This window comes from Alexandromys fortis, unplaced genomic scaffold, assembly GCF_014885135.2.
Source record: "Alexandromys fortis isolate MF-2015 unplaced genomic scaffold, M_Fortis_MF-2015_v1.1 scaffold_28, whole genome shotgun sequence".
In the NCBI taxonomy this organism is placed as follows: domain Eukaryota; kingdom Metazoa; phylum Chordata; class Mammalia; order Rodentia; family Cricetidae; genus Alexandromys; species Alexandromys fortis.
The window spans coordinates 14,295,097-14,430,890 of record NW_026067901.1 but is presented as its reverse complement, the minus strand read 5'-3'; the positions used below and the strand labels follow the sequence as shown (position 1 = coordinate 14,430,890).

At 51.9% G+C, this 135,794-nt stretch overlaps 5 protein-coding genes and 1 long non-coding RNA gene across 15 annotated transcripts in view; 3 read left to right on the top strand and 3 right to left on the bottom strand.

Moving 5' to 3' along the window:
* The first annotated feature begins 14,420 nt into the window (after positions 1-14,420).
* Positions 14,421-34,466, top strand: Bik (BCL2 interacting killer). 2 transcript variants are annotated; one of them, XM_050131039.1, is made up of 5 exons: positions 14,421-14,607; positions 30,466-30,637; positions 32,838-32,936; positions 33,488-33,605; positions 34,003-34,466. In XM_050131039.1, the coding sequence occupies exons 2-5, from the start codon at positions 30,471-30,473 to the stop codon at positions 34,093-34,095; spliced, it is 477 nt and encodes a 158-aa protein (XP_049986996.1). In that variant the 5' UTR covers positions 14,421-14,607; positions 30,466-30,470; the 3' UTR covers positions 34,096-34,466. The 2 variants fall into 2 exon arrangements, with proteins under 2 accessions (XP_049986996.1, XP_049987007.1); XM_050131050.1 differs by lacking the exon at positions 14,421-14,607 and adding an exon at positions 14,915-14,995.
* A 2,056-nt stretch (positions 34,467-36,522) lies between these two features.
* On the bottom strand, positions 36,523-43,350 carry Mcat (malonyl-CoA-acyl carrier protein transacylase). The gene is made up of 4 exons (XM_050130780.1): positions 42,872-43,350; positions 41,449-41,536; positions 38,818-39,035; positions 36,523-37,714 (listed from the first exon to the last, which is right to left on the bottom strand). Exons 1-4 carry the CDS (start codon positions 43,283-43,285, stop codon positions 37,292-37,294), a joined length of 1,143 nt encoding a protein of 380 aa, XP_049986737.1. The 5' UTR covers positions 43,286-43,350; the 3' UTR covers positions 36,523-37,291.
* Positions 43,351-50,223: 6,873 nt separating this feature from the next.
* Positions 50,224-58,339, top strand: Tspo (translocator protein). 2 transcript variants are annotated; one of them, XM_050131005.1, is made up of 4 exons: positions 50,224-50,309; positions 56,088-56,298; positions 56,928-57,066; positions 57,909-58,339. In XM_050131005.1, exons 2-4 carry the CDS (start codon positions 56,117-56,119, stop codon positions 58,095-58,097), a joined length of 510 nt encoding a protein of 169 aa, XP_049986962.1. In that variant the 5' UTR covers positions 50,224-50,309; positions 56,088-56,116; the 3' UTR covers positions 58,098-58,339. The 2 variants fall into 2 exon arrangements, with proteins under 2 accessions (XP_049986962.1, XP_049986972.1); XM_050131015.1 differs by having other exon boundaries at positions 50,304-50,452.
* Positions 58,340-60,081: 1,742 nt separating this feature from the next.
* On the bottom strand, positions 60,082-79,367 carry Ttll12 (tubulin tyrosine ligase like 12). The gene is made up of 14 exons (XM_050130267.1): positions 79,155-79,367; positions 74,011-74,180; positions 71,286-71,484; positions 70,398-70,557; positions 70,176-70,309; positions 67,643-67,719; positions 65,670-65,786; positions 65,365-65,559; positions 64,932-65,043; positions 64,243-64,394; positions 63,790-63,871; positions 63,048-63,116; positions 62,376-62,514; positions 60,082-61,562 (listed from the first exon to the last, which is right to left on the bottom strand). The coding sequence occupies exons 1-14, from the start codon at positions 79,314-79,316 to the stop codon at positions 61,411-61,413; spliced, it is 1,920 nt and encodes a 639-aa protein (XP_049986224.1). The 5' UTR covers positions 79,317-79,367; the 3' UTR covers positions 60,082-61,410.
* A 6,602-nt stretch (positions 79,368-85,969) lies between these two features.
* Scube1 (signal peptide, CUB domain and EGF like domain containing 1) overlaps positions 85,970-135,794 on the bottom strand; it is a 118,048-nt gene continuing 68,223 nt past the window's right edge. For 2 of the 8 annotated variants that reach the window (XM_050129734.1, XM_050129709.1), the window contains 17 exons: positions 134,319-134,435; positions 131,839-131,928; positions 120,862-120,978; positions 117,011-117,133; positions 112,377-112,493; positions 110,941-111,063; positions 104,208-104,327; positions 103,825-103,929; positions 102,827-102,943; positions 101,415-101,552; positions 99,602-99,805; positions 97,602-97,763; positions 96,203-96,370; positions 95,137-95,298; positions 93,463-93,660; positions 91,937-92,089; positions 85,970-90,754 (listed from right to left, as the gene is read on the bottom strand). In XM_050129734.1, the coding sequence (XP_049985691.1) occupies positions 90,429-90,754; positions 91,937-92,089; positions 93,463-93,660; positions 95,137-95,298; positions 96,203-96,370; positions 97,602-97,763; positions 99,602-99,805; positions 101,415-101,552; positions 102,827-102,943; positions 103,825-103,929; positions 104,208-104,327; positions 110,941-111,063; positions 112,377-112,493; positions 117,011-117,133; positions 120,862-120,978; positions 131,839-131,928; positions 134,319-134,435 (2,540 nt within the window). In that variant the 3' untranslated portion in view covers positions 85,970-90,428. Of the gene's footprint in view, positions 90,755-91,516; positions 91,597-91,936; positions 92,090-93,462; positions 93,661-95,136; positions 95,299-96,202; positions 96,371-97,601; positions 97,764-99,601; positions 99,806-101,414; positions 101,553-102,826; positions 102,944-103,824; positions 103,930-104,207; positions 104,328-110,940; positions 111,064-112,376; positions 112,494-117,010; positions 117,134-120,861; positions 120,979-131,838; positions 131,929-134,318; positions 134,436-135,794 lie in introns of all 8 variants that reach the window. The other 6 variants (XM_050129719.1, XM_050129743.1, XM_050129728.1 and 3 more) reach the window with 5 other exon arrangements.
* LOC126493021 (uncharacterized) lies at positions 96,378-98,854 on the top strand. The gene is made up of 3 exons (XR_007589740.1): positions 96,378-97,396; positions 98,115-98,326; positions 98,672-98,854. It is a non-coding gene; the product is annotated as an uncharacterized lncRNA (long non-coding RNA).

Below are 135,794 nucleotides of genomic sequence, written 5' to 3'. Positions count from 1 at the left end.
AGGGCTGGAGAGATGGCTTAGTGGTTAAGAGCATTGCCTGCTCTTCCAAAGGTCCTGAGTTCAACTCCCGGCAACCACATGGTGGCTCACAACCATCTGTAATGAGGTCTGGTGCCCTCTTCTGGGCTGCAGACATACACACAGACAGAATATTGTATACATAATAAATAAACAAATATTTAAAAAAAAAACTAAATAAATAAAAATTTGAAAGACAGGACCCAAAATGGCAGACTGAGCCTGGCAGCTGGAGGCCAAGTGAGTTCTGGGCAGGGTGTACCATTCCTCTGTCTCCTTCTACCTCTGTTGATTTTACCATCCAGGAGACAGAGATGAGAACTAACTCCTATTTCTGAAGTTGTAGGGTAATGTATTTCATTCAGGGTGTAGTGATGATGAGAGGACTCCCTCTCAGAGGACTGTGAATCATTCCTCCACACAGTGCACGTTCTGTGTGCATTTGCTGAGCCGTTGTGCTTGTATGGGCAAGAGTGTGGAGGCCAGAGACCATCCTCAGGTGTCTTTCCTAAGACACAGTGCACCGTGGGTTTTTGTTGTTGTGGTCCTCCCTTCCCGGAACTGGAAGCTGCCATGTGGAAAGATTGGCTAGCTAGCAAGCTCCGGGGACCTGCCTGCCTCTGCCTCCCCAGCTGTGGGAGTACAGCACATGCTACCATGCCCTGCTTTTCTCCATGGGTTCTGGGGTGAAATTTAGGCCTTCCTAATAGCATGGCAAGTGCTTTACCAACTAAGCTACCAATTTATTTGCAGCATGGGGAGTGTGGGTGCATGGTGCCATGGCTATGTGCAGCGATCAGAAGAAATTTGACAAAACTAGTTTGTTCCCTTCTATCATGTGGGACTCAGGGAATCAAACTTAGTTGCCAGTCTCAGCAGTTACTACTTTTACCTCTTGAGCCATCTCACTGGCCCCTCAACTGTATGTTTTAAAATTCCTTTCTTGCCTCGCTGGGCATGGTGACCTAAATCCCAGCATTCAGGCAATAAAAACGGTTGAGTGAGACCCAGTTTACAAAGTGAGTTCCAGGACAGCCAGGGCTACCTAGTGAAATCCTGTCTCAACAAAACAAAAACAAGGGGTTTTTGTTCTCAATCGTTCTCAACCTGTGGGTCGTAACCCCTTTGGGGCTGAACAACCCTCTCTTTTTTTTTCTTTTTTAAATTTATTTATTTATTATGTATACAGTGTTCTGTCTGCATGCCAGAAGAGGGAACCAGATCGGACTACAGATAGTTGTGAGTCACCATATGGTTGCTGGGAACTGAACTCAGGACCTTTGGAAAAACAGCCTGTGCTCTTAACCTCTGAGTCATCTCTCCAGTGCCCTGAACGAGCCTTTCACGCGGTTGCCTAAGACCATCGGAAATATAGATATTTACATTGCAATCATAACAATGGCAAATTACAGTTATGAAGTAGCAATGAAAATATTTTGTGGTTGGGGGTCACCACAACATGAGGAACTGTATTAAAGGGTTGAAGTATTAGGGTTGAGAACCACTGGACTATAGAGATGGTTCAGTCATGAAGAGTACTAGCTTCTCTTCCAGTGGATCCACATTCCATTCCCAGCACCCACACAGCCTCTCACGAGCATCTGTAACTCCAATTCCAAGAGATCTGATGCCCTCTACTGGCCTATGTAAGCACAAGGCATACTTATACATGCATATGTGAAGGCAAACCAGACAGGGTTTGTTTTTTAACTTTTTGAGACAGGGTTTCTCTGTAGCTCTGGCTGTTCTGGAACTCTCTCTGTAAACCAGGCAGGCATCAGACTCACAGAGATCCACTTACCTCTGCCTCCTGAGTGCTGGGATTAAAGGCATGTATCACCACCACCTGGCAACAAACTTTTAATTAAATAATAAAAGGTATTTTAAAAAGCAGAGCAATCCCTCCCTTTGGGAAGAGATAAGCCACCAATCCAAAAGGAACAGATCTGCATCGGCTCTGAAGCCATGTGGTTTAAACTGGTCACTTCACCTTTCTGGGCCTCAGTTTTCTTGTTAGTAAAATCGGAAATAACGGTTTTTACATAGAAGGTTTGTTGGGGCTGGGCCTGGTGACCGAGGCAGGAGGATTACCTGAGTACATGAGTTCTGGACTGAAATGCCTTATACTAATCAATCATCTTCACTAAGTTTGGTAGCAGCTGCTTAAGGAGGGTCAGGTTGGAAATGAAGGGCATTGGAAAGGTTCTTGGAAAGAAAAACAAGTACGTAAATAAGTAAATAAATTAATAAGCCATAGTTGGTTGGAAGCTTGCCTGTGATATTAACACTGGAGAAGCTGAGGCAGGAAGATGGGGAGATCCCGGGTAGCCTAAGCTACATAGCAAGGCCCTAATCAAATAGAAAGAGTCCTGACCTTGGCATGGCACATGGTAGCTGCTCAAATACTTGTTGGGTTAGTTCATAACAAAGGAGCCACACGTTTGCAGCCATGCCTCCCCTATGAAAGAGCATGCTAAAGACAGCAGGAAAAGTTGTGGCCACAGGCTTGCATGCCAGCTGCTAGCTGTGTGAGCATGGGCAGAGCCCTGCTTCCCAACTGCAGTTTCCTCACTGTGGAAACAGGAATAACAACCTCAGTGGTACAGGGAAACTGTTTAAGCCCCTTGGGAAGGACAGGTAGAAAGGTGCCCTGCAGGTTTGACCAGTTCCTTTGCATGCAGCCTACAGGGCCCCGCGGGAGGAGACTGCTCGGAGGAAGGGTAATGGGAGGGGCAGTGCAGCCCCAATGTGGGGCGTTTGCTGGGAGCTTCGTGGCTCCATGAGTAAAAGATCAGAAACAAATGACAGACTGCCTCTCTGTGCTAATCTAATTATGTAAATTTAGTTTTTAAAAAAGCTTCAGGAAGTTTGAGACCAGATGAGACAGCGTGGTGAAGCCTATCTCAAATAAAAGTCAGAGCACATAATACACATACACAGTACACAAAGTCAGCAAGGAAAAGGAAACCTAATACAAAACAGGCAGCTGGACCTATACACACACACACACACACACACACACACACACACACACACACACACGATACACTTCAATAGGCAGAGGGGTGGAGAGATGGCTCCATGGCTCCATGGTTAAGAGCACTGGCGGCTCCACTCACAACCGTCTGTAACCCCAGGTCCTGGGGATCTGACAATCTGACACCCTCTCTGCCTTCCACGGTCACGGCACACATGTGGTGCACAGACATACATGCAGGCAAAACACTCATGTGCATGAAAGAAAAATAAATCTTTAGATAGATAGCAAAACATAACAAACCTTAAGCCCAGAGCTACTATTTGAGTCAAAATCTGACTACTCTCTCTGTGGGTCTTATTCTCCTTCCTTCTTTCTCTCTTCCTCTCCCCTTTTCCTCACAAAATAACAGGTGTCTAGGATGTCTGTGGTGGTTTGAATAAGAATGGCCCCATAGGCTCATAGATTTGAATGTCTAGTCACCAGGGAGTGGCACTATTAGAAAAGATTAGAAAGATTAAGTGGTGTGGCCTTGTTGGAGGAAGTGTGTCACTAGGGGTGCCCTATGAGCTTTCAAAAACACACGTCAGGTCCAGGCTCTCTCTCTGCTTTCAGGTAAGGATGTAGAACTTTCAGCCCTTTCTCCAGGACCATGTCTGCCTTCATGGTACCATCCATGCTCCCCACCATGATAATGAACTAATTTCTGAACTGTAAGCAAGCCCCCAATTACATGCTTTTTTTTTTAAGTGTTGTGGGGGGGGGGGGGGCGTGGAGAGATGGCTCAGCGGTTAAGAACACTGACTGCTCTTCCAGCGGTCCTGAGTTCAATTCCCAGCACCCACATGGTGGCTCACAATTAAAGGTGTATTTCAGTGGGTACAGTGCTCCCCTAGTATGCATGATGCCCCAGGTTCAATCCCCAGTACTAGACAAAATGGAACATGGTGGGTGACACGTGTTTACAATCCCAGTATCTGAGAGGTAGGAGCTGGAGGCTTAGAAGTTCAATGTTATCATTGGCTATTTACTAAATTTGAGGTTAGCTGGGGCTACACGAGACCCTCCTCAAAAGCCACAAAAAAGAGCAGGAGAGGTGGTTCAGACTCTCACTTTTAAAACCACAAACAGGGGACTGGAGTGATAGCTCAGAGGTTAAGAGCTCTTACTGCTCTTCCAGAGGTCCTGAGTTCAAATCCCAGCAACCACATGGTTGCTTTACAATCATTTATAATGAGATAGGGTTCCTTCAGGCAGGCAGGCGAGAACACTGTATACATAATAAATAAATAGATTGCTTTAAAAAAAAAGGTGATTGTAGAACAACTCTAGACTTTTAAAGAAAAAGAAAAAAGAAAGAAACCCACAAACAAGAAAGTATTATGTTAATATCTTAATTAAATATGAATTTAATATGAATTTATTTTTTGAGATGAAATCTCACTATGTCACTCGGGTTGGCCTGGAATTCTCTGTAGGTATGAACTCACAGTGATCTAAATGTCTCTGTCTCCCAAGTGCTGGGATTAAATGTATGTGGTACCATGCTTGGCTAAATATATCTGATTTTTTTAAGTGATCTGAATTGTTATTCAGACTTTAAAGCTATGTTGAAGAACACAGCTCTCTCTCACTGTTAAGACGTGTAAACCGAGGAACTAGTCTTAGTTGAGGATGGATCCCCTTTTGGATCTGGCTTTCTGCCCAAGTGACCATCAGCTTTCAGTCTGTGCCATGACTAGAAAACTAGACAATGTTCCCAACAAACAAAAACATCAAGCAATTCTGGGAAGGTTCAAAAACAGATGAGTGTGGAAATCCCAATTTAAAAAGGAGTATAGGCCAGGCGGTGGTGGCGCATGCCATTAATCCCAGCACTCCGGAGACAGAGGTGGGTGGATCTCTGTGAATTCAAGGCCAGCCTGGTCTACAAAGTGAGTTCCAGGACAGCCAAGGCTACACAGAGAAACCCTTAAAAACAAGCAAGCAAGCAAACAAACAAACCAACCCACAAGTACAAATACGCAAGAATATGAGACTTCTGAGCAAGCCCTGGAGGATGCGTGGAAGGGGCTGCCAGAAGGCAGTTAGGCAGTCACTTGCTGAGGTAGTCCATGGGGGAGCAATGTCCATGTCTGATACTCAGACGGAAGCCATCAGAAAGGTTAGTAGCCCAGCTAACAACCCTTCAATGCAGTGGTTCTCAGCCTTCCTGATGTTGTGATCCTTTAATACAGTTCCCCAGGTCATAGTGACCCCCGGCCATAAAATTATCTTGTTGCTACTTCCTAAGTGTAATTTTGCTACGGTTATGAATCATAATGTAGACATCTGATACACAGCCCCTGCGAAAGGGTTGGGTTGGTCAAACAAACCCTTACGGGTCGGGACCCACAAATTGAGAACCACTGTTTTAAGGAAAGCTGGCAATTTTGAGAAACGCACAAAACTGAGCAAATGAACTGAGCAAAAGCAGGGAGTGCAATCAGCACATTGGACAGGACTGACCCTCGGCCGGAGCCAGCCTGCTGCCTGCTGTCCCACAGAGCAGTGGGTCTCTGACATTTTCTGATCAATTCATGGGTAAGGAACTACGATGATATTAGTGCTGAATAACTGAATCTCCTCCCTTCCTAATCCAGTTTCATTTCTGGTGCTTTGATAAAATACCCTGACCAAAGGTAACGTAGGGCAAGAAAGGGTTTATTTAGCTTATAATTAATTCCCTCATTAGGGAAGCCAAGGCAGACATCAAGTCACATCCAGTCAGCAACTGGGAAACGGCAGGTTTTTAACCGCTGCTTCTCTCATCTAGCTCTTTCCTGTCTTATACAGCTCAGGACCCTGCCAGGGGAATGGCGCTCCCTACGGTGGGCTAGGTCTTTTTTCATTGGTTAACAAGAAGACAGGCCTCCACAGATAATCTCACAGGCCAAGCTGGTGTAGAGAATTCCTCCTTTGAGGCTTTTTCTTCTCAGGTGATTTGTTTTAGGTTGTGGCTAGTTACACAACTAACTGACCAGCAGGTTACCCTAAAAAGAATTCACTCTTAGGCTGGGTTAGTTTCCTTAAACAGTCCCTGAAACTGACCAGCATCACTAGGCCACGCCCTGTCAGAGTAAACAATAAAAGCTAACCGTCCCCTTCAGACTAGGAAAGCCAAGCTGCCAAGAGGACTCTGAGACCAGACCTGCTGCCTCAGAGAGGCAGAAACCAGCCGAGCTGCCTGGAAGAGGCTTAGGTCAACCCAGGGCACCTGGAAAGGGCACCCTCCGACATGTTGAGCTGCCTGTAGGCTGGGCAATGTTCCCGGCTTTGTGAGCTGTCACCTGTGCTGGGTGGGCTTTGGTGATGCAGCTGTCTTTGAGTCACTTCTGCTCCTATAAGTAGCCCCCCATATTCATGTTAAGTAACCCCGATAAAACTCATGTCTCACCAAGTTGTGCTTTGGTGGACTCCATCCTTTGGTCTATCATGGGCTCCTTATCTGGGGTGAGTAGACCTGTGTGTAGTGTCTACCCTGCAAGGAAAGTCTTATCAAACAACACATGCTTAGCATGTACATACAAGGTGCTGAGCTTAATCCCCGGAGGACCTGGGTGTGTGTGTGTGCGCGCGCGCGCGCGCGCGTGTGCGTGCGTGCATGTGTGTCTGTGTGTGTGTGTAGAGTTATTCATTCGTCTCACAGCAAATCTGCATGACCCACATTTTGTATTCAATCCCTATTATATTTTCACCAATAAGAAGGTTGTAAAAATGGACTCAGCAGCTAAAAGTACTTACTGCTCTTGCAGAGATGAGGGTTCAGTTCCCAGCATCCTCATGGTAACTCACAATCATCTATAATTTTAGTTCTAGGGAATCAAATGCCCCCTCTGGCATTGTATAGACACGGTACACATACATTCATGCAGACAAAACACCCAGACACACAAAATAAAAATAAATATTTTAGGGAAAAAAAGAGGAAGTTGTGAAAATGTGCAGAAAATGTGCACCATTTGCCAACAGAAGCACCTGGATTTGAAGTGCTGATTCATGCTACAGAACTTTCTGTAAAAGAAAAAAACCCAGCCCCACCCACCTCCCCGGCCCCAATGCCTTTTCTGTTCCTAATCATTTGCCTTTAGCGCCATCTAGTGGAACCATTTAATATAATCCGCTACTGCTGTTGGGAGGCCGGATGTCTTCTGTGCTTTCATGTAGGGCGGGTGAAGAGAAAAGACTGCGTGACATTCCCGGATCTTGCCCCGCTGCCTTGCCCTGTGGATGAGCTTCTGCAGTGGGCGTGCTGAGGCCTGCGCTCTAGCACGGTGTCTAGAAAGAAGTCCTTGAAAATCCCTGCAAAGGGGGGGGGGGGAGCTATCCTAGGACAGTCTGGAGTCCAGAAGTGAACTTGGCCCACGGACAGCCAGCGATGCTCTGAATGCTATCGCCTAGGCCTCCTGTTCTGTTTGTTTTGTTTTGTTTTTGTTTTTGTTTTTGTTTTTCCCATATTGCTTGGGGTTGGACCACTGCAAGCCACAGAGAGGCAGAAGATTCCAGAAAACTTTAAGCCTGCCAGGAGGAGGCTCCACATTTGATGTCCTTGGAGCTGTGTAGCATTTGCTACCATGCCCTACTTTTCTCCATGGATTCTGGGTGGAATTTAGGCCTTCCTAATAGCTCCACAAGTACTTTATCAACTAAGCTACCAATTTATTTACAGCATGGGGAGTGTGGGTGCATGGTGCCATGGCTATGTGTAGAGATCAGAAGAAATTTGACAAAATTAATTTTTTCCCTTCTATCATGTGGGACTTGCCAGAGGGGGAAGTGGATGGTCAGAAGAGGAGAAGCAGAGGCTGAGTGGGGAATGCAGACCATAGAGGCTCAGGGTATCACTGATCCTGTTATCTGGAGCCAGCCTGTCACATGTCTGTCCCCTCAGCCTGCCCAGGGCTGTGCACCTGTGTCCCGGAGAGTTAGAAGGAGTATGCAGGGTTACCACCCACCTCTCTTCTCCCAGTTCTGGAATCCCTCCCAGGATGTAGTGGGACCCACTCGTCTGAATCCCATGAACCGTGTCCTCCAGGAGCTTGGGTCTTGGGCTATCCTGGGGAAGGAGTTGTGCATCTGGCCGTGTGTGCTATGGAGCATCCAGGCTTTTTACCACTGCAAGCCATGTGAGGCGTATGGCCCTGGCCTGTGACAAGACCTGTCCTCCCTCCAGCCCTTGTATTTTTCACACCTCCTGCCTGCAGACAGCACCCAAGGCTCTTATAGACCAGGTGTCTGGACAGGTGAGTTTTGACATCTTGCCAATGAGCAAGCCATGAGGCCTGGGAAGGGTAAAAACGAGAGTCAAGCCTTCTCTACAGACCTTCCCATGCTACTCCAAGCTCCATGCCCTAGCCCTGTGGACCACACCTAGTGTTGGGAGGCTGAGTAGGGTCTCCAGCTCCTCTGAGTCCCACACAATTAGACTTGGGGCCAATGGGAAGCCTTGGCTGGGATTCCAGTTAAGATACCCTCTACTTGACAGACTGTGTCTCCATTTTGTTCCTTCTCTCAAAACTCCAGTCTTGCCCCATTAGAAGAGAGAGAAAAAATAGAATTCAAGGGGCTGAAGGGATGGTTCAGTAGGAGAAACACTTGTGTCTCTTGCAGAGGGCCCAGGGTCAGTTCCCAAAATCTACATGGCAGTTCCCAGCCACCTGTAATTGCAGTTCCAAAGATCCAGTGCCTCTTCTGACCTCTGTGAGTATCAGTCACACATACATACATGCAGATAAAACACTCTTACACATACAATAAAATAAATCAAAAAATAAAATAAAAAGGACTCTGGCTTCTATGGTGGGAGTTAGACTTTCTTTACCAGCTACAATTGCTCCTCTAGATCAGGAGTTCCCTGGGGATAAGGGTGCTAGGCCTTCCGTATGTCCCCAGAGTCACACCGAGGAGGTACAGGGAGCTTTGTGGATGCTCTAATGAGGGACCTAGAAGTTGGGAGTCACATACTGATGAGGCTATGGAGGAGCCCGGCTTACCAGCCTGCTTTCCATAGCTTGCTCAGCCAGGTTCTTCATAGCCCGCAGGACCACCAGCCCAAGGGTTGGCTGATGAATCATCCATCAAGAAAATGTGCCAAAGCCATTCTGATGGTGGTTTTCCAAAATGACTCTAGCTTGTGTCAAGCTGACATAAAAGCAGCCAGCACAGGGCTTACTTAACACAGGCCTCCTTTGGACTGTCCTACCAGAAACCCCAACACCACACGCTCCTGCTCGACCCAGGCCTTGCCAAGGACAGACAGTACTGTGCTTGACGGTGGCTTTTGTCTCAGGCAAAGCAGTGCCAGGTCATCTTTTTCTTACTTTCTAAAAAAAAAAAAAAAAAAGTAAAAAAATTCTCAGCAGGGAGGTGGTAGTGCACACCTTTAATCCCAGCACTTGGGAGACAAAGGCAGGTGGATCTCTGACTTAGCAAAGCCAGTCTGGTCTGGTCTACAGAGAGGACAGCCAAGAAATCCTGTCTTTAAAAACCAGCACCATCACAGACACATCCCCGTGCAAGCGCGCGCGCGTGCGTGTGTGTGTGTGTGTGTGTGTATACACAAGTGTGTGCATGTGCGTGTGTGTGCATGCATACCTGTGCCCTCAGAGGCCAGAAAAGAACACCAGATCCTGATCCCTTGAAACTGGAACTATAGGTAGTTGGGAACCAGGTGGTGAGAACCGAACTCAGATCCCCTGCAAGGGCAGCAACTCTAACTGCTGCATTGTCCCCCGACCCCGAGAGAGTAGCATTTCCTGAGTAGGAGTACCCACACTTGGGGCTTCTAACTTTCTTATCCTTGCTCACATGAATCTTCCCATGTCCTGACCTGAAATACCTAATATGATAGTGTTAAATGTCAGCTTGACAGAATTGGTGATCACCTGGAGGTGGGTCTTTGGGCATGCCTGGGGGGATCTTAATTAGATTAACTGGGGTGGCATTACTCCCAGGTTGGGATTCTGGGCTGTATAAATGGAGAATGGGAGCCAGAGAGCAAAACCATCTTTATTGCAGTCTGAGTGCAGACGCAAGAGGAGCCATCCTCCTGCTCTCGCCACCATGCCGTCCCTGCCTGCTGCCATGTCCCTGTGCCCCCCCAACTCAGTCCCTATAACTATGAGCAACTTTTGTCCCTGAAGTTGTTCTTGTCAGAGTATCTTGTTATGGTAAAGAGAAACTAGCCTGGTGGTAGTGGTGTACGCTTCAATCCCAGGACTCAGGAGACAGAGGCAGGTGGGGTTCAAGGCCAGCCTAGTTCATAGAGTGAGTTTCAGGATAGTCAGGGCTACACAGAGAAACTCTGTCTCAATCAAACAAACAAAAAAGAAGAAGGAGGAGGAGGAGGAGAAGAAGAAGAAAAGAAGGAGGAGGAAGAACAAGAGGAGGAGGAGGAAGAAGGAAGAAGAAGGAAGAAAGAAGAAGAAGAAGAAGAAGAAGAAGAAGAAGAAGAAGAAGAAGAAGAAGAAGAAGAAGAAGAAGAAGAAGAAGAAGACGACGACGACACACAGGTCAAAGAACATAAACATTCCAAATGTTTCAAACGATCTCTGGATACCCCAACTAAAGGTGGCATCCACATCCTCTTATACAACAGGCTGTGGCCCTGACCTGCCTTGCCCACTGTGTCATCCACGCTGGCTGGCACCACCGCTGCTTTTATTTACAGTTCTCGGGACTGGGGAGCTGGCTCAGTGGGTAAGAGCACTTGCTGTGCAGGCATGAGGACCTGAGTTCAGACCCCAGCACCGTGTGGAGAGTTGGACACCCTGGTGCTGTGGTGAGTGGAGACAGGAGCATTTCTGGGTCCTTGCTGGTCACTAGCCTAGCCCCTGGTTCAGTGAGAGACCTCGGTTCAAAGGAATAAAGCAGAGCGATTGAGCAGGACATGTGAGATCCCACTCTGGCTTCTCTGCACACGCACCTGTACCTAGATGTATGCATACACCATGAACTATAGAATAGAGCTCTATCGGGGCTGGAGAGATGGCTCAGAGGTTAAGAGCATTGCCTGCTCTTCCAAAGGTCCTGAGTTCAATTCCCAGCAACCACATGGTGGCTCACAACCATCTGTAATGGAGTCTGGTGCCCTCTTCTGGCCTGCAGGCGTACACACAGACAGAATATTGTATACATAATAAATAAATATTAAAAAAAAAAAAGAATAGAGCTCTATCTACGTACACCACAAACTATAGAATAGAGCCCTAGCTGCATTTCTCTCCCAATTCAGGGGAACACAGTAACATATAAACTTCCCCAAAGGAAAAGACACACCTATGGAACTTTAAAGACAAACAGATGATTTCCCGTGAGAGGAAAAGTCCAGAAACGCCTTCTGTCCCTCTTGGTCTTCTTCATTCTTGGAGGCAGGAGAAACAGAAACTGCGAAAGGTTGAGAGAGGGAGGCCTGTAGACCAGTGTGATAAGCTGGTTCCTGCCTCCTGTGGAACCTTGCAGATGGCCTGCCTGATCTGATCTCCCTCTGTGACACAGGGATTGCAGGGCTGGGAGGATGGATGAGGCAGATCCATTGGGAGGCAGATCTCTGCTTAGGTCCCTTTGTATGCAGGAGCTGGGTCGGAGGAGGCCTGTCTCAGGGGTGCCCGGAGAGCAGACCTGTGGACATCCTAACTGCCCGTGCTTGCTGAAGGTGCACGGTGGAGGTTCTGGAGCTGGGATTGTTTTGAGAAAACCTGCTATCACACCGATAAGCTGCCTGGTAGAGGATGTTATTTCTGGATGGGAGGAGATTCCGCAGGGCTGGGGCTCCTTCCTGTCCACACCATGTGGGTTCACTGCCTCCCACCAGACCTGACTTGAACGATAACCAGGGGACGTCCACAGCCTGTTGCTCAAGGCCTCCACGATGCTGCGGGGCCAGCTATCACAGGACCCTGGATTCCTGGAATTGTCTGACAGAGTGGAGGCCTGTTGTCTATCCCCTGACAGGCCATGCACGCCAAAACAGGTTATTTTGGTCACTCCAGCCACTGGCTTTTGGCCTGATGCATGCCTATATTAAATTGCTATGAACTAGCCATGGCAAGCCGCATTGCCTATTCTGCTGAGACTGTTTTCAATTACAAGGTTCTTTCTGTTACCACTGAATCTGACCTTGCCCACACCACCGTGCACTCAGCTAGCTGAATCTCCCTAACAGCTGTCGTTCTAGATCTCGGTGAAAAAAAAAATTCTCATCTTGAACATTTTGAGTCTAATCTGTTGTTCTTTGTGGACTTGGCTTCTAGCTAGTATTAAGTCGGCAAACATCTGACTCGGTGCATGGCGCACTGTGTGTGTGCCGAATAGGCTCACCCCTGTCACCCAAGAAGTTCTCTTGTGCTGTCTTTTCACCAGCACCTGTCTCCATTCTTTTCCCCTCTGTCCACAGATGAGCTCTGCCTTGCTTTGAGCTTCATGCCAGTGTAACTGTAAGGCTAGGAAGACAGTCGAGTTGGTAAAGTCATTGCTGAGTTCAATCCCAGCACCCATGTAAAGATCTGGGCCTGTCAGTGCTGGCTTGAATCCCAGTGTTGGGGACACAGAGACAGAGGGATCCCTGGGTAGCCAGTCTAGCCCCATTGGTGAAGGGCCGGTCCAGGAAAGGCGTGCTATGACGGTACTCTACCAAACCAACCCGTTTTTGTTTTTGAAGGCAGGGTCTCACTGTGCAGCCCAGGCTGGCCTGAAACTCTCAAGCCTTCTGACTCAGTTTGTAGAATGTGGATTGCCACTGCCCCAGCCTTTACTAGTGTGTGTAAACAAAGGCTCCAAAGTCAGCTCCAGGCTAAAAGTTGACTTGAAGTTAGTGTGCTTCCGTTGCAGCTGGGCCTCCGATCCTTGCATGGACACAAGTGTATCCATGGGCACCAAAGGCAGCGGGATTGATTAAGAGGACCCAGAGGTCACTGCGGGCTGCACCTCTGGATAAACGCCCTCAGAGAAGAAAGGGACAAGTCCCTGAGTCATGGTCCTCTCAGGTCACACGTGGCTCTGGGACAGAACTTGAGACTTACATGGTGAAGGAGAGAACTGCCTCCTGAGGGTGGTCCTCTGACCTCCACATGCTTGTTCTTCCCCTCCCCCACAAAGCAGAAAGTGGAAGGTAAGAGAGTGCTGAACCTGGGGACCCACAGCGGTGAACTCCATTATTATCTCTTTTATTATTTCTTGCAGATGACCTAGGGCCTTTGGGGGCTCTAATGGGAAGGCTTCTTCCTTCTTCCTTCTCCCCCTCCTTCTTTTTCCTTAGGTTTTTTGAGACAGGGTTTCTCTGTGTAGTCTTGGCTGTCCTGGGACTCGCTTTGTACTTCAGGCTGGCCTCAAACTCAAAGAGATCCACTTGCCTCTGCCTCCTGAGTGCTGAGAGCTACACTCATATTTAAGCAGTTCTGCCCTATTTTCCTTTATTTGTCTCTTTTTTGTTTTTTTCTTTTCTAAATTCATTTTAGACAGAATCTCACGGATCCCAGGCTGACCTGGAACTCACCATATAACTGAGGATGGTCTTGAACTCCTTGATCCTCCTGCTTCCCCTTCTCAAATCCTGGGATTATCGATATGCCCAGCTTTCCTTTCTAATTTAAGAAATGATTTCTCGTTGTCTTGCCATCTCCTCTGCTACGGAACACTTACTACGTGCCTGGCATTTTGCCTCCAGATGCCGTTGCTGGCATTTTCCAACACGGCAGGTCTTTCTGACCCGTGAGACCCCTTGTCATTGCCTCCCTTCTTAGTCTCCATCAGTTCATCTGTAAAATGCAGTGACAAAGAGGCCTTGAGGCTTCCTGCCCCCCACCCCCACTCCAGGCTGTAGCAATCCCTGGTGGCTATGGGCAAATGTCAGGGTTAAATTCGTTTCTGAGCTCGGAGGTGATGGAAGAACCACAAAGCTGGAAGGGTCCGAGTGGCAGTTAGGAAGGCGTCTGAGATTAAATTTTGACTGGGACCCTCTAACATATAGTGGGGGCTCTCATCCCATGTCAGAGAACATTCAGGGAGCCCCAAGCATCACCTCTCTCCCGACAGGGGAGGGAAGCGCTAAGCCAACAGCTCGGTGAAGCGCCCTGTGTAGGAAGCACCTGCCCCAGACCCTGACCTCTGCTACCCCGAGAAGAGCTGATTTAGGGTAAACAAGCTTTGTTGTTGTCTAGATACTGGTTACTTTGTAATTCGGTCAAGCCCTTCATCTCAACACACCTCGGATGGAGCTCCCGGGCCAGGGCACTGGAGACTCAACTCCTCCCACTCCGTCTGTAATTGTAGATTTCTCCTCCCATCGATTCCCTTTTTCACCCTTAGCCTTCGCTGGAGGGCTAGGCGTGCTGACGTGACCTCGGACGAGGGGAAAGGGGAGGGGAGGCTGGGAGGTGCGGCGGGAAGCTTGCAGTAGGCGTGAGCACAGGAAAGCTATGGGCTTCACGGCTGATTTCTGGGAAGAACTTTCGACATTCGTGAAGATTTAAAGGCACCCAAGTGTGGGCAACCTAAAGAGTGCGGACTTTTAAACACTGACTTCACTCGTTTATCAATCAAACTGTCGCCCGTCCTGAGCCTCAGTTCCTTCGTGGGTAAGTGGTCAGTATAAAAAGCACCGAGCCCTTAGGAGTACTGTGAGGACCCTAGCTTGGATGATACACGCAGACCTGGCCAGCGGCGATGTCTGTGAATACTCGGGTGAGGAGCGCGCGCTGGACACCGTGGCAGGTCTGCAGGTGACGGAGAGGCGTCGGCAAGTTAACGGCGCTCTTTCAGCGGTCCTGTAGCCACTTGGTGGGGCCGGGGATCTCGAGCTGGGTCGGGAAGGGAGAGGGGCGGGGCTGGCGCGGCCACCTATCAGGGCCCAGCCCGCCGCTCACATTAACCCGCCTCCGGCCAGCGCCCCCGACTCTGCCAGCGCCGTCCGGACCGAGAGGTGTTCGGGCAGCTCGCCCACCGCTACCCAGCGCAGCCCGGCAGGTAAGCGCCATGTAGCCTCAGGCCAAGCGGCTGGAAGGTTGGGGACCGGTGTCCAAGTCCCTCGGTGGCCCCGGCTCCGAAACGTCCCCTCCCTGGTTGCCACCCCAGAAAGTGCTAGCCGCGTCCGCGTGCCCCGCCGCGCATCCGTGCAATGGGGGTGGGCCCCTGCGTCTCGGCCCCAGGACACGATGAGCAAGTGCCCCTCGCTGTCGCCGCTCCCTCGGTGTCGAAACCTTAAGGGGCGCGAATCGAGGCTCTGTGCTGTGCGTCTGAGATCAGGGCGCGGCACGGCCAGCGTAGGGCGGCCAGGCTCGGCCCGGGCCGCAGGCGGAAGATGGCGTCGGCACCTGTCCCCGCCAGGACCCGGAGTTCGCATCTGTCCCTCCCTCGGGGATCCTGGGATTTGCACCGTCCCTGCGGTGACCTGGTGGTTTACACCTGTCTCCGACAGAATCCAGGTTTCGCATCTGTCCCCGCTGGGACCTGGGGGAATGGGGGGGGGGGGAATGCACGTCTTTGAGGGGACAGCACAAGGGCCTTTTTTTTTTTTAAGAGTCTCGGACAGACCAAATCGGTACTTCAAGTTCTTTGCCACTTGCCCACGCTCAGGAGCAAGGACCCGCCGGGCTGGACATCCCAGAGGCATCTGCCTTGCTTGTTATTTCGGATGTTTGTGTGGGGGTTAGGGACCCTCTGCGCTACCCCAGGTCAGCGCTTTGTGTTCGTGCTGTCCTCTCCAACCCTGTGGTCTTGCAGATGCATGTGGCTTTTTAAACCGTTAATTGCTTCTCCGAAGTGCAATGAGCCACCCTGCAAAGTGTTGCTGTTTCTTGTTGTCTTTGCCCCTGCAGTTCGTAACACTGTTACTGTGGCCTGGAGCCAGCTGCAGCTTCCTAGAAGGCCAATCTCCTTCCTACTTTGGGAAGGGGTCAGTGAACCTTGCTCTAGGCTGAAGAATCACCTAACCTCTGCGGAGCATGAGGTCTGGTTTCAGATAGAGAAACTGAGGCTTATGCCCCAGTGGTCTCTTCCTGGCTGTGTGGCTTCCTACAGGCTCCTCCGCCATTCTGCACCTCAGTTTGTTGAGTTTGTGAAATACATTCGGGTCTAGCGTGGTGGGAAGGAACCCCACCCAGGAGACTGCTGAACTACTCCGCAATGCTGCTGTTTTGAGTTCCACCCCATTTGAGCATATTTTGGAGGAGTAACTTTCTGTATGCTTATTGTTGGTGTTCTACAAGTATCCGCTTGGATACTTGGATACATCTGGGGCAGTTGCTGGCTTTGGATGTAATGTCCTGCTTGGGGCAGGTGTGTACTTCTGACCTCCCACGCCAGCTCCTCCCTGCCTCCTCACTTTCCCCTACTTCCCCATTTTGTCCCCCTCTATTCTCCAGGATTTGAGGCTTGCTTTTTTGGTTTGCTGCAGTGTCTCATGTTGCCTCGCCTGCCTCTAGCTCACTATGTAGCTGGATATGGTATGGTCTTGAATGCCTGGTCCTCTTCCCTTCACCTCTGGAGTCCTGGGATTGCAGGTGTAGTCACTGTGCCCAGTTTATCTGCTGCTAAGGCTGGAACTCATGGTTTTGTGCGCACTAGACCAGCACTACCGACTGATCCCCCTATTTAAATTTTTCTAGACACAGTTTTTCTGTGTAGCCTTGGCTGCCCTGGACCTCGCTCTGTAGACCAGGCTGGCCTCGAACTCACAGAGATCCACCTGCCTCTGCCTCCTGAGTGCTGAGATTAAAGGTGTGTACCGCCCCTGCCCAGTACCTTCTTTATTTTTTCTTAAGTAAGCCCTCACCATGTAGTAGAGGCTAGCCTGCATTTTCAGTCCCCCTGCCTCTGACTCCTGAGTGCTGACTCTTAGTCTGTTTTCTGTTACTAATAACACAGTGCCCCCAGATGGAGTGACGGCCATCTTGCTGGCAGAAGACACGCATTGTTGATGTGACACTTCCGGGTCAGTGTACAGTCACAACCTTGTCTCATTTTAGTTACCTGCCTCTAAATACCGCAGTGAGGTTGAGTTCTAAATACCTCACAATGGGGATTAAATTTCAACACTCCAAGCTTTGGGGACCCTCGGGTCACACCTAACCACCACACCTTCACCTTCTGAGCTCAAGGGCACCGGGCTGATGCTGATCTTAGCTGCTGTTTCTCTGTAGTTTCCCAGTTAGGTTTAAAGGTTGTCTTTGGTTTTGCTTTGTTTTATATTTTAGAGACAGGGTCCCACACACTATATATAGACCAGGCTTTCTTTGAACCCTCGATCCTCCTGCTTCTGAGAGCCTAGGTTTATGGACCGATGGCACCAGGCTTATTTTCTATTTTTCTTAACTCAAAAATGTGTACCCTGCCAGAGGATGCTGGCTTCCAGCCCAAGCTTGAAAATGCAGAGTGTCATTTTCCAACTTGGTGACAAGCTCATTTAACTAATCTTCTAAGCTGTCCCCTAGTTAGTATTTAAAGTTACTTTTGTTTTCAGTCCTGGCGCTGGGACCCTGGGCTTTGTGTGTTTTAAGCAACACTGCCTCTGAGTTCCACCCCAGCTGCAGCTGATCCTTTTTTGTAGAGATATTTCTTTAAGCACTGGGATGTTTGTTGGTTGTTTATTTGTTTTTCAAGACAGGGATTCTTTGTGTAACCTTGGCTGTCTTGGAACTGCTTTGTAGACCAGGCTGGCCTTGAACTCACAGAGATCTGCCTGCCCCTGCCTCCTGAGTGCTGGCACTAAAGGTGTGTGCCATCACCATCCGACTCCTAGGAAGTTTATAAGACATCAGAACAATGATCTTTGCGGGTGTCTAGCTGGAGCATCATCTTTTGAGACCTGTGAGAGGTCCTCTGTGTCTAACGCTTCTTGTCGTCCCACTGGTTAGTTGCTCTGTCCTAAACCCTGGCTGTCTGAAGTGACCTCATGCATTTGTGTCCTGACTCACGGTAGTCTGCGGGCTCTGTGGGACAAGGGATATCAAAGGGTAGGTCCCTGGTACCTGTTATAGCTTGGGCATTTGGAATAAGTAACTGTGGATAGAGGGGTTGCCTGCATGCTGGGCTCTCTGAAAGGTGGCTGACATACAGAAATGAAATTACTGCTGGATTCACTGAAAGCAAAGAAAGCTGGGACCATGGACTGGAGATGTAGCTCAGTTGGTAGAGTGACTGGATAATACACACAGATTCCTGAGTTCGACTCCCAGCACCGAATAAACCAGGGATAGCAGAGAACATCTGTAATGCTAGCGTCCTGGAACTCCCTCTGTAGACCAGGCTGCCCTTGAACTGACAGAGATCCGCCTGCCTCTACCTCCTAGTGCTGGGATTAAAGTGGTGTGCCGCCACCACCACCACCGGCTGTACTAGCACTTGCGAAGAAATAGGAGGGGCAGAAGTTCAAAGTTGCTCATTCTTGGCTGCATATTGAGTTGGAGGCCAACCTGGAATACAGGAGACTGTGTCTTGAAAGAAGAGAAACAGGGTACAGCTAGCCATCCTGTCTCATGTTCCCGTCCCCTCACTTCTCTCTTAGTGGCAGGGAGGGGGTAGTTAGAAGGACATATTGGCCCGTGAGACTTAGAGCCGTCCCTGCCACAGACAGTGTTTCCCCCTCTCCCTGGAAAGCATCCTGTTTTTAGTGAGTCAGTTACATTCGTGGACAATTGATGGCTCTTGCTTCCCCCGGCAGCTGACAAGAGAGGATCCCACGAGAGAGTCACTGTTTTGCTGTCTGCCTGGAACAATTCAGAAACTGTTTCAAGGAAGTTCTGAACGATGCCCGGCTTTTGTTGGTAGTGGCCACCAGGAAGCCGCAGTGGGTCTGGACTGGACGTGTGTGGCTGCTTTCTTTGTCCTACCCTTGGTTGGCTGAAGCCAAGCCTTAGGGGGACAGTGTCAGCAAATACATTCCCGGCCCATTTCTTGTTGGCCTCGAGGCAGGGAGGAGGGGCGGGCAAGGTGGCCAGGGCACAGGGTGGTACGAAGAGGCCAGCTGATTTACCTAGTGTCAACATTAGGTTGTGACAATACAAAACAGCCTCTGAGCACTGCCAAGCAAACCTGTTTTTCTGGAGATGGGAGAAAACTTGGTGCCCAGTTACTCCGCCTGTGAGGAGACTTGCCATGCTGGGAAGGGCGGGGAAGGAGAGCCCACCTGGCTATCTGGTGAAAGACGGTGCGCCGGAAAAGGTGAAAGTTAGGGTACTGAGCAAGTGTTTTTTTTTTTTCCTTTGGAAGAGGAAACATTCACGAGGAAGGGACTGCAGTGAGGAAGCACCCCCATATGGAAACCAGAGCAAGGCCAGCTAGCGTTAGGACAGCCAGAGAGGTTCTCAGGTGTGGCAAATGAGAGATGGTAACTAGACCCAGTGGGCAGGGGGTGGTCAGCATAGACAGGACATTACTTCTGTGGGCCTTTAATGAGCATATCCTCCTCAGGGCACGTCTCCAGTGAGGCTCTCTTCCTGTCCTAACGGGTGACCCCATGGCCCAGCATGGGTATATGTCCACTCTAGGGTCCTCCACACAAGGGCGTTGTCCGTCCTGTTCCCGTGTGTTGCTCATTCTCGATGTTTTCCAGAGAACTTCCTCTGCTGCCACACGCTGCCATGCCTTCTCCCTGGGCAGACAGACAGGTAAACATTGATTGAGGCCATAAAATGCTATGTGTCCAATCCAGGTCAGCTGACCCAAGGTGCTGGAACAACAGGGTGAGGAGAAGTTGAATCCTGTCCTGGAGACAGGAGGGCTGAGGAGCAAGCGGGTCCCTGGCCTACCTGGAGCATGGGATGCTGAAGGCTTAGTAAAAGGGTCTGGGTAAGAGCCAGTATCATCAGAAGGAAGGAGGAGGATGGAGTCTGCTTCCCAGAGGAGCCTAGTAGGTTCTGGGGTTTTGTGCTGGGACTTGAACTTTCCAACAAAAAGAATAAGAAGCTGAAGGGGAAGATGGTAGCTTATCACTCTGTCCTCTAATGGAGACAGAAAAGCGCAGAATTCTGGCTTTTGTGTGTGTGTGTGTGTGTGTGTGTTTGTGTGTGTGTGATTTGAGACTCAGGAGAATTGTTACATCACAATACTCTGCTAACTGGAATACTTTCTAGACTTTATGGTGGAGCTGGGGGTGGAACTCAGGGCCTTCTGTGTACTGGTCAGGTGCTCTGTCATGGATTTGGGGGCCCCAGATGGCAGTATTCTCACAGAGGATTAACCAGGCAAACATACCCTGATCCTCTCTTTCTTCCCTGATGAAGAATTAGGCGTCCAGGAGGCCTAAGGAATCTATCCAAAATCACACAGAGCCCATGGGTCCAGAGGGCCATTTTTGACAAGGGAGTTTACACCAGAGAAACACTTGTTAAACCAAACACTTGCAGGTTGGTCTCCTGTCACGTGCCCAGTAAGAAGGCTAGAGAAAGGAAACAGAATCCAGATGGACACGGTCCCCTACACAGCTGAATGTCCTTATGTGTCTTCCTACAGTTCTCAGGCAAATTAAAGATCTACGAGCAGCCAGGTGCTGGGGTCAGGGATGATACACAATTAAATGCTTTTTGTCAGACATTTGAGCTTGGGCTGAGGCTGTGGCTCAGCTGGTAGAGACCTTGCCTATCATCCATGAAGCCCTGGGTTCTTTTCCCAGTACTGAATCGAACTGGACATAGGAGAGTGTCTGAGTCCCAGTACTCAGGAGGCGGAGGATCAGAAGTTCAAAGTCACCTTAAGTTACATTTTGAGTTCAAAGCCAGCCTTGAAACACAGGGTACTTTGTCTCAAAGAAAAGTTTACATTGTCTGTAATCAAGTGTGTAAGTCCCATCACCCTCTTCGAAGGTTTGCTTCTAGATCTTTCTTCCATGAGGTTCCATTTACAGATACTGATGAACATCTCCGTGATCTATGGTAGGCGACTCACAACCACCTTGTAACTCTATTTCCCCGGAGCCTAATTGCCCCCTTCTGGCCTGCAGAAAGATTGCGCCCATGGGATGTGCATACATGCAGGCAAAACACCCAGAGTAAAATAAATCTAATAGCAACTTTGCTCAGGGATAGCGCTGAGGTTGGTGGTGACAATGTGCAGGCGAGACCGGGGATGAACCTGCAGGGTTACTTCCAGGCCATTGCTCTCCGAGTTGCTGGACAACACCCACAGACACAAATGTCCCTTTTTATGTCCCTTCCTTTCTCTCTCCTCCCTGTCTTCCTTCCTTTTTCCACTGTTTCTCTGTCTCTGCTGGGAAGTGAGCCCAGCCCAGCCCCAGGTACCTGTTTGGATATCTGCAGGTACCTGGGAAAAGGGGGTCCTGAGTCTGGAGGAGGACTGGGGACTGCACCAAGGTTTAAAAAAAAAGAAAAAGACAAACATCTCTCTATTCCCACCAGTTTGAGCCATTAGTTTTTCTTTGAATTGATGTTGCCAGCCACAGGCATGGAGTCAGACTTAAATTTAAGAGGCCAGACACATTTATGGTTAAAAAAATAATGCCATGTCCCTCCTCTGGCTGTCATGCTCCCCCATCCTGCTGTCTCTCCTCCTTTGAGAGAGAAGTTTGTGCTAGTAGGTGTATCTGTCTTCCCTGTGTGTGTTTGTGAGTGGGTAGATTTGTGGAGGTCAGAGGTCAGTGATGGCTGTCTTCCTCAATCACTCCCTATATTTTTGGGGACACAGTTTCTCACCGAAGCTGAAGTTCACCAGTTTGTCTAGACTGGCTGGACAAGGAGCCCCAGGGATCCTCCTGTCTCTCTCAAGAGTCAGGCTAAGAACCGTCATGCAAGGCTTTTGTACAGATGCCAAGAACTCATGGCCCACCCCATGACTGCGGGTGTCTCCAGGGACACATGGCACATGTATCCACAACTCAGAATGTGCGTGTGCAACTTTAATAGCTGCCGTTCGAGCCCTCCTGAGAGAGGGAGCTTGCCTGTTCAGAGTGGAGTACGGGGGCTATGGTCGTTCGCTGGCTGTGGTTCTAAGCCGCCTCTGAGTCTGCCAGTTCAATAACCCAGCTTTGAAGGGGGAGGGGCGGTTTCGAGACAGGGTTTCTCTGTGTAGTCTTGGCTGTCCTGGAACTCAATCTGTAGACCAGGCTGGCCTTGAACTCATTCAGTGGCCTGCTTTAATGGAGGCCCTGTATGGTGGTGATGGTGGTGGTGGTGGTGATGGTGTGTGTGTGTGTGTGTGTGTGTGTGTGTGTGTGTGTGTGATATCTCATCTTTTCGCAGACTTGGGGTGGTACTGGTATCATTTGGATTCAGAGAGTTTAGGTGACTGGTCTGTGGTCACAAAGCAGGAGCAGAGAAGGAACTGGAGCCTGGTTCTGTCTCTCCATACGTTCAGGACTTTTCCCAAGTTGTGCATGCTACTAGCACTTGGTGACATTCCAGTTTCATGGTCCGGGGCTAGGGTGGCACATGGGAAAGGCAGCAAGGAGCTCTGATGTTCAGCTAGGGATGCTCAGCTTGTCCTGCCCAGCCACGTCCACTCAGATGACTTTGGGGCCCCAGGCTGGTTCCATCTGCTCTTAGTTTGAATATCTGTGAGGTGGGCAGCAGGGTCCTGCCTGCTTGGCATTGGGGGCACTGGATCAGACATAGTTAGCGTGGGGCTGGGCGGTGGTTGCACATGCCTTTAATCCCAGAACTTGGGAGGCAGAGGCAGACAGATCTCTGTGAGTTCAAGGCCAGCCTGGTCTACAGAGTGAGTTCCAGGACAGGCTTCAAAGCTACATAGAGAAATACTGTCTTGAACAACCAAAAGAAAAAAGAAAAGAAGAAAGGATGCATCATGGGAGTCTCTGCCAGGGACTGAAGCCCCAATGCCTGCAGGGCCACACTGGCCAGAACTGTCTTTGCTCCTGGGAGGGAGAGAGCATGCCCGCGTTCCCAGATAAGCCTGTGGTCACACAGCTGAGGGCACAGGGGTCACCAAACATGGGCTGGCCCGTGAGGCTTGCTGCATTGCCCATCTAAGCTGTGGCATGGCACGCTTTGCACTTAGACTTGCATGCTGACACACTCACGGCAGCAAGTTCTGCTACCATGAGTGTGCAGTAAGGTCACTGTGGGCTGCAGCCTGGGTGGGGACACAGATAGGTGTGTTCTCCTCTCACTGAAGGGCTCCAGTACTCATCTGTAAGTTTGTTGGGAGAAAAAGGCAAACAAACAATCTAGATGATGAAACCCAGTGCCGTCTCCTGGGGTCACACTGGGTCTTCTGGGAATACCTGGCTTTCATTTATTCACTCAGCAAACACTTGCTCCACATCTGTCCTGTGTTGAAGTGGGACACAGAAACTAATAGCAGTCCGGTTTTTCAGCTGCTTGCTCCCTACCAGGTCCATATGAATTATGTCATTGGCCCCACAACAGCATCTCCGGTGTGTAGAAGTGAGAATACCCGAGGCTCAGACCGGTTTACTGGTCTGCCCAAGGACACCCCGCAACCCGTTTCCATGATCTAAACTACCAGGGACACAGCCATATCCCGCATGGTTGGGTCGAAGTAAAGGGAGGCAGAGAACGGCTGTGAGGGCTCCTAGTGTCTGGGAATGTGATGCCCGGGCTGAGCTCTTCGGGACCCGCAGGAATGGCCAGTTTCCCGAGAATGCCCAGGTGATGATGGGCACTGCATTTCACAAGGGTCCAGTGTCACAGCCTGTCCCAGCTCACGGTTCCTGGGTGTGGTCAGAGAAGGGACCAAGACTGGGTGACTGGCTGGAAGAGAGACTCCATAGTGGTTGTTGTGTGGCCCTTGAAGTCTAGGGATCCACACTGTTGTGGCAGGTCAGCCCTGAGGCTTCTGCCTGGTGGAGGTCTACTAAAGACAGTGTGGCCAGGGTGGGGGTGGGGCTGGCAGAATGACTGACAACAGGGCATTGCCACTGCAAGGAGCCTTGGGAGGACTCTTCCTAGTCCCAGGTCCACACGTGTTGGTTGTATTTGCCCTTTCCATTCTGATGCTTGACCTTAGGTGGACGCAGAGGCTCATGGGAAAGGCTTAGGTAGCTGGTTTCTGATGGTGGTGGAAGGGTTACCGTGGACATGGAGGAAACTAATCCACACGTGGAACGAAGCCTTGCTTGCACACCCATCACGTTCTGACAGGGACAAGCTGGGGCCTTGTGCCTAGACAAGGAGCCCCAGCAGTGTGGCTGCATTATCTCCGCTCAACAGCAGGTAGGGAGACTGAGTCCCAAGGATGGGAAAGGTGAGTGTTGGGATCAGAATGGTAACTCGAGATGAGAATGGGGATGAGAGTGGGGTCTGTCCCAGGCCATCAAGATGGGAGAGCAGTGGAGCCCAAGAGCGTTCTAAAGAAGACACATGGGTGGCTGACCCTCCAGCATGGCCTGTTCTCTCAGGCCTCCGGTGACAGCAGCCATCCAGTGCTGGGGATGCTGGGAATTCAGGCTGAAGGACTGAGGATCAAGGTGAAGGCCAGGTGTCCAGCTTCAAGGCTGAAGGTCCATCCTACTGTGGCCCTTGTCTGGGAGCAGGCTGGGAACAGGGTCTGCTCTGAGGTGGAGGTGAAAGAGAGGTGGAGGCTGGGTTTAGGGAGACAAGGAAGCGAAGGAGGGGACCGATGCAAATGAGGGCCTGGTCTGCTTTCCCAGGGAAATGGCTTTGCATGCTGAGTCACTCGGACCTGAGCCTCCAGGCAGCGAGGCTCTGGACATGGTTTCATAAGGACCACCCATCATACGCGTATGTGTATGTACATGCACACGCAAGCACATGCATAAGCACACATTTGCAAAGGCTGCTTCTAGTCTGTACCACTCTAAGACACACTCTAAGACATCTTGGCCATAAGCGAGTCTGTGTCTTTCTTTATCTGCATCTTTAATGTTATTTCTTTATTATTTTGTTTTTAGTATTGTGAGATGAAGCCTTGGGTAGCCCAGGATGTCCTTTAACTGCTGTGTAGACCAGGCTGGCCTTAAACTCTTGATCTTCTTCCTCCACCTCCTGAGTGTGTGTGTGTGTGGGGGGGAATTACTTGTACCATCACCCTGCTTCTTTTGCAGCCTTTATGTAGGAGTTTTAAGCGTTTCTGCAGGAAGTTTTTTTTTTTTCAAGACAGAGTATCTCTGTATAACAGCTCTAGCTATCCTGAAACTTGTGTTGTAACTAGGCTGGCCTCAAACTCACTGAGATCCACCTGCCTCTGCCTCCCTAGTGGCTGGGATTAAAGGTGTGCACCACCACTGCCCAGCCTGTATGAATATCTTGACCTGAAGCCTTCTTTTTCACTGGGATTATGGGTGAGTGCCACCATGACCAGTGACATCATTCTTGCCTAGTGTGTGGAGCTAGTGACTTCGGCACATTGACTTCCGTCCGCTCTGACATTCCACAATACCATGAGTGGGTGTCTGGGATGTTTCGTAGACACACATACCTGCTGACTTGTTGAAGGAGGCTTAGAGGGAAGGAAGGAACCCCCTAGGTGTTCATGCTGAGCGTTGCCCTTGCCCCTTCTGTGGCTTCCGCTTCCTGACTTCTATGTGAGCCCTGTATTCTCCTCTCTGCTTCTCAGTGAACTGGCGGTACAGTGACATGGTCAGTGAGGTCAGGCTGCCCCTGGGAGATGGTGACATTGCTGGCTGCTGGCCAGAGTTGGGAATGGCTTCCATGAAGTGCAAGTTCAGTCTGGGAAAGGGCCTATCGTGGCCCATCAGGGCTCTGAGTGGTGTTGAGCCAAGCTAGCTAGAGACCTGCTGGTATCTCTATATTGCAAATCCTTGATCTCTCTCTCTCTCTTTTTTTTTTTTTTTTAACTGCTGCCAAACACTCCCTGGGGCAGATATGTCAAGTGTTTTGAGTAGGGTACCTGTGTGAGCACCCCGGTGACGCCAGGTGACCTTGCCTGGCTCCTTCCCCGGGTCATAGCCTAGTGGTGTTGGGGGGAGGCATGCTCCCACTTTACAGCTTTGCAGCTCTGCCTGCAGGTGCACTGAGCAGGTGGAGCCCCTTTTCCTCCCGCTGCAGCCCACAGCTTCCACCTCCAGGCGAAGGTGTTGCCCGGCAGGTGCGGCTGCTAGGGCTGTGTTTACGCTTCTGGTCCTTGCTGCCGTTGTCCTGTGAGACTTGAGCTGTCGTGGGGAACAGATGTCGGCCTCCCCTGTGCCTTCCTCTTAGGAGGGGAGACAGCCACCTCTTTGTTGAAACAGAAACTCTGGACAGGTATTCTTTTTCCACGTCTGGAAGGAAGAACAATGCTGTCCTTATATGGCTTCTCAAAGCCCGGAGCTCACCACGCCTCCCTACCTGCTGTGGTAGCTGATGATGTCACCTCATGTGCACTCGGCTCCTTGATCACACGCCACACGCATTTGGGCTGCGCTGTTGACAGTCACCTGTCTCCAGTCAGCCCTGAGACACCTGGAGGGTCCCAGCTTACATTCTAGTCCCCCGAGTGCCTAAGCTTCCAACCCATCTCTTTCTTTAATGCAGGGAGTGACCAGCGGGACACTTCGGTGTTTAGCATCAGGTGGCCTCGGGAAAATGGTTTTATGCAGTGTGCCTGTAGTCGGTTCACCTTACAATGGACATTGGTCTGCCTTGGCTTAGGGATGGGAAGTCTTGGGTCACTGTTTATTCTTAGCTCAGGCATGAACTTTTACAAGACCATGTTTAAGTTGGTTCTTGCGTGTCAGCGTGTATACTGGGGATGAAGCCAGGGTCTTGTGCTCTGCCCCTCACTCAAGGTTGTTGGGAGGTAAAATAAAGGAATCTCCAGCCTGGACACAGCCCAGTGCAGGGTAGAGAAACAGGCTCGAGCCAGCAGGACCTGTGTACGGTCTTCAGGATGGGCGCCAGAGTCTTTTGGATTTGAGATACCATCTGCTTATATATAATGGAACAGACTAAGGGCTGGGGTGCAGGAGATGGCTGCTGGTATCCTCAGCACCAACTCAGAAAGCCAAACCTAGCTGTGCTTGCCTGTAATCTTAGTGCAGGGGCAGCCGAGGCAGGAGGATCCCTTGGGCTTGCTGTCGAGTCAGGCTAGCAGAAACAAGGACAGTCAAGGAAGAAATTAGGGCAATCAAGGAAGTCACCAACATTGATCTCTGGCCTTTTCATGCACACCTGTACACACACACACATGCATACATAAACACATGTGCGTGCATACAAAAGATATATATGTATGTATATATATATATATATTTTTTTTTTTTTGAGACAGGGTTTCTCTGTAGCTTTGGGGCCTGTCCTGGCTCTTGTAGACCAGGTTGGCCTTGAACTCAGAGATCCACCTGCCTCAGCCTCCTGAGTGCTAGGATTAAAGGTGTGAGCCACCAACACTTGGCTCAAAAGAGCTATCTTGGGGATGAGGTCAGAGTCTACATAGGAAATTCAGGTACCTTTCTATGCACTTTCACATACGAGGTGAATGTAATTTATATGTAATATTAAGTGATTCTGTGCATGGGATAAAGTTCCTATACTCTGAGTCACCACATATGCTGTGTGATGTTAGGGCTCAAAGTTTTTAATTTTGGATTCTTAGCTGTTCAATCCCCCTCACACACACACACACTTTCTTGTGGATTTTCAAGACAGGGTTTCTCTACATAGCCTGTCCTGTAACTCGCTCTGTGGACCAGGCTGGTCTCAAACTCACAGAGATCCACCTGCCTCTGCTTCCTGAATCTGAGATTAAAGGTGTGCGTCACCACTGCCTGGCATTTTGTTTTTGTTTTTGAACAAAGTCTGTGTGTCACACTAAGGTTTATCTGGGCTGGAACTTTCTTTTTATTTATTTATTTATTATGTATACAATATTCTGTCTGTGTGTATGTCTACAGTCCAGAGGAGGGCACCAGATCTCATTACAGATGGTTGTGAGCCACCATGTGGTTGCTGGGAATTGAACTCAGAACCTTTGGAAGAGCAGACAATGTTCTTAACCGCTAAGCCATCTCTCCAGCCCTGGGCTGGAACTTTCTATGTCTCCCTAGACTGGCCTTGAACTCAGATCAATCCTCCTGCCTATGCATTTGACTTGGGCTGTCAGAGCGTCTAGATCACACTCTCGTTGCCTTGATGCCATGGACCTAAGGCTGCCCGGTCCCATGTGGGGTTCACTCTGGTGAGTCAGTCACAGAGTCCCACCCAGCCCATCTCAGTGGAGATGGAACCATTACTGAAGTGTGAGTCACCACTGTGAGCGGTCCAGAAGCTTCTGACCACAGGAATTGGAAACTGGGAATTTGAACGGTGAGTAGGCAGGGTGTGGCTTTCAGTCCTGCAGTTACTTGGGCCAGGCTTTCTCTACTACCCTGTCTACCGTCCCTGACTAGCTGCTGCAGCTCTGGCCCTCAGCCCTACGTTCATGACAGTCGGATGGGGAGCTGTCTTGTCCTGGATGGTTCCTTTCCTTTTTTCTCTTCTGTTTGACTCATCACTTCATTGCAAGGTGATGTAACTATTTACAAGCTCATAAGTAGTTCAGTTTAGCCGGGCAGCACGTTGCTGCAAATCGCTTATTCAGAATTGATCACCAGACAATTCCAGATGCAGAGCAAGGATCGGAGATAACCTGCTGACTGAGTGGTGGGTGTAAGCCACCAAATGGACCTTGATCGTTTCTTAGGAAGGGTACAGTGTCATTGCAATAGAGCACAGAGGAAGAGTTCGCCACGCAGACGAGTTCTCCCTTAGTTAACTCTCTGTCTCGTCTCAGTTGAGATAGATGCACTAGTATAACTGGCTGAGCTTGAGCCTTGTTTTAAGGCGGCGTCAGGCCGGGTGGTGGTGGCGCACACCTTTAATCCCAGCACTTGGGAGGCAGAGGCAGGCAGATCTCTGTGAGTTCAAGACCAGCCTGGTCTACAAGAGCTAGTTCCAGGACAGGCTCCAAAACCACAGAGAAACCCTGTTTCGAAAAACCAAAAAAAAAAAAAAAAAAAAAGTGGCGTCAGATCCACGGTGCCCTTGGGGCTGCCTCCCTTTCCTGCAGTACAGAGAGATGCTCTCCACCACACGCTTCTCCACCCAGTCTGTTGTGCTCTTGCCCCTTGCAACCTATTATGTCCCGTGCAGAGATATGGTGGTCCAGGCAGTTCTTGACCTCCTTACGTGTTCTATGTAGCTGTCCCCAGTAAGTGACCTCCCAGGTCAGGGCACTGTTAGTCCTCCGAATGTCGCAGAGGTAATGGCGTTTCTGAGCCAGAGCCTGCCATGCCTTCTCCATGTACTCTGCCTCCTGGATTTGTGTGATGGTCTACTGCTTTACTTTAGGTGAGCAAGTTTTCGCTCATTCAGTTTACCAACAAGCCAGGCGGTGATGGCCCACTCCTTTAGTCCCAGCACCTAGGAGGCAGAGGCAGATGGATCTGTGTGAGTTTGTGGCCAGCCTGGTCTATAAAGTGAGTTCCAGGATAGCCAAGGCTACACAGAGAAACCAATAATAATAATAAATAAATAAATAAAATAAAAAGTTTATCAACAAATTCTCCAATAAAGGTCCCATGTTTCTTAATCCCATAGCCAATGGCCCCTACTACTGAGATGGAAGAGAAGGTCTCTGGGGATAGAAAACATAAAATAAACCCAGTTCCAAACATGCAGTGTCCTGTTACACCAGTTTTAGGACAAAGGATGAAGAATTTCTCAGGGGTCAGTCCAAGATGTACTTTTCCTCAGGAAGAGGTGGTAGAGGGGCCAGATGTGCTGTCCTTTGTGAAAGACCCTTGTTGCCTGTAATATTCCTGGTCCCAGGAGGTGCCTTCTTCAGACATGGGGCCGCTGTGGCGGTGGCAAAAAGTTCCACCCGGTACAGCATGGCCTGCAAAGGTTCAGACGGTGGTGTTTGTGTCCCGGTGACACAAGCTTGGCCTTTGCTCTTTTTCTCCCAAGCCTGTGTCTCTGAGACCTCTCTGACCAGGTTTGGTCACATGGCCAGCACTGCAAGGGATACTGGGTAAGGGAGTGGGTAGGAGGGTCTTGATGGGCCTCCATGAGGAAGAGTGCAGAAGAGTTGTCTGAGCAAAAGTTGAGGGATGGTGAGAGAGCGACACGAAGTCAGAAGCCTGAGGGAGGGGTCTCTGAAGCACTGTGGCTGCTTTGGGTTTGAAGATGCATTGATGGCTACAGATGTGCTTAGAGGAAAGTGTGTTCTTGTGACAGACTGGGGTGGGAGCAGTGGGGAGTCTGCTCAGATTCTTTGTGCTTCCTGGTCTTCAGGGGACAGCGGGATTAAAAGCTTTATGACTTGCTTCGGGAGAGGCAGTCCAGCTTGTGTGAATGGCCTCGGTGATGGCATCTCTGGTTTCTGTGACTCATTCTGGGGGCAGAGGAGGGTCGGGAACATTCAGATTCCAAGGCCTTGCAGTCCCCATGAGCTCTGCTGTACCCAGCATGCCAAGTGCCTGCTTTGGTCTTGTGTTCTGAGCCCCAGCGGCCCCCATCGCATCGTTTTGGGGAACCTAGTCACGCTCAGCCTATTTTATCCCACAGAGGACATGTCGGAGGCGAGACTCATGGCCAGAGACCTCATCAAGACTGTCCTGCATGACCAGGTTCCCCAGCCTCCAGTGGCTCCTGGGCCTCCCAGCGTGAAGGAGCCCGTGGAAGAAGAACACGTTAGTCCTGTGAGAGATCTGGACCTCGTGGAGTGCCTGGAGTACAGGTAGGGCCCGCTGACCAGTGTCCTTCTCTGGACGTGGGGCTCCGCAGCCCACAGGGCTCCTGACAGTGATTCCTGGGTCTCAGGACCAGCATGCCGCAACCTGGGCCATCTGGCTTCACTAGTAGGGGGCATGTCTGCTGTTGCCACTGTGTCCAGATAGGGAAGGTCCCTCCCTGCTCAGGCTGTGAGACCCATCACTTCACTTCCCAGTGGAAAAAGAACCACCATACTTCTTTCTGCACACAGGGCGAGTCTTTCTGCACACAGGCAGGTCAGTACAGGCTCTCTCTGTGTGCCCTCGGCTTCAGCGTTCACTGTCACTCTGGTCATGGAATAAGATGGGGCTGTTTGGGTGCCTGTCTCACTTCCTGCTCCATTCCTGAGTGAGTTGAAGCTTGGGACAGTGTTTATTTGGGGGGTTCCCAGGGTATAGGTGGGATCAAAACTTCCCAGCCCGGTTGCCAGGCAACCAACCGTGCATGCTCCTCTCACTCCTGTCAGAATCGAGAGACCTGGGACACTGGGACAGCGGTGCAGGTGGCTCCTAAGATCCCCTCTGCAGGGACTTTCCAGGAGCTGCTGAGGCATTGGTGTGGAATGTTCGGGCAAACCCCAGAAAGGGCTTAATCAGGCTGGTTTCGGTGTGTGTGTGTCTTAGGTAGGGTTTCTGTTGCTGCGATGAAACACCATGGCCAAAGAGCAAGTTGGGGAGGAAAGGGTTTATTACACTTCAACATTGCTGGTCATCACTGAAGGAAGTCAGGACAAGAACTCAGAGCAGGATCCCAGAAGCAGGAGCTGATGTAGAGACCATGGAGGGATGCTGTCTACTGCCTTGCTTCCCCTAGCCTGCTCAGCCCACCTTCTTATAGAACCCAGGACCAGCAGCCCAGAGATGACATCACCCTCCATGGGTGGGGCCCTCTCGGTGGGGCCCTCTCTCAGTGTTCACTAAATGAGAAAATGCCTTATAACTGGATCTCATGGAGGCATTTCCTCGGCTGAGGCTCCTTCCTCTCTGATGACTCTAGCTTGTGTCAGGTTGACACAAACCACCCAGTATCGTGAATGTGTGTTCACCACACAAGTGTCTCTCATTTCACTGGAGAACTTTTTCATTTTTTTAAATTTTCTTTTATGTGCATGAGTGCTTGCCTGTGTGTATGTCTGTGTACTGTGCACATACCTGGAGCCTGCAGACTCAGAAGTGTTGTATCCCTAGAACTTGAGGTACTGGTGGTTGGAAACAACCACCTGGGTGCTGGGAGTTGAACCTGGGTCTTCTGCAAGAGCAACAAGTGCTTTTTGTTGACTGCTGGGCTATCTTGTCAGTTCCTGAGATTCTCTTCTTTTCTTTTCTTTTCTTTTCTTTTCTTTTCTTTTCTTTTCTTTTCTTTTCTTTTCTTTTCTGTTTTTCAAGACAGGGTTTTTCTGTAGCTTTGTAGTCTGTCCTGGAACTAGCTCTTGTAGTAGACCAGGTTGGTTTCAAACTCACAGAGATCCGCCTGTCTCTGTCTCCTGAGTACTGGGATTAAAGGCATGCGCCGCCACCACCCAGCGAGATTTTCTTTAAGTTGAAGGTGTGCACCATCACACCTGGTTCACTCAGGAATTTGGTTTAGCAAGTGTGGCTAGACCATTGCCTGTTAGTCACTCTCAGTCTGAAGAGGGTGCAGACGCAAGTGTTTCAGGACTGGGACAGAGGCAGGTCTTGGAGCAGGAAGATGAAATGAGGCCCAGTTGAAGGGGGCTCAGAGCACCCCCACTGCTCCTACCATCCACTGTTACCATCAAAGCCCACCAGGTAGCACTCCCCTCCCCAAGATCCTCTAGGGGAAAGGTCAGGTGATGGTTTTTCTGGGCTAAATTGTCCCTGGCTTCCAAACAGGTACATGAGACACTCTTAGTATTAATGTGTGTCTGAGTTCCACAAGAGATGGACATGGGGTACAGACTGGGGTCCCCTATTGGCCCCTCTGATGTCTCAGTAGCCCGTGGCCTATCCTGTAGGGTCACATTTGAAATGGCCTTTACTCCAAAGTATACTCATGGATGAGAGGGACACCAAGGTTTGCTGCTGGCCCCCAGTAACCCACTGCCCACCTCTCTCTGGGCCTTGAGTGCTCCAGGAACACCCGGGTGGGTGGGTGGTATGACCTCCCAGCATAACCGTGCCTAACTTCCTGGCGTCTTTCTGCAGAAACCAGGTGGCCCTGAGGCTGGCCTACATTGGTGATGAGATGGACCTGTGTCTGCGGAGCCCCCGTCTGGCCCAACTGCCCGGGATTGCCATGCACAGGTAACCAGCTGCCCAAGTGGGCAGGTGGAGCCAGAACCAGCACAGGCCTGGGCCCTAAGGGTGGTGCCCTGCAAACCTTGGAAGAAGTGTGGGAGCTCCCAGGCAAGCTTGAAACCCTTTGCTTCCCAGCCCCCAACCTTTGCTGGGTCCCCCAACCTTTGCTGAGTCCCCCAACCTTGCATCTGGCCGTAGCAGTAGGTCAAGCTCCACCCAGGGTCTTTCTGTTGCCCCTCATCAGGCTGGACAGTCCTGAGAGGTCCCAACTCCCAGGGCAGTGTGGACTAGACCCCAGAGGCAGCCCCTCGTTTGGTCTCCGAGGAGGACAGGTGTAGGTAGTGACTTACTCAGTGGCCTTCAGAGTGGTGAAGACCACTCTGGGCAGAGACCCAGAATGCAGTCTAGGAGACTTTCTTAGTGGAGAGAGCAGGGTGTCTGAGGACCACAGAGGCTGTGTGCCATGTTGTAGGTAGGTCACGTTGTAATGAGTCACATGTGCAGGCATCCAGTGTCTGCTGCTACAGTAACCACCTTGCCCATTCCATGTCTTACAGACTCGCTGTTACCTACAGCCAGACGGGTGTCAGGGGAGTTTTCAGAAGCCTGATTCGCGGGCTCACCAATCTCAAGGAGAACATCTGGTCCTGGAGAGTTCTGACTCCTGGCACCTGGGTAAGAGCCTTGACGCCTCTGGTCCACTGTGTGTGCTGTCTGGTTTGCCAGTCTCCACCCCTCTCTAGAGCTTCCTTCCACTTCCGCCCCATCCCAGAAGCCTTAGTGTGTGCAGCAACTGCTGACTGGCTGCTGAACTCGCGAAGGTTCAAGTACACACGCAACAGTGCCTTCCGGTCTCTGCTGCAGGGATCCTTCCTCTGGCAGACGGGACCCTCTCTCAGCCATGGTCTCAGTGCAATGCCGGCTCCCCTGCTCACCTCCACTGGCTTGAACGCCCATGTTCACACCGTGACCCAGGACCCCCACTTATGCTTGGTCCCAGTCCCCAGGAGCGGTCTCTGCTCACCCCAGATGGTCCCAAGGCCTCATTCTCCCTTTCCTCTTGGTCCCACAGGTGTCACCTGGCCAGGCCCGCGGACAGCTGTTTCCCATGGTGCTGTTGGTCCTCTTACTGCTGGGTGAGGCCTTGCATTTGCAGCTTCAGTGAAACCCAGTGGGGCAGGGCTGGTCCCTGCCCCTCAACCACCCCCTAGAGGTGCCGGCACCCTAACTGTGGTGTTTCCTGACTGTCCCCTTTTTTTTATATTTAACTCAGGATAGTGCTGAGATTTCATACAAGTTTTCTGGGTTTTTGTAAGGCAAATGAATTCACCGTACCTCAGGGGCATTACTGGTTAAATGCCCTTAAGGCCTGGCTGGCTCTTGACCCCTGCCTGCCTTTCTCTCTGCAGGCTGGGCCTGTGGCCACCAGTGGGGGGAGTGCTGGCCACACCCCTGTTTGTGAAGCCTTGAGGCACAGAATCTACTGGACTAGATTCTTTGGGGTGAAGAGTTCAATAAAGTGTTGTTTCCAGGAGAGTTCAATAAAATGTTGTTTTCAGCCAGCTTCCCCTTAGGTCCTCTTGGGGGGCTGTCACAAAACTGAATATAGATGGTGATAGGGGGAAAGGGTGGCCTTTGTCCCTCGTCCTGTGCATCCTGCCTGCACCCCAAGGGCCATAGGCACCCCAAACCCCTAGATACGGTTTCTCTGCATAGCTCTCTGCCTGTCCTGGAACTATGTAGAGATCTGCCTGCCTCTGCCTATGCCACCACACCCAGCTCCACAGCACTCTTGTCCCCTTCTGCCTGTGAGCCTAAGGGGAGTCTGTCCACCTCCTGTGTGTATGTGGGGGGTACAGCTGTCATGAAAATCCGTGGTGCTGGGATGTGCTGCACAGGGAGCCCCGACTCCCACACCGGGGCTCGGCACCCCAACCCTAGGCCTGGCCCATTCTCTTTCTAGACCAACCAGGGCCTCCACCTGGAACTTTGCCCATTCCCATTGGACACCAAACAGTGCCCCTCCCCAGTGCCTGTGACCTCAGGGGCCACTTTCTCTGACCTCCTCCCAAATGCCCTTTTTATGTGTACTTGAGTTGTCCCAAATTCCCCAGGTCTGGGTGAGGTGCTTTTTCAGTCTCTGCAGTCTTGTGTCTGTTACCATCTTGGTCATATCTTGCAGCCTTGGTGCCCTTCCTGGGAGGACAGGACCACATAGCAAAACCTCCCTGAGAAGAGCCATTTTGGGAGATGGGGCAACCTGGCATCCAGACCAAGGGTCAGGAGACTGACGGTGGGATGTTAGGCTGCAGGGCTGTGACCAGGGGTGGCTGTCAGGGCTGGCTCATTCCTGAGACAGGAACTAACTCGACTGTGGCTGTGAGTCCTCCACCAAGGTGGGGGAGATGGTAGGAGCTGGAATGAGTTCTGCTCCAGAGACGAGGAAAAGGCCTTCTTAGCCTGGGCAGATGTCAGTTAGTTCCCATCCATGTTTGCCACAGACCACCACCAGCCCCAGGGGCCTCAGTGAGCCTCCTAGCTGTGTGGCTGCAGGCTCTAGGCCCTCTCTTCAGCAAGGCAGTTATGGCCCTCATGCTGGAACCTCACTCCAGGTAGTGGGAACCTGAGGCCACACCAGAACACCTGCACTCCCGCTTTTCTGGGCTTTCCTCAGCTCCTGTGCCTTGGGTATTTCTGAGTTGGCACCAGCCCAGTAGGTGCCACCTACCATCCTGTCCCAGCTGCCCCAGGCCCCTAGGGTGGCCACAAATGCTGTTTAGAACAAAAGCCACCTGCTTTGGGTACTCCTCTTTCAAGACACAAAACTAAACACCAGAGCCCAACCCCAAGCTATGTTCCAGGTTCAGTCTTCAGTGAGACCAGTCCTGGTTACCAGCAGAACTGGGATGGCTCCCCAGTGCTCACAAGTGGGGACAGAGACTTGTCACACTTACCACAGCGGCTTCAGTCCGAGAATCTACATACCACTCCCCTGCAGCAGGCCCAAGGAGGGATGGAGGGTTTGGGGACAGTGGGCATCTTCCCTGAGGTGATAAGGATGTGGGAGCATCTGGGGTCTGTCTTGTGACACTGGATGGGACTGACCACGCCCTGTGTGCTGTCACCTGGATTGCCCTGGTTCAGGTCAACCTCATGCTGGGCTCGGGAGAGGCGAGCACAAGCTTCTGAGGGGGCAGCTGCCCTATAGACAGCCAGGCCATGGTGCTCCAGACCTGGAGCCCAAAGTGGAACCACAGGAGCCAATCCCCTGCAAGCAAATGCTGATGGCTGTCCAGAATCCTCATTTATAGACTGCTCTGCCTGCTTGAAGTCAAGCTCAGAGTTAAAGCCATTCTCCTGCCTCAGCTAAATGGATGTGGTGCAAACTACACTTGCACTTCAGTTGAAATCCACAGGGCATCTGGAGGTCACTGGCCAGGACCAAGGACAGTTGCACAGCATGGGGGACAGTTGGGCAATAGGACAAGTCCTGCCTGGAGGCTGCTGTCCAGATTAGGTGCAGGTCTCCCCAACAACAGAACAAGTTCATGGGCTCCCTTCCCAAGGCTCCCAGCATCACTGAATGAGAAAGCCAGCCAGGCAGCTTAGAAAGGCTCTCATTTATTCTGCGTCCTCCCAGGAGCTCTGCTCTATCCCTGCTGTGGAGCAGGCTGTGCTGTGATGGAAGCCACAGACACAGCTGATTCTGCAGTGACCACTGCCCTGTGGACAGTTTGGTGGTGGGGTCTCTCCGTGGATGAACTGGGGCTGGCCTAGGGCAGTCAGGATCCCAGGCCATCCTTCTTGCCCAGATACACCCCGCACCTTGCACCATGCTCCAATTTTCTTCAGGAGGGACCACCCACTCTAGGGCAAACAATAGGCACTTAATATGTGCTTCTTGGATATGTACAGTATGTGGCACTCAATCTCCAAGCTGTCAAGTGAGGCAAGGACAAAGTGGCTGCCAAGGCCACTGGACAGATTCAAGGCCAAAGAAGCTATGACCTCAACCCTGGGTGAGCAGCATGACACAGGTAGCTGATGGGCCCCTCTGGCCCCAGGCCTGGTTTGAAGTCAAGCAGTGTGTCCATGGCACCAACAGGGCAAGACTAAGGCTGCCCCAGGCTTGCCTTTGCTGGATTCACTGAGGGGCATGGCTGGGTACAGAGGCAGAGCAGCTGGCTGGGCAGGTGGTCTGCATAGGAATTCTTCCCCCCTGCAGCCAGATGTCTTGTCAGGTGTGGGGATGGGTTGAGTCACACAATGTGGCACTCGAGGGCTGAGTGACCCCTGTCCTCTAGTTTGAGGAAAGGGGGCAGGTACAGAGGCTCATGCTGGGGCCATTCCACTCAAGGCCCTCAGTGATCAGGATCCACGCTGGTCTGCATCACATCCACGTGGCTGTAGGACTTCCATGCCTGCCCGTTGCAGCTCTTCAGGATGCTTCCCAGCTGCCGCCCGGGGCCCACTTCAAAGGTGCTGGGGAACTCAGTGCCCTTCTTCCGCTTGTAGATACAGTGCATTGTCTGTTCCCACTTCACTGGAGACACCACCTGCTGCCCCAGCAGCTTCCGGATGTGTTGGGGATGCATGTATTTATGTCCACTGACGTTAGAGTGGACAGCAACCAGTGGCTTCTTGATGTTAATCCTGTCCAGAATTTTCACCAGGGGCTCCACGGCTGGCTCCATGAGGCAGGTATGGAAGCCACCACTTACCGGCAACATCTTGGTGCGCCTGAAGTGATACTTAGCAGAATTCTTCCGGAGAAACTGTAGGGCCTGATGGGGAAAAATGAGGAATCTCACTCACAGAAGCAAAAGTTCCAGCTGTTGCTTGAATCCTTATGTGTGTGTGGCAAGGGGTGCTGGGATGGAACCCAGGGGTCTGTGTGTGCAAAGCAAGAATTCTACACTGAGGTGCACCCTCAGCCCTTGGCTTTTTGAGACAAGGCCACTGTCCAGAGCCCAAGCTAGCTTTGTACTCACAATCCTCCGGCTGAGCTTCCTGGGTGCTAGGATCACAGGGTGTGCATCACCAACCACATATGGCCCACAAGCCCTTCAGCTATCACCTTAGTTCACTTTTTCCATTCTAGTTAACCTGGTTTTAGTCAATGCCCCAGCAATCTGTCTGTCTTTTTTTTTTAAAGACTTATTTTATTATTATGTGCATGAGTGCTTTGCCTGCATGGGTGCCACACTCATGCCTGGTGTCTGAGGACAATAGAAGAGGACGCCTGATTCCTTGGGACTGGAGTTATAGATGGTTGTAAAGATCATATGGGTTCTGAAAACCAAACGTGGGTCCTCTGCAAGAACAAGTGCTCCCAACCTCTGCACCATCATCTCTCCAGTCCCCTGGCGTTTGTTTGTTTGTTTATTTATTTATTTATTTATGGAGGGTGTTGACATGCACCTGCTCCAACTAAGATGTGACCATAGCTGTTTAGTAGAAACCATTGGCCTAGAACTGTCCAGTGTGACCTACCGTGTCAGATAGTCCCCAAGGGGCTGTGGTGCTCACAGGCTCAGAGGTGGTATTTGACGACACCCAGCAAAGGTGGCCCAGATAATGGGAGGAAACCACCAGGATGAGGACATAGAGTCGGTGGCAAAGAACTGTGTGTGTGCAGTTTGTCTGGATTTTGAGTCAGGGTCTCACTATGTGAGCTCGCCTAGAACTCACTGTAGACCAGACTGGCCTTGAACTCAGATATCCTTCTGCTCCCCTCTGAAGCACTCACTCTATCACACACGCCCTCAGCCATTTTCTCCAGGCCGTGCTCAGCAAGGCACACACCCTCCCACTGGGACCTCACAGGTGTAGACTCCCTGCTCCACATGGACTGGAGTCTGTAGTGTGGCTTCCCATCAACACTAACCTCAAGGTGTCCTGAGATGACCCTGCAATCAGGAAAGAGGTAGTTGGACACCTGGCACACCGGGTTCTCTATGCCCAAGGATTTGCAGTGCTCCTGGGCTTCCATGCAGGCAAAGGCGAAATTGGACTGGCGCTGGCCAAGGACAGACAGCATCCCACTGGGGACAGCTTCAGAGGCTTCTTGCATGGCTTCGGCTCGGACTTTCACTGCATACAGACCTATCCAGATAGAAGGGCGTTTGGAAGTCTAACTGAAATGGAGGGTGAGCCATCATCAAGGGGAACAGTGACAGTGGTGCTGACTGCCAGTCCAAGGGCCACAGTTCTGACCATCTTTATCTGCTGTGCTAGTGGTCACAGCGTAGGGGCACACGTACCGCACAGGATCGACCCAAGTTCAAATCCTTAGCACTTCTCATACAAGAGAAATCAAGCATGGCTATGTAAGCCTATAACCCAGCAAAGCAGGATGGTGGGGCAGAGGCAGAGACTGGCAGCCAAGCCCTGGGCAACGGTGGGCACACATACGTAGAACTGTTGACAGGAAGCAGGAGAAAAGGCAAAGAAGGTGAAGGGTAAGTGTGAACATCTCCCATGTTACTGTGAGATGCCACACAAAGACATGTAGCATACACCTGTGATATGCTGTCGTTCTGTAAACTGCACACGCAAAACTAAAGCCAGTGCTGTCAACAGGAATGGAGACACTGCCACCACGTCCATGGCAGCAATATGCTTTTGAAAACAGCATTGGGAAGTCGGGCAGTGGTGGCGCACAACTTTAATCCCAGCACTTGGGAGGCAGAGGCAGGTAGATCTCTGTGAGTTCGAGGCCAGCCTGGTCTACAGAGTGAGTTCTGGGACAGTCAGGGATATACAGCAAAACCCTGGTATAAATAAATAAATAAATAAATAAATAAATAAATAAAACCAAGCAAAACCCAGCATTGGGGCTGGAGATATAGCTCAGTAGCAAAGTGTTGCCTACCACGCTTCAGGCCATAGGTTCAATGCCCAGCACCAATCCCTCAAGAACACCTCATTCCTTTTTCCTCTAATCTCTGGAGGATCTGCCCCTTCTACCAATTGGATTCATGTATTGTGGACACTTCATGTTACAACCTAACAGTACAGTGGCTGTACTATTTATATTCTAAGAAGCTGGAACCTAGGCTGATTTCTGCACATTCTCAACCCTTCTCTCCCATAGGGTATGAAATGCTGTTCATGTGGGCTGACCTGCATTTTTTTTTTTTTTGATAACCACTGTTGATAAACATGTACTTGTTGGCTACCTGGGTCTCAATTCTCGAGAAATGTGCATTCATCCCTTCCCTGTATTGACCTATAAAGCAAACTTTAATCAATGAACAGATCAGCCAGTCAGTCACTTGTGGTATCTGCTCTTGCTCTCTCACTCGTGTGTGTGTGTGTGTGTGTGTGTGTGTGTGTGTCTGTGCCTCTCCTTCCCTTCTACCCCCAACTCTCTCTCAGATAGACTGTTACCTAGGCTAGAATTGAACTCAAATCCTCCTTACCCCCCTTTGAGACAGGATTTCACTATGCAGCCCTTGTGGGTATAGAACTTGATATGTAGACCAGGCTGGCTTACTCACATAGATCCACTTGCCTCTCCAAGTGCTAGGATTAAGGGAATAAGCCCCAGCTCAGTTCAGGTGAGCTTCTTGCTACAATCTCCCAAGAGGCCAAGACTACAAACATATGCTACTGTGCCTAGCTTCAGCAAAAAAAAAAAAAAAAAATCTTTTTTTTTTTAAATTTATTTATTCATTATATATACACTTTCCAGGATACAGTGCAAGATCTCATTACAGATGGTTGTGAGCCATCGTGTGGTTGCTGGGAATTGAACTCAGGACCTCTGGAAGAGCAACTAGTGCTCTTAACCTCTGAGCCATCTCTCCAGCCCCCCAGCAAAAAAAATCTTAGGAAAAAAATCTGGAAAGATGGCTCGTCGGTTAAGAGTACTAACTGCTCTTGCAGAGGATCCAAGTTCAGTTCCCTGCACTCATGCGGATGCTGGGAGTGGGCTTTACATACATACACTAGGCAACCAACGAGCAAAGTACTCATTTACTTTTGTTTTCGTGTAACACCTACTGAGCATCTTCCAGGTGTGACAGGCACAGAGAACAAATGCCTTAGGAATAAAAAAGGAGAGCCAGCAAGGGGGCTCAGTGTGTAGAGGTGCCCGTGGCCAAACCTAACAACCTGAGTTCCATCCTGGAAATACACATGTTGGAAGGAAAGATAGACTAATTCCTAAAAATTATCCTCTGACCTTCTTACATATGCCATGGCATGTGCACGCATGCGCACACACACTCACACAAGCACAGTTTTATGTAATTAAATAAAAGAATGCAGAGGGCAGTGAAGAAAGGTGAACGAAGGACCAGACTTCATGAGATCACACGTAAACAGTAAACCTGCATTGTATCCTTCAGGCTTCAGAGGGGATCAGTGGAATTCGGTCTTGAGCTCCAGGGTCATCTTCAGCCCTGTGCTCCCTTCGTGACAACCTTGGGGGTCCAGCACCACTGTCCAGAGTCCCCTGTCCCCACTGAGCCCAGCAAGAACACACCCGGCACAAGCCAAACTCCTGGTATACCTTCAGCAAACTCCATGGCTCCAGCAAACACGAGGGCTGCAAACTCCCCGACACTGAATCCAGCTGCAGCAACACAGTTCTCAATGACCTGCGGTGACAGAGCAGAGCATGAGGCTGAACCCGCAGCAAGAGTTCAGTCCCGGGGATGCACCTGGGAATTGGCAGAGCAGTTAAGTGTCACCACGAGCCGATTCTAATGGCCTGGTACTCCAGCTCGAAGAGGACACACAGAGCTGGGTCAGCAACCTGAGTCTAGCCCTTTATGGACGAGAACCTTCTGGAGAAAGATGGACGAGAGCCAATCCTACTCACACTATGACCCAGAGCTCTCGGTGCTCTCGCCTTCTCTGCACGGCCAGAGCAGTTTCTTGGGCACACAGGGTAAAGAAATTACTTGCACACTGCCAAGGCCACTCATGGCTGTCATCGCAGCACTGAGGGAGAATGAAGCTAGAGGATTTTGAGGTCACTGACAACACAGCCACATTACAGTTCATCGTCCCATGCTCCCAACCAAAGCAAAAGTATGATTCTCCAGGCCACAGAGAACTGGACTTCAGTCCCCCAGACCTACTTTATACTACTATTAAGAAAGTAATACTATAATCTCTATAAAAAGCACAGCCTTGGCCCAAAGTAAACACAGTAAACATGAAGTAAATGTGCCACAGGACCATACTCATTCCTGTAACTGAGCCTTCTGTCACTGCATCTTACAGCGTGGCTGTGAAGGCAAAACAGAGGTCTCAGCACCAGCTAACATGGATTGCCCTGGTATTACTCTATTTCAACAGCAAATAAAATCACATGCTATAATATCTGCCATGCCATTTTCTTTTTTCAGACAGGGTCTCACTGTGTAGTCCTGATTGACCTGAAACTTGCTATGTAGACCAGGATCCCCTGGAACTGGAGTTAAAGACAGTTGTGAGCTGCCATGTGGGTGCTGAGAATTGAACTTGGGTCCTCTGGAAGGGCAGCCAGTGCTCTTAACCGCTGAGCCTTCTCTCTATTGAGTCCCTCAATACATAAACAAATGAAATCTTAAAAAGATTTATGTGTATTTATGTTTTGCTTGCTTGAATGTTATGTGCACGTGGTGCATATACTTGGTGTCCACAGAAGTCATAAAACTGTCGGATCCCATAAACTGGAGTTATGGATAGTTGTGAACCACCACATGGGTGTTGGGAACCGAACCCAGGTCCTCTTACTTCAGAGACATCTCTCTGGCCCAACACATTCATCCTGAATGTACTATATTAGCTCGGTGCATTAAGTGTGAACTGTGTCTCTTCTAAGATGCAAACACCCCTGGAGCAAGGATTCTTGTTTTGTGCAGGGGGTCTAGAATACTAACAACGGGGACCAATAAGAACCAGACTGAAGACCCCGCAGACCCAGCAGACTCTCCTCAGCTCACCGCCGGCTGCAGACAATGTAGCTTCTCCACGGCAGCCAGCGAGGCCACGAAGACGGCGGGCTGGCAGTGCACCGTGCGGTCCAGGTCTTCCTGAGGCCCGCGCAGGCACAGCTCCAGCAGATCGTAGCCCAGCACCCGGTGCGCGGTCTCGTAGAGCTGGCGCACGCGCGGGAAGCCGAGCAGGCCGCCCCCCATGCCGACTGCTTGGCTGCCCTGGCCGGGGAAGAGCAGCACCGAGCAGCGCGCGGGCGGCCGCCGCGCCACCGCCTCCTGGGCCTCCTCCTCGGCCGAGCTGGCGTCCCGCAGCAGCTCCGCCACGTCCACGGCGTCCGGAGGCGGCTCCCCGTGGCTCGAGGCGGCGCGGCGTCCCCAGAGCCCCCGGGCCCACCCGGCCCGAGCTAACCGGGCGTTCATAGCGAGACACGGAGCCAGCGTTCGTTACCGCGGCGACAGAGGCACACTGCGGCTGCGCAGCCGTGCGGTCCTTCGCGTACTTCCTGTCGGGTCGCCTAGGTAGCCTGGAAAAAAAAAGTTCCTATGTTACCAATCCACCTCAGCTCTCAAACCATTTGCAGTTGTGTCTTGGTCCTGGAGTGGTCTGTGAGTTTTCTTAAGTTTCTACAGCCAGGAACCACAAACAGCATTCCAGAATGAACCCCCAATAGATATTTACGTACTAAATTGTGCAACGCCGTCCACTAGAACGTGGAAGAATACTGCGAACCCCTGCACGTTGTTTTATTTGTTTTTGCTCATGATTCTGCCAGCTGTACTAAGTAAGCAAGCAGTTCTCATGTTTCCTACAAGACGCAACCAGGTGTCCAACTCATAATAAGCAGTCAGTATATCTTAGTGCTATGGAACCAAGTCTGGGATCGTTTTCGGATTCGCTTTTTAAATTTCTCATTTAACAATCGAGGAGACAAACGTGTCAAGATTGAGAGACATATTTAGTGACAGAACAGGGAAGTTGTATATGTGCAGTCTCTGAGAGCTTTTGGGGGGGGGAGGTTGGGGGATGGGGTCCGGGTCAGAGTGATTCTGATCTCGCCCCTGTATCCCATTTCCGGAACTCTGATCTTTTCTCATTTCCTGCCAGTCTCTGCTAAGGCACCCAGGGGACAGGGACACACACACCCTACACTCACACATACATCCCACAGCACTTCATAATGAGAAGATCTATGTGGAGGTATGTTTCAGTGTACTCTGGCTGGCATTCCAATGCTATAGACTTAAGGGCCTAAATAATAGAAATTATATCTCAGAATTCCGGAGACTGAGAAGTTCAGGGTCAAGCGAGACACTTGCTGATGCAGTGACTGGATCAGCATAAGTGCCTTCACCAAGAATTTGACCTTGGGAAGCCTCAAACCCTTTTGCTTTTCCCTGTTGTTCTAAAATTTTTGCCTCTTCTCTCCAATAGCATTTCAACAATAGTTGTGACCTGTCTTCCAGTACCTCTGAGACTAATTGAAGCCAATCATGTGGGGTAGCCCATGTCTTTACCGGTTCCCTAACAAATAGTGAATGCAAGCTATAAGATACTACTGCATACCTAGTTTCTTTCAGATTGTTCATACTTATAGGTTTCCATCTACATTCTTTGAATCCTTTTGGGTATTTAGTACTTGATGGTTTGTCAGAGGTGACTTCAGGGTAAGTAGCTAAAACTCCTGGTAAGTTATCTCTGACTCTGGACAAGTACTGGTGGTGTTAATTCCTTTCCTTGTACCACCATCTTTTGTAAAGCCTGAATCTCTTGACTTGTGTATATTTCCAATGATTTCATCAATTCAAATAACTTTTGGTCCTCATTTTGCACATATGATCCCAAGGTATGAAATTTTTCCACTAATGATAACTTTTCGTCCTTGAATATTATTTGGATGGCGTGCAGATTGCCTTCCTGGAGAGATACTCTATCTGCTAACTTATAACTTTTTAACAGATTTTGATTGTCAGTTTTAACAGTGTGATTTTTTTAGGTAATTTCCCAGCACCCTTTTGTAAGGTTTCATAATCCATTGACATGCACTGAATTTTGTCTGTCAAATTGCTGTTATCCTTTTTAATGCTATTAATTGTTTTCAGCTAACTTTTGATTTTCAATGACATAAATCCTATCAGTTAACTGTTCATTATTAGTCTGTAAAGACTGTATCATTTTTAAAAGTGCCTCATTCTTGACTCTGCTATCAAATCATATTTTTAAGGGTACAATGTAAAGAACAAAGCTAAGTTCCAATATCATAAGAATGAAGGTATCAGAAAAACCACATAAGCCTTGCAGAATACCATCCATAGTATAAGCAAAAAAAGTTATTAAATTTGTGGATGGTGATATTGTCTGCTATTATACAATATTAAAATTTATTTATTAATCAACTTACCTTGTTAATGGGTTTTCAATATTGTTGTAGGTGTAATGATCTCTATTGGCCAGCAGGTGTCGCAGTTGTGCACGACCGGGAGTGGCAAGGCCACAAAAGTAGTTCCACACTAGCTCACATCTGTTTTTATAGTACCCAAGATCATGCCCAAAGTGCTCCAGCATCTCAAAGGCCATTGGCTGGGGAGTTTTCACAGCAAGGGTCTCTAAACCTGGAGGTCACTGATTTCATCTGGAGAGGCTGGGCAGCAGGCTCTAGAGAGCCTCGTGTCCCTTCCTCCCCAATGCTAGCATTACAGGTGCACACCTCCACATCCAACTTATTTACATAGATTCTGGAGATCTGAACTCAGGTCCTCAAACTTGTGTAACAGACACTTTAGAGACTGAGCTATCTCCTTGGTGCAAATGAGTCTTTTAAAGACAGAAAGAAAATAGAGACCCCAGTAACTGAACGTCTGGAAACCGAAAAGAAGAGAAGCTGTGTTATGTGTCTTGGCTGACCCCAGACTCTTTCCAGACACAGAGAAGGTGAAAGAACTGGCCTCATTCCCACAGCATCTGCAAAAGCAGCTGCTTCTCGAAAAGGGAGAAAGAAAGCTCAAAGCAACCTATTTGCAAATATCCTTGTGAAAAACTCTAGGACAACTCTGAGGCCTCTCAGCATTAGTGCTTCCCCCCTCCCCCAAACCAAGGACCTAACAACTGCACGTGCACGTACTGGAATGTTGGGGATTTTCCATCTCCCTGTGTCCTTGTGGATGTTCTCCAGATAGAACTCAGTTATTGGAATTGGGGCATGATAATCCTTAGATGTTGACTCAGTTCCGCGGCCTTGGTCAGGGGATATTGACTCAGTTCCTTGGATAAGCTTAGGATGACTCACAGATGTTTCCCCTTTACTCCACCTGATCTAGCAACCACTCTCTCACCATGGCTCAGACCAATCATTGCTAGTAGTCCTTTGAATCAGCCAATCCTAATAGTTGGAAAAACAACCCCCAGACTACCCCCTTGTTTCTGTGGCTTTTTACTTTAAAGGTAGCCTGTACCAGCTATTCGAGGTCTTTTGGCTTCTCAAATGCTGAAAGATCCTGTTGCAACAGAATTAAATCCTCATGCTTTTACATCAACTGTGGTGTGAGAGTGGTCTCTTGGGGCAACTCCTCCTCGGTGATTGGACTTCAGGGTCCAACACTTGAACATTAGTTAGATCCTTAGAAGCGTTTCCTCTCCCCAGCCACTGGTTCCTGTCCTGGGAGACACCTGAGCTTCCATTTGGAAAAGGTCAAAGGAGGAGAGGTATGGATGTGGAAATTCCTCTGAAGTAGGTTGATACTGAATGCTGGTTGCAGAGACCCCCTCCAGTGCTCTGCCCCAGTGAGCTCCCAGAATCCTAAAGTCAGACAGACCCTTATTCTGGAGTCCTGGAGATGTTGGCCATTCCAAAAGGAAAATCCTGAAGTCATTGGTATTCCAGGAATAATGAACCTTAACTGCCAAACTTCCACCCATAGACTTATAGACTTTCCTCTCTCTCTCTCTCTCTCTCTCTCTCTCTCTCTCTCTCTCTCTCTCTCTGTCTCTCTCTCTCTCAATTTCTCCTTTCTTTCTTTCTTTCTTTCTTTCTTTCTTTCTTTCTTTCTTTCTTTCTTTCTTTCTTTTTTTCTGACAGGGTTTCACTGTATAACAACCTTGGCTGTCCTGTAACTAGCTCTGTAGATCAGACTGACCTCGAACTCACAGATATCTGCCTGCCTCTGCCTCCCGAGTGCTGGGATTAAGAACGTGTGCTACTACAGCCTGGTTTATTCATTTCTTTTATTGTGAAAGACATCCAAGGATTCCTGGTCATCTGAGAAAAGCCTGCTACAGAATTTGGAAAAGAAAAGAGAAAGCCAGCACATAGAATTTGAAAACTGAGGAAAGAAGACAACAGTGTTTTTTTTTAATATTTATTTATTTATTATGTATACAATATTCTGTGTGCATGCCCAAAGACCAGAAGAGGGCGCCAGACCTCTTTACAGATGGCTGTGAGCCACCATGTGGTTGCTGGGAATTGAACTCAGGACCTTTGGAAGAGCAGGCAACGCTCTTAACCACTGAGCCATCTCTCCAGCCCCAACAGTGGTTTTTAAACATTAATTTTGGAGCCAGTGAGATGGCTCAGTGGGTGAGATGCTTGCTACTAAGTCTGACAACCGAGTTTGGTCCCTGGAAGCCACATGACAGAAGGAGAGAACCAACGTCTGCAGGCTTTCCACAGACCTCAGATACAAAATAAATACATGTAAAAATTTTTTTTAAAAAAACCAGCCAGGTGATAGTTACATACACCTTTAATCCCCAGTACTCTGGAGGCAGAGGCAGAAAGATCTCTGTGAGTTCGAGGTCAGCCTGGACTACAAGAGCTAGTACACAGAGAAATTCTGTCTCGAAAAACAAAAACAACAACAACAAAAATTAAAAAATAAAATTATCATCGACCTCTGCAGGAGGTAAGACGGTGTGCTTATATGACTGAAATGGGCAATGATATAATCGTGTGCATGAAAAAAATAGCAAAGCAGAACTGAAACAGTCAAGTTTAGAAGCGGCTGTTGGCACGGCCTGTGGGGTGGGGGCTGGGCGGGAGGGGGGGGGGCAAACGGGTAAAACATAGGAACTAAAGCAAGACCAGGGAGTGAGGGATCAGCACAGGAAGTCCAGGGCCTTGAGTGACAGGTGTTCCAGAAAGAGAAGTGAGGAAACAGAGGACAGGAAACAGAGGGGGATGGGGGAGCAATTCAATTCTGAAAAGTAACAACCAGGCTTTTCCACACTGACGGGGCTGTTGAAGCCCAGGCATGGTGGTTCACACCCGTAGCCCCAGTACTTGAGAGGCCAGGATGGAGGATCATGAGTTCTAGGCCTGCTTGGATTACAAAGGAGACTCCAAAATAAAGATAAAAAACGGGGACTGGAGAGATGGCTCAGAGATGGCACTGGGTTCGATTTTCAACACCCGAATGGAGACTCACAGCCATCTGCTAACTCCATTTCCAGAGTGTCCAGTGCCCTCTTCTGGCCTCTGTAGGCACCAGGCAAGGACATGATGAACAAACATACTTACGGCAAGACACTTATACACAGAAAATAAAAACAACACCCGGGAGGCAGAAGCAAGTGCATCTCTGTGAGTTCAAGGCCAGCCTGGTGTACAGAGGGAGTTCCAGGACAGCCACGGTTACACAAAGAATCCCTGCCTCGAAAACCAAAAACAAACAAGTAAATAAGTAACAAAAATAAGAAGAGCAGGCCCTTTGGGTGACGGCTCAATGGGCTAAGCTTAAACGCACATGGAAATTTGCATTTGCAAAATTTCAAAACTTTGCAGCCCAAACTTAAACTTCTCTGTAAGGAACCAGATAGATTACATCCAAAGGCTGTAGCAACAACGTGACTTCAACAGCTCAATAGACCAGCAACCTGTACAGTTGCATGTTGGTGTCCCAGCACAGGCAGCCCGAGGTCACTCGATCACAACATACATTCAGGGTTCTGATAAACAGTGGCCTTCTTAGCGAGGCATCAGTCCACCACAGGGGAGGACAGATTTGTGAGGTCACCTTCCAAGCACACCTGAAGAGTTTTAGGAGGTCTGGCTCCAGCCAGACAAAGTAGGGCCACTAAGGGGGAAGATGCTGTGGTCCACTTTCTGTTGCTATCACTGAATGTCACACACTGCGTCATTTATATAGAATAGAAGTTTATTTTAATTATTGTTCTTGGGTTGGAAAGTTTAAAGTCAGAGGCTGTGTCTGACAAGGACCTCCTTGCTGCTGGGACTTGGATGCAGGGCATTGCCTGGCAAGAGAGGCCACATCTAAGAACCTGCACTGCTGGCTTTGATAACAGACTCACACTCAGGATAACGGATGATCTATTCTGCAAGAATCATGACTGGATGGGGTCACACAATGAGTCCTCGGGACTGAGTCCCCTCTTCAAGTCTCACCTGGTCCCACCTCTTGGTTCTTCAATTCGGGAACTAAACTTTGGCAAGAGGATCCCCCAGGGGACATTCATTTCTTGGCAAATACACAGTCGTACATGAAATCGATCCAGGAGGGAGACAAGGGTGTCACAGAAGGGCACAGAGAGACTGAAAGGTGATGGACATGTACCAGGCTTGTACTGTCATTGCCACAGGGACTGGCAAGAAACAGAGGTGTGCTTAGAGATGTCACAACCAACCCTTTGGTTTTTTGAGCTGCTGCTTAAGAACAGGAGGCCCGGCATTGGAATGATGTCTAGCAGGTCACAGGCTCACCTTGTAACCCACTGGATCTGAGATTCATTCCGGGAACCTGTGTAAAATCCCTGGGTGTAGTGATGCCCAGTTACAAGCCCAGGAGGTTGAGAGAGGGAGATCCCGGTGGGGCTCTTTGGTCGGCCAGCCTACTCTAATTGACTCACAGGAAGAGGTTGAGGGCTGCCAGCAAGTGGGTGTGGCCAGGCATAGTGCCTAGGGCTTTACTACCACAAGGGGCAGAAAATAGTTTTGTTTTCTTTTGTTTTGGATGGTGCTAGGGATGGAACTCAGGGGCCAGTGCGGGCAAAGAAGGCAGCACTCCACCACGGAACTATTATCTTCAATCCCTCATTTAAAAAATCAGAATAAAATGATAGGTAGAATTCAGTCGGGCACAGTTGAAAAAGAATATAGTATAATACACAGCCTGGACTGGCTGCGAGCTCACAGTCATCCTCCTGTCTCGGCCTCCAGTGGTGGCACATGCCACCACTCCCTGACATTCATTGTTTGCAGAACAATGGCCTGCCTGCGGTGCCCAGAGCAGGGATCACTCCACTTTGTGCCCCTGCCCACCATGGGCTGAGAAGAAGACAGGGATGCCTGACCAAGGGCGGGCATGGGAAGCCAGGGTGCCTCCGCGGGCGGCGCGGGGCGGGGTGAGGAGGGGCGGGGTCAGCGGCCACCACCTCTGTGCGCAGTGTCCTTCTCAGAGCAGCCAGCAACTGCGTGAGTGGGACTGCGGATAGGTGAGACCCCCGACAGCGAGGAGACAAAAGGGAAACTGAGGCCGGCACCGAGCGGGCGGGACTCCTCCCGAGAGAGTGTGCAGCTCAGAGTGGTTGGCACCCTGGGGACTGCTGCCAAAGTCCTCTCTATCGGTGGGGATTGGGTAGGTTGCTGCCGGCAGCAGCTGGGCGCAGAAGGGAGGCAGAAGGAAGAGGGCCTCTGGCTGCTGGGAATCCTGCCTCCCTTGCAGGGGAGCACTGAGATCCGTGGGAAACTGAAGCTGTGCAAAGGTTCACCCTGGCAGACTATAGTAGTCAGGACTTGCGCCCTGGTTTTCTGATGCCAAAGCCTGCTTCCTCTGCATGCATGCCGTGGCCGCCTCTCCTGCGCGGTGATGTGTGCACTCGGGCACTGCATGCTCAGATCTGTGCCTAGCAATGGCTGGACCGAGACCCGCTGGCGTCCAGAAACTCCAGACAGTGGGTACCTGACGGGTGGGACCGACAAACTTGCTTTTTACTCCAGTCTTCTGCTTCCTCTGTTCACGTTCCCCTTGTTAGGGGTTGTGCAAGCGGCGCCTGAAAGCCTGCTTTGTTTGAAAAAGTTGCCACTGGGGTGTTGGGAAATGGCGTTGCCCAGACCTCATGATGACTGGTTCCTGCCGGTCCTATCCGATCTGTTGCTGGCGCTGTAATTACTTTCAGTATGAGAAAGGCTGGCTGGCAAAAGGTATTAATGAGGATTTGCAGGTTTGTTAAGAATAAAAAGCCCTGAATTTCCCCGGGACAGCAATGGTTCGCTGGAAGGAAAGCTCAAGGATGGGGCGGAGCTTCAGGCAGCGCAGGGAAGAGGGCTGGCTCCATTCTGTTTCTAGGTCACGGACTCTAGGGAGGTCCCGGAGCAACAGGTGCCCCAGACCCACTGGCCCTGTCCTGGCTTCACAGACTGGGACACTGATGTCCCTGAGTAACGGAAGGTCTGGACTTGCCTAGCCAGGAGTGAAACACTATAGAGGCTGCCGGCTCCGGAGCCTGGGTGAAGGAGGGCTCAGGCATCCTATCTGGTCCGGGGCTCCAGATAGCACCATGGATAGAGAGGTTGGTGCTGTTGGCCTGAGACCTTTCGGACACTGGGAAGAGAACTGTGGTGGTCTGTGGGCCTGGTCCTTGCCCAGGGAGCTATAAGCCAAGCAGAGGTGACAAAGCTTTCCCAGAGTGGCTGTGTGGCATTGTGGGCTTTAGAGACACAAACCTGGACAATCTCTTGGACCTCAGTTTCTTCACTTGGAAAGTGGCACTAGCAAGAAGCCCCCTTTGGGTCCTGAGCAGGTTGTGTGGTGGCTGAACGCTGCCTCATAGCCACTGTGAGGGATACAGGAAGCTTTGACAGGATGAAGGAAGAGTCCTGGGCCACTGAGCAGTGAGGGAATGATGTGTTGGTTCCTTCCCCAGAGTCGTGGGGTAGTGAAAGTGGAGAAGTCCTGTAGCCACGGCTCTGATCTCTATTGCCGTGCACCCTCTGTCCAGAGTGTTCTCCAGAGGTGGAGAGGTAGCCACTTCCTCCCCCAGAGGAAGCAGTTGAGTGGTCCCCTGCATGGATAGCCACAGCCCTGTGTGGAGTTTTCCTGGGGGATCTTGGTACCCTGTCTTTTATTCTGGAACATCCCAAGGCCCCTCAGCAAGCTGGCAGCAGGGTGCGGCTTTGGATGTTCCGTGCCTTCTGGAAGAGGCCGAGGTAGACAAGGGTGAGCAGATTGGCTTTGCCCCCTCTGAGTATTCCTGCCCTGGCCCTCTATACCCTCCAGGGACTCCACCCTGGGCTGATCTCCTACCCAGCCTAGCCCACGGTGACTCAGCTTCATGGGCCCCACCCTTGCCTGTCTGACACCCCTCCAGGCGGGTGACTCAGGAACCGGGCAGTCTCCAAGAGGCCCCTTTCTCCTTCAGTCTCAAGTGGGGTTGGTGACTGTCCTGTTTTGTGACCTTGAATGGGAATAGGGGTCCTCCCTCTGATCCCCTCAGTGCAGCAGAGTATAAACACAGCCTGACCATTTGGGGACAGCTGGAGGATGTCAGCAGAGGCCTAGAGTTCAGTGTCCTGCACCCAGATCCTAGCCACATGGTATGTCCTTGGGATAGCCACCACCCTTCTCTATATAGTGGATGGATAATGGGAGACTTGACAGACTCTGGAATCCGTCGATAGAGACACTAGTTGATCCCATTTGTGAACTTCCTGGGCACAGAGCATGGGCCTGCCTGCCCACTCTGCTGGGTGCTGTGACAGGAGCACTTTTGCCTGCAGAGCCTGCAGAGAGGGAAGGAGGGAAGAGGTATTGCTGCGGGGTGGGAGGGGGCGATTAAGGCTGGCAAACCTCTAAGGCGGAGTTCTCAGGAAGGAAGCCAGTTACACAGGTTCTGACCTGGTAAGAATGTTCAGAGAAGGTGCTGAGGGACCTAAAGGGGTTCCTAATGGTGGGGAGGAGCCGGGCTGGGTTGGAGCAAGGAGCGACTGCCAGCAGGCGTTGGTTTCTTTGTGGGAGATGGGTATGTTTGGAACTTGGTGTTGGCAGGGAAGATTGTTAGTTTAAATTTGGGGAGTTTCACCTCAGCCAATGAAACACGCTGCTGCTGGTGGTGCTTGCCTGTAATCTAAGCCTTTGGAAGTTGAGGCAGGAGGACTACTATCAGTTTGAGGCTAGCCTGGGCTACATAGTGAGTATCCTTGTATACCTAAAAAGAGGAGAAGAAGCCACAGTATAAGCTAGGCCACAGTCGTGCAAGCCTGTAATCCTAGCCCTCAGGAGTTAGGAGGCTGAGGCAGGAAGATGGTGCTTTCAAAGGTTAGCCTGGGCTATAGAATGAGTTCCAGGTCAGCTTGAGCTTCTGCCTTAAACAAACAAACAACTAACAAAAGCAATAGCAAACAGCTCTTGGAGCAGGGGCGATACTGTGACGGGGAGTTGGCCTCACCTAGAGACAGTGACTCTTTCCTTGCTCCCCCCTTAGCCCCTCTGATTAAAGCAGAATCTCTCTGTGTACCCCATGCTGGCCTAGAACCTACAATCCTCCTGCCTAGGCCCTCCCAGTGCTGAGGGGTTACAGGCTGCACCACCGTGTTTGCAGAACACTGCAGTTGCTAGTCCAAAATTCGACAGATGCATAGCAAATGGCTCTCAGGCCCCACCCACTTCCCTCTCTCCTCAGGCAGCCTTTCCAGACCCCAGGTGCTCCCCTACAGCTTCTCAGAGCCCCAGATACTCCCATTCACACAGCTTCTCAGTCAGGTTTGACCTCCAGAACACGCTGCCTCCCCACCCAAAGACAAGTGGGCCCACCCTGCTTTCTGTCACTCATCCTCTGCAGTTACCTGTCTCCCCCTCTCTCCCCAAAAGCTTATGTTGAAAACAGTTTTCAACTCATTAAAAATGTCCTCTAAGCCATGATTCAGTGATGTAGGTGAGTCACCCCTGCTACACAGGTGTCTGACACAGAAAGTTCAAGATCTGTCTGGGCTATTCTAGTCCCTCCCTCCCTCCCTCCCTCCTTCCCTCCCTCCTTCCCTCCTCTCCTGTCCTTCCTTCCTTCCTTCCTTCCTTCCTTCCTTCCTTCCTTCCTTCCTTCCTTCCTTCCTTCCTTCCTTCCTTCCTTCCGTCCCCAAGACAGGGTTTCTCTGTATGATCCTGGCTGTCCTGGAAATCACTTTGTAAACCAGGTTGGCCACGAACTCACAGAGACCTGCTTGCCTGTGCTTCCCGAGTACTGGGATTAAAGGCGGATGCCCCCATCTCCTAGTTTACTTTCTATTGCTGTGATAAAGCACCACGACCAAAAGCAACTTGTGGAGGAAAAGGTTTAGTTGACTTGCAGCTTATAGTCCACCGAGGAAAGCCAGGGCAGGGACCTGGAGACAGGAACTGAGACAGAGGCCATGGAGGAGTGCTGCTTACTGGCTTGTTCCCTTGCTCAGCCTGCTCTTTCAGAGCCCAGGACCTCCACCTGCCCAGTACTGGCACCACCCACATTGGAATAGACTCTCCCACATCAATCATTAATTGATAGAATGCCCCACAGATTTGCCCACAGGCCAGTCTGATGGAGGCATTTGCTCAGTGGAGGTTTCCTCTTTCCAGATGACTCTCACTTGTATCAAGCTGACAAAAACAAGCAAGCAAGCAAGCAAACAAAACTAACCAGGACACTTAGTGAGACTTTGTTTCAAAATAAAAAGTGAAAAGACAGCTGGTCGTGTAATCAGTGGTAAAATGCTTTTCTGGTGTGCGTGAGGCTCTGGGTTCCCTGTCCTTAGGGTCAGCAAGAAAAGGAGGAGGAGGAGGAGGAGGCAGCAGCTGCCCAGGTCCAGAGTTGGGGCTTAGCTCAGAACACCTGCTGGCACGCTGAAGCCCTGGCTTGGATTCCCAGCACTCAGAATTGAACAAATGAAAGTCCTCTGAAGCTTGATTGAGGGAGTGTTTGAGACTCCCCATTGTTGGGCACAGTACTAGCGACTTTTCTGTTGCTGTGTTAAAACATACCAACGCACGTTATAGAAGGCAAGGTATTTGGCCTCTAAGAGTGCTGAGAGTCTATCTTGGTGGGGAGGCATGGCGTCAGGCAGGCATGGCGGAAGGAACAGGAAACTGAGAGATCCCTCCTTCAAAGGCAAGCAGGGGGCAGAGAAAGCGAACTGAAGTAGGAGAGGCTTTTGGCTTGCAATGCCTGCCCCCGGGATGTACTTCCTCCAGCAAGGCCACATCTCCTAAGCCTCTCCAAACGGCACCATCAACCAGAAGCCAAATATCAAATACCTGAGCCCACGGGGGACGTTCTCTATCAAACCACTTTAGGCAGTGAGGTGGTTTTTGTTGTACTGTAGACTGAAGTTAGGACCTGGCTAGTCAAGCCCTCTGTGTACCTACCACTGAGCTACATCTCCAGCCCACAGAATTTGTATGTGGGAGGTTAATCTCTCTCTGTGTGTCTCTGTGTGATGCACATGTTTGTGTATGGGCGTGGAGGCCAGAGGTTGACATTAAGTGTCTTCCTTAATAACTGCCCACTTGGTTTGCTGAGGTGGTATCTCTCAGGGAGCCAAGTTTGCAGATTCCTGCTGGTCTGGCTGGGATCCCGTCTCGGCCTCCACAGTGCTGGGACTGCAGGTGGATTGCCATACCCACCCTCATTCCTATGGATACTGGGGATCCAAACTCCACTTTTCATACTTGCACAGCAAACACTTGACCCTACTGAGTCACCTCCCCAGCATGGCTTCTTATCTAATGCAAGCAGACACCCCGATTCTCCAGCTGCTGTCCGTGTGAGTGTTTATGGGAACTATTTTTTTTTTTTGATGGGGAAACTGAGCCTCAGTCAGGGTACTGACTGGCTTAGTACTCCCATAGCAAGCAGAGGCAAAGCAGCCTGGACTTCCACACTAGGGTCCCCCATTTTCTAGCTCACAGGATTTTGACTCCAGCCCAGAGACTGGCTGCAGAGGGCCCGGGACCAACTATAAGACATGGAAAGAGGGCTGGCTGTCAACCTTGAATGTTTTCCTGAGTGTCCATGTGAACGTAGCATTGTGAACAGGGCAGAGCCTGGCCCAGAGTACTGAGACCGACCCCTGGGCAAGGGCACGAGTGTGGATGGTGTGTGGACTCTGCTCTCCTCCCTCGCCCATCAGGAATAGGTGGGCTGGTTGATCCTGGGGGACAGGACCTCAGAGGTGCTGAAGGCGATGCTGTGCTGCTTCCCATGGGTCTTTAGAACGTCTCTCACCCGCCCTTTGTTCTCTTTCAGATCTTTCCAGGACAGCGGTTGCAGTAGCTATGGCTCCATCCTGGGTGCCTGCCGTGGGCCTCACTCTGGCGCCCAGCCTGGGGGGCTTCATGGGCTCCTACTTTGTGCGCGGTGAGGGCCTCCGCTGGTATGCTACCCTGAAGAAACCCTCCTGGCATCCGCCTCGCTGGACACTGGCTCCCATCTGGGGCACGCTGTATTCAGCCATGGGGTAGGTGGCTGCAGGTGCCACCTTGCACTGTCCTGTTCCCCACGGAATCAGGCTGGGCACTGAGCTCTTGTGCAGAGGGAGGCCCCAAGACAGAGTGGCATCATTCCCCCCTTAGGGAAGGGAGGGTGGCAAGGCTGCCAACCTATGCATTGCAAGATTGAACTTTTTCCTGCTTGCCTCTGGGAACCCTGCCTGAGCTTACACTACTTAGACTGTCCCATGTATAAAGGTCAGTGTGGACAACAGCAACATGTGCTAAGACAAACAAGTAGCAGCCACATCCTTTGGTCAAACTGTACAGCACCAGACCCTGGTGTGGTCCATTCCCAGAAGCCCTCTGCAGTCGTTGCCTCATGGTTTCAACAGCCTGCACAACCAAGCTTCCACTTGTTTGGCCCCTTACCCCCAGCCTTCATCCTGTAACCACACACTGACTTAGGGTCTCAATTCGAACCTCCACAGTGATTTTTTTTTTTTTTAAAGAAACAAAGGCCCAGAGACGGCAGGCAGCTTCTCTGAGATCACACAGAAGTCAGTGGCAAGACATACCCAAGCTATCGCTGAGTGGTCTTGGGAGGGTAGCACTCTTGGCCTTGCCTTGTGATGTCCTGACCTGTTGTCTGTTTCAGGTATGGCTCCTACATGATCTGGAAAGAGCTGGGAGGTTTCACAGAGGATGCTGTGGTCCCCTTGGGTCTCTACACTGGTCAGCTGGCTCTGAACTGGGCATGGCCCCCCATCTTCTTTGGTGCCCGGCAGATGGGCTGGGTAAGTGTGGCCGTAGCTTGACTCTGAGGTTACTGGAGATGGCTCTGGGGGAGCAGGCGACAACACATGCCAGATGGGGTCAGTATCTGCAGCTGGCGGGGGAGGCTGGTGGCTTGCAGCACCTTTAGGAGTTGCTTGAGTCAGGTGCAGTGGGGCCCCTGAAGCCCCAGCTCTCAGGAGGTTGAAGTGGGAGGATCAGTTGAGCTCAGAAGAGGGCTAGGCCACCCTAGGTGACAGTGACCTGTGTACTAACACTGTCTCAGTCCATCTTCGCTCCATGAAGAACGTCCAGAGGGCCAGGTTGAAGTGGGTGGGGCTGTGATTTTGGGTTTAGAAGCCATGGCAAGAGACGCCAGCATTACATCTGGTGCTGTGTGCGTGCTGATACACGGGGACAAAACCTCTCCTTAAAAATGTTCTTGTTCAGCTTTGGTGATACATGCCTGGCCTGTAGTCCCAGCAGAGGCAGGATTGCTTTAAGTCTGACAGTCTGGTTTACAAAGCTAGTTCAAAGTCAGCTAAGACTACGTGGTGAGACCGTCTTGAAAAGGTTATTGCTAAGCCTGGGGCGTGCACACCATGGCAGTTTGACCCTTCACACTGGTCTCTTGGGTCAACACTTGACAATGTTGTATCTTCAGATCAGAAGCCTTCCAGCTTCTGTGTCCCCTTGGGGCTGTCATACATGGCACAGCAGGTAGGGACTTACAGATAGGGAAACTGAGGCTGATAATGGAGAGCAGAGGTAGCTATCACACCTCAGGGATGCTCTAGAGCTAAGAGAGACTTCCAACTTTTAGACCCAGCATGGCCTTAAGCCTCCCCACCTCCTGTCTCTGCAGGCCTTGGCAGACCTTCTGCTTGTCAGTGGGGTAGCAACCGCCACAACCCTAGCCTGGCACCAAGTGAGCCCACCAGCAGCCCGCCTGCTCTACCCCTACCTGGCCTGGCTGGCCTTTGCAACCACGCTCAACTACTATGTATGGCGTGACAACCGTGGCCGAAGTGGTGGCTCACGGTTCCCAGAGTGAGCACACCCTGCCCACCAGGACCACAGCACTGCCAGCCAGCTACCATGGATGGTGACCATCATGCTTTCATGACCACCGGGCCTGCTGCTCTACCTGGGTCTTGGCTCAGGGAGCCACCAGGCGGGTCAGGGTGGTCCGTGCCAAGTCCCATCCAGGGACAGTTGTACCTGCCTTTCTGCACTGCTCCAGGCATGCCCCAGGATCATGGGGCTTTTAAAGCTAAATAAAGTCTTTTAACTTTATGTGCCGTAGACTCTGTAGTTAGTGGGGTACCCGGTCTGTGTGACGACAGAGGCTGTGGCCATGCAACGTGGCTCTGTTGCTTGGGCTATTTAGGCTGCATCCCCAAGCTTCTCTACCTATGGTAATTTGCCAATACCCAACTGACAGGAAGAGGGTGTGGAGGACCAGCACCAGTCGACAGGGCCGCCTTGCTGGCCCAGACCCACTAAGACCAGGAGTCGTCACCTACCCCTACCCAGGGCTCCATCTGGATGACCTATAGCCTCTTTAGGGAGCAGTTGGCAGACAGGACAAAGTGCCTTTCACATAAGCATTGCCTCACCCTCCTCCCTTCCATATGCCTCATGGGTGCATATGGTCTCCATGGGGCACCTGTGTCGGAGACCTTCGGGGACAGCGGACCTGAGACATGGAAGGGCTTCTTGGCGGTGCTCTTGTCACATGCAGGTCACAGGTCACACAGCCCCAGCAGTGCTCCACAGCATGTTCCACAGTGAGTCCTTTGTCACCTTCGTATGTGCTTCCCCGTCCACCACTGGAGGTACCCTCTCTTCTCTTCCTGCAGCCTTTGGTGAGAAGGGCACACTGCCTGTGCTGGCTTAAGTCACTCTCTGGTTTGTGTTCCTTCCTGCAGCACAGGCCTCAAACCTTCCCATTTATGTCCCCAGCCATCTGACTGACTACAGAGGGGCTGGGTGCCCACCTGTCAGCAGGGAGGCCATGATGACTCTGGATAAGAGGGTTGCCCAACTTCGGTTTCTGGTCAGCAACTGGCATCTCCCCGGAGGAGCCTACCTGTACAAGGACCTCCAGAGTTCTGCCTCTTCATTCCTCAGCAGTGTTGCCGTGGCTGCCTGGGCTCTCCAGCCAACTCCACATGCCCAAGGTGGGCGTGTGCTGGTCTCTAATGACCCATAGTCAGAAAGTGTTCGGGGTGTGGCCAACTCTGATAGCCAAGCCTGAGGGCTGCTGTTCCAACAGGAGCTTGTGGGGAGAGAACCTGATTGCTTCAGAAAAATTTTAAATTACTTTTGCGTGTACATGCATGTACCACTCACATTTCCCATGGTGTACACACGGGGGCCAGAGGACAACCTGTGGGAGTTGCTTCTCTCTACCATGTAGGTCCTAGGGAAGTCTTCAGGCTGGGCAGCGGGCGCTTTTTTCTGAGCCACCTTGCTGAACTGGACCGCTATTCAACATCATCCCTGTAGGGCTGCTGAACGAATGTCCTGGCACCTCGGGTTCCTGAAGGGCACAGGCGACCCCTTGTTGGGTAGCTGCGCAGAATCAAGGTGGTTCAGTCTTGCTCCTGGGACAGCTGTGCTTTATGTTTTAATGTGGTACCATGTAAGGGCCTGCGTCCTTCATCAGCCCCCATACCCTCTTGACCACCCCATGAGTTGGGGTCTCTCATTCCCACGTCCTAACAAGTAGACAACACAGAGAAAATGCCATTTCCCAAGACCACCGGGTAGGCCATGCCTCAGGCCTTATGATCCCCAAAGCCCCTGGGCTGGATATGGAGACACCACAGGTTACAGCTCTTCTCCAGCTTGCTGGGGCTATCACTACGAAGTCAACTGGGTTAGGGAGCTCAGAGGTCTACTGGCTTTTTCTTCTTTCATTTCTCAGAAGCACACATGGTGACGTGCTGGGCTGTGCCCACAACCATGGGGGAACACAGCTGTTATGCCAGCCCAGGCCTATGCCTCCAGGGCCCCAAAAAGAAAAGAGCAGGTGAAAAGGAGACATTTTATTGCAGTATAAAAGGGCAGGGAGGCCAGCAACTCTCCAGAGACAAAACCATCATTTGTCCTGCCTCTGGCAGTGGCTGAACCCAACATGGACAGTCGGGCTTGCTAGCTTGTGGTCCACATGCCCAGAGATGGGCAGGCAGGATGAACCATGTCCAGTTATGCTCAGGTCACGTTTACCTTCAAAAGTACAATAGCCACCACAGTGGTCCACCCTCCGGAGCCGCAGAGCACCCTGGAAGCGGTCCCCACCCACTCTAACTGGATCCACTCACTAGTGGGCTGGACCCAGGCACCTGGCAGTCACAGAAACAATGGCAGCTGACTTCCAATTCCAGCAACAAAATAAAGAACTAGATTTTACATTTTCTTTCTGTAGGTTAAGAGAAACACACACACATACATACACATTTACAAAAACCTCAACATTTTGACTCTAGACTTTGGCAAGAGGCAGCCTGACTTCCATGTGAAGTTCTCCCCAGAGCCATCTCAGCAGCTTTGGCAATCCCATTGCCTCCCTGCCTGCACTCTGCCATGGAGCCTTACCTCAGAGGACAGTGGAACTCGGTGAGACGCCAGCACGGGACTTTTTTTTTTTTTTTTTTTTTTTTTGTTTTTTGAGACAGGGTTTCTCTGTAGCTGTGCTGGAACTCACTCTATAGATTAGACTGGGCTCCGACTCACAGAAATCCACCTGCCTCTCCCGAGTGCTGGGATTAAAAGGCATGGGCTGCCAACACCTGACAGCCGGGAACTCTTTTAACAGTCCAGCTTCCCAGGAGGGGAAATACCAAGGGCAGGCGCGGCGGGAAGTCTGCTGGTGAAGGCTCTGCTGGAGGAGGCCTAGGCCTAAGGCTGGGTTGGCAAATGTTTTCCCCTGGCTGTTCTGGGGCCTGTGGGTACAACACAGGGTGCTGACACCCTAAAAAGGAGGGCAGAGAACTCCCTGGACCTGCTGGATATGAGGTTCCCAAACACTTCCCTGCGGAACCTTGTTTCTGTCAACACCCCTCCCTCTGTACGAAAACTCGATGCTAGGTGTAAAGTCCTTGGCTGAGCAGGAGCCTCACCAGAGGACAGAGGGTGTCGGGGGTGTGGAGAGTGCCAGGGGCAGCATCCAGCCCTGGGGACACCACTTCCTGTCCAGCTCTGCCACATGGTGTGGACTGATGTCCCACGTATGAAGCAGGAACCCGGTTCTGACTGGGGAGTGGGGGAGGGAGGAAGAGGAGAAGGCCAGGACTGCAGAAGCAGCTCCATGAGCCAGGGCTGGAACTGGCTGTGAACACAGGCAGGAGAGCTCTGGGCACCTAGATGATGCGGGTGACGGGACAGTTGTCGGTCTCATCCAGAAAGAGGGTGCTGAAGACATCGTTGAAGAATGTGGGGTGGTATCTGCAGGCTCGCTCGCAGTCGGGGTTGAAGTTCACCTCCAGGATCTGGGGCTGCATCACCCGCTTCCCTGGTGGCAAAACTAAGAGGTAGGAAGACTGCGACGGCAACAAGGTCAGGGTACACTGGGGTATCTGGGGGATGGGGACTGTGATGCGGGGCACAGACTTTGGCCCCGATTCCCAATGTGTGGGCACAGGATGTGACTTAGAACACGGACTCCCTGACTTAATACCTGTTCCCCAAATAAAGACTGGAGCTACCCCAACCTCATTTCCCTTAGGGCAATGAGGGTACATCACTTTATGCTTCGATGACCAGTGTGGTTAGAGAAGCAGCATGCATCCTGTCCTATGAGCTCTTGTGGCGCCCAGCCTGTCACCTTCCCCATGCACTCTGATGCAAATGTGTCTCTTTCTCAGTGGATCAGGCCAGGATACCTAAGCTGGACCACTGGGGAAATTTCTCCGTGAAACCAAAGCTGTGGGACTGGAGAGATGGCTTAGCAGTTAAGAGCATTTATTGTTTTTGCAGAAGACCTGGATTCAGTTTCTACAATTCACATGGTGGCTCACAAACATTCTTAACTCCTGTTCTAGGGGTCCTGTGTCCTCTGAACCCTGGGGATACCAGGCATGCACACAGTATACACAGTACACAAAGACCCACCCACACTCCAGGGGTCCTGTGTCCTGACCCCTGGAGGTATCAATCATACGCAGAGTGAACACACACAAACGCACACACGCACCTATAGGCTTGTCCGTGCAGAACTTTCAAACACATAAAACCAAAAGATAGCCAAGGGCTGTCCTGGGCACTGCCAGCAGGGCTGGGCACCGGGGTACTGGGTGGAGGGCTTTGGTGTGGAAAGGCCCCTTACCATCTGGATGGCTATCCCATTTGAGCATGAGGTCAACAGCGTACACAGCTCGAGATGAGGGGTAGTCGCAGAGGCCCATGGGCGGTGGCTTGGCACATGCCACTTGGAACAGCTCTGTGAAGGCCTTGAAGATCTCAGCCTGGAGACAAGGAACACTCCATCACAGGGTGGACTCAACCCTGACTCTGGACTAACAAGACCAATATCCTTGCCTGAGCCCTGTCATCCAGGTTACCCCATCTACATTCTTTGCTGGCAAGATGGCCATGTCTGCCTGTCCCCACACTCCGCGAGTCCATTTCTGTTTTGCAGTAAAGGAGTCCAGAGCTTATGCATTCTAGGCAAGCACTCACCACCAAGCCATGCCCTGGTGCAGGAATCAACCTCCAGTACACTGGTTGGTTTCCTGTCCTATGACTAGCCCCCCCCCCCCCACTCCCTGTGGCCCCAAGGGCATGGATTTCTGGGGCTGACGGAGACTATTGCTCCCGGGCTACCTCAGGATACCCCAAATTCCCTCCCTCCTGATGAGGGACATCCGAAGAGCCTCTAGAAGCACTACACACAGGCTCAGAGTACAGCAGGGGTGTGGTGGGTGGGTGGGGTGGTCTTAGTCCAGCCAGGGAAGAGAGTGATTTTCATAGCCCCAGCTTGACGGAGCCTAAGACTCACCTGGACACCACTCCAGGGAAACTCTGGGTACTGCTTTTCGAACTGGGGGATGAACTCATCATAGTGCACCTGAAACAGATGAGAAACAATTACGGTGGCGGCAGCTGTCTCTAGACTGAAGCAGGACACCAGGAGGCCAAGGTTAGACTCCAGGCAGGCAGAAGATCCACCCTGAGCCTCTGCTTCTCCTCCCATGAAAAGGAAGGCTAGGACTCCCTGCTCAGCTCACTGACTTTGCAGGCAGGGCTGCTGCCTTGATGGTCCTGGCTTTCAACTCAATCAAGGTAAGAGGACGAGAAGCAACAGGGCCCCTTAGGGTCTGAGTCAGCACAGCCACTCTGCTGGGGCAGGCAGAGAGGCACCTCCGAGAGCTGTTTGCCATGGGAATCAGGTTACTATGAAGTCCACCAGCCTCTGCACCCAGAATTCACATGCAAAGTTGAGGCCCAGGAACTGAGAGTTCAAGGCTAGCCTGGGTTACATGAGACTACCCCTCCAAAGAAAACCAAAAAATAAATAACTGGCCTGCTGTCTGCCCCAATGCCTTTAGCCCTGGCATGCAGATGGCATTGTGACCCCATTGTGCCCACTGTGCGGCAGTGAGCCCTACGGAGACCTTAACTCCGCTCCTACACCTTCAACACTGGGTACTCTTTAGCAGCAGAAAAAGACTTCCTGAGAGGACACAGGACCTGACTGTGACGGGAGAACCTACTTGCTCTTGGGCCACAGCAGACCCTACCTGTTTCAGCACCACATCCGGGTCATAGTTCATGACGGTGAAATGCTTCTCATAGTCATCTAGGTCATTGAGTGCGAAGGGCCTGAAACAAGTGGACAGGTTAAGGATGGGCTCCCAAGCTCCATGGGGAGCAGCCACACACTGCTGGCTGGGGCTGGGGTACAATGCTCCCCTTGTCTATGGGTTGGGACAGCCCCTCAGTCCATGTTGGAGTCAGGACCAGTAAATGTGCTGGAGATTCTCTGTAAGGCTCAGTTCATCGTCATGATCCTGTGTTAATGCCCAGCTCACGGGAGTGTCACATTCGTTATAGTAATGATGTCACTAAACACTTGAAAGATGTGGGCCGCGTGCTGGGGTGGATGGAGTTCAGGGCAATCTTTCAGGCACCACAGCGAAGGGGTTTCTTTGTCATCCCCTTCCGCCCCCTGCCCTTGGCCCTGTCCCATTTACCTATTGGAGAAACGTAGCCAGAACACGTCATACACGAACAAGCTCAGCGGCCTCACGGAGCGCAGCAGCACAACGTAGCGGATGTCAAACTTGACATTCCCCACATCTTCTCGAAGGAACAGGACGGGGCTTTCAATGTACTTGGACACAACCTGGGGACAGATGCGGACTTGCTCACCAGTAGCTCACCTCTCCTGGGCAGGACAGGACAGGGTAACAAGCAGGCTAGACTGATCATGCCTGGCTTTTTGACACCCCCTCCCCATGAATTCTAGGGACTGAACTCTGGTTCTCATGCTTGCAAAGCAAGCACTTCCTTTACCCACTGAGCCATCCCCTTATAGCCCTAGTTTCCTGGTTTTAAATAGAGGAATTTTCACCAATAATCCCATCCACTCCCATTTGCTGTCTCAAGTCGCTACCACGACTCACCGTCCTCAAAGCCCACTTTCTCCCAGCCTGTGCCATGGGTACCTTGTGTCTGAGGCAGCTCCTGCACACAGCCACTGCATGGCCCACCTTACAGGAGCACTACCAAAGACATGGGGGCTCCAGTCCCCACAGGCTGAGTGGCCCTGAGCCACAGCCGACTCTCCCAACCTCAGACCTAGCCGGAGGTCCCCACGCCTGCTCTCTTTGGTGTCTCTGCCTATGCCTGGAGCAGCCGGGTGGGGAAGCTGTAAGCCCACCTTGGGGGTGCTCTCTCGGTGCCGGATGATGCTGTGGAGGTTGTTGGTGACGTGAGTGTCCAGGCTGCGGGCCAGGTTCCAGGGCTTGCAGATCCAATGGTTGTCTTCACCCCTAGGGGAAGGCTTTAGCTGAGCCATACCCACCTTTTAGACAGTGTGTCTCATGGACCTAGAGGCTGACTGGCGAGCTAATGTCTTTAAGGAAACTCTGTGTCACAGAGCACTGGGGTAACCAGGAGGAGTTTCTGGAAGCTGAGGAATAATACAGTACAGAAGCTACATTCCCCAACCCCACCCACACAGAAGCAACGAGAGCGCTGGTAGGTGCCCAGCTAAGGAGCAGGCTGGGCGCGGGGTAAGGATGGGCAGAGCTGCAGCACCCTAACAGAAGTGCCCAGGAGTGTCCGCCCTGCCTTGAGTCTAGGGGACTTACCGCCTCTCCCGGTGCTGAAAATAGCTGACAAACTGGGGCAGCTCAGTGCGCAGGTTGAAGGTTCGGGGCAGCCAGGGGGGACCCTCAGGACCCCCGGCCCGGCGAGCGATGGAGGCCAGGCAGTCCTTTACGGTCAGCAGGTTCTCGCAGGGGAACTGGTTGAGTAGCACCTGTGGCCTCTCCTGGCTGAACGTCCTGTGGGTGGAGGCAGGTATGGCCAACGCAGAGGTCAGCTCAGCGTCCCCGAGAGAGTGGCAGGTAGTCAGACCCTGGGTATGAGGCCCCGTGGGCTGCCAGGTACCCACCTGTAGTCCTTGAAGTGTGAGAAGTGGTAGAGGATGTCGGCGTCGGCCTCGCTTTCAGTAAAAGTGAAACGTGGGTGTGTGAGGTGGCAGAGCACCTGCTGCATATCCGAGTGGACCCTGCAGAGAGACTCGAGTGAGCAGAGGCCCGACGGCAGGCAGGAGCTCCTGCTCACCCTGACTGTGTCAGCAAGTCCCTGGGAATTCCTGGTGTAGAAAGACACAAGCGCAGGTTCCCCACAGAGGATGAGAGCACAGAGCTTGCCTCCCATCTGCCGTCAAGACAACAGGATGGTTTAGGTGTTCTGTAGATGCTGGGTTCTTAGGAAAGCAGGATGGATATGAGGCAGGCCAGCACAGGCGGAGCTTAGCGTCCTGGACTCTGGCTTGGGCTATACTCTCCCACGCTGAACAGCAGACAATGGAGCAAATTTCTCCTCCCTGTTATGTCACTAAACTAGAACAGTTTCTATTCAGAAATACATCCTGGGAGGAGGGTCAATCTGGCCTGAAGAGGCTTAGGGAGCATGGCCAATGAGCCAGAACTACCCTCAACTTTTAGGGAGACGCTTTCATTTACCACTGTATGCACCCATGAATAATTGGCAACATGTAAATCAAGGTTGGATACGATACGGGAATGGACGTGCACAGTGAATAAACCACTGTATACATAATAAATAAATCTTTTATTTATTTATTTATTTTTTAAAAAGAAGACTAAAAGCCTGAAAACACCCCAGTCACTGCCATTAGGTAGACACCGGCACCCTCGCAGTCCCCCTTGATCTGTGAGAGTGTTGGTGTCCCCAGAGGGCGCTCCTGAATCTGCAGGCTTCCAGTGGGTGTGCTGTCAAGACAAGCGTCCTGGGACAGGTCTCATGTCACACTTCAAACCCAGGACAGAAGTGAGGACGGGGCCTGGAGGTGACTGTATTTCCAGAGCGTGAAGGCAAAGGGGACACAGGGCGTAAGGGTGAGGTAAGATGCTGCAGCGGGAGGACTCACAGTGAGGCACTGGCCTGCTGGAATGGCTGGCACCAGGCAGGTAACCCCCCTGAGTCAGGAGAGTGAGCGTGAAACACGGCTGCAAGCAAGACTCTGCCTGGGTCCCCATCTAGCCCATTCCAGAGGGGTCACAGCCAGATCTGTGTCTCAGGACACTCCCTTACCCCCTTAGCAAAGGCCAGGGCTCTCTCTGGCTTCAGGACAGAGCAGGAGGACCCAGTAGAGAGAGGCCATCCCTAAAACCAGACAGAATGGTGCACACAGCCCTATTGTAGATGAACCAAGTTTCAGCAGCCACGGATCTAGCACCTGGGGGCTGTAGAGAGGGCTCCTAGGAAGTCTGGCAGAGGCCCTGCTCAGCATAGTGGGTGTGGCTCTGTACCCAGGCTGTCTTTTCCCTGCCACTGCCTGTACCCGCAACTCCTTGGACAGGATCTCCTAAAGTACAGGGGCTCCCCCCACTTTTTTTTTTTTTTTTTTTAAACTTTTGAGATAGGGTTTCTCTATGTATCCCTAGCTGTCCTGGAATTTACTCTGCAGATCAGGCTAGCCTCCAACTCAGAGATCTGTCTGTCTCTGCCTCCCGAGTCCTGGGATTAAAGGTGTGTGCCACCACTGTCTGGCAACCTTTATCGTTTTTTGAGACAGGGTTTAACTCTGTAGCCCAGGATAGCCAAGAACTTGTGGTAATCCTCCTGCCTTCATCTCTCATGTTGAGATTATAGGAATGTGCCACTGTGTTTAGCTTTTCCTCATTTCCCAGGGTAAGTCCAATAGCTGCCTTCTCCAGGCAGCCCCGCCCACCCTCTACTTTCCTCAGTGGTTCTAAGAACTCCATGACTGGCACTATTGCCAATATGCCTGGATTCCAAGGCCTACCTGGGCCACTGACTTGTTCTGGAACCCGGGAATGGCAATGACTGAAGTTAAGTCTCAGTGAGAACAGAGAATGAGGGCTACATATGTACCTGAAGACGTGGCCTTGGGGACGTGCTACTGGGCTAATGGTGAGTGGCAGTTTCTCCTTGTTTTCCTCCAAGACGGCCTAGGATCAGAGGCAAGAAACAGACCTCAATGAAGACAGCCAATGACCACGGGCTTTCCCAACACGTCAGGCCACACCCTTTACATCTATAACTCTCTCAGTGGCAGCCCAGGGCTACCTGACTCAAGGCTCTAGTCTTGGGCCTCCCAGGTCCCCAGGAGTCCAGGAGAGGCAAAGAACACACACACTGTTCTTTCTCCATGCCGTGTTCCAGACTCAGGTGTTGAGAGGTGCCACACCTGTATAGGGAGGGGCCGTTCGGTCTGAGAGGAGCCCTGAGGGCTGTTCCTGGACCAATGTGGCTAACAGTTTAAAACAGGTCCACAGACTCTGACACTCCCTTGTAAAGCAGAGCCCAGTCTGTCCCGGGACTCAAGGAGCTACTTGTGAGGGGCAGCAGGGACGAAGGGACAGTACTGCTCTTGAGCCCAGAACACAGGCCCCTCAACTCCCTCCTTCTTGCTCCTGGATCACTCGAGAAGCCCATGTAGAGGCACCTATGTGGAGAGTGATGCCTGGGACAGCCAGCCTGACTCACCAAGTCTGACTGCCACATACTAACGTCTCAGCTTCAGGAAGGCTCAGACTCTTCAGCTTTGGGGGGACAGTCTGTATGAACCAAAGCACTTGTTGAACACTGTCTCTAGTTCCTGCCCTAGAAACTGTGGGAGGCAGTAAGTATTTGCTGTCCTAAGCTATTGAGTCATTTGTTACCAACACAGGTCACCTCAGAGTCAGATCGCAGCCTGGACCCGTGGTCCTATGCAAGTAAGGTTTCAGGTGAGCAGTGTCTGCCCCCCCCCCCCCCCCCCCCCCCCGTCCTCTTTTCCTGCCTGCAGCAGCTTTCCAAGGAAGGTGCCAATTCTTCATGGCTGAGAGACCGCTGGAGGCCAGTGGGACCTTCCCTAGTCACCCTCAAACCTCACAGCACCCAATTCCACATTCCCCTAACCCTGACTAAAGACTAACACTGAGGAGGCTGAGAGTCCAACTCTGAACCCCCAGCACCGGTATAGCACCTCCTGCTCTGTCTTGCTGGGTTCAGCAAGGTGTTACCAGACCATGACTGCGATCTGCCCCGCCAATCAGCAACTCGCAGAGCTTCCATTACAACCTGAGTTAATGTGCTTCCACAATCTCCCGAGACTCAGTGCTATCAGATTTCTGCATGCCAGAGTAGACTCAAATATACTAGGGCAAGGTTTTTGGCCCTGCTGAGTCCCTGTGGTTCCTTGGCTTTGGACTCCTAACTCTCCCCACCCCAGCATGTTTACCGTCAACAGAATCGTGAACACTAGGCACAGCTCCTGTGCGTAAAGATCTGAGGACATGGGAAGAGTTTCAGCCTCACCCCCACTTAAGATTTTTATATTATTTTATATGTGCTGAGTACTTACTAGTGCGTGCATTCGTGCATCATATGTGTGCAGTGTCCATAGTGGTCAGAGAAGGGTGCTGGATTCCATGGAACCTGAAACTGCCTGATCCGGGCACTGGGAATGGAACACAGGTTCTCCGCAGTAGTGGCCAGTGTTTTCTAACTACTAGGCTATCTCTCCGGCTGCTAGGGACTGTGTTCCTGATTCGTACTGTGCCTCTGCACGGACTCTCACAGACAGGCACCACTTTTTTTTTTTTTTTTCAAGATAGGGTTTTTCTGTGTAACTGTTCTAGCTGCCCTGAAACGAGCTCTGTAGGCTAGGCTGGCCTTGAACTCACAGACATCTGCCTGGCTCTGCCTCCTGAGCGCTGGGATTAAAGGCATGCACCACCAGTGCTCGGCAGCCAGGCATTTCTGAGTGAACCCACAGGATCCCTTACAGGTTGCTCGGGACTTCATGACGGCCTGCTGTGTTGTGAAATGTACACCAGTGCAGTCGGCCCTCTGAACCTATGGGCCCCATGACTTCAGATTAAGCTAACAGTAGGTCAGAAGTGTTTTCTGGGGGGGGGGGGGGAGTCCTCTGTAGAAAATGTGTGCAAACATCCTTGTGTCGTCATTCCCAAACCACACGACTGTCCACAGAAAACTGCTACTGTACCGAGAATTACAAACAATCCAGAGAAGGACGGACACTGCAGGCAGTGTTGGCAGTCCTATGTAGCAAACCTGAGCACCCACTGCCTTTAGCATCTGTGTGGTCCTGCAACCCATCCCCATGGACATCAAGGAACAGCTAGTATCATTCTGTACCCTGTGAAGGAGCATCATGAGAAGAGGGACAGAGTAGCGTGTACAGCCAGGTCTAGCTGCATAGGCCACCCCATCCCAAACCCAGGCTACCCGGGATCGAGATCAGGACAGATGACAAACTGTGCATCAAGCCCCTTATCTCTCAGGTGCTCCTCAAATGATTCCCTCATCCCACAGTCGCTGGTCTGGAGCCTGGGATCCAGCCGACATTAACATTTGGTGAATGTATAAAGAACATTCCAGAAACCACCAAACACTACACCTGATAGTACTCGGCGGGAGGCTCAGGCGTAGAGGAGCTGAGGTCCAGCATGTCGGCAGGGGCCCAGGGCAGCAGCATGCATTTCCGGATCAGAGGGTCTGCCTCTCCGTAGGCAAAGTCCCGGGTCACCTCCTCTGCGCCAAGACACGCATGCCCATCAGTGGGGGTGGCAGGAGGCTCGCCCAAGGCCCATCCTCTGGGGTATGTGGGCACCTGACTTACCGCCCGTGTCTAGGTCCCTGAGGGGCCACAGCAGTGTGTAGGCCACCTGCTGGGGCATGTAGAAGAAGGGAGCGGTGGCAAAGCTCGGCACATCTGCGTGCTGGATCCTGGAGCCAAACTCATCCATGATGTACCACACTGGGACTTTCTCTTCAGCTGTCTGTGGGCAGAAGGCAACAATCCTCGGCCACACGTCCACCCACCTGCACACCCAACGTCAAACACTCTTCCCCTTGGCCTACTTTGGAGCTTGGTGGCTCCCCCAATCCCACTGACTGACCCAGGCCTGTGGAAACAAGGCACTAGGCCCAGTAATGGCAGGGATGAGTCCCATATGCTATGCTGGGGGCGGGGGGCGAGGATCACGGAGCTGGACCATAAGAAACAAGCATGGCCTTCCCCAAGCTGAGAGTGGGGAGAGCCAGGAGCCTGCAAGGGTGGCAGGGAGGCGGATGAAGGCCTGCAGGTGTGTCAAAGGGTTTTGCTCTCCTATCAAGGGTGGTGAGAACCACGGAGGGCAACTCTTTGGAAGGAGCAGCTGAGTCACCAGAACTCAATTTTAAAGGTCTGAGGGAGGGAGGCCTGTGTCCCTTAAGTGCAAAGGCAGAATAGGTACCTTGGTTCCCAGCCTCGGTTGGTCCCAGGTACCAAGATAAGGTCTTCTATGTAGCTCTGGCTGGCCTACAATTAGCTACACCAGGTTGGCCTTGAACTTAAAGAGATCCACTTACCTCTTCTTTCCACATACTGGGAGTAAAGGGTATACCCCCATGCCTGGCTGTAACCTGACTGTTTGGCTTTGCTTTATTATTGGTAACATACATCTGGTAAAGGTACAGGGACCAAACAGGGCTTCTACCAGGCCTGGGAGAAAGGGACATGACTCACCCCATGGGCCAGCTGATAGGTCTGGTTGAACTTCCACATCTCCTCCAGCACCAAGGCCACAACTTCTGGGCTGGGTACCTCACCATGGAACTCGATGCCCATCAGGTTAGCCATGCGGTGCAAGAGTCCAGGTATCTGCTGCAGCTGTTTCCGGGCATGCTCCACACGGCACGTCCAGGCGTGGTCGATGAGGAAGATGCTGCAGGTACAAGGCACCCACGAAGCCCTAAATCAGTGTGGTTCTCAAGCTTCCTAATGCTATAGTGTGGTGACTCCCAACTAAAGTTATTTTCATTGCTACTTCATAACTGTAATTTTGCTACTGTTAAGAATCGTAAAGTATGCCGGGCGATGGTGGCGCACGCCTTTAATCCCAGCACTCGGGAGGCAGAGGCAGGCGGATCTCTGTGAGTTCGAGACCAGCCTGGTCTACAGAGCTAGTGCCAGGACAGGCTCCAAAGCCACAGAGAAACCTTGTCTCGAAAAACCAAAAAAAAGAATCGTAAATTTCTGTGTTTTCCAGTGGTCTTAGGTGACCCCTACGAAAGGGTCGCTCGACCCCCAGGTTGAGAACCACTGTACTACGCAGTCAGGACAGAAAGTAGGTAACACCCAAACTCTGGTACCCAGCCCTCCTGAGACTTACTTTCCACGGCACCTCAGTTATGGTGCCCCGGCCCAATGCCACCTTTCTGCCACCCACTCAGTGTGGCTCTGAGAAGTAAGAGTGCCTCTAAATTCTAAAGGAGGACAGTGAGAGGTCCCGGTTTCCAACCCCAGCTGAACATGAGTTTCACATGAAACAAACGTGGTCACACTTTCTGCGGCCACTCGGGTAAACGTCAGAGCCAGGCTGCAAGCACAGGGCAAAGGCTCATGCTGCCACCCTGTTCCCTGCAGATCTAGCAGCGACAGGCATTCAACACAAGCAAAGGCTCTACCCACTGGGAGTGGCAGCAGGCAGGTGACAAAGCTGCATGTATGCGTGTGTACCCCAGGACCTTCACATGGCACCAAGAACTTCACATGGGAGAGGCCAAGCCCGTCTTTCTTTTTCTTTTCTTTTAAAGACAGGGTTTCTCTGTGTAGTCCTGGTCATCCTGAAACTCACTCTGTAGACCAGGCTGGACTCAATCTCACAGAAATCTGCCTGCCTCTGCCTCCCAAATTCTGGGATTAAAGGCGTGCACCTCCACCACCACCCCCTGACCAGGCCTGTCTTTCTAATCCTGGCTCCAGCAAGCTTTGCTGGACTAAGGGACGCCACATATACAGGTGCCCACTGAACAAGGCAGCCCCTACAAAACAAAAGGAACAGCAATATTCTAGGTCATGTTCGAGACCAAGTTCAGGAATCTATCAGTATGCTGTTGGTCCCCTAGTCTGTTTGCATACCCTCAAAGGCTGGTTTATTCCTGCACAATGCAGTGTGTGGCACAGAGCCACATGCTCAGAGGTGTGCATTTGGGAGTGACCACAAAGTGTGACAATAGTCATAGCTGGGTAGGTGTGGGGTACGGAGGACAGAGAAACAGGGCCTGGCAAACGTAATACTCAGAGCGACAACGTTCTTAAGAGCAGAGGGGGTTGAAACCTGAAACAGACTCTCGTGCTCGGTGAAGGCCAGAGCTGTCAACTTGACAGAGTACAGAATCACCCAGGGGATGGGCCTCTGGGTGTGCCTGTGAGAGGCTGTCTTGATTTTGCTAATTTATGTGGGGAGACACGTCTTAACTGTGGGAGGGACCATTCCCTGAGCAGGCCATCCTGGACTTCATAAACTGCAGAAAGGCAGCTGAGCACCAACAATACATCCAACAATGCAATGCATTCGTTGTTCTGTTTCTCCATTGCAGATATGAGAGACTGCTTCAAGCTCTTGCTAGGGGGCTCCTGCCCTGTGCCCTCCACCCCACCCCATGACTGTATCTTACACTGTGAGGCAGAACAAACCCTTTCTCCCTCAGTTGACCTGCTGAGTATAATTTATCACAGCCACAGACAGGTTCCAAATGGCTAGTGTGTGGGGTGGCCCATCCCCAGCTACTTCCCAGGATGCTGAGGTGTGGGCGGCACTGGGCAGATGAGGCTTGAGCTTCTGGGGAGTGTATTCTGCCATCAGTGGAGCAGTCTCTTTAGCTCACTTGAAGGCTGGTGAAGAAGACAAAGCTTGATACAAGACACCAGATGCTAAGGAAACTCAAGGTGCCAAGGAAACTCAGGAAGTTCCTTCCTCAAGCTTTAGACAAAGCTTCTGGTAGAGGGGCCCATAGGTCCACCCCAGTTCCCTGAAAGATGGGAAGTCCTGATTCTAGATTTGGCCCTGGGCAACACCAGGCTTGGTCTAGTCTTCCTGCTCCCAGGATTGTGTCAGCAGGCTTCAAGGAGAGGGGACAAGGGCCCTTAAATGCCAGGCTCAGTTAGGCGTAGCTGGGTTCATCTTTAACTGACTGGACAACTTCATGCAAGTCCTTCCCCTGGGCTTGCTTGCTCTCAGCAGAACCAAGAGCTGGAGTACCCTGCAGTGAGCTTACAGGGATGTGCTTTCCAGGAGCATCAAGCAGGATTCCTGGCAGACTGTCAACAGCACAGGCGCAGACACTACCCCCAAGAGCCCGTGGGAACACCACAGGCTGCTCACTTCACAGGGAAAACGAGTCTGGGTGAAATCTCTCTAAAACGAAGTCAGAAACTTAAAAGGCCGATGCCTAGACTCGGGTCCTACCTGTTGGGGTCATCAGCCTGGACGCCGTTCTCACTGGTCACGATGACCTTGTAGCACAGCTCACTCCCAGGATTGGGCTGCTTCCTCTGAGCCTCCCTGGTGGCCTCGTCCTCAGCCTCCTCCACCTCCTCCACTTGCATTATCCCAAACATGTCCCCAGCATCGAAAACCTATGGCCAGAGCACAACCAATCAGGAGTGTGGGCAAGGGACCCCTGACCCCTTTACCTCCAAGGAGCAAGCTCTATTTACCATACAGCCTCTTAGCAACATCTAACAGAACCAAGTCCTCCTAGGGATGTCACCAGCACAGCACACTTTAGAAAAGTCACAAAGTATCCATAGCAGAATTTTCTTAGTCTGTACCCCTTGTTTTACAAGGGAAATGAGGCCCCAATGGCAGAGGGTATGAGATGGGGGATCAGGATGGTGGCTGGCGGGAGTACCCTGACTTCACTTTCACAAGAACTATTCTGATACCGGACAGCTGAGGTACCCCACAGGCACCTCCCCATACTGGCACACAGAAAGTGTGGCCGGAGGATGCTGGGACAACTCTCAGAGCAGAGTGGGAACTGGAGGATGTGGGGATTGGATCTCCCAAACCAGGAACAGTTGGGAGTCAAGGACAGCTGGAGAGGCAACAAGCCGGCCTCTTCTCCCACACTCCCTCCCAGTTCCCACCACAAAGGCACCTCAGGTGTGTCATAAGCCAGCAAGGGAGTGGGGGTGGGAACCTTAGGACTCTGAGGCCCACTTGTGAGGTTTGAATCTCAGAGCTTTGCCATATCTTATACATGCAGTCCCATATGGAGGCCCAAAAATGTGAACCAAAGGTCAGAGTTGAAACTTACCTCTATTCCTTCAAGGTTACTGTGCCCACCTAGATTTAGGTTCTCAGAGTTGTGCTCGCTCAAGGTTACTGTCAAAAGGTGAGGCTAATAGCCAGGCCTTGTATTTCAGGAAGAGGGTAAGTAGATACATTTCTGTCTCAAACAAAAGTCTCAGGAGCCAACTAAGGTTCCAGTTCCCTTAAGGAGATAACATTAGATTCCACCCAGGGAGTGCTGTGCCTACAGAATGCTTTGTTTTAGTATGTGAGCATGAACTTCTTTTGTTCTACCAACAGAATGTTTGACTATAGTAGCTGGGGACCTTCAATTTGTCTGCACATTTCCTTGTATCATCTTTAGGCAGATTTTTGGGGTCAGGGTATTTTAAGCAGTTGGAAATTAAACATGTGCCACGGACCGTCCCTCTTGGAGACCGCTATCCACGGGAGAACAGGGTGAAGGATAGGATAGCCAGGATACGATGCAAGGGAAATGACAGACAGACACACTGTGTAGTGAAAATCTGCTGCAATTTTACTTCTGCAAAGCTTCAGTTTTTGTACAAAACAGATCAAAGAACTTGGCAGGTTCACTGCATCACCCCACTCAGGGTTCCAGACATAAATCAAGGTTAAGCATAATCAAAATAGAGCTTCTTCTACGTGCTCCTTTCTACGTGCTCCCCTCTACGTGCTCAAGATGTTGGCAAGGACTTTTAGTTTTGTTTTGTCTCTTAGAATTCTGTCTCACACCATTATTTACATTCTACCGTGGGAGACCAATTCCCAGGGTCCTGTGTTTAGCTTTCCATCTATATAGTTTTTTATTCTTTGCTCCATATTCCCTAATAGTTTTCTCATTTTCTCAGGATAGTTCCTATACCAATATATTAAAGCTGGTCTCATGTTTTCAATAATTTCCTTTCTTTCCTTCTTACTATAAAGACACCAGGGCTTCTGAGATCTAGCTAATCTTTCCATAAAGGGGAATTTTCTCTAACTCTCCTTTTCTCTCTAAATCTGATTCACTATGACGATTCCCTCATAACATATCAACTTTAGCCGCTTCTGTTTCATAATTAATAAAGTTTCCCAGGCTCATGTGGCGTGGGGCATACTTTATTTCCTCAAGGACTGTTTTAATGAACGGTGGAGCCGGGCCAAGGACGTACTTTGATCTCTTGGTAAGCGGTCAGCTATAAACAAGAAAATTAAGAAATACAGAGAAAGATCAGGCAAGGTGTCAGGAGGGCTCGCTCTCAGGGCCATCTCCAGATACGAGATTTGCCTATGGCATCAGGTCCTATCTCGACCACTGATTGCCAGGGGGACCACCTGGGGCTTCACTCCAGGAAGCACTAACCCCAATCCTTCAGCAGGTAAAAGCCAGCGCAGAGGCATTTTGTCACTACACGGCAGTCACTGCTGTGGACGTGGCAAACATGGGCGATTTCAGTATTGACTGGAACTCCCTCCCAGTACTATTCTATATTTTTCTGTCTTATTATTTTCGTGTCTTCGTATTCTTCATTAATATTTCTAAATCCCAAGGCCCATACCCCGGCGAGTGGCATTTTTGTTGAGACTGGTCCCTGATAATCCTGGAAAAGTTAGCTCAAACCCTCTGTGACTCGGTTTCCCCATCTGTCTGGCAGGAAGGTCTGCGTTTGTTGGGCAGTTTAAATTACTAAAACAAAGAAAGACATGGAATGGGGCCTGGGCTGTGGCAAAGACTCTTACAGGCCAGGCCAGGCTAGCTGCAAGAACCTGATGAAATGGGATGCAGCAGGCAAGTCCATCCCTCCAACCTCTACCACTCTGGGGCAGCTACAACCTTCTCAGGCACAGACACGCTCCGTGAGGCCAGAAACAAGGGGGGCTCTCTTCAGGGACAAGAGGGCTGGATTCTTTTAACTCCTCCGGACCAGGGAAGCTATGGGAGATGTGGAGAGGAGAGAAGTAACCACAGGCTGGGAAGGGAAAGGCATGGGGTGGGGGTGGGGAGAACCACTGGTGAGATGGCTCTTGGGTAATGGTGATTGTGACCAAGCTTGATGATCTGAGTTTGGTCACCGACATCTCAAGGTGGAACCAACTTCTGAGAGTTGTCTTCTGACTCCCAGGTATGTGCCCGCACACAAAGTTAATATACAAAATGTGTGTGAGAGTGGGAGGTTGCCCTTCTCCAGAGTGGAGTCTGGCAGGCCAACCAGAATATAAGGGAAGCTCTAGGTGAAGAACAAGGGCAGAGTCTCAACCAAGTCCTCTTTTGATCCCTGAAGCAGCCCTGGGTTGGGGGAGGTTTGCCTTCATTTAAAACTGGGGGGGGGGGGGCTGGAACCCATACCTCAGGTATCAAAAGTCCTCCAACTCCCTGGCTTTCACCCCAAACTTTCTAACCTGAAGCCTGGCTTGGCTTTTCCTCTGCTGGGGTGTTGGGAACTGTGGACCCCCTGCCTGCCAGAGAAAACAACTTGTTTTCCTATGCTTCCAGCTGCTCTGAGCAAATAAGTTGCTTTGCAGCTGCTCTGAGCCCGAGATCCTCAGGAGTTCCTGATGGCAGGGGAGTGGTTTCTGGTGGGCTGAGAGTCAGGGCGTGGCCATTAGTCTAGGAGACCCTATATAAGCTGCCCTGAAACACATAAAGAGGGCAGTCTTGGTGTTACCCGTGTCTCTGTTTATGTTTCAATCTCCAGCCCCTTGTCCGACTCTGGGGGTATGCAGGAACCAACCCTGCCTTTTAGCTGTGACCCCTAGGGAGGTAACAGCTGTGGATGTTCCTCCGAGTGGGAGGGAGGGTGTTTTTAAAAACACCTCCGGTCTTTTCTGTGGAACGGATCAAGGTAAGGAACCAGGGCTGAATGCCTGGTGGGGGAGGGTGGCTCTCTGCAGGCAGGTACACAGTCCTGCTGAGCATTCCGTCTGGGTCTGGTGGCAGGTCTCACTGTGGTGACTCAGCTTTGTCTGGAAAGCCTGGGACCAAAAAAAAAAAAAAAACCCCGAAAACGATGGCTGTCCCTGGCTAGGCCACAGCAGCCTACGTGAGAAGGCACAGGACATCTGCTGGAGTTCATTTGTTACCATTCCCCCCCCCCCCCACGGGGAGCCAGGTGCTTGTGTTTCTTCATCCCTGCTTTCCAAGTGAGACATGGCTTAGGTGGGGTGTCACCTGTCCAAGTGAGGGTGCCCTTGGAGGCTGGCTGAGTTGGACCCCAGGGCATTCCTGAAACAGTCCTTTCAGGCAGCCTCATGGGTAGCCTTTTAACCTCACTGGGGCCCGGGTTCTAGCTCAGCATTGGCCTGGGATTAAGGCAAGTCTGCAGAAAGTGGCCAAAAGGGTGGGCCCAGCACCTGAGTAGAGGGAACCACCCAGTTATATGAAGTCCACTAACAATGAGCCTCAATCTACGACCATGGTAATGCCCGAAAACCACACTGAAAGTGGAAAACGCATCTAATACCCCGACCAACCACACAGGTCAGTGGGTCGCTTTGCTCTGCTGTCTGGGTAGACTGGGGTAGCCTCAGGTCACATTCTATCTCAAGCCCGCTGAACGCTCTGCACCTCCGTTTCCCATAGGACTAGGGATGGAACAACCTCCCATCAGGCTAGATAAGCACTCCACACAGTGAGCTGCACCACAGCCCTATGTACAGGCTTTGAGCAGTAACTATCTGGCCCATATATAGCGTGGAACTGGATCAAAGAGGGTGAGTCGGCCCCATAGCAAGACTCGGGACTCCTAGTACTTGGCTTCTCCTGATCACCTGCAGCTTTAGTGGGTTTCGGGTGGGAGGCGGTGTCCTGAAGTGACACCAAACTCTAGATTCGGAAAAAGACTCTCCGCCCAGTCCAGCCTCTACTGTTTTAACACCCAAACCCACGGCCCAGTTTTCAGGCAGCAGAGGCCGTACACCCCTACCTAGCTCGGGTGAAAAGATAGAGCTACTCCCTCACCTTTGAAAGGGAACACTTTTCACCCTCTCTTAAGCGTCTTCTCCATCTCGCCGGGCCTCCTTAGTTTGCAAAGGGTGTGACCACCGACTCGAGCCGTGGGAAGCAACTCAATCTATACGCCGCAGCCGAGGTGTTGGGATGCCGAGAGCCAAGTGCATGCCAGTCTGCAGATCCCAGCTCATCCTTGGCAGGGTCCAGACCCTGCAGGATGGCAGCACAGGTGCAGCTCTCGGCCGGTCGCCCTATGACTCCCAGACACACACTACTCCTGAGCCTGTAAGTGAGCCCTTTGGAGCCGCTGTGCTGCGCTCCCCAATCGTCTGCATAACCCGCCCCAGCCCGCGCTGCCCCGTACCTCGTGCTCCAGCTTGTGCAGGAGGCTGCCCCATAGCCTCTCCGGGACGCCCGAGGCGCGCAGCGCGGGACCGTGCAGCGACACGAACTCGTCCAGCAGCCGCTCATTCAGCCTCTCGGCGCGGCCCGGGCTGCCGCGCCGCTGACCCGGGTAATCCTCCATAGTGCTCGAATGCGAACAGCGCCGCCCACCGCCGGAGTTAAGCGTACGGTGCGCACGCGCCGGCCTCCCGGGCTGGGAGATCCCGAGAGTGCGCACGCGCGCTAGGGGCGTGTCTTCTCATTCATCCCGGGACTGCCGCGGAGGGTGCTGGGAGTGCTGCTTAGAGCGCCCCACGTGGTCAGAACCGGAAGAGCTTGTTCTCTTGGGGCAGGTGGGGTTGGGGTGGGGGAGGAGGTCAGACGGCCCTCGCGCTGGGTACGGTTTTGTTGTGCTAGAGTTTTTTTTTTTTTTTTTGTTCTTTTAATTTTAGTTTAAAAAATTTTTAAATTTATGTGTATGAATGCTTACTTGCATGCATGTATGTGTGCATCTCGTGGAGGCCAGAAAAGGGTGTCAGGTTCCTTGGAACTGGAATTACACATGGGGTGCTGGGATCTGAACTGCAAGAGCAGTTACCACTAAGTCATTTTTCCAGCTATTTTATTTTATTTTGGTGTGTGTGTGTGTGTGTGTTGTGTATGAGAGAGAGAGAGAGAGTATGTGTGTGTCCTTGTGGATATCAGTGAACAAACATCGTGAAGTCCGTTCTCCTTCTACTTTTATGTGGGTCCCAAGGATCACCTCAAGACATCAAGGTTGCATGACAAGCACTTTTGTTAGGATCTGAAAGAAGCCTGCAGGAAAAGACCAACAGTCACGTTGCAACAAACAGGGGCGCCTTATTAATATTTAAAAAACTGCCAACATAATGGGGTGGCAAATGGCGACCCCAAAATAAAGTCGCAAGCTCCTTTTAAACGGAGTTAGGGGAATTGCAGGGAGGAGGGATTAATCTGGGGCTGGTTGGTGGGAGGTCCTAGTGGTTAGAGACTTTCCGACAGCAGGGTAGGGAAAGCTGTCTTTAGTTATCAGGAGACTGGCCATCTGCTGAGCCCGCAGAAGGTCAAGGGGCACCTGTTGATTGGTTGCCCCTGAGTCGCACGCCCCCCCCCCAACTATTTGCTCAGCTCCAGCCACCTCTAGTAAACCAGAACTAAGGCCCTGTCCCTGGCAGGGGCTATTAGAAGCCTGTTGTCATGGTCTGGTCTGGCTCCCCTGCCCTCTCACCTTTACCACTGAGCCATCTCCCAGGTATTGGCTATCATCACCATCATCGTCATTTTGCCACAGGGTCTCATGCAGCTCAGACTGACCGATAAACTCACCTTGTAGTGGAGGCTGGCCTTGACCCCATGATCCTCCTGCCTTCACCTCGCAAGTGTTGGGAGGTACCACCGTGTGTGTATGGATCCTAGCCATATCTTGAAGGCTTCACTGAATTCAGAGGCTGCAATATCTTGGTAACTGGGGGTGCCGTCAAAAAGTTATTCCTCAAGCTCAGAGGTTCACAAGTGCAATTAAGGGGACAGCAAGATGCCTCTGGGGATGAACGCCCATGCCTGGCCTCGAACTCAGAGATTTGCCTGCTTTGGCCTCCTAAATGCTGGGATTAAAGGTGCGTGTTATCGCTACCCAGCTAGACTATGGTTTTAAAATGGTTTTATGATTTTTTTTTCTAGTTTGTTTTCATTCCCAGGTTATGGTGCTGTGGAGTATCCACCAGAGAAGACTACTGAGACACAGGTTTAAGCCAATAGAAAGTCTTTATTAGGTGGCCCGTGCCTACAGTGGATGTTTGGGATCCCAAGCCTTCCTTAGGCTTTTAAGCACAAAAATAAAGAAAGAAAGGAAGGAAAGAAGGAAAGAAATCAAATCATATCCTGGATTGATATATTTCAGTTAGCAAGAATAGTTACCCAGAGACGGGCAGCGGTGGTGCATGCTTTAGTACCAACACTCGGGAGGTGGAGGCAGGAGGATTTCTGTGAGTTCGAGGTTAGCCTGGTCTACAGAGTGAGTTCTAAGACAGCCAAGAGCGATTATACAGAGAAACCCTGTCCTGAAAAACAAACAAAAAACAACAAAGAAACAGAAAAGAATAGCTAGACAGATGTATAACTACAGAAGCCAAAAAGCAGGTTAGTACATTTAGAGACTTTCCCAGAGCTAAGGACTTTGATGGACTGGGTCTTTGCTTTTGTTGTGACAGGTGATGATGCTGTCTACATGCTGAAGTTTATGGCCCGAATGGTACTTTCATCATGGCGTCAGTTGTGCTAAGGGGTGGGGACCTGCCACAAGGCTTTATTGACCTCTGATTTAAAAGTTCCTTTCTGTGTTGTTCTGCCCTGTCAGATCTCTGACTGAGAGAGGAGGTGCCATAACTTCCATTCCTGGTAACAGTTCCTTGGGCCATGTTATGGCAAATCTGTCTGTCTTTGTGTTGCTATGAACAAAACAGGGTAGCCCCCTTACTCTTTCCTCCCTTCTTCAGGGAGGCAATGCCTTTTGTAACATTTACACATTTGTCTCTATATTTTTTTCTCCTATCTGCTTTCTTGCTCTGAACAAGATGGTTTGCTGTCCAAGGTCATTGGAAATTCTGCTCTCTTGGCCAGTTCTTACTGCTGTGTAACACTAAACTCCCAGGAATTTGTGAGACCAAGAGTGGAATGTATGAAATATTCCTTTTAAAACTCTTAAGCAACAATAAAGTGTGCCTAAGATCTACCACAGACAGGAAGCTTATTTAGCAATATATGGACCCATGATCTTAATTTGTTATGTTACAAATGTGATTTGTATTCAACTGACTCATAATCAATTGCTGGGTTTATTATGCTGCTATTATATATTTATATATGATATATACTATATATATATATATATGTATATATAATTTTATCTATGGTTGGTCAAAATGGAAAAGTAAAGGTGAGAACAAAATTAGGATCTAAGTATGCTACAATGTCACATAGGGTCCAAGCAAAACCTCATTTAGTTTGGTTTATAGATATACCGATTTTAGATCATGGTCTCCTGGCCCTGCTGCTTTGGGCCTGTGTTGGGAACTCTTGTGTGAAGGATGTTGGGTAATAGCCTCAGGTCATGATGAATTGAGTCCGGCTCTTTTAGGTGATAGCACCTAGCCATAAAGAATTGCTCTAACCTGACCATTCTGCTCCATCTGTAGAAACAGTATGCCTAGGTATCAAAAATGACCTACGGACCAGGTGGTGGTGGCACACACCTTTTATCCCAGCACTCAGGAGGCAGAGGCAGGAGGATCTGTGACATTGACATACATCTGTTGTTATATATCAGAGCCCATGCTAACCCCCCCCCAAAGCTCCTCTGGTCCCTAGTAACATGCGCCCCTTATGAATATCAACACCCTCATTCTAGCCTTCTGGCTGTTCTCATTCCCCCCCCCATGCTAGTTCCCAGGCTGTTCCAGCTTCCAGCTCAGCCCCCTCTGCAGCTACTTCCCTCTTTATAATGGCAAGGTCCCACCTACCCACCCCAGAGAGATAGCCCTGACTGTGGCCAGTCCACTCCCCTCTCTGCCCTCCTTTCCCAGCGGTAGCCATGGGTACTCTGGACTCCCCCAGATGCCTCTGGCTGCTCTCTCTCACCTCTACAATAAAAACCTTCTACCCATGGAAGCATCATTCCAGTGGTTTTACTTTGACTTCACTTACATGCTCAACCTTCATCCCTCAAGGTTGGGACCCCTCGCTGCTCCAATAAAGCAATCTCACCCTGTTGAGATTGAGCCTGAATGCTGCTCTGCCTCACTCTTCTTTAGTTTGTTTTTTCGAGACAGGGTTTCTCTGTAGCTTTGGAGCCTGTCCTGGAACTAGCTCTTGTAGACCAGGCTGGCCTCGAACTCACAGAGATCCAACTGCCTCTGCCTGCTGAGTGCTGGGATTAAAGGTTGTAGTCACCCAGCTTCTGCCTCACTCTTCTTAAAGAGGAGGCCCCTCATGGCCCCACACAGTCTCCACCACTGTGAGCCCTTGCCCTGTGTTCTCTCCAGACTCCTTGCTATTCTCTGCCCTCCCCCTCCCCGCCAGCACCAGTCCTCCCCACTGGCCTTTGGCTGCTTCACCCTGCTGCCACAGTTCTCATTACTCTCCAGGCTCAGATGAGAAGTCACCACCTTATTTAACCACACATGTGTATTTAGTCAACATAAGACTACCTGGGGTGGGAGCTCATAAAGGCTCTTGCCTTGCAAACGTGGCTTCAGTCCCTGAAGAAGGCCTGTGCTGGGAGTGCCGCGGAGGGCGCACACAGGAAACGAGCTGCTCATGCACCGCAGAGCCCAGTGCACAAGGATTCCAGCCACCCCTCATCCAGACAGACAGCAGTCTGCAGGCAGGAGGACCCAGGGCTGGTCTCAGCAGCAACCCTGCTGCTGTTTGCCTTCTATACCCAGATAAAGACAATAATTACACTCTGTAGGATGGCCAACATTTCCACACACTTAAAAAGAAGCACAGCTGGACAGGGGTGGCATACATCTTTTAATCCCAGCACTTGAGAAGCTGAGGCAGGCAGATGTCTGAGTCTACAGAGGCCAGCCTGGTCTACAGAGCAAGGACAGCCAGGGCTACATAGAGAAACCCTGTCTGGGAAAAAAGATCCTCTTATTAGACAGGATTGTATGTTTCATTGAATTAATGTTTGCTTTTGAGATTTGAGAAAAGTTATGTTCTGGACTTTTGTTTTCCCGTTTCCTTCTTTTGCATATGTGTTATGTGTATGGTGTGCACATGGTCACATGTGTATGGGTGCATGTGCACTTTGACCCAGTGCTTGCTGGTTTGGCCAGCCAGCTTGCTTCAGGGACCCCCATGTATCCACCTCCTAAGTACCGGGATTTCAGGCAGGCCCTTCACTAAAGGTGGGCACTTATGCAGGTGCGGTGATCTGAACTCTGGTCTCTATTCTTCTCAGGCAAACACTTTACCCACCGAGTCATTTCTCAGACCCTTTTTTCTTTTTTTCAAGACAGGCCTTGCTGTGTTGCCCGTTGTCAGACTGCCGTCCGGAGATTTGTGTTTATCTCCAGAGCTTTGTGTTGTTCTCAGCCATAGTCAAGAGCTGCTTTCTGTAGTGGGTTGCAGTTAATGCAGAGCCTAAGAGCTGTCCAAATGTGGAGGGTGGGTGACTGTTGAGTCCACAGATGGGGCACCCCACCCCCAAGGTTCAGGGAACCCCCGAGGAGGTGGGGGTGGAAAGAACGTAAGAGCCGGAGGTTGGGGCGGATGCTGTGAATTGTGCCTTCTGGGCATGGCATGACTGTCACCCACACAGGCTCACAGCAGCTGTGCTTGCCCTCACAAGATCAAACCAGTTGATACTCCGGTATGGATAGGGAGGGGAACTAGTTGAGGAGCTACTGGCAGTTGATGGCTGCTGGGGAGGAGAGAGTCATTCTTCTTTAGGTATGGTCACTTGTGGGTTGCCCATGTCCCAGTAGATGGTCCCATACCCATGCACATATAGGTAGCACCAACTGGACTCAATAGGATACATACATGCACACATACATGCATACATAATATGGACATGCTAGGTGGGGGAGAGGGGGACTTGAAGCTGGGGAGGGGTATGTATATGATCAAGATACATGATACACAGGTATAAAATTTTCAAAGCATAAACTTGGCAGTGGTGGCGCACACCTTTAATCCCAGTACTCAGGAGGCAGAGGCAGGCGGATCTCTGTGTAGTGATATTTTGTACGTGCTTTAACAAATAAAGCTTACCTGAATATCAGAGAAGCTGAGCAGCCAGCCACTAATTCTTGCCTCTACTGAATCCTCAGACCAAAGAGGCAGTCCTGTCCCTTCGAATCCTCAGACAGAATGTCCTATGCCCCTCTCTCCTCATGCTTTATATTCCTCTCTCTGCCCAGCCATATTCCTTCCTATCTCTACCTCCTTAGTGCTAGGATTAAAGCCCTGTGACTCCCAAGTACTGGGATTAAAGGTGTGAGCCACCGCCTGGCTCTATTTCTCTTTGTGTAGCCCAGGGTTGCCTTGAACTCTCGGAGTTCCGTCTGCCTCTGCCTTCCTAGTGCTGGGATTAAAGTTGTGCGCCACCATAGTGTCCTGTATGACTAACTACTGCCTAGCTCCCACACTCTGATCTTCAGGCAAGCTTTATTTGTTAAAGCACAAAATATCACCACATCTCTGTCAGTCTGAGGCTAGCCTGGTCTACAGAGGGAGTTCCAAGAGAGCCAGGGCTACACAGAGAAACCCTGTCTCGAAAAAAACAAAATAGAACAAATTCAAAGCATTAAAAAGAAACCTTTGAGGTTGGAGTGACAGCTCGGTGGCTATGAGTATGTTCTGCTCTTGCAGAGGACCTGAGTTCAGTTCCCAGCAACCACATCACCTGTTACTCTAGGATCTCAGTCTCTTCTGGCATCTGTGGACACTGTAGTTATGTGTGTACATGGATACTGTAGTCATACACACATCACACACACACATCACACACACACATCACACACACAATTCAAACTAAAAATCTTTACAAAAACAATTAAATTCTTTCCCATCACAAGACTAGACATAGATTCTTCTGGAACTTGTTTCTGGAATGGAGTCTGAAGGCAGGAGCTTGAAAATTTCATGGCCCTCATTTCTTGCTTGCTTTTTTTTCTTTTTTCTTTTTCTTTTTTTTTTTTTTTGTGGGTTGCAGTGGCCTTTCCCATACTCTCAGTCATAACTCTAAAGAAAATGAGAAACGGACAATACTTAGGCTCATTTCCTGTTTATTATTAAAGTGATTCCCACAAGTGTTTAATTACATGCATGGGGGAAACATGATAGAGAAAGGCTTTGACTATCTGAGGCAGCTGAAGGCAAACGCGGTTACATGGATATTGGTCAGTGCGCCTCAGGGCTGCTACGCAGAGCCTGGACAGACTGCATATGTTTGGTAGGCCAGGACAAAGGCTGGGGTGCAGGAGGGTATCCGTCTCTAGAGCAGTGTGGATAGCTTCTGGGTGCACTTGGCTCTGAATTTTCTGACAGATCTGTTTGAAAGCCCGGCTGCTTCCCCTGTAAGTGCTGACATGCATCGGGCCTCTCTCCTGTGCAGGGCCGAGGGTCAGTGCAGGCATTGTGGGTGGTGATGACAGGTCAGGTCTGGATGGTGAGGACCCTGCCTGCTACCCAAGAGAAGCCAAGTTCATCCTTTCTCCGAGTGTGTGTAAAGAAGGACGGGCGTCACCAGAGCCAACACTGGCTCTTCTAGCTTCTCACTGCTCACTTAGGGCACTTTGGTCTCTCTGAGTCAAATGCCCAGCCATGAACCACGGGTTCTGCCCCACCCTTGTCACAGGGCTGGGGCCCCTGGGCAGAGAGAGTTCAGCTTAGTGTCTGGCTGAAGAACTGTGAATTTCCCCGGCCTCTGTTGCTCCCTGTTGAGTCATAAGAGTTCAGGCTTTCAGGGCTTCCATCTGGGCCTTTGTGTTGATATGGCTGGGTGCAGGCTGGGGAGGGTGCAGCCAGCAAAACACCCACTGTCTAAATAGGGTGCTGGGGGAGAGCACAAGCTATACCACATCACCTGGACCCTGAAGAGTCCCCCAAACGGGTACCTTGACAAAAGTTGTGACAGGTCAAGCAGGTCGAAGCCCACCCGGTGCTGTCGTGCCCTGGAGAGGCGCTATCTGCGCTGCTTCTGTGTTTGACAGCTGTTTTCGCTCGCAAGTCATTCAGCCTCAGTTCAAATGGCATCAGCTGGGCACTGCGGGCTTGAACAGCAGGGCTTGGCTACTGCTGTGCACCTTTGGTGAAGCAAGCTGTACAATGCTAGCCAGGTCAGTTACACTCTCCAGACTAGTCCCAGGGCAAGAAGAAAGCACTGGCCCTCCTGTCCGTCCTCCAGGCCATGTGGCAGACGAGCAGGCATGGGGCAAGGCTGCTGTCCTGGGTAGGTTGTGTCATACTGTTCCCCAGTCAATCTTTCTAGAAGTCTGGCACACAGTAAGTACCCAGTAGATGTCTGCCGAAAGACCCAGCTCATTTTAGGCCCTTATTTTTGTGCTGAGGGGTAGGAGGAGAGGAGGCTCTGGGAGATATTTAGCTCCATGTATCAGTTTAGGGTTCACACCACGCCTGGCTGGCCGGGGCCTCTTTTTGTAGATGGCAGAGGCGGGTGAGCGGGCTCCCTAGTAAAGCTCTTGAATCAGGATTTGGGGCTTGCATTTTGGTTCTATTTCATCTGTGTGTTCCAAACTAAAAGATGTCAGGAGGGGAAAGGCGGTCCAGGTCTCTATCTTGGGCTGGGCTCCTGGGTATCTGTGACCACTAAGTGAGGAAGGACCTTGGGAAGACTGCCCTGGAGGAGCCAGAGTTTGGGAAAGCAGTCACCACCATTAGCCACCGTGATATGTGGTGTGCTGCCTGAGAATTGGGGAGGGAGCCAGGGTGAGAAGGATGGTGTAGCCACAGCCTAGACGCCCTGGAACCAGTACAAGTGACTCAGACAATCAAAAGGCCCATTCTGAGTGGCAAAGAATGTGCCCTGCTGTTGCCACCCACGAGTGGAGGGCTTGGCTGGCCACTGACCCTCAGGACAGGTTGTTCTCCTTCCTCAGGTGGGTACTGCCAAGCTAAGTGCCGGGAGGTGCAAGGAACACAAGTCAGGAAGGCTTTTGGGGTGTCCTGCTGGGATGCCTCCAGTTCCAGATCTCACATGGTGGCTGAGATCTGGAACCCAGGGGACAACTTGGTTTTCCTCTCACCTCCATAGAGGTCTTTAGGTTGCCTCGGGTGCATAGCTCTACCAGGGGTGGGGCCAAGCACAAATTAAACTGGAGAGACACACAGGCCCTCTCTGTCTTTGGCAGGTGCCAGGGCTTTTGGGGGCTATTTTTTGGGGGATGCGAGCTACAAAATTAAGGGCTTGACATGAGAGTGAGGGACCTGGCTTGTACTGTACCTGCTCCTACTCAGGGGACACTGGACATGATGTGGCCACAGTGGGGGGGGGCATTCTGGAGAGAGGAGATAGCCAGATGTGTTGATGGGCACAGAGGTGACAATTGCTAAAAGTCTCTTAGGAATTGTAGGCAGGACTTAGGAGAACCTGAGATTGCTAATGTTTTCTGGGTTTTGAGAAGATTTAAGACTAAACCCAAAGCCCTTAAGTGGGTTGGCTAAGGGGATATGTCACCTTAGTTGGGCAGGGTTGAACCCCCAAATGCTTCTTATGGTGTGGCAGGGCAGTAATGGTGGATCCTGGGAAAGATTACTGGCATATGAATCAGGAGTTAGAGAAAAGCCCCTTCCTCACTAAGCTGGTGGCTTCCTTCGGTAGACCAGTGTGGGTGGGGAGCAAAATTGGAGGGAGGGCAGATTTATTGGACCTGGGACAGCCAGCCAACCTAGCGCTCCTGGCTTGGGGCTTCAGACTGGCCACCCCAGTTCCCGGCATCTCTGGTTTGAATACTGCCAGTATTCCCGGTTCTCCAGTTTGTAGATGACAGACAACCGTGGAGAACTTCTTGAGAATCATCATTTTTTTTGAGCTGTTTCCCACAATTCCCTCCTAGTGTGTCTCCTTCATGTGTGTCCCCGTTTGCTTCATGTTCCTGGAGAGGGTAAGTGTTGCCTCGTTTGTCCTGGGGGATGCTGGTTTCTCTGGGGATGATCAGCGGCCCAACAGGAAGACAGGAAGCTTCTCCCCGGTGCAGCTGGGCTGCGGGGACTGTGGACTGGAGAAAGGCAGGAGGCCCCAGCCCTGACCTTCCACCAAGTGCAGTGATGGCCGCTGCTGATCTCCTCTGCATGTGGTGGCAGTACCTTGTCCCCGAGTTCCAAGGAAGCTCAGATGTGTTTGCTGTGTCCTGTCATCAAGCCGTGGTTCTCCGGGCCTGGCTCACCTGCCCCACACACCACCTGCGCACACACCTTCAGTCTTCAGCGAGCCACGTGTGTTTTCGCTTACGTCACCAGGGTGGGATGGGGACCAGGAAACCTTGGAGTTCATTTTGAGATTCTCCCATGTTCCTCCAAGCTATAACATCTGTTAACTGGTAAAAACACAGACCAGTTTCTATGCGATTCTGACAGCCGGCAGCAAACAGTCTGAGGCACAGGTAAGATCTCCGTGATGAGGTGACTCCCCAGCCAGTGGGATGTCATTCAGCTTGGCCACACAGGAGCTCCCCTCTTTCAGAGACCGAGAAGCATCGGTAGGCTCCCAGTAGCCTCTGCCTCAGGGGCCTCCTCTCTCTGGGCCTGGCTTTCTCCACCTGTTGCATTAGGGCGTGGGGACTGCTCTCTGAACGCAGCCTGCAAATCCCTGAGGAAGGCCTTGTATCTGATGACCTGCAGGCACTGGGCAGGCAGTGAGAGCCAGTGAGGGGGAGGGCGGCAGCTGCTTTTTGCTCTTCTGAGGGAGTGATGTTGCTTGTGAAGCCTCCCCACCCAACCCCAAGTCAATGCTTCACCACAACACCTAATCCAACCCCCAAGAAGTCACATTCAACAGCATGTTCGAGCACGTCTGTGTTCTCCCCAGGCCAGAGGGAGGGGGCCGCTTGGTCTCCCCCACACAGAGGTGGCTAGTGCTGGGGGGGGTGCTTAATCACTGGGGGAGGCCAGTGATTAAATAGCAACAGTGGTTACTATTACAGCTGCTGGAGAACACTTCTAAAGTACCCGCCCACACAGAGACATATATATATTTAATATTTATATATATATAAATAGAACTTCATTAGATGTTCTATTAAGGCGAAGCATAAGCCCATGGATTCCTCTCCGGGAGGACCTTTCCATCTCTCACAGAGTCCCCTGAGCCCCATGACCTGGCTTGGTGTCCTGTGTCTACGGCTGGAGGAGTCGGCAGGGTGTAGTGACTTGGCAGGCGCTGGCACCTGCTTATCAACCACCTCCCAGATGGGACCTCCACTCCTCCTGGCCCGGCCCGGCCCTGTGTGGGTGACAAATGGCCCAGGCTTTCCAGAGCCTGCAGGGAGTTGGCCACCTTCCTCTTTCTCATCAGGCTAAGGGCACAGTAGTCCTGTTCCCCACATGGTGGGGACAGCGTGTCCTGGCCCAGGTAGGCCCACTGGGGTGGTTCAGGAGAGAATGCTCTAGGTGTCCTGGGAAATAGAGGCAAAGGGTGGGTGAAGGCTTCGTGAAGCTGTGTTTCCATGTAGGAGTGGCAGACCCACCCGAGGGGTCTGGGCTGGGTTTAGGCCTCCCACGGACTGGTACAGGCTGGATGGCTTTGCCAGAGGCAGGTGTCATGGGTTTCCCAAGGCAACCTGGAGGCCCTCGGAGCCTCCTTCCAGCTCCTGCTGTAGAGGGAAGGCGCACTCCCCTCCTCCTTGGTTCCCACTATCCCCAAGCAGGACAGCTGGCTGGCTATTTGTAGGGCCGCAGGAACCGAGACACTTTGGAACGTAGCAGTTTGATGAAGGACCGAGGGAACATCTCCTTGGATTCCTGGGCTGTGTATTTGAAGTAGTTTTGTGGGTGTGCCAATACGTCGAAGAGGGCCTTGATCAGCTTCTTGTCCTGCAAGACGTGGGGGACGCTGTGAGACAGAGGGCAGGCAGGGGCATCTGGTTTCTGCCTAAATGGCAGCTCCAGGAGGAACGAGGAGCTTGAGAGCAGGGGGTCAACCTTGTGCCTATCAAACTGTCACTGCACCCCAGCGCCACCTGGTGGAATAGAGGGCATAGTGACAGCTGAGTGGGGGTGGGCGGGGCTCTGTGGCCCCATTCCTGGTCTCAGGTCCTAGGCTGAGGGAACTACCATGAAGAGGTTGAGCCAGGGCCCGCCAAGCCCATCTAGGACTGGTTCCATTCACTGGGCTAGTGCCTCTGTGTGTGTGTGTGGGGGGGGACACAGTCACAGTTTGCACTCTGTGACATAGTGCCCTGTTTCTCAAGGCCGTAGGCAGGGTGAGAAGGAAGAGTCTAAGCCCAATGGCAGTGGGTTGGCTCCACTGACTTTAAGACACTGTCTGTAGAACCACCCACATTTCACAGACAGGAGGCTGAGACCGAGGGCTTCAGCCAAAGCTCTTCACTAGGTCCTGGTCCCCATCTACCTGGCAGCTAGCCTGTCTCAAACCTCGTGGACTGTGTGTGTGTGTGTGTGGGTGGGGGGGGATGTGGGGGTTGGTGGCAGACATTCAGATCCAGTCCTATATCAGGGCCCTTGACCCAACACTCTCCTCTCATCCCTTCTCCAGGGGACAGGAGTCAGGGCAAGGACAGGCATGACCCCAACCATTCTCACAGAATCACAGGGATCTCCTTCCGAAAAACTTACTTTCAGAATCTCCTGATGGTTCTCCGAGGCGTACAAGCGCCCATCGCGCACGATGTCTTCAATTAGCTGCTGGTAGTCCTCTGGGAGCCGGCCAGCAGGGAGAGGGAAGGTGGGGGGGGCTTGAGACCTTGCACCTCCCTCCTCTGCCCTCCCCAGCGCCCTGGACCCGCCTTGGATAGCTGGTGGTGGCTGGATGTAGCGCTGCCTCTTGGCCTTTGCTTCTGGGGTCCCCTCTACCTGCTTTGTCCTCCTGGTGGCTTAGCTGTCCCTATTTAACCTTGCAAACCCTGAAGGTGGGGCAGGACCTTCTGTGACGCCCACAGACATTGTCAGAGACAGGGATGTACAACTCATTTCTGAGTCCCCAAGCCAGGCCTCGGCTGGCGCAGAGTAGGCTGAGACAAGACAGGGGTGCCTTACCATCATAGGTGACATAGGGCACTTGAAAGCCTTTGCCGCTGTTGGCTTCGTTGGATTTGAACTGGATCCAGAGTTTGCGGGAGCGGGAGGTAAAGGCGATGGGCCGCTCATAGGTCTGGCAGGTTTCATAGGTGGTGACCGACGTGGGAGAGGCTGCAAGGATGCAGGCCTTTGCAATGCTGCTTCCAGTCTACATACAGCCCGCTGCCTCAGGCCACTCACACCCCGCCCCCCATGCCAACCTCTCACGCTTGAACACCCGGCTCCTTTGTTCCTCTGCCCTGCCCTGCCTTTCACTGTGATCTGCTTGCCTCAACCTTCTGAGGCCTGTTTCCACACCCTGCCCATAAAGTCTCCCCGTGCTTCTTGCCTCCTGCCACGTTCCTGTTACTCATTTGAAACCCCCGTTACAGTCTCTCTGTCTCCCTCAGGCTCATGGCTCCTCCATGACAGACAGGAGACCAGCTCAAGCAGGTGCAGGAGACCGAAGTCAGCATGGACCAAAGCCACCCGAAGCTCAGGTTTAGAAAGTCCTCGCACCTGGGGCTGAGTGACAAGGGTAAACTCTGGGCTGCCTCCCTGATGCTCAAGGGAGAGTTGGTGGTCAGAAGCTAGTGAATGGGAATGGATGGAGGAAGGAGTTCCAGGCTGGGCTCTGACCAGCTATGCAGGCCCCTCACTCCTTCTGGCTGCAACCCTCCATTTGCACACTGGGGCTTTCTGGCCTATCAGCCAATCAGCAAGTAGTATATGTGCAAGGTAACAGAGCCACACAGGACCTATGGCAAAGCCACCCCCTGTTCCTCCCACCCATCTTTCTGTCCACAGATGGTCTAGCTCTAGGCCAGTAGTGTAATTTCAGGCCTGTTTGGGTCTCTGACCTTCTCCTTGAACATTCTGAGTTTAGTTCAGTCCTAAGGGTGCTCACCATGCAGTGGCAGGGAAGTTTCTGGATAGGATGCTGAGGACAGAGTTGGGTCCCTGCAGGGTGCTCAGTCCCTTCCCGGGTTTTCTCACCATGGTGGCCTGTGGGCATGCACTTTCTCTACCCCAGCTAAAGGTCTGCTCTGTTTATCCCTTCCCATCTTCCCTCACCTTGCAGAGTACATAGCTAGGGCTAGCCCGGGCATCTCTAAGTATGTCTGGATGACCCTTGGCTCCTCTAAGCCCCTGAGGGAGGTCAGAAGCCTATGGAATAGGAGGGAAGTCCCAGGATCTCATTGGAGGTATGGCGATACCAAGGGGGGGGTGGGCACTGCAGCTGGCTGGACAGCTGGAAGAGACTGGCTAATAGCAAGGTTGAGACCAGAATTGACTAGGTCTAGATTGCCCCAAGCCTTCACGACCTTTCCCTAGAATTCTGTGGCCTGGCTCAGGTGGGCTTCTGTTCTACCTCAAGGGGACCTTGGAGCCACCTGCTTTCTGAGGTCTCCCTCCCACCAGGTAGAGCTGACCCAATCTGGAGTAGGGCATGGGCATATGGGCCTGTCTGGTCTTACTGTCCCAGTCCCAAGCACAGAACATACCACTCTTCCTCATGACCAGGACATCGCCACATTCATCCTCGATGGGTAGGAAGATCTCAGGGACCACGATGAGGATCCTGCGCTTGGGGGGAGGCGCGATGTGCCACACACACTCGGCATTGGCTGGGTAGTCTCCAGGGTAGTTGGGGGACTCGATATAGCCTGTGTAGTCACCAAGCTCGCCACCACAGTGCTGGTCTGTGGGTACCACGGTCAAGGGACTTGTCAGGCTGGCTACATGGGCGTTCTAGCCCTCAAAGGCAATAGAGGTGCTCCCGTGCCAGCCAATCAGGTCTTGTGCTGACTCACAGAGGGGGTGCTTGGACCAGAGGGCGTGCTTGGACCAGAGGGCAGGGCCTCAGCTATACTATTGGATTCTCTGACACTCAGCCCAGGCTTTCCTTTCTTATGGGCCTCCCTCACATGGCACAAGCCACTCTGTGCCTTTGTGTCTTTTTTTTTTTTAACTACCCTCAGTATTCTGTAGGCTGCCTGCTCCCAGTCAGCCTCACGTCCCAGCTGTGTCTCAGGTGTGAAAGGTGAAAGGCTTCTGGGTGGCTCCAGATGTGACCAGCAGCCAGGGGAGGAACTAGGAACTTATTGGGGACGTATGAAAACTACAAACTCTGAGGAATATCCAGGCATCATGGCACAAGCCTTTAATCTCAGCACTCAGAAAGCAGAGGCAGGTAGATCTTTGTGAGTTCAAGGCCAGCCTAGTCTGCACAGCTAGTTATAGGTCAGATAGGGTTACACAGAAAGACCCTGCACAGCCGGGCAGTGGTGGCGCACACCTTTAATCCCAGCACTTGGGAAGCAGAGGCAGGTGGATCTCTGTGAGTTCGAGACCAGCCTGGTCTACAAGAGCTAGTTCCAGGACAGGCTCCAAAACCACAGAGAAACCCTCTCTCGAAAAACCAAAAAAAAAAAAAAAAAAAAAAAAAAAAGCCACAAAAGAAAAAAAAAAAAAAAAAAAAAAAAAAAAAAAAAAGCCACAAAAGAAAAAAAAAAAAAAAAAAAAAAAAAAAAAAAAAAAGACCCTGCACAGAGAGACCCTCAAAACAATTAACAACAAAAACCCCAACTAAGAACAACAGCAACAAAAGCTCTCAGAAATGGAGTAAAAGTCCTAATTTAGCATCCTGTTATACCCAAAGACTGATATGCCAAGAGCTGGGGGCTGGTAGGCAAAGGCCAAACTGTCTGTTCATGTTTTCCTTTGGAACCCAAGTCTCTCAGCTACCCACAGCTACCCACAAGGCCTATCAGGCCCTCCCCCATCCCTTCCACATTGGTCCATGCTCAGTTCCCTGCTTTCTATTGCTTTCGAGTATCTGTATGGTGCCAGGTGGTGGCTTAGGTGATGCGTGCCTTGTATAGTTGCAGGCTTTGGTAGCTGCCCACAGCTTGCCACCTGCAGGCACAGAATCTGCTTTCTCTCTGGGTACCCAGAAACTAGAGTGGGGTCTGGCCTGAGTTAAGACTCAGGTAGGGATAAGCATGCATGGGGAATTATGATCTGTGATGCAATCACATTTCCTGTAGAGTGGGCAGAGCGTGGACCGCCCCTCTTTGCCAGGGACCAGCGGTCTCCTCTCACAGAGGTCCCACTTGTCCCCTGCCCACTCATTACTCCGCATTCCCAGCTCCCCTCCCACTAGGAATGACACTTACTTTTGCAGTGGGTGACATTGGTGGACCCATCAAAATCAGTGCTGGTGTTGCCCGGACAGGTGATACAGTGGTTCTGGCCAAACTCGGGCTGATAGGTGCCCACAGGGCAGCGGATGCACCGGTGGGTGGTGGTATTATAGTAGTGGCCGGGGGAACAGTGCACTGCAGGGGACAGGGGGGAGGGGTGCTGATGGGCAAGGGTGGGAGAACTTATGTGCTCTCAAGACCCTCCTCACCAAATGACCTCTCTGATTTTCCTCACCATTATGGGATAAGTGAGGCCAAGTTATATACCTCATGGCGAGGGCGAGGAAGAGCTTGGGTTGGGGTTGTCCATACCAAGGATGTGTGGGACTCCAGCATGCAGTAACAATGTAAGGGCCAAACTTACTTGAGGGGTGCAATGGGGGAGACAGTATGACTGGAGGGGGTCAGGACAGGAAGGGAGGGAAGTGGAGAGCTACACCGGACATTTCCACAAAACAAACGGGCCATGGAGCTAAGGGTGAAGTGCAGAGTTCTGCTCCTGGAACTGCGTGGGAGAGGACACGGGGCAGCCTGGGTGTCAGGAGACCCTCTGCCCATGGCAGGCTCTGTGACACTGAGGGTCCAGCCACCTGGACTTGGCTGGAGGCACAGGGTCACAGAGGGCCAGCAGGGTAGGGGAATAGACGGGGGAGGGTCAGTGGGTGAGGATGGGATGATCTGGATGCAGAGGGGAGGGGAAGCCCAAAGGGTGGCTGAGGCTGCTATTCCTGCTCTTGTGGGGCCCCTCTGCTACGCTGCCTGGCCTATACCCTCTTCTTTTCTCCCATCATCCTCTTTTCCTGTCATCGTCCTCTACCTCCCCTTTAAGCAGCCTACCTATTCCTTCAAGGTGCTGGTATTCCTACTTTTGACACTCCCGGTGCTCAACAGTCTTGAGTCTAGACACTGTCTCTTTGTGGTATGTGACGTGGTTTTGGTCACCCATGTCCCTTACTGGAGTCTTGAGACCCCCTCTTCTGACTTTGGGGTTTGCCTTTGTAGTGTCAGGGAATGTGTCCCCGAGTAGCTGGCCCCTTACCTTTGGCCTCACAGTCCTGGAAGGAGGCAGTCCCCGTGTGCTTGGTGAGAAGCCCTCCTCCACAGGGGAAGCAGCCGGTACGCCCAGGCTCGGGCTGGTATGTGCCCACAGGGCAGGCCTGGCAGGGCTTGAAACCATCCACTGAGTAGTAGCCTGGAGAACACTGGCCTGGAAGTCAGAGGTCACAGCTCAGGTAGGGGAGGATGCTGTGGCTATGAGAGGCTGACTCTGCCCTCCCTGGAAAAGGTACTCCAGGGTGGGTGGGAACGAAAAATGGGCAACTTGGGTTGGAGGCACTAGGATCTGGGTCTTGAGGCTGACAGTTTGCTGTGTGGCCTTGCCAGCCTGACTGTTCTTCCCTCACTAGCAGCACTGGCTGCAGCTAAGGAGCAAGGGGTCTCGCTGCCAAGCTGGAATACAGAGGAGGAGGTGTATTTGGGGGTTCATGCCCCAGCTTCCCAGGGGCAGGTCTCAGGTATTCACAGAAAGAATGGCCTAGGGCTCTAGACTGATGCTGTCTTATCTGTCAGGATCTGTCAGTATGACAGGCCAGAACTGGGGTGGGGGTGGTTATCTGAGAACCAAGGCCCTGACCAGGACAAAGAGGGACCACAGGAATGCCATGCCGAGCTCAGTATTCCTGCAATGTGGGCACAGGTGTTCCAATATGGAGTGGGTTTAAGGTCCTCTTGACCCAGGTCCCAAGATTCTCAGCACATATCCAAGTGGAGATTTTCCCCTCCCATGGCTACCATGTGCTTTGCTAGCCACCATTTCCTGGGGACCACATTCCTAGGGCCCAGAGGATCAGGAAGTAGCTGCAGCCACAGGGGTCTGCACTCTTCCAGGGCTCTGCTTGCCCACCCTCCTGGGCAATATGCTTTTCCAGGGCTGAGCCCTTGGTTCTTCTAGAGTGAGTCTGGCGTGGCTCGGCAGGAGATGCCAACAGGGACTCTGTTGCGGAGGGGGCTGAGTGGGCAGTAAATGGGGGGGAGGGCTGTATGCTAATACAACTGCCCCTGGTGAAAACTGAAAACTGGCTTCTCAGACATCAACAGGGCAAACAACACGTTACGTTCTCTGCGCAGAGGAGTTATGGCTAAAGATGCCTGCTTGAGTGGATTGCAGACCTTGCGGTGCTACATAAGCATTTGGGTGTTCCTTCACAAGCCACACCTCGGTCCGTCCATGACTGTAAGTTGTACACCGTGAGGCCTTTCTTGTGCGTGCTGACTATGCAAACTGTGTGGCTTTGGAAAGGGGAGAGTTTCAAACAAGACCACAGTTTACGATTGTACATGGCATTGGCTTTTTCTCTGGGAGCCTCATGAGGGGATGGTGGGCCCTGCCCGGAACCTATCCCCACTTAGCCCTCCCCTTCCAGGCGGGCCACACTTGCCTCCACATTCGGATACATTGCGGGCACCAGCCAGGCCCAGCCCTTCACTGCTGGGGCATGGCGTGCAGCTGAGCTGGCCCTCCATGTCCTGGTAGGTTCCCGACACGCACGGCACACACTGGCCCAGCTCACCGCTGAAGTAGGTGCCAGGTGCACAGGACACTGTAGAGACCGAGTGAAGGACAATGGTCAGGGGCCAATCCCTGTGTGCAGTTAGAACACAACCTTATCCCTGGGGCTTTAAGGGCCTATCCGGAAGAGCAGGGAGCACCACCCAGGTGGTAGCCATCTCTGAGGACCCTATAGGCTGGACCCTGCTGCTCCTTCTTACAGTGGTTTGCACAGTGCTTCATCACAGCTGGTCTCTGGGCTCCAGCAGGACTTCTGTGTCTCTCTGACATACATCCTACCCTCAGCCTGACTTTTTGGTCTTTTACAAAATATATCTGTCCCCCAGATGTCTATATCAGGTCCTCCTATCCCAGGCCACCTCTTCCTTTCCTGCCTGTATAGGTGAGCTGGGACCCAAAGACACAACGCAGTGCAGAACCTGGGGACCAGTAGAAGGCCTGGGTGAGAGAGTCTGGTGGTGAGCAGATTATTGTAGAGTACCGCAGAGATGCAGGGCAGCGGAGAGCCAGGATGCTGGGCTGCTGAGGGCCACCGAAGACACTCATAAGGAAAGAGGCTAAGGGTAAAGGGAGCCATGCTCATCACTGCCGGAGGTGAGTACAGACATGTAAAGGGGAGGCTGGGGAAAGTCGCCAGGTTGGATGCATGAGTATGGACTGCATTTTCATCTCACACACACAGACATAAACTGACAGATATGTACTCACGTGCACAGACACATGACACATACAGACATGCACACACACACAGAGACATCATATGACACATACAGACATACACACACATACAGAGACATACAGACATAAGAGAGAGTGAGCGAGAGAGCAAGAGAGAGTGAGCATGCGCAGGGAACAGATGCTATACAGTGTCCCTAGCTGGAATATACTCATATTTTGTTTAGTGCGACTAGGGTTCTGAAAACCGGAAATGATTTCCAGATAAAGAAGAGGATGTTGTCACTGAGCCCCTCACTGCCCCTCACGGAACCCATGCACATGTGAAGATCATGTTCTTTGTGTGTGGCCCCTGATGGTTCTCCAGGCCTGTTCAGCACCTTCCTGGGAGCAGAGTGGGAAGTCTCTGCATGCCCTTCAGTCCCCTCTTCCTCGACTTCCTGGATCAGTGGGCAAGTACCAGCTTGAGTGGCCACATCCTTGGAACCCCCGCCCCATGACATCCCTCTCTAAATACCCCTCTCCTCTCCAGGCCTCTCCATCCCACATTTAGCCTTCCTTGCATGAGCTCCTTGCATTCAGCATCAAGGAGACAGGGAGTCCACAGTAAGGCTCACTCACCTAGGGTATGTGGGACTTAGAGTTGCGTCTGTGGCTGCACGGCCCTGTCCTTTCCGCTTCATCTCTGCGTACAGTTACCTGCACACTTTCCATCATGCCCAGGAGGACTAGGACTCCGCCACCACCCAAGCCTTGTGCTGGCCCTGAATCTGTCCCCTCTTCCAGGCCATTCCTACGGGAGACTGCCTGGGTCTGGCTGTGGTTACTTTCTCCAGCTTCTCTCCTCAAGGGGCCAGGAGGCAACTGTGCTGCTCAGCCCTGGCTCAGCCTCCTGGGTCCTCAGCTCACACACCTCCTTCTCCTGCACCACACTGCAGGACTCATGCCTCACCTCCTCGACTTTGCTGTCCTGTTCCCTCTTCCAGGGCTACAGTGAGGATCACATGCCTGGCCCAGCACCAGAAGAGAGGATGCCTTCTCCAAATGGCAGTAACAGCAAGTCCTACACTCTCCTCCTTGGCAGACCATTCCCTCCGTCCCTGCTGATGTCTGTTTTCCCTGTATGCCCACTGCTGTTTCCTAAGTTACCAGTGTCAGGAGTCAGTGTCTGGGGCCACGAGCAGGGGGACTCACCACACTTGCCATCCTGTAGTATTTGGCCTGTGCCACACGTCCCTGGCCCCTCCAGTGTCTTGGCTGGCCGCTGGGCCACTTCGTACTCAGTGCCCGAGATCTGGATATAGAACTGGTGGCGGCTGATGGACTTCCGCAGAGTCTTGATGGCGGCCTGCAGGCTCTGCTCGGTCCGCTTCCGCATGCAGTCTGCTTCACAGGTGTCTGCAGGGGAGGAAGGGACCCAGCGACAGTAACTATAACCTGCTAGTGGCTGCATTCTTTGCTGAGAGCTCCCCCAAACCAGTCCCTGTGCTGAGTTTCACAGCTCAGTACAGTCTCACAACAGAACTGGGTCGGTGGGGGGTGGGGAGCTTTAGAGGTGTCTGACAGAAACTGAGATTGAGGGTCTAAGATACATGGCCTAGCCAAGGCTACAAAGCAGTTCTGAGTCTGAGTAAGGCCTTTGCCCATTCTCGAGGATTGCTACTGTCCCCAGGGTAGTGTCCAGTTCTGACAGGCTAGATATAAAGTGTCCTCCAGGACTGGGAAGATGGCTCAGTTGGTAAAGTGCTTGCTGGCATGCAATCATGAGGTCCTGAGTTCCAATCCCCCGATCCCTCGTACCCACATAAAAACCAAGTGATGTGTAACCCCAGCCCTGGGGTAGATAGACAGGTGAATGTCCAGAGCTCTTTGGCCAGCTAACCTATCGAGACAAGGCACCCAGTGTTCAGTGAGAGACCGTCAGGTGTGGCCACTCCCCTTTAATCCTAGGGCTCAGGAAGCAGAGGCTCTTTGTGAGTTTCAAGCTAGCCTGGTCTACATAGCAAGTTCTAGGCCAGCAAGGGCTAAATAGTGAGACCTGGTCTCAAAAAAAAATTGTATATTGATCTTTTGCCTTCACATGTTGATTCCCCTCCCCCCACCATGTACACCAGCACCCCCCCCCCTCCATAAAGATTCCTGCACTAAAGGTGTGTCCCTTGCTGGCAGTGCTAGATGGAGAAGTTCTGGAAACATTAGGTGGTAATGTAATAGGCCATGGAGGCAGATCCTCGTGGGTCCCTCTCTGTCTCTCTCTGCTTCCTGTTTGCCTCTGCCCCTCTTCCTCACCTCTTCCTGGGTACGGCCTCTTCTCTCTGACCTCGGTGCCTTTACCTACTCTGTTCCTCTCCTTGAACCCCATTCCTTGCCACTTCTATTAGATTAATTTTGATTTCAATTTGCTTTAGAAGGTTTTCAGGGCAGGCGCCGCACGGTGGTGCACGCCTTTAATCCCAGCTCTCGGGAGTCTGAGGCAGGAGGATCGAGGATCTCTGTGTGTTTGAGTCTAGTCCAGTTTACATAGAGTTCTAGGACAGCAAAGGCTGCATAACAGCAAGAACCTGTCTCAAAAGGACCAAAAATAAAATAATAAAAAAGCAAACAACTGACCCATCACCTGCCGGTATAGCTAAGAAGAATTGCTTGTATGAAGCACAGCCTGTATTACAAGCCTCCCTTCAGTGTCCTCCCGCCCTCCCCCTCCCCCTGTGGCTGGGAAGAGGGCCTGGCTCAGACACTTTGGGGAGGCTCCGTCCTGTCCTTCCTGTCCCAGTAGGGACATAGAGTTGGGGTTCTCGTGCTGTCTCTGCCCCTTAGCTGTGCTCCAAGTGTTACCCTGAGTTGCCTCCTGCACTGGGGGCTACAGGGCTTGGCCCACAGTGTGTAGCAATTCCCTGTGAGTTCCTACTTCCGTTGGGCTCACTCAGTCTTAGGTCTAACAGACTCCCAGCCCCCAAGAACACGTCACCCACCTGAGACTCCCAGCCCCCAAGAACACGTCACCCACCTGAGGCCTCGTCCATCTTCATCTCTACTTCAAACTCGGCCGTGATATGGGACACCTCCTTGGATGGGGACTTGCGGCCTCGGCGCCTCTTCTTGGAGGAGTCACACTTGAGGGTCACAAAAGTCACGTGGCAGTTATCTGAACAGAGAAGGGCACACTATCGTGTTGTGGAATCGTAACTAGGCAAAGATGTGTTACACTTGTTTCTGCGGTGGAATATTCCTTTATGTGAAGGTGTGTTACATTTGTTGCTGCTGCCTTTGTTAAGGAGGTAAAGATGTATTACATTTGTTTCACCTTGCCTGCCTAAGGCACCTGATTGGTCTAATAAAAAATTGAACGGTCAAAAGCTAGCAAAGCAGGAGAGGGATAGGCAGGGCTGGCAGGCAGAGAGAATAAATAGGAGGAGAACTCTAGACTAGGGAAGAACCAGAGAAGAAGATAGGGGACCGAGAGAAAGGGACATGCCTGGATCGCCAGGCAGGCAGATGTGGAAGAAGCAGGAAAAGTAGGAATACAGAAAGAAAAGGTAAAAAGCCCTGAGGCAAAACGTAGAAAAGAAAAACAGGTTAATTTAAGTTAAAAAAAAAAAAAGCTAGCCAAAAACAAGTCTAAGCTAGGCCGAACATTCATAATTAATAAGTCTCTGTGTCATGATTTGGGAGCTGGTTGGTGGCCCCAAAGAAAAAGGCTGGTGCACTGTAGCAAAGGTGATCTGTGTTGGAAGGAGGGTCCTTCCTGACCCCACATGCAAACTCCCATGGGAAAGGTCCCTCCGCATCCAGGAGGCCATGGAACAGATGGGGACACCGAGGTTGCAGAAGACCAGAGCTGCTCAGGGTCTCACAGGCACTGGGGGTTGAAGTCTCAGGCCCAGCATGAATGACTTATCATCACACATGGAGGTATCCCATAATACTTACCGAGGAGGCCATGTGTCTACTCAGCACCTGCTGAGAGTCTGGCCAAGGGACCCTCCACCCCAGGTAAAGCCTCTTGCGGGCTCTCTTTCGCAGGTCTGTGGGAGGATCTCCAGGGACCAGAGATGGGGATTTCCTTCTTTGGCCTCTTACTGCATTGTCAATGGTTTTCTCCCACCCAACACCTGAAAGCTCTTCTGTCAGGGCTCCACCAGGCCACAGAGAATGTGTGTGTGTGTGTGTGTGTGTGTGTGTGTGTGTGTGTGTGTGTGTGACGTACTCCTCTGTGAGGCTGTGACAGTGACCTTCTAGGTGCTTCAGTACCCATGTTTCCCTCTCATGACCTTTGCTTACTGCAGGCCGGGCATGACTCAGAGGACTAAGGGGCCCTGGTGGAGGACAGACAGGAGCCTATACTTGGCAACCCCAACCAGCATGGCTGGGGACTTCACCTCTGCTCCCCAGTAAGCAGGAGGAAGATGGTCCACTTACCCAGAAGGGGGTGCCTCAGGGTGTCCTTGGCTCGCTCCTGGCTGCGGGGCCGGAGATGGCACTTGGCATCTCTGATCTTGAAGCGGGCCTTCTGCCTGATGGGGGTGGTGGGGGCATCTGGGGAAAGCCAAAATTCCCCCAGGTGGCGGCCTCTCCTGTGGGCAAGGAGGTAGTGGGGGACGGGGGCTGCCAGAGGATGGGTCCTTCTGGAGCTGGGTGGGGCTTGGTGGGTAGGGCTTGGTGGGTGGGCCATGCTGCCCCGGCAGCCCTCCTGGCTGGAGGAACCTTCCCTGCCCCACTTTTTTCTCCCTGTAAGGCCTGAAACAGGTGCTGGTGGGGTCCAACTCAAGGCCAGGGGCCTGGGAGAAGTCTTCCCCCAATGGGGGAAAGAACACTGCTCACCTCCTTCGTGACTACAGTCACAGACACACATGGCTGTGCTTTTAGGAGAGAGGACAGAGAAGCACAAGGAGGGGCGAGGGCTTCAAATCCCAGGACACCTAGAACCATAGACCTCTCCAGAGCAGACCCCAGCTCCATGGACCAGAGTCCTGTGACCCCGAAAGCTCATGAACCCTCCTGGATGTGTTAGGCACAGCATCCCAGCATTCTTTGCTGTACTGGAAGCAGGCTTGGTTCTGAGAGGCAGGGACTCTGAGCGCCTCTTGAGCACAATGTCCAAGGGCCGCTCTGTCGGCTAAGTTTAAGGCTATCCTTTGCTACATTGCTTTTTGGGGGCCAGCCTGGGCTCCATATGAGACCCTGTCTCAAACAACGGCAGTAACAGGGGCCGTGGGATCACAACATTTTGTAGTTACTAAATCACTCTACTACTGTGACCTCAGTCAGAAAGGCCTCTTGTGGCTCCCCGGCTGTGGGCTAGGCCCAGAATGGAAAACGTTTCCCTGGGTGATCCCCTACCCTTTCCTAAATCATGCACTGGATGAAAGATGAAATGATCATTTTGGCCTGTGTGGTGTGGACAGGCCCAAGGTTACCTGAGCAGCTGGGCCCTGCACTGGAGCTGGTGCCGTTGCGTTTCGGCAGCGCCTTGCCCTGGAGACCTGGGACACCGCAGCTCAGGATGTAGCTGTTTTCTGAGTCTGTGGAGAGGTCAGTGGGGAAGGTTGGCTAGGGTGTACCTCTGTCCTAGGGTCCCAGATTCTTGAGGTCTCTAAGGGGTTGCTGAATGAACTGAAGATCAACACTGGCTCCTGTGGAGGCTGCCCAGGCCCACAGAGTGCCCGGCAGCTAGCTGTCTGGGACAGCTCTGTGACTGGGAGCCCCGCATTGGGCTCTGTCCTGCTGAGCAGTAGCAAGCAGGTGTGCACCCCAGGAAGCAACACACTGACCCATCCCAACCCAGAGGGCCAGGGGTTACCTGGCATGAAGAGACTGTGGCCCAGGCAGGACAGGAAGCAGTTCTCCACGCCACCCACCTTGCCGCAGGACAGCTGCGCCTGGGCAGAGGCCTTGGACCGAGACAGGCATCCACTCGTCTCTGAGGAAAGAGAGACAAAGAGGACTTGAGCGAGCTCAGAGGACCTCTGGGTGCTAGTAGGGGCCTTGAACGTGGGTCAGGTCAGCCTCCTAACCCCCTCACAGGGCCAGACTGTAGCAGACTGGAAATAGGAAGATGCAGGTCTATTTGGTAGTGTGGGGTGCTGGCCGCTGACAGTCAGCTTATTCTGTCCCCCTACAATCTTGGTCTTGTATTTGAGGAAAGGAGAATTCTTCCCTGGCAGTCCCCCCACCCTTTTCTAAAAAATGCACCAGATGACAATGAAAGCATCATTTAGGTGTGTCCTCAGAGCAGGTGCCTGGGTCTATCCTGGATCAGAGGACATTTGGGCAGGGACCAACTTCAGGGTACAGGGAGGGGCAGCGTCTCCATCCAGGAGGCACTTGAAGATGCTCAAAGCAGTTCTTTGATCGTCTCCCATGGTTATTGTTAGAAGATTGAAAACATCAGGCTGGAGAGATAGTTCAGCAACAAAGAGCATTGGCTCCTCTTCCAGAGGACCTGGGTTCGATTCCCAGCATCCACATGGCAGCTCACACTGTAACTCAAGTTCCAGTGGGTCTGACACCCTCACACAGACATACATGCGGGCCAAATATAAATGCACATAAAAATAAATAAATAAGCTGGGTGGTGGTGGCGCACGCCTTTAATCCCAGCACTCGGGAGGCAGAGGCCAGCCTGGTCTACAAAGTGAGTTCCAAGACAGCCAGGATGGTTACACAGAGAGACCCTGTCTTGAAAAACAAAAACAAAACAAATAAATAGACAAATAAACAAAGACTGAAAGCATCCTAGGGAAAGCGACTAGGGAGACAGCTCAGTCGGTAAAGTGCTTTCTTTTCTGCAAGCTTGAGGAGTGTTAGAGTTCCCCTGCACATACAAGCAGGTGTGGTAGCTCATGCCTGAGTGGGGGGGGGGGATGAGTGGCATTAGGGGTGATAGCAGAGACGGGGCGGGGGGCGTCCCTGCAGCTCCTTGATCAGCCAGCCTAGCGGAATCGATGAGTCAGAGGTGCAGTGAGAGACCGCGCCCTAAAAGAATAAGGTGGAGGGCAAGAGAGAAAGACACCTGGAGACACCCAATGTAGAACCTTATGTAGGCTTCTGGCTGCCACACCCACATGGATATACCTGCATATGCACGTGCACACACACATGTACACATTATTCAGATATGTCCATATACCAGAGAGAGGGAGGAGAGAGAATCTGATTAGTAAGAAATGATGGTTGGTTCTGGGTCAGAGCAGCAGCATGCCATATACTCGGAGTCAGTCTTAGGGGAAGCCCAGGCTCAGGGAAGTCACTCCAGTGGCCAGATCACAAGGCTCTATCAAGCCACACCCCCTCGCAGCTGGCACGAGTCACACTTAGACTCTAGTCCAAACCTAACACCACCTGAAACAAATCCCTCTCACACTCCTCTGAGGATCAGCGCGTGGCTTTGCTCAGTGAGCAAGCCTGAAACACAACTCTCCCTCACAGAGGTCACTGCTGGGCTTCCTGTACGAGACGCTGAGTGGCCGGTGCTTCCTTCGGCAGTGCCCTCCCTAGAGCATCCACCAGCTCCTGCAGTCATCCCGTTCTCCTGATCCAGACTTAAACCTAGGGCCTCACGCATGCTAGTTCAGTCTCTGCCTCTGAGCTGAGCTACCAGCTCAGCTTTTTAAAATTTTGTTTTCATTCTTTTTAAAAATTTTATGTGTATGGGTGTTTTTGCTGTATGCATGCCTGTGTACCCAGGTGTGTGCCTGGTGCCCATAAAGGCGAAATGAGGATGTTGGATTCCCTTGAACTGGAGTTCCAGATGGCTGTGAGCTACCATGGAGGTGCTGGAACCGATCTTGGGTCCTCTGGAAGAGCAGCAATGCCCTCAAATGCTGAGCTCGGTCTCCAGCCCCTTCTGACTTCTTTCTTAATAATCCCTTGTTTCCTTGGTGCTGAGCTCTGTACTTCATTATACAGAATTCCATGAAAATCATGTGTTTATGGCGCTGGAAAGATGGCTCAGTGGTTAAGAGCACTGATTGCTCTTCCAGAGGACCTGGTTTCAATTCCCAGCACCCATATGGCGGCTCACAACTGTAACTCCAGTTCCAGGACACTCGACACCTTCACATAGACATGCATGCAGACAAAACACCCTTTCACATAAAATAAATACTTTTCAAAAATTTTTGTCCAGGGCTGGGGGATGGCTCAGCTGATAAAGTCCTTGCCCCAGAAGTAGGAGGACCTGAGTCGGATTCCTAGAAGGCACAGAGAAGAAGCTGGGTGTGAAAGCACAGGCTTGTAACCCAGTACTGGAGGCAGAGATGAGATAGTTGGCAAGCTGACTCGGTGAGAGACAGAGGAAGGCACGTGATGGCCTGCTTGGGCTTCCACATGGGTGAGTCATGTCGTGGTTCACGGAACTCATCAGATGTAATAAAACCCCACTGAACTATCTGCCGATCTGCATGGGTGAATTCCGTGCATGGCATGGGAGCTACGTCTCAATGCAGCTATTGGCAGAAAAGGAAGAGCAAACCCTAGAGAGATGCCATCAGCCGGAACATGCAGAAATTATCCAGTTGAGTCAAGCCTGTCTCAAACCTGTACTGTCGCTACAGACAACCTGGTAAGTGTTTAGGGAGCCATGGCGGAGCCTGTGGAGTCACGAGCAACTCTGGAGTGCTAAGAAAACTGAGCACTTTCATGGTCACAGCTGAACCCTGAGACCCTCAACATAGGAGTCAGAAGTCACAGGAAGTGCTTTCCCCAGCTCCCCCCTCTCAGCAGGCTGCTCTGACCTGAGTATTAAGGTCAGGGCCTCCACTAGCACAGACAGCCGAGATCCCCATCCCGTGCGCCACCACAGATATGGTGCCCAACAGCGGTCTGATAGTGAGAGTCCGGAGGATGCTATCTGGTGAACCAGGCTGTCCCCCAGGTGCCCCTCCCCCACACGGATATCTGCTAACACCTTCTTGAGAACTCACCCTATGGGACCATCTCACAACCAGGAAGCTTTTCCTGTGTCCCAGCAACCCTCACTGTGCTGGAGCTAAGAGCCCCAAGCAGATATAAAGAGATTGGAACTGAGCTTTAGGCTCCACCCCCCACCCCGGTGGGTAGGAACACATACAGGAAGAGTGGTTTTCTAGATGAGCTGAAGCAGTCCTGCTGAAAAGGATCTTTGCACTCACAGGAGCCAGAACAGGACATTCTGTCTTCACACTTGTGGCACGCTGAAGCCCTCCTCAAGTAATAAAAGACTCATTTTATTGGAGGAATTTGTCATGAAGTGCTTAGGAATGAATGCCACTGTCTTCATTATCCTTGCTGCCCTGGAAGACTAGAAGTGAATTTTCCAGGCTGTAAGACCACCCTGGAGAAGCCTTAGCTGAGGTTCTGCACAATGCACAGAAACTGACCTCCTAGGATTCCGAGCAGACGGCTGACGTCACACAGCTTAGCAAAGGCCACGGAAGAAACCCACCTAGATGTCAGACACTGCCTAGCTCCATGTGCCCCGTGGAGCGTGTTCACGCACTAGTCTTTTTCTTCTTAAGATATATTATGTATAGTGTTCTGCCTGCATGAAGCCTACAGGCCAGAAGAGGGAGCCAGATCTCATTATAGATGGCTGTGAGCTACAATGTAGTTGCTAGGAATTGAACTGGGGACCTCTGGAAGAACAGCCAATTGCTCCTAACCTCTGACCCATCTCTCTAGCCCTACTTCAATCTTCTTCAAACGACAACCTATCTTCAAATGACAGGTCTCGTATACCCCTGTCTGGCCTCAGACTTGCCATGTGGCTAAGGAGAATCTCGAACTCCCAATCCTCCTGTCTCCACCTCCCAAGCTCTGAGATGACAAGTGTGTATTACCACACTCGGATGTCCTTCTGTTTTCTCATGATGGTTTTCCCACCATTTGGATTTCTGGATCAACCCTTCTGACTTAACCTGTCATGCATGGCAACCCACCCGTGCCTCACCTTTCCTGGGATAGCCACTATCTGAATTCTATAATCAGATCTCCATCTATTGCCAGTTTGAAAACCACAAGGCATGTTCTTTGTGGTCAAAGAGGGAAAGGCCCTATCATTGAAAGACAGCTTTAGGGATCCCTTCCAGCCACCTGTGGCTATCAACCCCCTCTTTTCCAGACTAGCACCACTGAGAAGGGTCACATGGCTCAGGAAAAGCTGTCTGGTTGATAGCACTAGGACCAGGCTGACAGCTCAGTGGGGGCTCTGAGATCTTTTCAATTTTAGGATATTCCACTCCAACACTCGCAGTGACCTGTGCTCTCCTAGGAACTGGAGGGACACTGTCCTTTTGAGGGGTGTAATAATAATAATGGGCGAAACAGATCATGGGATTAGACAGGCCATCCATGGGGACCAGGCAACCCAGAGTGCTCACCAAAAGTTTGTCCTGGGTGGGGTGTGTAATCCTAGCATTTGGGAAGTAGAAACGGGGATTAGGAGTTCAAGGCCAACCTCAGCTACTGGGGTGTAGCTACAGTGGTAGTACTAGCGTGCAGGAGACCCTGGGTTCCATTCTCAGCTCTGCAACACAAATGGATGACAGTGAAAACTGCAGCCTGTGCAAAAAACGGAGTGGGACAGCAGGGAGCTCAGCAGGCTGGCGCGCTGCCATCACAGTCCCCGACGGCAGAGCAATCTGGCTATCTGTGGGTCTAGCATCTAGCTCATGGACACAGGAAGCCTTCCAGCACCTTCCACTAATACCCTCAGTTATACTTGTCTGTCTCAGTCAGCCCATGCCCAGAGTCTAGAACATTCAGTGTCTCAGGTGACTTAAAGGAGAAGGTAGTAAAACTTGTCATTCACCGCCACAGCACTCAGACCAATGACAGCCCCCCAACAGTGATAGCCAGGCCCCCAAGGCAGCCAGACCTTCTGGTGATTTGAATACAAATAGTTCCCACAGCCTCATGGAATGCTTAGTCACAGGGAGTGGTGCTATTTGAAAGGATTATAAGGATTAGGAGGTGTGGCCTTGTTGAGTAGGTGTAAACTTTCTGGAGGAAGCGTGTCACTGGGGGTAGGCTTTGAGGTTTCAGAAGCCCGTGCCAGGCCTGAGCTGTCTGCCTGTGCATCAGATGTAGCTCTAGCACCCGTCTGCATGCTGCCATGCTCCCCACCATGGTGACAATGGGCTAAACCTGCTCTAAGCAAGTCCCCAAGAACTGCCTTGGTCATGGTGTCTCTTTGCAGTGAGAGAATAGTGACTAAGACAGCCCTCCACCTATGCCACAACATTCAGTGGAGACTGGACAAGCCCCGACACTTCAGGCATCCTTGGTTCTGGGAGAGTGGGTGCAGGGTTGGCATGGAGCAAATGCAGGGAGGGTGGGTGGGAGGTCCGATGGCTATTCTAACAGCTGCACTCTGGCTGGGCATGCTGGAGCACGCCTGTAACCCCAGAACTTAGGAGACAGAGGCAGGAGGATTCTATGAGTCCGACACAGTCTGGCCTATATAGTGAGTTCTAGGACAGCCAGGCCTACATAATGAGACCCTGTGTTAAAACAACAGAATAAAAAGGGACGAGGATGGACCGGGGCTTTGATTCTTAAGTGAATGAAGTCTTGATGGGGGGCTCTTGGGAGAGAGTTTCTGAAGTTTCAGTGTTTTCGTTAATAGAAGCTAAATCTAGGCTCTCATGTGTGCTAGGCAGGTGTTCTACCACTGAAGTATATCCCCAACCCTCTTTTTACTTCAATTTTGACATTGGATCTCACAGAATTGTCTGAACTCATGGAATTCACTCAGCTGACCTTGGACTCACTCTGTTGCCAGGCAGGTGTTGACTTTTTGGTCTCCCTGCCTCAGCCTCTGGAATAACTGGGATTTCACAGGTCACTATGCCTAGCAACCGCCTTTATAAGTTGCCTAGGACTACAGAGCATGTCAGGGCAGCAACTTGGAGAGTGAGTTCCAGGAGGACAGGCATATGGCATTCCCAGACCTGCTCCCTGGTCCTGTGGGGGCTCAGTTGATCTTTTATTTGCTGGACCAATGAATATGAGTCACTGGAATGCGGCTAGAGAGGACAGAGCCTTTGCAGAGAGGGCATAGGAAACCAGGGCTGTCAAGGAGGCAGTGCTGTGAGGGGCTGGCCACTGGGTGGGGTTTAGGGGTAGGATTTGCAGGCCTGGTGCTGCCATTGCAATAACAGGAGTCAAGCCAGTGTACTCCCTGGAACTTCCTCAGAAGGACCAGAGGACCTGATGGAGGCAGGACCATCCATCTACCTCTTTCAGCTTCCAGGAGAGTCCCAGGCCCAAAGCATTGGCTACACAGACTCCCAGATCTCCTGCTCTGTGGTCCATCTCCCCATCTCAGGGCCCTTGTTCTGTGTCCCTGGCTGACACTATGCTTGCCTGGTCGCCAATGTGCCCCTCATCAACAAGCCCTGTTTCCCATTAGCCAACCCCACTGACAAGAGATTCCTGCCCACTAACCCAGGAGGACCCAAGGAGTCCCCTACTTATGTAGTCACTGTCTCTTGCATTATCCCCTCCCCCTCCATACAGAGGGCAGGGCCAGCAGGTGGCCCCTCCCCACTCACCCACACAGTCCTTCCGGTTCCAATGCAGCCTCCTTCCCGGTGGGCAGACACACTCGTAGCTGCCCCTGGTGTTGACACAGCCCTGCTCGCAGCTGCCGTTGTTCACGCTGCACTCATCCATGTCTGGAAACACAGGCACGAGAGTGAGGGCAGGAGGGGGTGGGAACCACCAGCCCAGTCCACACCCATGGCACTGGGAGGGCAGAGGGCACCCAGGATCCGAGACCAGGAAGCTCCTGTCCCCAGAGCAGTCTGGGACAGGTCCCAGGAATCACGAATGTCTCATCTCCCGAAGGGAAAGCATCAGCTCTTTCCCTGCCTTAGTTTCCCCTTCTGCACCAGGGTGAAAGGGTTGAAAGCCTGAGACCCCCTCCTCTGACCTAAAGCCACCTCTAGGCAAGGGCTAGCTCTTCCATCTGCAGGCCACCCAATTGCCACACACAGTATCTTCCTGTCAGTCTGGGAGGTGGCACTTGGTGTTTGACAGTCCCTCCACAACAGCATCAGCCTAGAGTGGCTACTCCGCCCATTTCCGGTATTACCTGGCCCTCTCAAGCTTCACGGTCACAGAGAAAGAAGTGAGACTGTGGTTCCCCGCCCCACCCCCATCTTCATCAGCCACACCTTTGTTTAGCCCGAGGCCCTTTGGTTTAGCCTATGCTCCTTTGGTGCAGAGTATGGAATCCAGGGTCCTAGGCAAGAGCTCCCCCTCCCCTGGGCTGATGGCTCTTGAATCTTCTCTCCATCCCTGGCTCCCACCCTACATCACAGGCCCAAGGTTTCAGGCCATGGACCACCTCCCTATGGGCTATCTGGATCCCACACTCCCTCCACAGCCAGAGCCCTCTGTCCCACTGTACTGCACACTGCTTCAAGTCTTCCTGCTTTTGTGTGTGCCCTTAAGCACCCTCCAGGCCATGCAGCCCAGTACATCCTGGGCATGGATCTCCTTAGAGGATATTACCCTGTTTCCCGCTGCTTGTGGGCTCATTTCCGGGACACTCCTCCCTCTGTGACTCTGAACGTGCTGTCCTCACTGGATGGTGTTCCCATCTTGACCTAAACTTTCCCCCTTTAGGATTCTCATTGCCTCACCATCCTTCCTTCCTCTAGAGTGCACTTTCTGGAATTTTCTGTGCACCGGTCACTCCCATCTGGACTGGGGCACCCCAGGAAATGAGGTTCTGGGCTTATATTTCCAAGCTGGCTAAGGTACCCCATGGTACCTCCCATGCCCTGCCTCCCCCATCTTCCGTCCTTTATCCTGTCCTGTGCTTGGCAGGATCCCTCTGTCCCCAAAGTTCCCAGCCTTGCAAGGTCCCTCCCAGGCCCACCAGGGTCAAGGTGGGGGTCGGGGTGTGGGGAGCAGTGTTGATGGCTATATGGCCAGGTGCGTGCCTCGAGGGGGAGGTGGCCCTGGCGGGCGGGCTGCAGACCTCCGCAGTGGGTTGTCCCGTAGAGTATGTAGCCACGGTGGCACAGGCACTGGAAGCTGCCAGGGGAATTGATGCAGATGTGGTCGCAGGTCCGCTCAAAAGAACACTCGTCGATGTCTGTGGCCACAGGAAAAGAGCACGGGTGTCAGTATGAAGTGACTAGATCGGTGTGTCTCCCAGTGAACACCCCCCTGGATGGGGTCCCTGGGACCCCAGGCTCAGCACAGCCTCCCACATTCTATTAGGCTTCTTGTTGCTCAACTTTCCCACCCTGCCTCTATTAGCCTTGTTTCTGGGACAGAATCCCCTCACATCTGTTCTGGAAGTGGGTGGGGCAAAATATCATGAGTAGAGAGGATTATTATGGACCTTTGTTATGTTAATATCTCATTAATTTGTGGTTAGGAAAGATTATGTTTGCTTTAGAGTGTGTGTGTGTGTGTGTGTGCTTGCAGGCGTGCATGTGCATATGTGGTGTATGTACATGTGTGCGTGTATGTGTGCCCATGTGTTTACTGTGCATACATGTGCAGGCCAGAGGTCAATAGTGAATATCTTCCTCATTTACTCTCCATCTTAATTATTTTTAAAAAAATGTTTATGTCTTAAATTATGTGAGTGCAGTGCCCAAGGAGGACAGAAGAGGGCATCAGAGCCCAAAGAGCTTACAGGCCACTGTAAGCCTTCTGATATGGGCTGGGAACTGAACCCAGGTCCCTTGCGAGAGCAGTTCATGCTCTTAGTCACTGAGCCATCCAGTCTTACTTATTTGTTAATTGAGACAGGGTCTCTCACTGAATGGGAAGTTCCCTGTCAGCTAGACGGACTGGCCTGCAAGTCCTCGTCCCTCACCCTGCTCCCCATGCTGGGTTCACGGGCATGTGTTGCTGTGCTTGGCGTTTATATGGCTGCTGGGAGTATGAGATCCTCAAGCTTGCTCAGAAAGAGCTTCATACTGAGGCACCTCCCCATCCTGTTCTGGTTTTTCTTTTGAGACTGGGGTGCGAGCATGTGATCTCAGTACGTAGCCCAAACTGGCTTTGAATTCCTGGCTCTCCTGCCTCTGCCTCCCAGACACATTGTAGGCACCCCTGTGCAGACCTATAATGGAAAGGAACAAGCTGGACAGGGAGAAATAGAAGACGCACAGCGTAAGAGGAAAAGCAGCACCAGGAAAGGTGGCCTGAGCGCCGAGGCCTGAACTCAAGGGAATAAAACGTTTAAAGAAAAGGCTGGTGCTAAATGGAATAAAGGGGGCGGTGACCTCAGCGCAAGACCCAACCCGGCTAAGATTCCAACAGTGAAAAGGAAGTAAAGGAAGTACAGGCAGGGAAGGGAGCCACCAACAACTAAAAGCCGACACAAATGTTATTGATGGGGGGGCAAGTTTCAGCCCCAACAACAAGAATTTGGCAGCATCATTCATGGTTCTGACTTTGGCGTCAAAAATACAATGAAGGGATTGTGGAATCTGGTGGGGTGGCTAAGGAAAGGTGCTGAGGCCAGGCATGTGGCAGGGGTGTCCATGCATGGAGACCCACAGAGGCCATTGTGTGAAGGTGTGAAGACCTGGATCGCCCTGGAGACCCCAAGATGTTGGAGATGCCAGAGCCATGGGACACCTGCCAAGGAGCGCTCGGAATGGAGCAGAACTGGCCCAAGAAAGACCAGTGTTCTGCATTCAACAAAGCTGGATGGAGTTGGAGATCTGAAGAGCAATTTGACATCAGACACGGAGATGCAGAGCTTAGAGTTTGCCCGGCTGGTCCAGTATTTCCTTACTGTGCTCCCTCTCCTCTGTTTTGGAATGGCGATGTATGTTCCCTGCTGGTGTATGTGATCCACTTTTTGTTTGTTTGGTTTTTTTTTTTTTTTTTCCGAGACAGGGTTTCTCTGTGGTTTTGGAGCCTGTCCTGGAACTAGCTCTTGTAGACCAGGCTGGTCTCGAACTCACAGAGATCCGCCTGCCTCTGCCTCCCGAGTGCTGGGATTAAAGGCGTGCACCATCACCGCCCGGCTGTGATCCACTTTTTAAATTTGGTTTTACAGATTACACTTAAGAGATTGCCTGGAGTCTCAGGAGAGACGTTGGACTTTGGATTTTCAAGCAGTCTTGAGGTTGTGAAAGACTATGGGGACTTTTGAAGATGAACTAAATGTATTTTTGCATTATGGTGTGGCTACAAGCCTATGGGGTCCAGGGAGTAGAATGTGGTGGTTTGAATAAGAATGTCTCCCAGAGTCACCAGGGAGTGGAACTGTTTGAAAGGATTCGGAGGAATAGGAGGTGTGGCCTTGGTGGAGGAAGTGAGTCACTGGGGGTGGGCTTTGAGGTTTCAAAAGCCCACACCAGGCCCAGCCTCACTCTCTGCTTGGGGACTGGGATGTAGCTCTTAGCTACTGCTCCAGCACCATGCTCCCCACCATGACAATAATGGACTAAGCCTCTGGAACTGTAAGCAAGCCCCCAATTAAATGGTTTCTCCTATAAGAGTTGCCTTGCCCATGGTGTCTCTTCATAGCAATAGAATAGTAACTAATGTATGCATAATAAGATTTCCCTCAGCCGGGCGGTGGTGGCCCATGCCTTTAATCCCAGCACTCGGGAGGCAGAGGCAGGCGGATCTCTGTGAGTTCGAGGCCAGCCTGGTCTACAAGAGCTAGTTCCAGGACAGGAACCAAAAGCTACGGAGAAACCCTGTCTCGAAAATTTAAAAAAAAAAATTTCCCTCAGAGTTTATGTTTAGGACAGACTGCCTCCTGTGAGCACGTGACCCTGACCTGACCCTCCATGGGCACAGCAGTTAAGAGTTTGTTCTCTGAATACATCGGCTCTGACTCTAGTGATATCATACTTATTTAAAATGTGCTTATAAGACCCTAATACAAGGGAGATGATGTTCTTTGGGTGCTCACATGAGGGTGTGAGATCTCCCTGGAAGGACCTCCTGAGCTATGGATAGGTCCTGTTTGGAAAGGAGAAGGGAGGCTCCAGGCAAAGGCGGGGAGGGTCAGAGGGCAGTGGGAAGGTGCTAGGGTCCCTAAGAAGCTTGGACTCTTCTTTGATTGACCAGGGGAGCCTTCAGATGGATGAGCTGGAAAAGGGGTGTAGATACAAATGGGGCTGGGTGGGATGTACGCCAGCAAGGGCCTTGGTGCGGAACCTGAGTGTGCCTACTACCTGGCCTGTTCTCTCAGGGCTGGTTGAGGATTCAAGGTCAAAGATTCTTGGCCAGTGGTTCCCAATCTTCCTAATGCTGCAAGCCTTTAATATATTTCCTCATGTTGCGGTGACTCCCAACCATGAAGTTATTTCATTGCTACTTCATAACTGTAATTTTGCTGCTGTTATGAATTGCAATTTAAATATCTGCTGTGTAGGATATCTGGATATGTGACCCCCGTGAAAGGGTTGTTTGACCCCCAAAAGGGGTTGTGACCCAACCATCGAGAACCACTGCCCTTAGCTCTCCATAGAGCTTGGTAAACTGATGGTGAAACAAAGCCAGACCGTGGAGGACCCTTGGGGCTCCTGATCAGCCTGCATCTAGAAAAGATGGGCCAGCATGTTTATCCAGGGAAGTAAGGCCTGGCTAGGGGAGGCTGTGGCTGGCCTTGACCCAGTGAGTAGGCCAGGTTGGTGCTGGGTACCTCTTGGCACCCTCTTCTTACCAGGACCTGGGACCTTACTGCTGTGACACTGAACTGTATTTACAGGCAGAGGCTGCCAGTTTAATAACCACAGAGCTGCCTGCTCTGCAATTAGAGGGGTCTTGTGGGAACAAAATAGCCAGACTCTTCTAGGATAGTCAGGTTAGAACTGAGGCCCGGATGCTTTTCATGTGTTTTCTCCCCAAGTTGGTTCTCGGGGGTACCTGCCTCCTTTCCAGTGGACCTCCTCAGCCCCAGCAAGGTCTCGTGAACCGAAGTTCCCTCTCCTAACAGACCAACTCCCTGTTTGTCTTGGGAAATGAGTTGTCCAGTGTGTCACCGGTAATTTCCCCAGGAATCTCCCTGATTTCCCTTCTCCTGGGATGCCTGCATCCTAGGGGTTTCTCGGCTTGTCCTGTGACTCTTGACTACTCTGTCCAGTCAGATCCTCAGTTATCCTTGTCCCAGCAGAAGCCAAACCTCTGCTGGGAAAACATCTGTGATGTATGATGCCTTCCACTAGAAGGCAGTATTGTGCCTTTAGAACAGGGCTGCCAGCAGGAGGAAGGCATGGATGGGAGGGGAGAATGGGTGGATCTCTCTCTAGGTCTTAGTTTCCCATAAATAAATTTTAGATTAGGTCTCACTGTGTAGCCCAGGCTAGACTCATTCCCACATTCATGTCCCAGCTGGAACTGGGGCATGCACCACCATGCCCGGCTCTTCTCATCTATAAAGGGCCTTGGAGGCACGGTTAGATTGCAGGGCTCTAAGTCGGGGCTAGGAGGCACGGTTAGATTGCAAGTCTCTAGGTCATGACGGACAGGTAGGCAAGAACAGGCACCAAGTTCTGGAGAATTCTGTATCCTGAGCTAACCAGTTTGAGTGCTTTTCTCTTGTGGGAGTCTGAAAGAATCTGGAAGGCAGGGGCATTGACCATGAGGGCTGACTGTGAGTGGCACTTGGGGCCTGTGGGTGCTCACCTTGGCACGTCCGCTCGTCTGTGAGCAGCTTGTGGCCCTTCTGGCAGCCGCATTCAAAGCTGCCCACGGTGTTTCGGCAGAAGTGGTCGCAGCCTCCGTTGTTCATCAAGCACTCGTTGATGTCTGAAGAAGTTGGGGAGGGGAGCAGGCTCAGGTGCCGTGGTGGAGATGGCCTGGGGAAGGGGTGGTGCCATCCTGCCTTCTTGGCCTTGACCCACCTGCTGCTCATTGCCTAGGGCTGGCCTCTGGCCCCCAGTTGGGTACAGGTGTGAAGAACCTGGGTAAATCACTAAACCCTGGTTCCCCAAGGTCCCTGGCTTCCCCTGTGATTGGTAACCCTGGCACCTCGTTTTAGGGTTCAGGGATCAACAGAGACAGTGACACTTCCCATGTCCCTTTACCCAAACATTCTGGAAGGAGTGGGGCTGAAGCAATGCTGCCTCAGGTGACATGGAGCAAGCTGCCCGCCCCCCATCCCAGGATGACGATAAAAGGGGTCCCACGATATAGGACAGACACCATGAGGATGACACAAAATCACATCTCCAAGGTGCTGGGGCTTAGTGGTTGTCAGTACGCTTGAGAAGCCACTGTCACTGCTTGCTGCCTACCAAGGAGTCTGTGTGGCAGAGGAAGTGCCTGGGTGGTGAGGCTTCCTCCGGTGAGTGAGGTCTGACCCTACCCCACTTCCCTGTCTGTTAGCTTGACCTGTTTTTTGTTTCAGCGGTTAGTGAGTAGTGACTGTACTAGACAGATCACTGAGCCCACTCATGCCACTTATGATGCCCCTCACCCCATGCCTCTCATGAGCAAGCTTGCCAGTTGGCCTCGGTTCATATTTTTCCAGCGATAGGGAACTTTCTCCTTCAGAGTGTGGGGCTTCTGGCTGACACTTCAAGAATGTCTGTCCACTTCTGGGAGCCCCTCCATTCATCTCCTGCTCACCTGAACCCTGGTGCTACCCAGAGTTGAACTCTTGACCCTCCCACAAAGAGTGTCTCAGGCCTTTGGAACTTCCCTATTGTCCCTTCCTCACCTGAGTCTGTCAGTGAAGGGGCTGCCACACGGTCGGAATGAGAAAGGGTTCAGGCTGGTGTAGCCAGCTCCATGGAGGTGGTGGGAAAGGTGGTCTCTCCAGTACAGGATCTAGGAGGAGGCTGTTGGCCTCACATGGCCCTCAACCTCCAATGAGTGCCCAGCGTGCAACTTCTTTTTCTCTCACCTCTCCCTTTCACCGTGTCCCCCTCCCTGCCATGGCAGCTAGTACCACCTTCCACGGGATGTCTGTCAAGTGTGCCGAGGCCTCGGGCTTCTCAGGATAAAGGCCTGGATTCCTACAGCTCTTCCCTCTGCAGCTGGAGCTGGCCTCAGCTGCCCACCTCTCCCTGCTGAGCCTCTGCAAGGCTCTGCCCACCACACTCCTAGAGAAGCTGGCCTGTCGTGGATCCTGTTCTTGGGGACATGAAAGAGCCTGAGGACAGCAGAGGTAAGCCCCCAGGGCCGGGCACTTCCTGAGAATGTTTACAAAGTGAAGAGATGAATGTGTGGTCGTGAATAGTCCAAGACAGTAGGGGGAGCTGAGGGCAGAGGCTCTAGGCCCAGGTTGATGTGTATAGGGGAGTCCTTGTGGGGGTAAGCTACAGGAATGAACACATCAAACCCCCCTCTTCTACTAGTCCATGGGCACCACCTGGCCACCCATGAGGCCTATGAGTGAGGGTTTTCAGGTGGGTGCAGAGGGAAGCCATGTGCTGGTCTGGGCTGGCTTGCAAGTCAGGTGAGGATACCTTCTTTCCCACTTTGATGAAAGTCCTGGCAGGTGGCCTTCTTGGCCCAGGGCATGGGGGAGGAGCAGAAAGAACAGGCAGTGGGTGGGGGCTCTCCCAGGCTGTTCTGGGAGATGGTGGAAGAGGGGTTTCAGTATCAGAAGCAATGATGCCATCTGATAGCAAATGCCAGGCTTAGGCAAATGCTTCACCCTCTCACCTGCTTCCACCTGCTCTGCTACCCCTAGCTGGCCCAGGGCTCTCTGCTCTGGGTTTCCCAACTGTCACCGCCCCCCTGTAGCCACCTGTCTTGCCTGATGATGACTTCTGGGATTTCAGAAAACACCGAACCTTTGAAGTTATCCCTTTGATATCGTCCCCGGGACCCTCGCCAAGATCAGAGTGTGCACCTGACTAGTGAACTAGAACCCCAGGGCAGGCCCTCAGGTTCACTAGGAATCCCCTCTTGGCTTGTGCTGTTCAGGTCCCTGAGTCCTGCTGGGAACTCCCTAGCCCACTGTCAAGAACTCCACAAACCCCGTCCCTGGGGTCTGTGGTTGACACCTGGCTTCTGGGACTTGCAGATGTCATGATGGCCACGTTAGACACTTATACACGAATCCCCCCCCCCCCCCTTCAAGGCTAGTAGCATCCCTAGGGGAAGCTCAACTCTGCTTCCCCCCTGCCGTGGCCACCTGGCCCAAGCAAAGTCACCAGAAGCCTTGATGATCCTCTAGATTCTACCCAGAGGCCAGGCAGTGCCATGGAACTATCTCAAAATGACAACCTGGACCTATGCCCACCCTACCTAACCTCGACTGGGGCCAGTCAGCCCCATATGCTGGTGAAGGCCACTGTTCCCTCCCCTCCCCTCCCTCCTGCAGCTCGTAAGGACTTCATTTATGGGCAAGATGCTGGTGCGTTTCTACAGTAGAGACCGACTGTACCCCTGTACCCCTCCTCCCAGCACCTGAGCCCAGCAGGAGCCAGAGCACCTCCGTGTGTGGTGTGTTACAGGAGTGTATTGGCCCACTCCAGAAGTCAGGAGGGAGCGAGGGCCCCAAGGAGTGACTCATGATTATGGAGGAGGTTTGGTCAAAGGGCTGGGATAAAGACAGGCCAGCCTGGTTAAAGGGCCCAAACATCTGAAAAGGAGCCATGGGAAGCCAAGAATTGGGAGCTCAAGTCCATGGGCCTAAGGCTATGTTGTCTTCTTCACAACTATCTCCTGCAAATGGAGTACACAGCACAACATGGTGTGGGCTACTAGCATGGGGTGGAGCAGCAGCCTCTCATCTCAGACCGCATGTGGCCCAGGCCCTTGCTGGCTAGATAAGTTGACTCCCAGAGGTGAGCAGCTGGTCTCTATTTCTCTGTTCTTGACCACCCTGGGCTCCTCACAGGAACGGACTCTACATAGCCCTCATGTCGAGGGTCAGCCTATGCATCAGAGGGTACAGCAAAGCCTGGATCGACCCTCTGCTAGCCTGGGGTACATAATCATATGGCTGGCTTATTGGGGCATCAGTGGGTTCTGAGGGAAACAGTGGAAGCTTCACCCGCCTTCTCTCTTGCGTAGCTGTAGCTGCAAGGCAGGCTTACCTTTCACCTCAGCCATCTTCAATCTCACCTCCAGACTCCTCAATTTCTATGCCAAGTAAAGTCCCTTTGCTTTTGGTTGAGGTCCCCTTATACATTTGTGGTAATGACACACCAAGATGCATGCCCTGTACCAAGATGTCCCTACCAGCTGGACACTAAAGGCCATACAACTGAAGGCCAAGGGTCCGGCCATACACCATACCCCCATTCCTACAGCTGAAGGTCCAGAATGTTCTTCTGTGGTTTCTGTCACAGGCAAATTCTATGGTATCAGGACCTTCCTGACCCAGGACACTACAGGTGTGCCACAGTACACAAGAGTCCCTGCTGGGGACTCTTCTTACCATCTCTGACAACGACCCCTGTGGCTGCCAACTGCCCTCATTCATCTGCCCTCCTGCCTGGTTAACAGGGCCCAGATGTAGGACCATATGGACATTCTGGGGCCGGGCAGGGCAGTACCAACACAGCCCACGTGCTGACCTTTGCATGTCTTCCCATCCGGCTGCAGAGTGAATCCGACTGGGCAGCTGCACCGCACACCGGTGGCAGTGTCCTTGCAGGTCCGGTCACAGCCTCCGTTGTTCACTGCACATGTCTCTGGGGAGGGGAGGGGAGAGACAAGAGTTGCTCAGTTTCCCCCGAAACCAGCTACCATCTTTTCCCATCAGTGAGAGCAGGGATCTAGGTTCAAGTTTCATCTGTTGGGACACTTCCTGAGCCAGTATTGTTCCCATAGAAATGTCTGCAAACAACTTAGGGCTGTTCTTGGGTAAAGATTGCTCACAGTGGGGGGCTCGCTCTTAGGAACGGTGCTGAGACCAGCCTAGCCACTACTGTGTGGTGTTCTAAATCTTTGCCCTGCTTGGGTTCAGATGCCCAGTCCTTTTGGTGGCTGTCAGAAGGCATGAGGGCTCCTGAGCCCAGCCTGGTGTGAAATGGCTTTCCGGCCTGGCCATAGGGCTGCACGCCATCCATCAAGCCGGAGACCTTCCCAGCCTCACATCTGTTCTCGCTGAACCATTTGCCAAAGCGTCTGGTTTTCGTCCGCTTGAAGCCTGCCTAGTGCTTTTTTCCCTCCTTCTGCAAAATTCAAAGGGGCCAGAGTGGCTGGGGGCATAATGGAGGTCACCGGAGCTGCTGTGGGGTGAGAGTGAGCATCTGCAGGCCCGCAGGAGACGGGCAGAGCTGGCTCTCCAGGACGTGGTGGCTCGCCCACCATTCTCCCAGACCTCACCTGGTTTTCTTCATGAGCACCTGGAAGGCTTGCTTTGCGGGAAACAGCGCCCGTGGGAGTGGGCTTCTCTGACCTTTACTGTGGGGCGGCAGAGCACCACTGAGCGCCCATCTCCAAGACCCGCATTACCCTCATGCCTCTACCTCGCTCCGCCTGGTGCCTGGCTACAGCTGCTTCCTCGGAAGGTTCTCACTCAATTCTGAAAATGGCCTGGGTCTTCTCTGTAAAGACTTTGGGAGGGAGCCTGAGTGAAGGGATGAAGGGAGACTCTCGGGTACCACGCGGCTAACTCCATCAGATCCATGGTGTCTTGCCTTTGAACTTGGCCCCAGAGAGGGTAGGGGTGCCGGGAGGGGACAGAAGCCTAATATCCTTGTGTGCATGCAAGCACAACTGCGTTGTGTCTGCTAGGTTGCAGTGGTGCGCGTCACTATCTGCAGAGGCCAGGCAGTCCCCAAGGACTGCTCCTTCTTTCTCAAGACCAGCATTACTACTAGCCACGGCCATCCTGGAGGAGCCGTGGTTGCCACTAAAAGCAGACGTCCTTCCCACCCAACACTCTTCTTGGCTGGCCTCTCTGAGATTCAGGCTAGCACCTCCAGCCAGGAATGGGAAGTTTCTGTGAGTGGGTTTCTCTGTGGTGTTCACCACTTATTTCCTTATCCTTCATGGTCCTAGCCCTCTCTCCAACGCACGCCTCTGAATTCCAGGCACAGAGAAGACCAATCTTCCTCACACTTAGGCAGGTGGGCCCCTATGCCAGCACGGACCGGTTCTAACTGGTTTGTAGCCTCTGTGTACCCTCTCATCTCCACACAGATGCATTCACTGGGGCAGGATGGTGAGGTAGAAGGCAGTCCCACACCTGGGGAGTGAGGAGACGAGCTCCCCCCGCCCAGGGCTAAGGTGGAGATCAAATGAGCTCTCCACTTAAAAGTCATGAGGCCCAGGTGTGGACCTGGGAGGGGGGTGCTCACTTAATGTTTCCTTTTCTGGGGTTAAACCAGAGGGGGAATCCTGCCACCCACCCCAGCTGAGAGCCTGCCAGCCTTTCATGTGGGACAGCCCTCTGGAGAGGGGCAGAAAGGCTACCTGTCTCTGAAGTGTGGGTAATTACAGCTCAGTGACTGGGGATTGTGGGGGAGGGGGACAAGTGATACCAGCTGGGGCTGGGTGGGCCCTGGACCTCTCTGATGGTAGGGGTGGGGTTTAGGCATTAGGAACTGTGTTCTTAGGAACCAAGCCTAACAGTTTGTGATTCCTCCTTTCCTTATGACGGGACTTAGAATTTTACTAAGGAGGCCTTGGGGACCTGCTGGCCCCATCTGCTCATTGGGTAGACTGAGGCTAAGATGGGGAGCTGGATTCTGGCATAGTGGTCGCCCATTCTTGCACCCACATTGCAAGTCATTCTCTCCCATGCCAGGCTAAAAGTCCTCCTTGCTTTGTCCCAGCCAATGGCTGATGCACCAGCTTCAGGCTCTGAGTCCCCAGTGACCAGGAAGGTCTCTGTGTCTGTTCTTGGGGGTCAGCCCCCGAGTCCACAGAACCTCATTACAATGATCACCAGAGACCAGCCCCCCCCCCACCCCATGTCTCACATCTCTGCCTTCTCAGTTGCTAAACCTTACATCCTGAGGTTCAGAGCCTAGGCCCAGATGCAGACCTAGTGGCAGCGGTGACTGGAATCTGCTTGGCTGGACTAAACTGAACACACAGCTCCCTGGGCACACGGTTCTACCTAATGCCCTTTAACCTGCCTCTGCCAGACCAGCTCCAGGGGCTTGTGCAGTCACGCGTGTGGCTAGAAACTACTCCCAACTGTCTGTGTTTTCCCCTAGCCAGGGAGCTCCCTACTCCAGGAATGCTTTTCTGTTCCGTCCATTGAGTCTGAGCCTCTCCCCCACCTCCCTTGGGACCTGGTCAAACTGCTTCTTCATAGTTCACAACTGCTGGTTCTATTTTTTACTGTGGCCATGCTGTCACTGTCCTATGACGTCACAGTCCACCTTGCTCTAAGTAGCTCTTAGGAGACCATTCCCTGAGAAGTTTGGTGACCAGCCTGGCCTCCATGGGTCCTCTACCCTCCTGTTGGACAAAGAAATCACTTCTGCCATCTCCACCTCAGCCATATTGTTCTGGGTGAGGGGTATTACAAAATGTAACACGTGCAGAACCCAGAAGATCCCCGGTGGGGCACTGGCTGGCAGGGTGAGACTGAGCATCTTGTCTCTAGAAACTTCCAACCAGAAGCCCCTGGGCACTGCTGACGGCTTCATCAGCAGTGGAGGACTGCACAGCTCTCATCTCCGGGGACCCTACCTCTGCCCCCCGAGAATGGAGGCCGCCTAGATCTGATGGTTGGCCACTACTGTCTCAGAGAAACTTGGAAAGCATTCCTTTCTACAGTGGGTGGGAGATGGGGTTTGGAGCCTGTAGCAGGCTATTCCAGGGGTTGGGTTCCTCCTGTTTCTCACCACCCTAGTGGCCTTCTCGGGTTCCCATCCCAGTCCCTGAGCTGGGGATGGTGTACAAGGCAGCCTGGGAAGGCCTGGGTCTGTCCACCAGAACTGTGAGGCTGATGCTGGAGTTTAAGGGAAAGAGGGCTTCTCTCAAGGGTCAGGGCCAAGTCCATTTGTGATCCTGTGAGTTCCATCTCTCTCTGTGCCCTGGCTCCAGCTGAGAACTACAGGGCTCTCCCATCTCTCCTGTAAAAGAACCACCTTCCAGAGGCCCCCTCTCTCATCCACTACCCTCAGAAGAGCGCACAACAGTTCAAAACAAACAAACAAACAAACAAACAAACAAACAAACAAAAACAAACCCGTCCCTTCTGCAGACAGAACTAAGGCTCCGAGAAGGAGTTTGTTCGGGTGGGAACGGCTGCCTCACTTGTGGCTCAGTGAGAAATAATAAGGGGTCCTGTGTTAAAAAATGATTTAGGATTTCCAGATCATATAACCACCAAAGGAGCTGGCATGCTCACACAGCATGAGACATCAGGCCAAGTGAACATGACTAGTCCAGGAGTGGGGCTTTGATGATGGGTTCCCAGGGTGTCTCAGTGAGGAAGCAGGGTGATGGCCCGAGGCAGGTGGAAGTCTGTGCCCATGGTGCCATGATTCTGATAGGAGGAGGCACAGGCAGAAGACCTGCTGTCTGGGAACATCTCCTGTGCAGGCTCTGCAGGCTGACACCACCATTGGTCAGCATGTTCCCTGAAGAACAGTCTTACCCAAGTGAGGATCAGCTTGAGCTGGGCAGTCAGACTGGTTCCATGTGCCCATGGACCGTGTAAGCGTGGGGAGCCCCTTTGCACACAGAGACTGGGTCCTTATTTGCTCAGAGACGGACTCTTTACCATGTGGTGTTTGAATGGCCCAGAAACAAGGGCCAGAGGCACCAGTGCTTGATAGGCCGGTCTATAATTGTGATCGCTTCACTCTTGGTGCCAAGTTTCAGACCCTCGGCACGTGGAGTCTGGGGTCCCCTGTCCATGGCTGAATCATGTAATAATCTTTTCCTGAGAGGTCGGAGGGGTAGCTCAGACATTAAGAGCACTGGCTGCTCTTCCAGAGAACCTGGGTTCAATTCCCAGCACCTAGATGGCAGCTCACAACTGTCTGTGACTCTGGTTCCAGGGGATCCGGCACCCTGACACAGACATACATGTAAGCAAAACACCAATGCACATAAAATAGAAATAAATAATAAAAATAACCCTTTCTGAGTGACTCTAAGCTGGGCAGATGTGCTTGGAACCCAACCCTGGTCTCATAGACACCCCAATCTGGTGGGTAGTGTAGAGGCCAAAAAGACAGTTCTTTGGCTATGAGGGAGGAGCCACAGAGACAACTGACCTACACAGGAGTCAGCTGCTTCCAAGGGGAGATGGCACAGGGCTAAGACCTTGATTTTCTCTGGGTAGCCCCTTTGGCCAAGCCAGTGAAGTCACTGGGACTCAGAAGCCCACAGTCCCATATTTTCAGAAGCCGACCATCAAGATGACAGTATGCTTGGCTGTTCCCTCATCCACCATACGGCTCCAGGAAGAGCCATACCTGGGTAGCCCTTTTGCTCAGTGATCAGCACAGGCCCAGCATGGTGGGGTTGGCTCCTGGTTAATGATGGGATTAGCAAGCAGGAACTTGGAGGAGTAACACAGAGCATGGGAAATGAATCCTACCTACCCTGTGTCAGTCCTGGCAAAGGGGAGCAGGGATGAAGCTGGGGTAATGGGAGTGACCCAGGGTTTGGGCCCAAAGATGAGGCAGCTGGGCAGAGCACTGTGACAGCTTAACAAAAGAGCTGGGTACAGCCCACTGGCCGGTATGCCAGACTCTGCTCCTGCAAACTGGGGGCTTTTCGGCAGAGACCTGACTCCTCTCTCTAGAATGCTGTTCCCATTTGTATGTGCGTGGCCTCACTGAGGGCCCCAAACTTAGCATCTGCCTTGTCCCTTGAAGACATGGCCCTGGTAGGGAGCTGCCCCAAGCCCTGGTGGCATCTGTATAGGCCTCAGTCAGGGTGGGCCCATCTGCCTTTCGGCCTCTAGAACTGGCTGGAGCAGCTATGAAGGAGTCAGCCATTGACCCTCTCCATCTACCTACTGACTGACCTCTGACCCTCCCCTCCTCAGCTCCTATCACTCTGGTCTCTTCTCTTCTGTCTCCACTTGGGACAGCTCCAGTTCAGCTGTCATTGGTATCATGTGGGCAGCTTTGGATCTGTCACTGTGCTGGGCTTAATGAAGAAGGTCTCGCAAGCCGTCCTGTCACTTAGCAGGGAGCAGCACAGTGAATGCATGGGGTGGGGCAAGGCACGGGGAAAGACTCCGTGCAATGAAACGGGGAGTTTGGAAAGGCTAGGACTAGGTCCCCAGGGGAAGCAGGAGAGAAGACTGCCCATTTAGCACCGGTACTGCTCAGGACTGAGGCCAGCAGGCCCCTGCAGCCATATTGCTCAAGGGTCCAGCAGATCTCAGAGGCAGTCAAGGTGCTCCCTGGACTCTCTTCCTAACACAGCCTGGTGGTGGTGAGGGCCATTGAGGCTCTTGCTGATGGTGGCCTGGCTGTGTAGGTCCCATCCTTCAGACCTTAATGAGACAAACTTCTATTAGAGGGACTGTATTCTGGAGTCCCGAGGGCTCTTGACTCTAGGGATTGTGGGAATGCCAGGGAAGAGCAGCATGCACCTGAAAGGGTTAGGATGCTTTCATGGTTGTTGGGGAAGCAGAACCCACCTTGGGGATAGGGGCCCTACAGGTCTGCAGAAAGAACTGGAAGGAGTCAGAGGACAACTCAGGACCTGACAGACTGCAACCCACAGGAAGACAGACTCCTTATCTATAAGGAAGGACAATGTACGCTTTTCCTAAGGTCAGGAGGCAGGAACAGTGACCTCAGGGTGCAAGCCTGTCCCTGTCTTCCTGCTCTCTTTCCCTAGCTGTGAGGTTCAGGTTCTGGGGGAGACAGAGGATGCTCCCAGGAAGCCTTTCTCTAGAGTCCCCCAGTCAGCGCCCCCGGAAGGGAAGGTGGGGGAGGGGCAATAACGTGTCTGTTCATATGCACGGCTCAGGGAAGAACCCAGGCAGGTCACACAGCTGGTGAACATCTGGATCTGCTCTTCCAGGTTATACAGTTGGTGAGTATCTGGGTGCGAGCCCTTTGTCTATACGGGGCTGTCCTCTGGCTGGGTGTGACCCAGCGGTTCTGTGAGTGTGCCCTTGTCTGAGCATGCACAAGTGGACAGGCCACAGTGCCTGAGTAGAGGAACTGTGTGTGCCACTGGACACCTGTGGTTAGCCAAGAGGCTGCTCCACAGAGGCAAAGCCCTGGTTTAGTTGTTAGTGGTTGCTCCGGGAAAACGATCCCTGGGCTAAAGCTGATCTGTGGTGTCAGACACGCAAACCTCTACGCAAGGCAGCTTATGCTCGCTCTCCCAGCCTATGAGCCCCTTGGGTGATCGCCTTCCTGGAAGGGTTCAGATTGGGTTCCTGGCTGATCTTTGGTAACCCCATGCTTCCTCAGGTTAGTTCCACCAGCCTAGCAGTAAGAGCTGACCAAGGCCAGGCAAGGCCCTGGGTCTTTCTCCTCACCACTGTGTCTACCTCAGGTTTGATTCCCCACTGGCATTCCGCAGACCTGACCAAGGGGAAACACTGAGAAGACAGAAAGGCCTGTAACTGAGTATTTGCTCTGGGCTACACACAGGGCCACAGGGCTTCTTCAAGCTCCTCCAAGTTCCTCTGGGGGACACAGCCCTCACCCCAGCCCAGTCACAAGGGAAAGTGAAGCTCAGGGATGTGAGGTGGCCCTGGCGGGTGCCTGGGGAACCAAGATGGCAGCCATAGCAGACTGTAGAAGTTGGGCCAGAATGAATTTGAATGAGGACCCCTGCTGTGTGGCTGGACTTCTGTCTAACCACGGGACTCCATGCTGTAAAAATAGACACACGGCCTTAGCAACAAGCTCCATCTTGGAGACGCAACATGAAGCCCTTCCCTGCCCTCACCCTTGTGACTTTGCCCACGTCAGTCTCAGAACCCTGCTTGAGAAAAACTTGAGAAACTGCCTGCCCGCTCTGGCCTGCACACTCCATTCCTGAGCTCTTGGCTAAAAGCAGAAGGGGAGCTGTAGCTAGAGACACAGGCCACGCCCTTCCCATAGGGAGACGACAGCTTCTAGGTAGGCTGGGAGGAAAGAGCCTCATGGGTTTTCTGTTTCTACATTCAGGCTCACTAGATTGGGGTGAAGGAGGGCTGTGCCTCTTTTTCTGGAACCTTCCATTTGTGGCATGCAGATATACAGAGAGTACATCAGGAGTCCGAGATGGGCAATGTGGTTAATGGCAGAGGGCTCTGAGGTCATATTTCAGAAGGTTTGGGGGGCACACAGGTCAGATTCTGAGGGGGCAAGGAGCTGAGGAAAGAGGTACGGTTCGTGCCAGAAAAGATGGTTGTGCCTACAGCTAAGCACCAGTGGGATGAGAGTCAGGGAGGAGGAGGCTGAGCCTCTAGGGAGAGAACTGTGGCAGGGCAATGAGAAGCGGGCATAGGCCCAGGACAGAAAAAAATCCCTGGAAGGGTTGAGGCCTAGGAGCATCTGAGTGTCGTGGGACATGGGAGAAGAGGACCTAAGGCAGAGTTGCCTTCTTCTCCGTGAGGCTCACTCCTCAGCGATGCTATCCCTCAGCATGCTGTTAGACAGCCAAGGGTCCTCCAGTCAGGCTTGGTCACCAAGTCCAAAAGTGCTACTTCTGTGGCTTTGTGTGGCTCCTACATTACAAGCTCCAGTTTCTTCTTTTTCCATTGGTAAACCCTGCCAGGACCCTGCACCTTTGCCCACTCTGTTTTAACAGCCATTCACTTAATTCCTATCAGAGCCAGATGTATGTATGACCAAATAAAGGAGGGACTCAGGCCTTAGAGAGGGACCCAAATGACCAGCCACGTGTGGGCTCCGTTCGGTGGCTGGGTGGAGCTTGGTCACCCGATCCTTTTCAATGGTGTCCGGTTTATAGAGTTCTGTGGGCAGTTAAGTAGAGAAGGGACACATAGTTGGGGCAGAGTAGGGGTGTGAATGAGGACATGGGGAAGGCCCTGGGCTGGATCAATGAGAGAATCGCTGTGGACTCTGTCTTAACAGAGGGTCCTCTCAGCTTTGGCTGGATCACCTATTATAACTTAGAACCCATGTGGCAAGAAGGCCTTGGCTGACAGGACCGTGTTAAAGGCCCTGTGCTGGGAGGCCTCCTTAGACTGGTCTGAATGGAATCTAGTTCCTCTTGGGTCTCTTGAAGGATCTCTCTCCACTCCCTCCTGAAGGATAAAGATGGCTTCCTCCTCTCCCTCAACCAATGGGGTAGCACCCTGCTGTCCCACCAGGAACAGAGTCACTTCTGTCCTAAATGAGCATTGTGGCCTCCCTCGACTACATGCTTTTCACCAGGGTCAGCTGACCATCCCTGCCCTGCCTGGTGCTCCCAGAAGTGGGGTTCTGAGCCTGAGAAGCTACCAACACCTTTTCATTAATGATGCTGCAGGCTTGAGTCAAGACTGGCTCACTTCTAGGCTCTAAACTGGGACCCTTGTAGTCAAAAATCACACAGATCAGGCAAAGAGTAGGTAGGTCCCCAGAAGGAGCTGAGAGGATTGGAGACTGACAAGTGCCAGGGGCTTTAAGTCTCTCTCTGTGTTGTGTCCGCTGGACTTTTGTGTGTTCCCTGGCTCTGGCTCACAACTGTGAGGTTGATAGTGGACTTGGAGGCATCTAAGGGATGTGGACTCTATGGTCAGGGCACGGAATCTCTCTTGGAGAGTTCCTAGTTCTAACAGATAGTCAGAAGTGTGGTCTCAAGCCTGCACCTCCATTGTGGAGCTCATGATGAGAAGCCACTGCCAGAGGGATTTATGGTGCTGGGCACCCACAGGGAAAAGGAGGTTCTCCTGGCCTGAGAATCAGCCTGCTCCAGATGTGTACAGAGCACAGAAAACCAAAGGGAGGCAAGGTAGGAAGTGTGGGGTGGGGAGAGCCACTCCCTCACCATTGCTTCCTGAGGGGTACACCCCCTGCTTCCAGCTTTCTCACTCCCCAAATAAGCCCCATCCACAATGGCTTCAGGGCTTGAAGAAACCTGTGGGGTCATCTTGACAGCTATGTGACAACAGGATGGGTGCCCTTGGCTCCAGTGAACTCTGAATACTCAGGGCCTTGGCCCCATCTTCTCTCATATCACCTCCTCACCTTGGTCCTCTGAAGGAGAGCTAGTCGGGTCTGGGGTCAGAGGCACAATCTAAGCAGCCACGTGGCCCAAGATCTGGCCTGTCATGAAATTTCCTGTCCCTAATACTCCTCTTCTATTGCCAGATGCTGTCCTTTGTCCTGTCCTCCCTCCCTCCCTCTCATCTTGGGACCCTAGAGGGACCAAGCCACCTCCAGATTTAGACTCTCCCAGGACAGTATGCTGGCACATTCTCTCTGAGGCTAACATTTGACTCGATTCTTCTTCCCCTGCCTGACTATCTGGCCTTCCACACATGGCCTGGCTCTGATGTCCAAGTGTGCCCTGACAAGCATGAAACAAAACAGGGACGGTCACCTCTGCTCTTCTCCAGGTCTTGCATCTATTAACATCACCTGGGAGCTGTCCTGCCTCACTGGGGGTTGGTGACCAGCAAGGGGGCTAGAGTCCTAGGGTACCCTAACTCCCTTCACAGGGGCCTATTTCGGAGAGAATTCCTGGGAATTCATGTTCTTTCCAGTCGGGGCCTCCACATAAGAAGACTTCCCCAGACCGTCAGGCTCCAACCTCCAGGACCCCGCCCCCCGGCCATGATCCTTCACGGTGCTCAGCAATGCAGGGTAATGAGGGAGTCTCAGCGTACCCCTCCGAGAACTAGGGACTCTTCTACACAATCGTACGCTTACCAAGGCTTAGATGAGCCTGGCAGTGCCTCTGAGCAGCTTGTGACAACCCTGGTGGCTGTAGCTGTGCTCAGAAGGGGCCGTCAGCTGGTACAGGCTACAGGCTAGCAACCCAGAACTGGGGGCCCCACTGATGGGCAGGAAAAGGAGGGGATGCAGAGGCAGAGCCCTGTCTTATCTATACTCTGTTGTCAGAGTGGTCCCTCTCTCCTCCTTCCCTTCCCTTTCTCTTTGGGCTTGTCTAGCAGCGGCCCTGCCAGCAGGCCTCCCCTAATACTCCCAGAGTAAGGTCAGAGGGCCATGCTGCACGGAAGTCCCAATGGCCACTGAGTCTGTGTGGCATTCTGACCCTGGGAGCCTAATGTACATGTTGGTTTCTGAGTAAGTGGAGGAGGCTCCTGCACTCAGGGTACCATATATAGGTACTGGGTTCTTTGCTATAATATACAAAGAAATAAATGTGTTTGATGGAGGGCAAAAAAAAATTTAAAAAGGAAAATAATGAGTTCCCTTCTGCAGTAGAGCTCCCCACATTCGCATACAACACACGGAGCCCCCATACTGCACGGACGTACATCCTCATGCTCACACACACTCACATGCTAGCACACATGCAGGCTCACACAGCGGTATACCTCCCCACCGGCATCCACACCCTCACACATCACTCCCCAAAGCTGGCATGTACACACACACAAGACCGCGCACCAGCACCGCCCCCCAGGCCAGCACTCATTCGCACTCACCCACACACCCAAAAGGGCAAGGAGAACAAAGGAAGTGGAAGAAAAGTGTTACCCATGAGGAGCCGCCGTTTCACCCGCTTGTCCACATCAGCTACTGACGTGGCATTGAACTGAGAGCGCTCAATTGCAGCCTCATCCTTCTCTAGAACACAAGTAAGGGACAAACACGGAGCCGGTGGTTAATGAGAGCCCACTTCCCGCGGCCCAAGACAGTCAGCCTCTTGGCGTGGCGCACACAAAGCCAACACAGCATGCCGGGCCAGCACGGTGCCCTCGCCAAGGGCTAATCCCAGGAACTTTCAGGCGGGTGTGCTCAGGGCGAAGCAAAGAGGAAGCAAGGGTGGGAGGGATGGCATGCAGACAAGAAAGGTGGCCACAACACGACCTGGACACAGTGGGGATGCAGGGGTCTGTGTGCAGCCAAGCAGGGTATGTGGCTGAGGTCAGCAGGAAGCCTGTGTGGAGGACGCAGAAGCGGAGAGCATGCCATGGGCTCACAGAGAGAAGCGGTTACAGGTCCCTGAGGCTTGAGCAGGTGCAGGATAAAGCAACAGGACAAAGGGATAGGTTTGCGAGGTCTGGTGATGGATATACCTGGGACGGCAGATGCCCTGTTACAAGGATGCTGCCACTCATGCAAAATTAAGAACAAAAACTCACAGAGAAACGTACACATACATACACAGAGAACACTGGATCCCATTGGACAGACAGAAAATCCAGGGGATCTGGGCAGCACTGGTTGCCTGCTTGTCTAGAGGACCAGAGCTAAGCATTCAAGTGCTCAACAGGGGACTGCAGAGAAGAGTCAGTTGTTGTGGGAGCGTGCGGGAGGGAAAGGGCTCGGGCCAGCCGGGGAGCCTCCAGCCACTGGGCACGGAGCTGTGCCAAGATGCTTTTCTGGGACCGGTAACAGGAAGGAAAGCAGGACGGGAGGTTTCTCATCCTGGCTAGGAGTTGAGGCCACAGTGGCTGGAGCTGGGTAGGGGGCTAGTTTCTAACGAGAGGGGACTAACAGGAAATATGGGATCGGGGAAAGAGATCCAAGCAGGGACTGTCACATGCAGCAGACGTTAAAAAATAAAAATAAGATGAGAAAGGACGGAGTGAGGAGGACACAGACAATAAGGGTTAGATCTGGGCTAGAGTTCATATGCCCGGCTGTTGTCTGTGCTCGTCCAGCGGCTGCAGGGCAGGCTCGACTGGACATGGGAGACTTGAACAGACAAGACAGAGGGGAGGCCAGGGTGGCTTGAAGGAGCTCTGGGCAGGACAGTGAAGGGAGAGAGGTCAGAGGACAGAAAGTTCTAGATGGGATCAGGCTGCAATAGAGACACTGGTCTGAGACCTGGTTTGGCTTTTAATTTTTTTAAAAAATTTATTTATTTTTTGGTGATTGGTTGGTTTGGTTTTGGCTTTTGGCTCTGAAAAATGATTAACGAATGTCAGTTATCAGACAAGACAGGCAATCAGGGACCATCACAAGAGAAGCAGCGGGAATGAGGTAAAATGAAATAAAAAAATGGCTGTCCGAGAGAAGAGGCCACACAGAGCTGGGGAGAGCCACCACAGGCAGCAGGACAGCCCCGACTACACAGGGGATGGCCTGGGATCCCTGAGCGGCCTAGCACCCAACTTTCCAAGACACCAAGGAGCAGCGACAGGGGATGGAGAAAGAGAGCAGCTTTGGGACGCGTGTGCGTACATGGCTTCACCCAACACCTTTCTGTCACTCAAAAGCCCCTCTGAATCCCCCTCTAAGTTGATCATAAGAAATGGGACCTTTTCAAAGAAATATCGAGTGTGATCCCACCAACTCATTTTGGGTCCTAGCAAGTAGACCCTTGGCCCCAAACTCTGAAATTCCTTTTTCTTAGTTTAAAAAAAAATCTTGCTGTTGTTTTTGAGCAGAAGAAAAAAAATATTAGTAATTATTGCATAAAATAACTACAAATGTTCAAGCTGCCCTTGGGAACGTGGGCCCGGAAGGAGGAGGTGGCTGAGTTCCAATCATGGTTCCATGGAGCAAGCAGGTGATGGGACAGAAGCATTGCCGAGGGAGAAGGGACCTTAGGTGGGTGAGGAAGTCTAGGGAGAGCCCGCCATCCCAGAATGAGAAGCAGTCCCAAGCACGCACGCCCCACGCAGGGTGCACACCTCCACCCTCACGGTGAGCCACGTGCTAGGACACTCAGTTTCTACATGACTGCGAACAGTGCTCACACAGACTCAGCGAGGCTGCTAAGAGTTTTTCACATTAGAAAATACCAGGCTTTGGGGGACAGACGATGTCCCCAAGCTCAAACACACTGCTGCAGACAATCCCCTGTGTTGAGTTTGAGGACAAGAAGCAACCCCACTGGGTACTGAGGGACCCAGGGCAAATTCTCACAGAAGCTCCCCTTGGGATGCCTGCCAGCCCCATCGGCCTTGTAGGTGGCTCCTCTTCTTCTCTCCCTTCTGTTCCCCCAAGACAGGGGGACCACACAGGGTACTTCCAGGGGCAGTATGGCAGTGACAGTACCTACTTACCAATGCATGTCCGACCGTCCGCATGTAGGGCGTACTTCTGGTGGCAGCCACACATGGGGCCTGTGTCTGTGTCCTCGCAGCTGTGTTGACAGCCTCCGTTTCCATAGTTACAGGTTACTAGTTAGTCCCAAAGTGTACACACGTGTGTATAAACAGAACAACAACAGAAACGGTTAGTTTACTGGAATTGGTTATTTTTTGGGGTGGGGCGGGTGGGGGAGGTGACCAGGGGACAGTGCTTTGAGGACTGAGGGAAGCAGACTTGCATCTCTGCCCTTGAGCCCCTCCAGGGTGCCAGATAGAAATGCCAGTCTCAAGAGGTGGGCCCAAGAGCAGACTCGGAGATTCACACAGCTAACGCATGAAGAGAGTGGAGGGTGAGGGAGAGGCTAGACACACATGCAAGACACTTTAACCCCATTAGTCCCACTGGGACACATGCCTGTTCACACCAAGACATTGTGGGAGAGATAGCAGCCACGGTTCAAAGAGACATTTATAGTCTTAGCTCTTGCACAGCTGGATCACCCGTCTGTGTCTCGGCACAGGTGGAGGGATGTTCCCATAGATCCTACTCTGTGGGTCCTAGATGTGAGCAATCTCAGCTCTGTTCCCTCACAGCACTGTGGAGACCAGCAATCCCCAGATAGACAGAGCTTAAGCAAGTTAATGTCACTTGTATGCTGAGAAAAACCTACGCTGTGTGATTGGTGCTGTCTATGGCTGGAGGATCTAGGGCCCTTCAAGCCCAGATGCTCCTCCATAGAAGCAGCAGCAACCTGCACCCATGGAAAAGGGACTGAGCAAGGGGAAGGCAGTCTAAAGCAGGCAAATGATGTTCAGGTTTATTTACATAAAGATGGTCCACTGCCACTGTATAGGGGGAGGAGACTGCCAGAGACGATGAGGATCTGAGCCAGCTTTCTCGGAGGGGCCCTTGGAGACTCCACTTTATCACGCCATGAGCTGGTGGCCAAGAGACGTCACCTGAGTGCCTGGACAGCATGTCTTCATGGAGACCTTGATTGGTTGTCCATACTCTACCTGCACACATTACTGACTTATGAAAGTCGTTCTGAGTCCAGACCTGGTTCGAGGAACACCGAATTCTAGATCCGAGAGTTTGAATTAATCATGCCCTACTAAGCAGATCTGTTCAGATGGCTGGCAAGGGAGGGAAATCACTGGAGGAGAGTATAGGATGAGAGTGGCTGGAAGGGGCAGGTATTTATCTGGCATCTCACATACTGCCTTCAGCAGCCAGGGCTTCTCAGCAGCGCCCTCTTCGTGACCCAACTTCCAGGGAAGCTGGATGGCCACAGGCTCTCATCCATGAAGTCTGTCCTTTCCACACTTAGGGATGGTGGTGATAGGCAGAAAGTTGGTGTTCCCCAGTGCAGTGTTCCTTCTTGGGGATAGAAGCCCAGGGCTCAGGATCGGGGTCTGCATAGGTCCCAGGGGATGGATGGGTCAATC

Coding starts and splice junctions, on each gene's coding strand:
- Mcat (XM_050130780.1), bottom strand. CDS start 43,285: ATGAACGCCCGGTTAGCTCGGGCCGGGTGGGCCCGGGGGCTCTGGGGA. Junction 39,036..41,448: donor AGCCATGGAGTTTGCTGAAG/GTATACCAGGAG, acceptor CTATCTGGATAG/GTCTGTATGCAGTGAAAGTC. Junction 37,715..38,817: donor TCATCTCAGGACACCTTGAG/GTTAGTGTTGAT, acceptor TTTCCCCATCAG/GCCCTACAGTTTCTCCGGAA.
- Bik (XM_050131039.1), top strand. CDS start 30,471: ATGTCGGAGGCGAGACTCATGGCCAGAGACCTCATCAAGACTGTCCTG. Junction 30,638..32,837: donor GTGGAGTGCCTGGAGTACAG/GTAGGGCCCGCT, acceptor GTCTTTCTGCAG/AAACCAGGTGGCCCTGAGGC. Junction 33,606..34,002: donor TTCTGACTCCTGGCACCTGG/GTAAGAGCCTTG, acceptor TTGGTCCCACAG/GTGTCACCTGGCCAGGCCCG.
- Ttll12 (XM_050130267.1), bottom strand. CDS start 79,316: ATGGAGGATTACCCGGGTCAGCGGCGCGGCAGCCCGGGCCGCGCCGAG. Junction 67,720..70,175: donor CTCCCGCCGAGTACTATCAG/GTGTAGTGTTTG, acceptor CTCTGATCCTAG/GCCGTCTTGGAGGAAAACAA. Junction 63,117..63,789: donor CGGATGTGGTGCTGAAACAG/GTAGGGTCTGCT, acceptor CATCTGTTTCAG/GTGCACTATGATGAGTTCAT.
- Tspo (XM_050131005.1), top strand. CDS start 56,117: ATGGCTCCATCCTGGGTGCCTGCCGTGGGCCTCACTCTGGCGCCCAGC. Junction 56,299..56,927: donor ACGCTGTATTCAGCCATGGG/GTAGGTGGCTGC, acceptor TGTCTGTTTCAG/GTATGGCTCCTACATGATCT. Junction 57,067..57,908: donor GTGCCCGGCAGATGGGCTGG/GTAAGTGTGGCC, acceptor CTGTCTCTGCAG/GCCTTGGCAGACCTTCTGCT.